This window comes from Talaromyces amestolkiae, assembly GCF_001896365.1.
Source record: "Talaromyces amestolkiae strain CIB chromosome Unknown scaffold5.1, whole genome shotgun sequence".
NCBI lineage: Eukaryota > Fungi > Ascomycota > Eurotiomycetes > Eurotiales > Trichocomaceae > Talaromyces > Talaromyces amestolkiae.
The window spans coordinates 74,882-196,335 of NW_024468041.1; the positions used below are offsets into that span (position 1 = coordinate 74,882).

Here is a 121,454-nt window from a genome sequence, read left to right on the forward strand (position 1 = left end):
TACACGCGTCTTTGAGCAGGTCGAAGATAAAGAAGACATCGACGCCGCGAAGAACGCGCAAAAGGAAATGGAGCATGCCGATGACGGAGACTTTGAGGAGGCCGGCACAACAGCTCAAGTCGCGTCAGGCGCAGGAGCAGCCGGCGTCGTTGATGGCGAGAATGTAGGAGAGACCGGAGGCGCGGCCGAAGAAGGACAACCTGAACCGAATCACATTGATGATTATCTCGTGCGATTCATGGAGTGGAATGTGCGCGATGAACCACTGGTTCTTCCGCCTGATAAGGCCAAAAAGAAGTCTAAACGAGGAAAGGAGCACCGAGTACGGCGTCGGTAGACTTTTTTCTGTTTTATTATTCATCTTGGATTCTGTGTTTTTTGTTGCATGGATGGTGTACTTGTTTTTTTGATTTTTATTTTGGTATCTTCTTACTTCTCTATGGTGTCTTAATTATATATGATACTCTTCTCTATTGTGTTAAAATACATTTCGTTCATGGCAAGATAGATGATATAAAGCCGGACAAGACTGTTGTAGTTGGTGTTTCGAACTAGGTTTTGTAGGGGGCATAGTCTCAGTATGCTTCTCACCCTTCACTCTACGTAGATGCATACGACTCGTCTGGACCATCAATTCCGTCAATCAAATCAAATCCCATATAGCTGATGTCCAGGGTTCGTATATTCTCAGACACGCAAACAGCGGTTTATTCAATACACATAACAGCCGCAAAGAGTAATGAAACAAATCCCTCAACCCCCTCCCCCATCCCGCTCTCGTACTGTGTTCTTTCCAGCTTTCTTCCAAGGTCCTCTTTCCCTACACCAGGCTGCGAACGGATACGAGTATCATTGGCCATGGCCAATCTCTTTCATGTATCACAACGGACACAATTCGGCATTCGTTCTCTGTTTACTCGGTATCACGCGAGACTGGGGGGCGTTACGCGATGATCTTCGTAGTAGCAGACTAGTCTCCGCTCTCCTTGTGAGGGGAAATATACCTACGTATTACTGTCGTGAAATAAAGAGATTACATCTGCACTATTGGCAATATGGAGACATGCAAATCCATGGATAACGCAGGCAATGTACGTAGTATGTATGTAGTCAGTCGGCTCGGAATAGGGGATGCAGGTCAACTGCCGACAGGCGATCATATCAGCTACCTTACTTCCTATCCTGGCATCTATACCGTAAAGCCCTGGGGTTGTGTATGGTAGAGCTTACTCTGGTTCGGCACGGCAGATTTACCTCAAGCGACGATCTATCCCATGGAATAACGTAAAATACATACCAACCATCAAGCTCCGCAGAGCCGGTAATATATCCATCCCTTACATCTCTGACTCTCGCGATGAGGGGAATAAAGCAAATAAAACCTCACGAAAGAAGAGACTATTGAACTTGGCAATTTCCCCGTGGCCGTCGGAAATCATTCCGAGAATATCACGTTCACGTGCGGAATAGAAAATTACGGGATATTAATTACTGGCGATCATCATGTGTGTATTGAAAGATAATCTCGAAAGGGTATCAGCCTCACTGTGTAGTACGTACGTACTGCGGGTGCGTGATCATCCACGCTATTGAAGGTAAAATGCCATGAGTTTATACCACGGAAACTAACTCCGTACTGCTAAGTACGTGCGTAGAACTTTTATAACCAGACTGCCGGGTTAATGATCATCACAACCCTGTAATTTTCAGGAAGAAAGCTATTGAAAACTTACGTGCATCGCCTCGTTGTCGACCACGAGGCTGAAAACGGGCACTATGTTTCTTGATTCAAATATTTCGCGCTTTCTGGGGCTTGGGGTTGGCGAATCACAGTCTTGGATCGGCTAGTTGACAAGGTTTATTCATCAACTAATGGACGGACATAGACCCCAAGGCTGAGAGGGTGTTGCATTGGGCTTCTTTTGTTGGTTCGAGATGAAATGTGGAATCAATATTCAATAATTTTTTGGAAAGGAGATTGTTGAAATTAAACAGTTTAGGAAAACACATTGACTCTTTGATAGATATTGATAAATTAATTGACAAAGTCAAAGAAGAGGTCTGATCGTTATACAGTCTCTGAAAGCTTTGAAAGCCGGAACTCGTGGCAATTGGATCTTGATACAGATCTCGGATCTCGAATCTGTTTTAAGGTTTATCTTCTGAAAACTATTCAGAGCTTTGTGTAGGTTTTTTTTAAGCGATGTACAACTAGAAATTTGTCGTTAGTCGGATATTCCGAGATTGTATTTATGTAAATTACTTCCAAGGTTGTAGAGTACTTAGACGACCGTACTCAACCCCTGACATGATCTGGTCGCTATGAACTCTGTATCAGAGCTGAATAGGGTTTGCCTCCAAGTACTCCTCAAGCGTACGTAATCTACCTCGCGTATTTTCAATAGCCCAAGCAACCAATCTCTCCGTATCCGGCCCCCAATATCCCCCAAACTCTTCCGAGAACCCAAACCCATCAGCAAAGAGATCAGGCGCAAATGGGATGCTCTTCTTGAACTCTTCGAGCGTAACCTGCTTATAGACAACAGTCTTGCCGCTAGACTGCGAGAGAAGAGCTGCAATCTCTTCCAGGCTGTATAGTCTTTCAGCAGCGCAGAATGTCTTTCCTTCGTACTTCTCAGGCTCGGCGAGAATAGAGCCGACTACATTCCCAACATTCGCAACGGCATCAATGTATGGAATGCGACTTGTAGGAGGAGCGGGACGGGCAAGAATCCAAGTCCCGTCCGGAGCCGGCACGGGACCCAGAAATGGCTGAGTATGTAGATTCTGCATGAAGAATCCAAACGACACAAAGGCACTCTTGATAGGGAGACCGCGTATGTAGTGTTCGATCTTTGCTTTGGCGTCAAAGGGAGTGACATGGGAATATTTGCCGCCTGAGATCTCATTGACGGCTGGCAGCGTGCTGAAGATAAGATATTTGACGCCCTGTCGGACTGCGGTGTCGGCGATTGTCCTGCCATGACTGAATTCGACTTCTAGTCCGTCCGGGGTGAAGGAAGGCACAGTCATGGCAAAGACGGTGTGGACTCCGGTTAGGGCTGCCTCGATCGAGACAGGGTCGGATACGTCAGCTTGGACGACTTCGACCTTTCCCTGGAGTGCCGTGGCATTGTATGAAGTTATGTCACGAGTAATGGCGCGGATTTGATATTTCTGGCTGAGCTCAGGGTCGTTGAGCACATAGTTGACAAGGGAACCCCCCTGGACGCCTGTTGCGCCGAATACAGCAAGAATAGGAGACATTTTGTTTGATAAAAAGCTTTTATTTGTTAATCTGAGCATAATAAAATGTTGGAATATTCTGTCCTTTTTATACCTTCAAGATGGCATCAGTTTCGATTTCTAGAATATACTTAGGGTTATTCCCAGTCTCGCAACTTCGGATCGAGATGTGATTGGACAGCCGCGCGATATTGAGCTTACCAATCTAGCTTTCTCGCATCCTCGGAAGTTCGCTTCTTCGCATTTCTTTGCTGTCGCAAAGAAGCCAATGAATTCGCATATCAGCATGTCTACCTCATTGAATAAGCAGGGGCCTATATTGAATAAGTCACGGTCGGGGTGTCGTGATTGTCGACGCAGGAAGGTCAAAGTTAGTGGTCTATGTTCTTGATCTACAGCCCCCTGCTAATTCCCCTAGTGCGATGAGACGAAGCCTGTCTGCTCGAACTGTCGCCGGCGATATAAAATTATCCAGCGCTGCGACTGGGACTCTCATATGCCTCGCGATGCCCGCCGGCCACAGCTGGAAACTATTGGACATGGCAACCCTACCTCCCTCAAACTCCACCCAAGCTCAGTTACATACAACATAAAATGGCGCAGTTTGGAACTACGCCTAATGCACCACTACACAGCAGTCGTCAGCTCGACTATGCCTAGCTGCAACGGTGCTCCTGCAGAGGCGTGGAACCACACTATACCGCAGCTAGGCTTCTCATCTGAGATTATTCTGAATCCGATGCTGGCGCTTTCGGCGCTTCATCTCCATGCTCATTCGCCGCATGATGAGATGGTAGGTATTGCATTGCGACGGTATTTTGGCCATGCACTTGCACATCACCGTCATGCGCTCAACGACAACACCACCAGCCAGGCCTCGACCGAGCAGCTGTGGCTTTCTGCAGTCGTGCTTTGCCATATGTGCTGGCTGCTTGAACATCAGAAGCCGCGAACTAACGCGGCATATGAACTTCCAGTGCAAGCATTCAAATTGCTAGAAGGAGTTGGAATTCTGTTCGCACAGAAAAACGTGCAGGGTTACGGCTGGCAAGGAGACGAGACTCTTCCGCTCGTAATACCAGATGATAAGCTCCCGATTGCCTCCAGGCTGCAATTCCGTGAGCTAGAAGAAGACCTTGAGTGCTTGATTTATGAGTTCAATGTCTGGACTATGCCAGATGCCGAAAAGAACGTTTACCTAGAAGCAAGAGATTACGTATTGTACCATTATCGAGCCTTCTACTCTGGGGTAGATGCTACCACCCTTCAGCGATTTATTGCATATATGGCCGTACGATGTCAGTCAGGTTATCGAGACTTGCTGCAATCGCATGATCCACTTGCGATGGCACTGCTGGCGAGAATGCTGGTTATGCTTGATGCATTGGACCATGCTTGGTGGGCGAATGGGAGGGGTGAGTATGAAGTTGTGGAGCAAGATGTCAGGGGGATATACCAGCTGATGCCTGGCGAACTGCGCTGGACGATGGAGTGGCCATGTAAGGTACTAAAAAGGGAGATTTTGTTATGTAGGTAATTCTATCAGTCTAGTCGGGCGATTAGGGCTATCGCATACATCTTATCAATACCAAGACTATAAGCCTAAGTCACAGGCAAAAAGCCAAAAAAGCAATGAGCATAACAAGAAATCACGCATCACTAAAGCCTCTTACTAACCACCATGGCTAGTTGCATTTTCCCCTTCCTACGTCAGAGGCTTCTTACTGCATGAACCAGTCCTGCATCGTCATTTGACCTGTATTTCGGCGTGAAGAATGAAGATTCGACTTAGTTGGCAGACCAACTTTTTATCCGCCTTTAACAGATCTAGACTTCAGCAATAAACTAATTATACATGAGCTATGTATAAATCATTGACACCCTAAAGCGAGATTTTTACCCACCGGAAAATCTCCCACCGGCCGATCCAGGCCATGCTTAGTAAAATGCCACCAAAAATGACTTTTTTAATGTTGGTTAATCAGGGCTTTACATAGGTTAGAATAAAAAGAGAGGACATACACTCCTAACTTCGCTGGCTACATGCAGGAAAGGCCTCCTAGTAATTTAAAATATAGGAGACGGTATAGCTCGTCGACACTTCTAAGTGGCTAACACAAACAGCTTTATCTACCCTTTGTCTGCCCTTTATCCGGGTATTTATGGGCGACATCTGGAACTCGGCAATACTCGTGGCCAGATAGTCTCTTTTAAAGTTTGTGTACACCAACAAACAAGTCGATGTACTGACTCTATTCAGACATATCTGACAGTGTACCAACGTAGGTAGTTGGTGTGTACGTAAAATCCAAAATCAAACATTAAACTCCGCACGGAGTTTAAAAGATACATGCACAAACAGCACAATAGGTCTAGGCGTTGTTTTTACAACGATACGTACATACTCTTTGGACCAAGTGCATACAAGAAGTCATACAAAACGAGCACGTTTTATTTTCCGTCTCACCATGCAAAACGACTGATCACTCGACATGCGATGCCCAGACCATCTGCAGCGTGCTGCAGCACGACAAAAGAGTCCGTTTGTTGTACCAGCATTAGGATTGTGAAACCCTCATTCGTCCTCAATCATCCCCATTTGTCGATCGTACGTTGTACTACTAAGTATGGTGTACTTGAGGGAAAAAGCAATGACGGATTTCCTCCGATTCGTTACGAAATTACGATACGTATTTGTACTGATGATACGAGTTATTGGTCGACTTCCCTCTGCTGGACTGTTTGGGAAGTAGCATTGGGGTCAACTCTATGGTACATCAGAAATGAGGCTGACAGAGGTATGTTTCTCGACTATTGAAGGTAATCTTCAATTAATCCAACACTTAACTAACCACCCATCCCGTCGGTTACACATTGGTAACTCTCCTCGCAATGATATGATGTACGTACGGACTAGGAATATCTCCACGACCCAACTACCACGTACAACCCCCAATTGGCCACACGAATTCTAGGATCACCTATCTAACCCCAAACGGCTAGCACTGTCCTACCTGAAAAGTACGCGGCAATTGGCCTGATAAGCCGATTAGCTTTGCTATGCATTTCACATGACTCGACATACATACCCGTACGGACATTATTACAGAGTACGGCACGGTATGTTACCTCGTACGTTACTACGTAAGTATACGGGAGCACTACTCGTTACGGCACAGTGTACCATGTTCTTTACCACAGGTAGCGGGAGTGAAATGTCCGCGTACCGAGTAGGATGTATGTATCCTCGGAGATCCTCCACCCACTGAGTCTCTTGACATGAAACGAAGCTGTGAAATCGTTCATGCGTTGACATGTCGGCTAAATTTGAATGTGTTTGAGCGACACTTAACGTAGTTACTGAAGTGAAACTTTAATGTTGATAGAGTTATTTGTCATGGCGTCGCATTGTAGATATGTCTGTGTGTATGTACTTATCTTGGAAACCACGTTGGTGACTACTGAACTTTGACAATTCGAGTTGTAGTCCGTTGGTGTGTTGGATGGTGGAGAGAGTCTGTGGGATGCGAGATTTAAGATCATCTACGTATGTACGTACTATATACTTGAGCCTTGTATTTTACTCTAGATTAATGTTGGCTGAAGACCCGAGTACTCCGTCTCCGTGCACGTTTAGTCGTCGCTGGCCCGGCCAGGATGCTCAGTACAAACCATCGTTAAGACTAGATTTTAACAGCTTACGCTCTGCTTGAATCATCAATAATCGGTTCAAATCACAAGAGGTGATTGACCGATATGCATAATATAACTCGGAAATCATAAAACCGTGGCACTGATGACGGCTAACGGGCTAGCAGAGCCCGACAATATGGTTAACCTCATGGAGTCCCCGTCTATAGCCCGGCGCAACTGTCTCGCGAGTCCGAACGCTACATCTGCTCAGGCAGTAAGTTGGGTAGTAGTCTACGTATTATCGGGTGAAGAATTCCTGAATGGTGTTATCATTACGACAGCCTCGCAGATGTGGTGCATGGAGATCGTCATTAAGCATCCAATCGACCAGAACAGAAGAGGAGAAAGAGTTGATCAGATGATGCCGAGGTTCGTAGCACTGCTAAGCTCTAACTAGGAATAGGAAGTATGGGTGCGGAGAGCTGGACCATATGGTTCTAGGACCGATGCGATGCGTACACTTTGCTACTTTAACTTAGTGGTGAATCGTGACTTTACAGTTTACACACAGATTTCATCGAGGTCAGTGGGTGCCGCACCGATTGAGAGAATCTGGACTCACAGACATGACAATCTTTAGAGCCGGAAGAGAACTAGATCCCGCCTACATTTAGTGTCGAGTCGAGTACGGTCCTTTTCGGGTAAGGTTGAAGAAAAAGAAGGTTCAACATGCCGAAGGTTAATTGTTCATTACGATGTATATGCTGTGTATTGTATGTATTCTTACTTTTATTTGCTATGAACAATTTAGCGGATCTGAGCCAGTCTGACGGGTCATTCTAAACTCGATTATATTCGTCATCAACTTAGTTATTAAATGTGTAGGCGCCTAATTGTACGTAGTCCAAGTCTGAGAGCGAAACTATGTCGTTAAAGGTATCGATTTGGCCCCATGTTCACTGTTATGCTCAGGATTGTGATTACTGCGCAGCGATTTATGCAATGCAGAAAGGACAGACTCGACCATACCACCTTACTCCATCAGGCAGGAGTAGCAATCAAGAGCGAGACGACTAGACTCAGACTAGCCACTTCTTACCTGGCGGAGGCCTAGAGAAGGGCGAGATCAAGCAATGGCCCTAAACCCTGAAGAAACAGACTAACGACCAATCAGGAGATGTGGTGTACGTTTGGCCTTGTTTGGGACTAGCGCGGACTATCTCCCCGTCGGAATGAAAGAAGAGAAGCCGCGAGTGGCAGTGCGGAGCCAATAGTGCGTGGGACGTGGCGATAGTAGCGACTGAATGAGGATGATGCATATGAAGAGCGCGGCAGGAGTGGGGGGGGCAGAGCGAACCAGATGAACCCTTGGAGGCCAATGGAGGGGACACGGTCAGGGTTGCCCGCCAATCAGGATACCCAGAGGGGTTAGTCCCGAGGCTCAAAGCGGGATAGTCAGCAGACTCAGTGGTGCTAACGACGGCACTAAGATGTTCAAGATTTGCCGGCCTAGATCAAAGTGTAATTACGGTACATTACATTGATTATCACCTGGCTCCGCACGCTCATCGAGTGTAATCACTCCGTTATGAAATAACCATACGCGCAGCCACGGTTAGGGCTCCGGCTGAGTCCCCTGGGTCCTCGCCGTCCGCGAGCTGTAGTAGTGTAGTTAACTTACTTTCAATAGTAATACGCATGCCATACCACCACGAGGATGAAGTATTTCCACTTCCAGCTAAGCTAACTCTACTACGTACGTAGTATAACGCAATCGAGTACAAATAATACGGACTCCGTTCCTGCGCTTGAATCTTACCGATTGATATGACCAGTTCCGTCCCCATACGTACTGATCAACTGCCTATATACACGCCCGCCTGCCTGTCGATCTTGCCCAGAAATCCTTTCCCCTTCACTTCCCACCTTCACCGTGATCACACCTACCTGCACCGTTTCTTCTCGACATCTACAGCTGCCATTGACTCGACGTTGAACGGCTGACTGCTGTAATTCCGACGACCCGACAGTCATAGGTGGCAGCGTCAATCGATTACAGAGATCAGAAGATACAATGAAAACATCGATACCGTCGGATGTCTGGGAGAAGAAGAAGGCGCTGATCGCTCGTTTGTACAAAGACGAAGAATGGCCGTTGAAGCAGGTGATCAAGCAGATTCGCACAGAGGATTTCAATCCTAGGTATGCCCCGCCGACTTGCGGCTGAATACCTTCGTTCGTGCTAACCGGTCGATAGTGAAACGCAACTGCGAAGTCGTCTGAAGAAATGGAGAGTTACCAAGCCGTCCCGCCAGATCCGAAAGAAMCCCGCCGGCGAGCAGGGAGATAACAATGAGGAAGACGACGAGGAGGATGGATCGGAAGGAATGTCGCCCGTGGAGACGAGGAACAAGAATGATATGAAGAATAGTACCCCGAATACGTCCGCAGCTATGGCAATTCCCACCCCACCACAATCGCAGTATTCTCAAAGTGAGAACCTCGCAATCACTCGCGAATGGTACCCGACGGACGTATGGGTTCAGTCGCAACAGGAACAACAACATGTCTCCCCACAGCAGGCCGTGATGGTCACGCAGCCTGAAGTTATTACTACACAGGCTTGGACCGGATCAATTTCTGCGACCAGTCCTGTTATGACTACTACCCCAGAACAGCATTCATCTCATGGCTCGATCAGTCAGATCAATACTCCTGTTGTCGCGCAATTCGCGACGCATAGTCTCCCTGCCTACGATCTCCCTACACAGCAACAACCACAGCAGCCATCGCCAACAAATAGCATTCCTCCACCACAAACTACCCATGTGCTGTCGCCAACCTACGTTTCTCCAACCTATGCTATGGCCCCCATCTCATACCCACAACCCGCACCACCGAAAACAACGCACTGGCCCACTGGAAACGACTTTATTGAACCAGACTCCAACCCGGCGGCAGCGTTGACCATGCAGCCAACCAGCTGGTATACCGGTTTGTACGATACAGCAGGCGCAAACGCGGCCTACTACCATGGACGAGCCGTAAATCCCGTTGCCGGATACAACAACCCGGTTATGCAACATATGCCTTCTCCACAGGGAATGGGCGCGTCGTACCAACTTCAAACACATGCACATGCACAGACGCAAGCACAACCCATGACACAAGCCTCGGGTTACCATGGCTATGACGAGGGCGTATCTGTGCGACCTTGGCGACGGGCAACGACGTCGCATTATACACCCGAGTATGCGCCTGGGGTTGTCCGGGTTGATCGACAGGGCCGTCAACGCAGGCCTGTGTCGGATCGAAAATCCAAGGAATCGGCGGAAGAGATGGATCTGATGGCTCAGCAGCATCAGCATCAAGAACAAGAACGCCTTCAATCGATGCAGCAGTCCATGCACCCTGCTTATCAGCCCGCACAGCCGCAACACCCACAATACATCGCAGCAGGTCATCCGCATCCATTGATTCCTCACGATATCTACGCTTATGCGGGTCATGAGCAGTTATTACAAAGGCCTCTCGGTCATTGAACAAGCACGGTCCTTGTAGCATTAGTTTTGGAGTCTGTCATTGATGAGCATTGTTGGCGTCGGCGGTTGTTGTTCTCGTTGGTGTTACTTGTCAACCTTCCCCAACATCAATTCACGTATTGTGTTATATATGAATATATCTATGTGTATATACCCTTGCTATTTGTTTGACGCCGGGCGGTCACAGGAGTTTTTTTGTCTATCTTTCTCTACTTCTGGCGTCCTTTGAGTGGTACATGTCTTACTCGTGTTGTTTGTTCGTTTTACTCGTGCACTGAATCAAGAAACTTGGGAGGAGTCGAGAAAGGAAAAGGATCAGGCGTTGATGGATTGATACTTGTACTTATCCGTGATGTGAATGAGATGTCTAAGTGCGTATCGACCTACAATATTCAAATCTTTCAAATCGTAAATCCAGTAACTATCACAGACTGATGTATCTTGTAGCTGTATTGATAGTTTCAAGTTTACTATGTAGATCGTGTTTCAGTGGGAGTAACCGAATGGGCCGAGGCATCAGAGAAGGTTACTTTGATGGCTTCCCCACAACCCCAACTTCTGTCTATCAAGTATCAACAGCTATCTCCGCTGTCAACTTTCTTACTGTCAACAATCGTTTCCAGAGATTGTCTACAATTCAAATATACAATCAGCACTGTGTCACCTGACCAGAAGAGTTACACCATGCGTGCTATCCAACTCAGCGAATATGTCAAGGTACATCTCATCTTATTACACTACGGTCAGAACAATCACTAATACTGAGATATTCATATATAGGGCCCCCTCGACCTCCAAATAACCGACCTGCCCACTCCCTCACCAACACCAGACAAATATCTCATCGAGATTCACTCCGCAGGCACAAACTTCTTCGACATCCTCCAAATCCAAGGCAAATATCAACACCAACCGCCCTTCCCATGGATCTCCGGCATGGAATTCGCCGGCACCATCCTCGCCACTCCTACAGGCTCCAAAACACACAAATTCAAAGTCGGTGATAGAGTCTTCGGCGCTTCCCAGGGCGCCTATGCGACTCATATCCTTGCACCCGAAGCATCCCTCTTCCCCGTGCCGAAAGGGTGGAGTTTTGCAGATGCAGCGGGCCTGTTTGTTACCGCGCCGACTTCATACGGTGGTCTTGTGACGCGTGCAAATGTGCAGGCGGGGGACTGGGTTCTTGTGCACGCTGCTGCGGGCGGAGTTGGGTTAGCAGCCGTTCAAATCGCGAAAGCGCTCGGTGCAACGGTCATTGCGGCTACGGGATCGGAAGAAAAGGGCCGAGTTGCGAGACGGTTCGGTGCCGATTATGTGGTTGATTATCGTGCGGACAAGAATTGGCCGGAGCAGGTTAAGAAGCTTTGCAAGGAGAATCGAAAGGGGAATGGAAAGGCGGGTGTTGATGTTGTTTATGATCCTGTGGGAATGATTGATCAGAGTTTGAAGTGTGTCGCTTGGAATGCGAGACTGTTGGTCATTGGCTTTGCGGCGGGGACGATTGAGAAGGTCGCACTCAATCGTGTCCTGCTTAAGAACGTGAGCATTGTCGGGATACATTGGGGTCAATACGTAAACTTTGAGCGTGAGACGGTGCCGGTGGTCTGGAAGGGCATCTTTGATATGATTGACCAGGGCAAGTTCAAGAGTACAGCATATACGGACGAGAACTTCATCGGGCTGGAGAGTGTGCCCAGGGCGCTAAAGGCGTTGGGTAGTAGGGGGACATGGGGGAAGGTTGTTGTCAAGATCGTGGATGATAAGGGAAAATTATAACTCTGTAGCTAAGTATCTATATAGCTAGCTTTAAGTAATAAATGTAGTGCGCAAGGAGTCATGCTCTCGTAGTAAACATCCCCCGCTCCACGAAACGTAAAGCGAGCGGAAAAAGCGAGACATAAAACATGAACTATGAAGGCCCTGATATATTAATCTTGCAATCCCTTCATACGAAAAGAAGAAGATCCCACAGACCAAAAGTCCGGGGAACTCTTCTTCCCCCGATGCCAGCTCCAGTACTATACATGCACAAAACGCGCGAGGTGTATTGACTGTTCTCGAAAGAGTTCCATGGTGTATACACTGTATGCTTGACCGGTATCCAGAACCAAGAACAGAGTAATCGGATAGGATCGGCGTCAAGTGAAACAGCTGGACAGGGGAGGATTGCGTTGTTCGTTCGTCTGCACATAACAAGACAATGGTATTGCTGGAATGAAACAGACTCGAGTCGGTGTGGGAGTGCAGGTGTAGAAATACGAGAGAGCTCGGTGCACTGTTGCAAACATTGACTGTGTTGTGATTAATACATACTGGCTGTTTCCGACATCATGGAATAGCAGTAAAGGTATTCATAAGAGCACGGAGCCTTTCAATGTCACATATTGCAGAGTAGAATGTACATGGTGAGTGTCGGAGGTGAGAAACATGAGAAGAAAACTCGGAAGAAGATTAAGCGGATATTACACGTGACCAAAATCACGTGGTATCACTGGATTCACGAGCCCTAAGTTGAGAGGACACTCGGAATTCAGAAGAAAATCTTTAAAACTCTAAAAGCTTGGGTGATGATAATGACAGATATTGATCAATTCAGGTTAAGATTGGAAATACACAAAAAGTGGACATAATGAAGTGTATATTGCGTCTTTAACAACAATAAGCATGAAAATTCCCAGCGCTAATTATTATTCGATGAAATCGATTGAACGTTCATATCCCATAGTATTATAAGAAAAACATCAGGCCTTTACATAATTAGCTTATAGCAAGAACCGGAACCCTTGAGCAGCAGCATGACCCGGCAGACCATGTTCCTCTCGCTGGTGCGCATCCCGGCCCAGATTCGTACCCTCCTCGTCATCCAGTTTCTTATTCAATCGAGCAAGAAGCATACGCATGATGGTTGCGAAGAATATTGTCATAGATAACATACCGATGTTCACGACAAATGCGACTAGGTATCGTGGAGATGCAGAATCTGCTGATTGTGAGTATAGGAAGAAGGCAGATGACAGGGAAAACGTACTAGGATATAGGTAAGGTGTGTAGATCTGGCATACGTTGCTCAGGGAGTTGATTAATGCTAGAGCTGCGGCACGCTTGGTAGCCGGTCGAGGAAGAACTATGACGCCAATAAGTTGAAGGATCAGGCATATATGACGCAAATCTAGACTTACTATTCGAAATATAACCGAGACAAACGACATAACCTCCATAGCACCCCGCAAGCATAATACACATAGCACTATAATGAGAGATGTCAGCTTAGCCATGCTCCATGCCTTGAAAAAAGAATAACTAACACATATCGAGCCGCAAAAGAAGTCGTCGAAACAGACAAAATAAACGAAACAATGCCGAGCATTGGAGGGCAAATGATATGCAGGTATCGTTCGCCAGTTTTATCGGCATGCCATGCATTAATCAAGACGAAAATTGTGCCGATGAGATAAGGAGGGGTGGTGAGGAGGAGGGTGTCAATGTTGTTTCTGCCAAGACCGGCCATGACACTGGTAAGTGTCAGCATTATCGGTATAGCAGGGTAGCAGTTTAACTACTATGGATAATCAATGACTCGCCTTGGAAAGAAGGTGGTGACAGCGCCGGAGGCAGTACATCCATAGATCATTCCGAGTAGCAGCCATACTTTGATGTCCCTATTGATCCGGTAATGTTAAACCCAACCTCTATATATATAGACTCAAAAAAATGGGAGACATACTTGAATGCAAGCTTGGCACCATAGAACATAGACTGATGCTTGCTGTCTACCCAATCATCCTCACCAATATCCACCTCCAGTCTCCAAGCGGCCAGGATCTTCTCGTCTTCGGTCAACCATGGAGTCGTTCGTGGTAAGTCGGGTACGATGAAGAAGGAGAATATAGCCACGAAAATCTATTTGAGTTCCATTAGTTTTCCTGTTCCTTCATTGTTGTTGGAGCAAGCGGTACTGACAGTAAGTGATCCTTCAATGATGAACAACCACTTCCAAGCAGCGAGGCCACGTGCGCCGTTGAGACCACTAGTAATGCCGGCGGAGATCAAACCGGAAAATGCACCCGAGAGTAGGGATCCGGAGTACAACAGAGCGGTCCTTTTAACGAGTTCTTTTCTTGTGTACCATGACGACAAAAGGTAGAGACAACCGGGCTGGTGGAAATATTAGTACGGAGAGAGGGGTTGAGTTTGCGACTGGCGACTATACATACAAAGTATGCTGCCTCGACAAATCCGAGGAAGAATCGACAAACCAACAGACCTCTGAAACTCGTGGTTGCGGCTGTTGCAGTCGAAATGACTCCCCAGACAACCATGCATGCTGGGAGATAAATGGACGGTTTTCCGAATTTGTTCAGAATCATATTAGAAGGCACTATAATGTCTTTCATGAGCAGTGAATCGTCAAATAGAAAGGCGGCATTCATACCCTGCATGAGAAGGTAACCAACGAAAAGAATGCTGACACAAAGCTGGTATTATCAGTCTCTTTTTTCTATCTTAAATCGGCCAACATTATGAAGTGAATCATTTACCTGATATTGATCTCCCTTAAGATTCAAACTCTTCTCTAGACCCGCCAATTTCGCAGCAGCAATGTTGTTTCGATCAAGATAATTGAGAATGTACATCACAACCATCATGATCAACAATCTGATATCAACTTTCCTTACGAGCTTCTTTTCGATAGCTTTTATTTCCTCCACAGACAAGCCAATCAAGAAGGATGGGATGTTGTTAGGCATTGTTATCTTGTCTTCCTGCAGGTCAGGGCTGACCGCGTCCTCAACGTGATCGGATGCCATCTTGCCTGTTTGATCGGCCATGTTGTATAAAGAAAACTTCCCTCTTTGCAAAAAGATACTTCCCGTCAGTAGAAATGGTTGATGGCTTAGTCGTTGAGGAGAGATGATAGCTGTGGGACGAAATCGATAATTCCAGGATTCATCTGTCATTTAAACAAGCATGGAATATCCCGATCATCCCCAGTGTCTCCATATTCCGGCTCATCGACTGCGGATACACTCATTTAAATGGGCACCGGAAAAGTCAAAAGTCAACTCGGAATAAGGCATGATTGGAAGCCGACCCTATCACCCTGTAAATGTGGAGTTCTTGGCTTTGGGGGAAGTCTGGAGAGAATTTGCGGAGTAGACTGGGTATTCAATAGGTCACCACTTTTTGTCATCTTTCCAGGTTTTTTCAATCTCGTCTCTATTTGGTCACTTGGTTGCAGCCTTGCGTTGGCTTACTTGGCGTTGGACTCCTCGGCGCCCGGATATCAAGAGGGTAAGTAATATGTTTTACACTTAAATCGACCATTGTATAGAGAAATCGCTATCGATCTCAATGAACCTGTACTGATCAGGGAAAAGATAGCATATGCTCACCTGTTAGCTTAGATTTTTTTAATAGTTCAGTCTTCCTTCGTAAAATGGATTGATAGTATGTTCGATGGCATTTTTCAAGGTCATAATCTATTCTAGAACTACAGAATTACGGTGCAAACTGTGTATTTATGAAGCTAAGCTCCCTGCTTAAACTTCCTTTGCTGTTCTGCCCAATCCAATGCGCTCTTCTTCGCACTCTCCTCTCCAACTTCTCCAAAGATGTCAACACCCAATCGTGCAGGGAAATTCATGCGTTGATGCTTTTCCAAGGACTGGATAGCCTCGAATGCATCGTCCGGAAGGATGAAATCTGGTGAGAAGCGTTAGCAAGCTCGCGTATTAAACTAAATTGGTTTGCACAGAAAGTACCTTGGAAGTTGCTTTTGATACGTTCCGGAGTGACTGATTTGGGAAGCACGACGGTTCCTCGCTGAATTGCCCAGCTGATCAAGATCTGTGCAGGGGTTTTATTCAATTTTTTTGCGGTTTCGATAACCAGAGCATCATCGACCGCGCTGTCCCTCAATAAGTACTTGTGGAAAGAATCAACACATTTCTCTGGGGAAATGTACATACCGAGGAATATTGTAAATATTATTTCCGAGTGGCGAATACCCGGTCACTACAATACCCTATGGATTGTGAGTCTTGCCATCAAATGACTGGCCTTGGAGGATCTTGAATAGCGTACTTTTTCTTGACTCCACTTCAGCAAATCTCTTTGCTGAAGATATGGATGAGCTTCAATCTGGTTCACAGCAGGAGGAATATTCGCACTGCACGTCATGATGTTTTAGCAGAATAAGATAAGCAGCCCCAAAAATGGGAGGAAAACTTACGTCTTCAACAGATCCTCGATTCTTTCTTTTGTGAAATTGCTAACACCGATTGAGCGAATCTTTCCTTTGGCGACAAGTGCCTCCATGGCTTTCCAAGTCTCGTTAGCTGGAACATCAACCACGTCAATAAGGCTAGTCTTTTCATCGATTGGTTGAATTGTAGTGGTGGAATGACGGAATGCGACAGGCCAATGGACCTGAGAATTTGGTAAAGTAATGTCAGGATAGAGATTAGTTATGATTCGAGCCTGGGAGAAGATACGCACTAGGTAAAGATCAAGGTAATCGGTTTTTAGGTCACGAAGAGATTGGTCAACGGCCTCCTCGACGTGCTCGGGTTCGTGATGAGTGTTCCATAATTTGCTTGTGAGCTATGTTGTTACAGAATTAGCTAACCTCAAAGCCACTCATCCGTTCGCATGAGATGAGACCGCCTTCACTCACAAAGATTTCTTCACGAGGAATCCCAGATGCCTTGATTCCCTCTCCAACCTCGGCTTCATTGCCATACACGGCAGCAGCATCGATATGACGATATCCACACTGTAAAGCTGCAGTAACGGCGTGTTGAACTTCGTTTTTCTTGGATTGCTGTGACTAGTCAGGTCCCTACACAACCTTGTTGTAAACATTTACCATAACATACCCAGGTGCCCAAACCAACTACGGGCATGGTATAGCCCGAGTTGAGCTTGAGAGTGCGTCCTGAAGCCATCGTAGTCGATTGTTTGGTGTAATTTGTGAATGGGTTAATAAGACTGTGGGCAACTAATACAATTGAGATCGATGTTTTTGAATAATCAAAGCTTTATCGCAAGTGAGGGGCAACGCATCGCGCAACAAACGCCGTATGTAATTCTATGTGTTTTTCCGGTTCATATACAGATATAAACGGAAAAGCGTATGGGCCGGATCCCTTTTCCGAACATGCTACTTTATCCGATCCACTGGATATCATGATCGGAAACCCTTGTTTTCCAGCTCCCGAGGCTGCACTATGAATAAACCCAGGCGTTCTATATTATTCGTGATGGCGAAGATAGCTTCACACCCAGATGTCGCTTTGGGAAGTTAGTTACTGACAGTAAACGTGGCTCAGCTTGCTTCGACACGATCCAAGCTCGATTATTTGTCCGGTTAACTGGTCCTTGACTAAGCCTCCAGCCTAGTTTCTTATTTCCTTGCCTATTGTTGGGATCTTTTGGTAGAGCCCATATATCATGGCACCTATCACTAAAATTGAATACTTTCGTGTCCCCCCAAGATGGCTATTTGTGAAAATCACAGATGCCAGTGGGAACTATGGCTGGGGTGAGGCATCACTGGAAGGCCATACCGAAGCAGTTGAGGGTTGTTTGGAGGCTTTTGCAGCCCGATTTGGTGGGATGGATGCCAAGTGAGTACATCCAATTATTTATAACTAATTTTAGTGGTATTAACTCATTTATAGCGATATTGAACATATATGGCAGAATGGTTATAGGATGGGCTTTTACCGGGGTGGGCCGGTTTTGATGAGTGCGTTGTCTGGAATTGACATTGCGCTCTGGGATTTGAAATGTGCGAACTTCCTAAGCGCTTGATTTAGTCACTCGTGTATTGACAATATTACCGCACAGCCAGAAGATTGGGACTTCCCATATACGAACTTTTAGGAGGGAAAGTTCGAGATAAGCTACGTGTTTATGCTTGGATTGGAGGCGATCGGCCCAATGATGTGGCTGTACAAGCGTAAAGACTCCAATTGCTCCTCGAATGAACTCCACTAACTGGACTTTACAGACAAGCAAGAATTGATCAAGGATTTAGAGCCATCAAAATGAATGCCACTGAGGATCTAGGCTGGCTCGACTCTCCTTCCGTGCTAAACAGCACCGTTGAGCGACTAAAGACCGTCAAAGCTCTGGGCATTGATGCCGGAATCGATTTCCACGGCAGAGTACACAAGGCCATGGCACTACAACTTGCTCAAAAATTACTTCCCCATGAACCCCTGTTTATCGAAGAGCCTCTACTCTCTGAACACCCGGAGGGAATTACCCTACTTTCTCAACAAGTCGCCATTCCGATCGCTCTTGGAGAGAGACTCTATAGCCGCTGGGATATCAAACCATTCCTTGAAAATGCTTCTGTCAGTATCTTGCAGCCCGATATATGCCACGTCGGTGGCATATCGGAGCTGCGCAGGATAGCTACTATGGCTGAGGCATATGATGTTGCTATTGCTCCTCACTGTCCATTGGGTCCCATTGCCCTGGCTGCTAATCTACAAGTCGATGCCGTGACTTCGAACTTTGCTATTCAAGAGATGAGTCTGGGAATTCACTATAATGCCGGGTCTGCGGATATTGAGACATATATCGAGAATCCGGAGGTCTGGAAAATTGTTGACGGTTTAATCAATTTGATGGACGGTCCTGGTCTGGGTATTGATATTGATGAAGAAAAGGTTCGAGCAGCGTCGGTGAATGCAAAGGCATGGCGCAGTCCGAGTTTCCAAGGGCCTGGCGGAGAGTGGAGAGAGTGGTAAAAARAATTTWCTTGTTTTTTTTTTTTTTTAGCTCAGAGCCCCACTCACAGGTCTTATATACTTATGGTAATTGAGATGTTCAAATGACATATAAGATGTTGCGAAACTCGATAGCTTGCTATCGATCAGAGCTAAGGCTGATTTTGGGGAAACGATGTGACCTTGTCCTTGTTGATTACTATTTTTTATTAGACTTCCGAAAATTAGTCGAAATAATCCACATTTCCATCATTGACAAAGCCATGGCAAAAACATGAAAGTTGAGGTTATGCAAATTGTGATTCGTTGTTGACATTCTCGAACACCGACCTAGATAGCAATGCACTTGAATTACCTGGTTTTTTCCTCGTCCAAGGACAAATGCATGAGACCTTGGGATTGTGCTCTTGGTTGCACTTTCAAGTGAGTCTCCACTTCGGCTTTTGCCTGAAGTTCTCTACGGCTGGTGCTTTTCTATTGATACGACTAGCCACCTGAATAAAGTAACCCTATCATGTCACGCAGAGGTCATGAGGTTTTGAGAGTTGTTTGAGAGAGTCTGGTCACTGGTATGAAACACCTTCAATAAGTCAAATATATAATTCCCAATGTCTCAAAGGAACACTCTCAGTTTATATCTAGGTATATCCAAAAATCGAATACCGAATCAATTCATGCAGGTACGTATAGCACTTGCAAACTTTCTCTCAAGCCTCCAGTGAAGCTTTAACCCACAGAAAATTAGGTTATATTATCCGTATTTGCACAAAAGAGGCATGTATATTGAAGACATGGGCATCTGGAGTTCGATATCGCTCCCAAATCTTTCGTTTTTGCCGTAGAGCGTGTCGGTACCCAAGCCTGATATCCAGATAGCCATTCAATAAAGCAATTTAAAATCAGATTTTTAGAAGACATATCCATTCTCTGGCTAGAGTTGCTGAGCTGAATGTGTTCCTCACGTTTTCTACTCGTTCAGGACTGGGTGTCCCGAACTTGATATACTAAGCATACCGACTACAATACTTCCCTAACTACAACCTTTATTCCGCTTGTTGATCATTCTCTTTAATCTCGATTGGAGAAAGTACTATACATATTCATACAAAAGACTTGTGCTCTTGCAGCGGATTCCATAGCCACGAACTTCTAGGCCCGATCTAATACGTTTACTAACTGAGTAAGAACTCCACAAATCATCCTGATCCCAACAACTTTCCCGCTTGGGTGATACCTTGTTTTTTATCTAAACTTTTTACTAATACTGCTGATTTCCCATCAATGAGTGTGGCATGTGAGCCATTTTCGCGGAGTTCATAGTTTTAGGATTTAAGCTTTTCACTGTTGGTATCTCCGCTGCTGAAAAGTCCCCGCTGAGCTAAAACAATGTAACTGCTCCTAAACCAGTAGAAATTTAAAGCTCATTTTAGATCCAACCAGTGGCAGACAACGCCGCAATATCATGGGCTTTTCGGCACCCATCTCAGCCTGCATGGTGAAGAATCTAAAATCGGGCTGTTTTTAGTTTCTGAACACAAGCCCCAAACCGAGCTAAAATATTCTTCTCAGGAACGATGTTACATTTCTTCTAGTTTAGTAAAACCAACAACTTATTCGCACCACTAACATCTTGCAAGTGTCGGACTTGTTGGTAGTGAGGTACGTAACCCTTCTCTTGGCAGCGCTTTGTCACGAGACTTTTGAGCCCTAGTCTACAAGTTCTATGGGCAATTGCCTTCTGATCAGGAGATTATTGTGCTTGAGCGTTTATCAAGCTCTATACTTAGTTACAACACGTGCATTATTGACCAATCATTGACTTGATATCAATGTCCTTCATCTCGGGTTGTCCGAGACTCTGTACACTCAATCGCAGTTCTGATATTGGAAACTAACAAACCAACATCAATTGATCAACTAGAAGAGAGTTCAGTGGTGGATATGTTGTCTGGATGTAGATACACGTAAGTAAGCTTATAAAATTACACCTACACGTTGGTATTTTTCACCAATGAACTTTTACCATCCAGGTACTTGGCAGAAAGTGAGTAGTGTAAGGTACCTGACTTGCCTTTCTCCCCGAATGAAATAGGGCTATCACCAATAGTCAGGATACTACCTAATCTACCCTAGATGAAGTCCGCGGTGATACCGTTGGTGACTACATTATGCCACACAGACGAGAGTGAACAGCGAGAATGATTGTCATAACTGATATCAATTCAAAGAAGCAGTGGCCGCGAATAACGTACCATATATGCTACTTACGGCCAATCTCCTGCCAGTAACACCATTAAACAACCTGGATCATTCGTATCGAGGACTTCAGCACGCTTTAAAATTAAATACAAGATTTAGTCTTTGCCTAGCGATCTTGCTAGATAATGACCAACCAGAGCTGGTCCCAACCAACTTTTGCGTGTGTAATGGCCAATGATATATCTTAATTAACTCACATACTATGTTGCTCTGAAATATGCAACTATATTGAGCCCACCCGGCCTGTGTTGGTGGCTTGGTGGCTCGGTGATTTAGGAAATGCGCAAGGAGAGGGCAAAGTGTATTATGTCAAATCCTACTACAGGCTATGGGGTAAGGATTGGGAATCGCGCGAGGTTCTAGGATAAAGTATATAAAGAGCTCTGCATCCTCGCAATTTGAATCTCAAGAGCAGAGATCACATCCTCTTGACAAGTTTTCTCGAGTTTTCTTTTCCCTTCAGCAAGCCGACTTGTTTAGCGGCAATGACCTGCAACTACGTTCAGGTCATCTCGGGCGATTCCTGCGCAAGTCTGGTGACAAAGTGCGGGATCACTTCTGCCGAGTTCTATGAATACAATCCCTCCTCTACACTATGTTCAACTCTCGCCGTGGGAGAATATGTGTGCTGCTCGTCGGGGTCACTTCCTGACTATGCGCCTCAGCCATATGCCAATGGTACATGTTATACCTACCTCGTCCAGGAAAATGACAGCTGCGATGATCTTGCCGCCACGTACACTATCACTGTCGATGATATCCTGGAATACAACAATCAGACATGGGGCTGGTTGGGCTGCGGCGCAAACGAACTAATGGCCGACATGAATATCTGTCTCAGTGAAGGCATTCCTCCTTTCCCTGCCCCTGTTGCTGCCGCTGTCTGTGGACCTCAAGTACCGAATACAACAGCCACTAGCGACGTCGACTCATGGGCCTCATTGAATCCCTGCCCCCTGAATGCTTGCTGTGACATTTGGGGTGAATGTGGTATTACGCCTGACTTCTGTACTGTAACAAACTCCACCTCCGGCAATCCAGGAACAGCAGAGACTGGTACTAATGGGTGCATATCAAACTGCGGATTCGAGTGGGGTGACGGCTCACAGGAAGAGGTGTGGTTCAGCATCGGATATTTCGAAGCGTTCAACGAAGGGCGTCCGTGCTTGAATATGTATCCGGAGAACATTGACACAGGGAATTACACTCATATCTATTTTGCTTTCGGGAATATTACTAGTGATTTTGAAATCGATGTCAGCGGCGCTGTGGACATGTTTGAAGGATTTCTTGCGCTTGATGGCGTCCAACGAGTGGTTTCCTTTGGAGGTTGGGATTTCTCAACTGACCCAAGCACCTACATGATCTTCAGAGAGGGTGTGACGGAGGCGAATCGGGATACTCTGGTAAAAAATATCGTGAACTTTGTTAATGAATTTGATTTAGACGGCGTTGACTTTGATTGGGAGTACCCGGGCGAGCCTGATATCAAAGGTATTCCTGCTGGTAGCGACGACGATGGTGCAAATTACCTCGCATTCTTGAAAGCTCTGAAAGCTGCTCTACCAGATACTGTAACTGTCTCAATTGCGGCACCGGCATCTTACTGGTATCTCAAAGCATTTCCCATTCAGGAAATTGCGGATGTTATTGACTGGATTATCTACATGACCTACGACCTGCATGGTACTTGGGACCTGGATAATGACAGTGCGATGTCCGGCTGCCCAGCGGGAAATTGTCTTCGCTCACATGTCAATCGCACCGAAACCTTTTATGCGTTGTCGATGATAACAAAAGCCGGTGTTCCAAGCAGCCAAGTGATGGTGGGTGTTGCTAGCTATGGCCGTTCATTTACGATGAGCACGGCTGGCTGTACCACGGAGGATTGTACCTGGACTGCTGGTGGTGACGCTGCACCTTGCACTAATACCATCGGGTACATCTCCAACGCTGAGATCAATCAGATCATATCCGAAAATCCTTCTGCCACCATACTGTATGATGACGAGAGCGACACGAATATTTTGGTCTATAACGATACGCAATGGGTAGGCTACATGACCTATGACACAAAAGTCGGACGCGCAGGGCTATATCAAGAGTGGTCCTTTGGAGGTACCACAGAATGGGCTATTGATTTGGAGAGCTACACTGACTTTGATGGTACTGGTTCTGATACTGGTGCATGGGAGCCAATCAGCAAACTAAGAGGGGAGGTTGTCGAGCCAGTGTGTACCAACAGTAATGCGAGCTACTGGCGATGTATCGAATGCATCAACACCACAATAGCGGAGAACATTATCTATCAGGTATATGATTCCGATCGATGGGCCATGTCATATACTGACGATGCTGTGGCTGATATGATCGAATGGTGGAATTCTGACCCCCTCAGTGGTGTGACAGTCGAGTATTCGACTACATGGACATCTGCTATGGCACAATATCTTGGTTACATTACGGACTATGACTGTTCAGGATACGGTACTGACACCACTTCGTGCAACGTAGACCTTAGTTGCTCAGGAACCGCAGACAGTACACTGCCTCTTGCGAGTATGTGGATCTTGAACACCATGGCGCGCATGCGTGCCTTTTACTCTAACTGGTATACTGCTCTTGAGGACAATCTCAGCGATTTGGAGGGTATTTCAACTGCAGTAAGTCTCTGCATGCGCTTCGGCCTTCCGTCTACAGTTTTTAACCAATAGAAACAGTTTAAAGACACCTTTGCCCCTGATGCAAGCGAATCGTTAAGCGATGAGATCGCCGATTTTATTCTTGACCAAATTCTCGGTGCTGCTGGATCCGCCATCTGGGAAAAGGTTGGCACGAAAATTATCCAACAACTGGTGTCAGAAGCGGCCAGTAAGGACGTCGAAGAGAAAGCAAGCGAACAGTGGGATACGGTATGGGGAGTTATCTCGGACGATGTGACTGATGCTCTTTCATGGTCTTCATCGGTTCCAACTCTGGGCGATATTCAGACGTACATTACCACAGTCGTCGACGCACAGATGACGGCTCTGAATACCTCTTACGAATCTCTTATTAGTGGCACCAAAACATCGCAGACTAAATGGCAAAGCACAACGGGCAACGGGACATGGCTGAGCATCGGAGACGGTGTTTCGATGCCAGACCTGGTTGGTACCATCAAGAAACAACTGATGGCGAATGTTCTTACCTATGCATGGAATATTACCGACTCCTACGTGCCTGTTATCGTCATGACAGATGTTCAGGACGACACGAGTAACCCATTTAAAAGCGACCTTACTGAGAATTCTGAGCTATCTGACGACGACGCAGAGAATTCTCGATACAGCATTCCCGGGTCAGGCAAGACGTTTTGGCTTGTAGGTGCCAATGCATGCCAAGCAAAAGTCGATAACCAGGATATCGGCTACGGATGTTCAGACCCAAGCACGATGTTCAGAGCTCTTCCGGGGCTTACAAGTTTGAATGGAACGGCCCAGTGGGGAAATCTCACTTTTAGCGAGCTTATCGTGAGCTCGTACAACGGTTATGTCTTGAATGGTAATGCAAATGGTTACAACATTCAGGATAACTCTGACGGGTCGTACTATACTGATGGCTCTGGCACCAAGGCCACTGTGCCTTGGACCGCAGGCGTGGAGACTCCTGGTGTCTTCCAAGTGCCCATGTGTAACTATACTGTCGCCTACTGGAATCAGGTGGCAGTTCAATGGCAACTTAATGGTAAAGCTCCGGCTGCTAACTATCCATGCACTTTGTCCTGTGACGACTTAGGTTTTTCTCCCTCTTGTTTTACAGATTAGATAAGTTCCGGGATTTCCCTTTTCTTGTTGTTTTTTTCTTTTCTCTCCTTTGATTAAGGTGTGTGTACTGTTTTTCAGAGACACTCAGTTCTCATTTGTACATAGCACTTGAGGTTTTTCAACCCGATTGGCCGAGATTTTTTATTGAGTAAATTTTAAAACAGTGTCTCAAGATCATTGAATAATCCCTCATATATCAGGGCTACTTGAGAGTACAAAGAGTTTGAGTAACATATTGAGCTTTCAAACAAGTTCTTTGACACTTTCTCCAAGATCTCCTGCAGCTAGTCCGTCTATATTGTGGGTACCCGAAAATACAGCAGCCTACTTCAGTTTACTTGCCCATCAATCCATTGTGTTATTTACCTTTTTCTCGAAAGGGAATGGCATTGTGAGCACATTGCAATGATTGGGTGAGGTAGACTTGCGTTGGCTAATTTATATATGACCAAGACCTTCGGCTTTTAGATCTGCACTCCGCCACACATAAATCATGTTGCAAAACATGAGCTAAAACTGAATTGGTAATATTTTCTATGTCAGAGTACGTGTTAGGGCTGACCAACGAAAAGGACCCAGCCATCTGGAGGATAAGTTGATCCGAAAAGGATACCGGTTCACTTGGCGCTGTTGATAGGGCTTTGGATTCGATAAAAGACCGAGACTATATCCGCAGTTGACTCGGCAATGAAACTAAATGATGACCACGGATACATCCGAGTGTATACGACGACCGTGGCTCAGGCTGGCACTAATGCATATCGCTGACTCCTGCAGGAATTTAGGCAATCATATATTGAAGTCGTGAATCATAATTATCCCAAGTTCAGACAAAGCATCTAATCGGATATATTGTTATATTTTCCTAACGATGGATAATCCATTGTGGACTGTGTTTTGACAGTAAATCCATTTGAACCTCTTCAGAATATCGCGACTTTTTGTCCGCGCAGCAATGTTGCTCTTCATCTCCCTTTTTATGCTTGCCTATTGCAGGCTGGCTCTTGCAGATACCAGGGTAAATTTCTACTCGCTCTCTATAACTCTGGCAGCTGCTGACGCTTTTGAATCTCAGACCCCTAGATCGCTATGTGACGAATACATTTCCAAAAGCCGTCGGTCCAATGGTCAGCATTGTTATCTATTCACTAATACCGTCCTTGTATGCGGTGTCGAGAATATTCGAGATGGATTGTATCAGATGAACTCTGGATCAAATTTCGACTCATGGTTTGCAACTGGAACGGATACTCAAGAAATTACTGGCATTCCTGAAGAAATTCAATGTTCAAGTATACTTGCATACTTGGATCGACAGGGTGGTTTGCGAGAAATGCATGTTGGGCAGCAAGAGCTGTGAGGCTACGCGGCCATAAGAGGACACAGGATTCCGATAGAATGGGGTGTGGAAAGATCAAAGCAACCTGATCTGCCACAAGCCTCAAAAAAGATATTTCAATCAAATCTTATGTATATAAACTTATTAGAAGCATCTCAGTGGCAACATTCAAATGATTATGTACCAACCTCACGCATCACTCCTCCTCTTATACTCCTCATCACTCACAGCATCATGCCACACTGTCTGTCCAAGCCCAACAACAAAATGCGTCATAAGCGACCCGTCATCTGCACCATGCCAATGCGTTGTTCCCGCCGGTGCCCAAACGGTATCCCCAGCTTTGATTCTACGAGCTTCTTTGCCCTTGTCACAGATCCACCCTGACCCCGAAAGGACGCGAATGACTTGTCCACCTTCATGGGTGTGCCAGTGCGTTCTAGCACAGGGGGTAAATGTGACGTTCGCCATTGCGACGGATGTATCGCGGTTGATCAGATCCATGTAGACCTCGCCGGTGAAGGTGGCGGTTGGTTTTGCGATAGTCTGGTCGGTGACGGTAGAACCGCGGATGATGATTCCTTCAGGCATGGTGACAATGTATACGGACACAGAACTTGGAACTGTAGATGGATGTCTTATTGTAGCAGTTGGGACCCGAGCTTCGCACCCATGTGTAGAAGAGACTGGTCTTGTAAAAGAGGGTTCTAGGACGAAAAGAGGCTGCTGATTGTAAAAAACATTGAAAATGAGCGGGAAACGTCGAATTTAGATACCCATGACTAGTAACCTGACCTAACTTAGTTGCATGCACGGATTAGTAAGCCGGTTGCATTGATATTAGCTTTATGGCGTTATACATATGGGGGGACCATTTTAGGGCGTATCATCTTTGCATCCAAGTCGACTCTTCCAGCACTTTTGTGTTGTATAGGCTAACTCGCAACGGCGCTAACTAGTGACCAGATCTTGTCAGGGGGTAAGTACGATCTTGTAGTATTTAACAATTAGATACGAACTAACAATAGATTCTTAGCTGTACAGCACTAAATTAAACCTACACCAAGCTTTCAACAGGGTTCAGAGGTCAGCCTTAACCCTGTGATTTCGGTTCATCAATTATTCAGGCTGGTTGCGCCCAATCAGGCAATCCATAGATCTTATCAAAATTCGTCAAGAATATCATAAGTGACACTTCCAAGATAGCATACAGAGAATTGTAGAACCAGATTATGCATTCATCTTTCCATTTCAAGGTTGTTCGTGAATTGGTAACCAGTCAGCCATCATACACCTCATTGACCTCATACCATGGTAACCAAGCGACCCCCTATGGTAAGCCCCCGTGGTGGTCTCCTGTGGTGAATCCCCTGCGGTGAATCCTCTGTAGTCAATCCGCTGTAGTGAGCCTATAATGGGCCTCTCTAGCCCCTAGTGAGTATTAGGAAAGGATATTAGTAGTTGGAGAGCTCCAGTTGTGAGCTAGACTAATGTGCTGGGGGCTTACTATCGCTTTTTAGTACGTACGTACAATAGCGGAGATATATAGATATTTGTAAGGGTGCAGTAAGGCCTGGTGATAGCTCTACCATATTATAGCGCGCTGTTATCTGGAGAAAAATTTAATACACATCCATGTGATCATTACAAGATTTGACATATGATGGATCTCTGTAATATGACGGTGAAGCCATAGGTAAGAGTATAATAGTGCCTTTGATATATAATGGTAATATTACTGTGATTATCTATATATTTATAATTATATATTGTATTTTATGTGAAATTATAAAGATAGATTATAGCCATAAGACGCGTTAACGCTCCTGAATGTATATAATACCTAAAACCACGTCCAACACCACGTCCACTACCAATAATCTCGTACGTACGTAGGCTCGTTCGTAGGCACAATATAGATTGTGCCCTAGATTGGGGGGTTGCGGAATTCTTGTTGTCTATCCGTGCTATGATAACGGGCTGTCATCTTTTTTGGTTATAGTGAGGTGTCGATAGTTTTTAATATGACAGTGGGCTTACAGAACGCATTTCTCAATCACTGGGCAATTAATTACCGGGTAAGAACCCGTCACCACGCTCTTACAACAAACCACTATTTGCCGCTATTGTATGAAAACCTGGTGAGTCTTGTTGAAATCAAGATGCATAGAGAATCAACAAAGTCTATTTGGCAACGGATGTGTAAGGATTTTTTTGAGGCTCAATATCTTTATATTCCTGTGCTTCTGGCTAAATATCTCGTTGTGTTGTCTGGAGGAATATCCTCGGTTGAGGTCAACAGATTTTTTTTAGATACGGGTGGGTTTAGAAATCTGGGCGGGATTCACGGTTCCCTTCCCAGGATTTAGAAACCTTTTCCTGCTTTCTAATCAAAAATGTTTAAAATCTAGCACCTTCGACATACGTAGCGGGCTTTGACGCCATTAAACACTTGCAAAAGGTATATCCATGGTTCACGGTGGGCTTTGATATCAAACCACGCGAGCTAGCCACACACAGTAAGCCCGAGGGGATAGTGGAGATCACCCATGTCAACATAGAGTTTAGTTACCGCAACCTAAAAGCTGACTCTCGCATGATTGACCTACGTAATCCCGATTTCCAGGTCATTTTTTAGTCCTCTAAAAGCCATGCCGGTAGCGGGTCCCCGATTCAAAATGCCGAGGACCAAACAACGAAGGAAAAAAGCCACATTAGTGCAAATCAAAGTCCCAGAGAAATCAAGTTTGGTCCGGAGGCCTAGTTTCGACATGATGATGGGACAGAGGAAAGTGGGTAAAGAAAGAGAAAAAAATTGTGATGTGAGTGGCAATGGAACGACGTGGCCAACGATGGATATAAAATAGCATCGGAAGGCCCCTTTACTGATAGATTGTGCAATAAAACATCCAAAGTCAATAACGAGATCTTGGCGTTTATATATTCTCATTCTATAAATCTCTGTCATCATGAGCTCACAAGACTACAAGTTCGAGGGCTGGCTTGCCGAAGATGCCTCGGCTGCCAATGGTACCATGAAATGGAAAGAGTTTGAGCCCAAGGAGTGGGAAGAGACCGATGTCGATATCAAAGTCACTCACTGTGGTATTTGCGGTTCCGATTTGCACACCTTGCGCAGTGGATGGGTATGTGCTTTTCCACGTCATCACTTCCAGCCCCTTTGTTGACTGATAAATTGTAGGGACCTACAGACTACCCATGCTGCGTCGGCCATGAAATCGTCGGTATCGCCGTACGCGTCGGCTCAAAAGTGCAAAACGGCATTAAAGTCGGTGATCGCGTCGGTGTCGGTGCTCAAGGAGAATCATGTCTCGGTCGCAAGGGCCACTGCGAGGAATGCGCCTCCGGGAACGAGAGATATTGCGGCAAACACTTTGCCGGTACTTATAACGGCACTTTTTTGAATGGGGGCAAATCGTACGGAGGTTATGCTCTTTACAACCGCAGCCCTGCCCACTTCGCTGTCAAGATTCCTGATGGTCTCTCGTCTGCGGCTGCGGCTCCTATGCTTTGTGGTGGTGCTACTACATATACCCCGCTGAAGGAGTATGGTTGTGGTCCGGGTAAATCTATTGGTGTTATTGGTGTCGGTGGCTTGGGTCATTTTGCTATTCTTTTCGCAAAAGCTCTGGGCGCTGATAAGGTTGTTGCTGTTTCCCGTAAAGCGAATAAGAGGGAAGATGCACTGAAACTCGGTGCCGATGTTTATGTTGCAACAGACGATGATGAGAATTGGGCCCAGGAACACGACCGCTCTCTGGACCTTATTGTCTCTACCGTCTCATCATCAAAGGTTCGTTTTCTTTTCCACGTGGTTTGTTTTAGCCAGAGACTAATTGCCTCTGTAGATGCCTCTTGCACAATACGTTTCCCTCTTGAAGGTTGGCGGTACATTCGTTCAATTAGGTAATCCCGAAGACGGCGCCTTGACTATCCCTGCCCATATCTTGATTATGAGAGGCGTGAAGTTGGGCGGCTCTCTCATCGGTTCCCCCCACGATCTTCGAGAGATGTTGCAGTTGGCTGCCGACAAACAGTTGAAGCCCTGGGTTGAGGAACGGCCTATGAAAGATGCAAACCAGGCTATCCAGGACATGACTGACGGAAAGGCGCGGTACCGTTATGTGTTGGTGAACGACTGGTAGAGCATTCTTAGCAATAGAATTCGTTTAGATAGAATTAAACCCTCGTCCCATTAATCAGAGAGTTGCATTAGTCATCATTCCAGTAAAAAAATAACTTTGACGTGCCTCGCTTAACGTGATAGTAATTGAAGGTGTCATTAAAGAATTTAGATAGAACTTGCATAGGGAGCTTATGGGTAGCGTCGTATTTAGAGTCTACAACGACTCAAACGGGAAGTGAAACTTCATGCTTAGAGAAAGCAAACTAATACTGAGTAAAGGCTAGCCTTCTCTCAAGGTGACTGATACATTTCAAATACAACTATTCGTGAATGTATCTGGCAAGTGTTTATACAATCAAGTAAAAGCCCGAACAACCTTCGAATTTGTACATACACTAGTCATAGATTTAACCAAGCACAATCACCAGTCATTATTGCGCCAGGAATTAACAAATTTCTTAATAAGCCCGTCTTGAATCAAATCCACACCCCCCCTCAACGAAGCACTAGCCTCTTCTGACTTTCCCATCTCAAAGCTCAACCCGGAACGACCCATGTTATCATTATCATACTTATCAGTAAAGAAATCAATCAGCTTGACTGCAGGATTCTTCCGTGGATCTTGCTCATTACTTCGTAGGCGCTGCACCCATTCCCGTTTATTCACCACTTCGAAATCTAGACCGGCATCACGGAGCGCAGGGAGAAGATCTTCAGTCCAGCGGAAGGTTTTTGCGTTTTGGACGTGATATACGACCTGTGAGTCGTGGGAGAATTGCTCAGCTTTGCTGTTTGCGTCTGGCTTGATCTTGGTCAATTCTAGAATTGCGTTTGCAACGACATCAACAGGAAGCCATGATGGGCTCTCATCTAGTGCTGGAAGAGCCTTCATAGTGACGGCAGTTTGTAGCATTAAGGGAATGGCTTCGGTAGGATTCCACTTTCCAGTGACGGTGTCACCCACAATTTGTCCTACTCGTAAGACCTTGGCTACCATTCCTGTTTTTACCGCGGCAGCCTGAATGATTCTCTCGGCAACGAGTTTGGAGCGTGCGTAGCCCATATTTTGGGCATGTTCTAGCTGGGGAATAGGAGCTTCTGCAATCTTTGCGGGCAACGGGGTACCGGCTGCCGCAGAAATAGAGGAACAAAAGTAGAACTCGGCCGGTGTGGAACGATTGCTTGAAAGGCAGAGGTTGATGAGATTCTGAACACCTTTGATGTGCTGCTGTTCAAAACTGCGCACACCAATAGTGAAATTTACGGCCCATGCAACATGAATGACTTTGGTGAGGTTTTCTTTTAGATCATTGATGGTATTTGAGGCTAGCCCCAAGTCCTCAGAACTAATTTGAGAGGGGAGAGCAACAATCTTTGTTACGTTTCGCAAGGGCAAAGATCTCTCTGCTAGACTTGAAAGGACGCGGTCTAATGCTGTGCTGGAACTAGAGGCACGCACAAGACAATAGATTGTCTGAACATTTTCCTGTTGCATCAATCGAGAAAGGATGTATACTCCCAACGAGCCAGTACTGCCTGTTAAAAGCTGTAGAAAAGTATGGTCAGCAGTTGGACGTGCTTTGAATTTCAATGTATTAACTTACAACCGTTTCTTTCTGGGCTGGCCGACTGATAAAAGTCGAATACTTTTCAATCAATGAAGCCATGGCCTCGATCTCAGTCTCTTCCTCGTGGATCTCTCCGGTACGCAAGTAATGCAGGTGGGCAGCGAGCTTTGTGATGTTACCACAGTCGAAGACCACGTTATGGCTCAATTCTGTAGTTCCTATGTCCAAAGACTTCTTGATGATTGCACGTGTCTTGATTGCCTGTAGACTGTCGATACCAGCATCAAAGAAATCAGTGGTCTCATCAAGTGACACGCCGAGATCATTCTTGAAGATTTGAAGGAGGAAAGGACTGAGTTCAGCAAGATCTAGGGCTCGCTTCTCAACAAATCCAGAATCACCTTCCTCTAGTCTTCGGTATGACTCTTCAATCACGTCTTTGAATTCCTGGTAACAGCGGTTGCGGATCATTGTGCCTTTATCCGTGGCTGGGTATTGAGTATCAACACCAAGAATCACGACCATTTCACGCGAGATCTGACTGAAAGCCTCTGCACTCTCATTCGCCGCTGCAATATCCGGCCACACTAGGTTTATAATTTCTTTCTTGTCCATTCCCCGGCATTCCTCGCTTGGAACAACTATCAATCCAGGAATTGCCCTGCCAACACCAAAAACAAGATTGTCCTTTACGTATCTGCTTTGGCGAATGCGATGCTCAATAGGGATGGGTAGCACCTTCTCTCCATTGACCAAAGTGACTCGATCATCAATGCGGCCCAGGTACTTCCATGCATTAGGCAATGTGGGATGCTTGAGGAATGTGTCTCGTGTATGGAAGGAATTAGGAGGGTCGTCCGAGTTAGAGGTCACCTTGGCAGGTAGACCGTCCAGAGCAACACATTCGTAGGAACCGTCTTCAAGTGGAAGCATTTTGATATAAGCCTGTACAGACTTCAATGGCCGGACATAGTTCCAAGCCAGGTCATCACGGGATCGCTCTGATGTCATCAGCTGACCAAGTTCAGTTCTGTAAAGGGACATTAGTTCCTTGGATATCACAAATTCGGGGAATAATAGGGAACATGTACGCTCCATAGTGACTAACAAGCCACACACCGCGGCTAACCAGCAAATCGCCCAGATCATCCGGACAACTACTTCCACCGAAAAGTACTTGTTGACATTTGGCCAATTCCTCCACACCACCTTCGACTTCACTCAGCAGCTTCAAAACATACGGTACACCATGGAAGCTTTCCGGTTGCGTCACTTTCATAGTCTCCAGCACATTCTTGCCGGTAAGAGGAAGATTTGCGTTGTATATTGATATGGGTCTAGTATTGAATAGTGATCGGAACATCGTTGAAAGACCATGATTATGAAAGAGAGGAAGTGTGAGTAAAGCCCGGTATGCTTTACTACCAACGTAGTTCGATATGCAAGCCCTGTGAGTCTGGAAAATGGGTTTCGGAAGACCCGTCGATCCAGATGAATGGATGATGAATGCCCATTTCTGAGCCTTTTCTGGCGGTGTATCACTGCACTGAAGGTCTGATGATTTTTTCCATTGAGAGTATATCGATTGCTGTGGGATAGTATATGTGTTGAGGGATTTGACCTCTTGTTGAATCTTTTGAAAGGTCTTCTCTAAATTTGGAGAGCAAAGAATGTTCGTACAATTGGTTTTTGCCAAAAGGCTAGTATAAGCCTCGATGCTGAGACGTGATGACAGCAGCAGAACAGCGTAGCCCATCCGCGACAGCGTGAATAAGGAGACGACATAATCGAGGTTGGATGGACCAAGAATGGCCACTACTTGATTTTCGGTCGATTCTGTACACTGATAGTATAGTTAGTAGTCAATAACACATGAAGCTCCATGTGGTTCTACTTACTGCCGCAAGTCCTGCATCATTCAAAACGCTGACCGCGCCGTTCGTAAATCGGTCAATGTCCCTGGCCGAATAGTAGACATAGTCGCTCACTCCATGAGAGCTTTTCGGATACCCAACAAGAGGTTCTTCCGGCGATTGACGTACTAAGTTGAGCAGAACATCATTGATAGTATATAATGTTGGCGTTTGTTTTTCGTTTGGAGGGCTTGGAGGTAGATGACGGGGCCCGTCGCCCACGAAGACGTCTGTTCGAGACTCAACAAGCATAATGTATAGAAACAAAAAGGACAGGTCTACTAGTTCAAATTTTGTTGTACGAAATTGCCTTGAGAATATATCTTATGTATAGTTTCACGATCATCACTTCAATTCACATCGAATGGTTGCCCCAACTGAATGTGGAGTCGGAAAAGCATGGCATTCATCGGATAAGGAGCCGGCTACAAAGGGTCTTCAAACCCCAATCTTTATATTGTCCTTTCGGATAAATCACACACTTTTCCGGACCTCTAATGCAATGAACTGGGAGAGGTCTCTGGAGTGGAATCGTGAGACTAACAATCTACTCCGACAAATTATCGATCACTAATGCGGACTATAGTCATAAAAAGTAAACGTAGTATCACGCTTCTCAAGCGTTGTAAGTCATTGTAAGAATTTTGGATGTATCAGACTACTCTCACTTTCTGAAGGGTAGAAAAACTTCTTTCGCTCTTACTAAACAACCCAATGGCGACTCAACATTTCATCAATGATGGAGAAACTCTCGTTCAGGATGCTCTGGACGGTTTGGCGTTGACTAACCCTAACTTGATCTATGACCGAGCAAACAAAGGTGAGGAAGTATGAGAGGCAATGTGTCTTTGACCATAAGCAAGTTTGGGCCTTGACTAAGATCTCAATAATAGCAATCATCAACTCCGAGCACGATGGCAATAAACAAGTGACAATAATCTCCGGTGGAGGAGCCGGTCATGAGCCCTCGTTTGCAGCACTTGTCGGTAATGGTCTCCTAGGCGCTGCGGTTTCCGGGAATGTGTTTGCTTCGCCCAGTGTGCAGCAGATCGTGAATACCGTTATCAAAGTCGGGGGATCATCCGGTACACTTTTGGTGATCATGAACTATACAGGAGATGTACTTCACTTCCACCTCGCCGCTGAGAAAGCGCGTGTTGCGGGCTTTGATACTGCTCTTCTTGTAGTTGGCGATGATGTTTCTGTTGGTCGCAAGCGGAGTGGTCGAGTAGGTAGAAGAGGTCTTGCAGGGACAATCCTTGTTGAGAAGGTGCTTGGTGCAAGAGCACAAATGGGCAATGTGACGCTCCCAGAACTGCAAAAATTTGGTGAAGATATTGTGGGTCGGCTGGCAACAGTCGGTGCTGCCTTAGGACACGTCCATCTCCCGGGAAGGCCAAAAGCAGATTTTGTCGAAAGCGAGGATCAAGTTGAGCTGGGAATGGGTATTCACAACGAGTCGGGTTGTCGGATTCTTAAGCCTCAACCTCCTATTGCGGATCTGATCGATCAAATGCTAGATCAAATTCTTGATGTCAACGATGCCGACCGTCACTATGTTGATTTTGACCCAAAGAACACTGTTCTATTAGTCAACAATCTTGGAGGAGTATCGAGTCTGGAGTTCTCCGCTATCACAAAAACAGCTATAGACCGACTTGGTAAGTTTCTTTTCTGATTGGTACTGCGAGTCAAGTTATTGACGACAATTTTAAACAGGGATAAGGAACATCGTGCCAGTGAGAACATATGCCGGGGCTTTCATGACGAGTCTAGACAACAAGGGATTCAGTATCACTCTGTTGAATACGAATGACGAGATCATTCAGTATCTAGACGTACCTGCCTACACGCTTGGTTGGACTAGCACTGGATCTCAGGCTAGTGGGACGAAAGTCCAAGCCGCTCAGGAGGTCGAGTCGTCTAATCGGGTGCACGCCGAGTACGCATCGACCTCCCTATTGCGAGGTGAGAATTCATTTTCATCTGATGTTGGGACAGAATGAAAAAGGTGTTCTAATAGATTGTGATATAACTTCAGTCGACATTACCGCACTCTCAACAGCCCTTCTTTACGCTTGCCACAAAATCGTTGACGTCGAACAAGAAATCGATCGGTATGATGCGGTCGTGGGTGATGGAGATTGTGGCTCAACACTCGGACGAGCCGCTCGAGCAATCATCAAAAGCATAAAAGATGATGAGTTCTTCGCCGCAAACACTGATGCTGTTCGCTTCCTCGACACTATTGCGCAGATTGTAGAAGACAATATGGATGGCACATCGGGAGCATTATATGCTATCTTTCTGAATGCACTGGCCGCTTCACTCCGAAACATTGGCTTGGTAGCTAAGAAAGAAATCGTTGTTGAGCCAACGCAATGGGTCCAAGCCTCAGCGGAAGCTCTTGAAGCCTTGCAAAGAGCAACACCAGCCCGTGCTGGTGATAGGACCTTGATGGATGCTCTCGAGCCGTTCATAGCCACCCTAAAAGCTACAAGAACAGTTTCCACAGCATTGGCTGCGGCTCGAGATGGCAAGAACAAGACCAAGGGCATGCCTGCCGCGTTTGGGCGAGCTGTCTACGTTCCTGAGCAGAGCTGGAGTGAGGTTCCGGATCCTGGTGCTACCGGATTAGTTTATTTTCTCGAGGGCCTTTTCTCGAACTGGTGAACGCTTTGGCTTTGTTCATAAGCTGTTTGGGGTAACAAGTACATATGAGATTTAGTCAAAACCGCAGAATTATTGAGATTGATGTAGCAGACAGTCCATCAATTTCCGGGTAATAAAATAAGTGCAAATTCTCCATTTCGCTGTAGATAATTGAATGGTATCTCATAAATGTGCCATACTAACATATGTATGGCCCTACCTCTGTTAGGCCGGCGGTAAGAGCTCTGAAGGGAAGGTGAAGTCCAGCTCTCCGAGTCCAGTAAAGGCCAACGAATCAAGGTCACCCCAAGCCGCCAGATTAGGAATGTCGGAGTCCGCGTAAGCTTCATCTTTAGAACCAGTGATCAAACCGGATTGATCCGATTGGACCTGAGACAATGTCATCAGCTGCACCGCATCCTGATTAGAAATGATATCTGGAATGTTGAGCTGCCTATTATCGTTCATTCTTTGATCATCTCTTAGGATGTTGTCGGCAAAGGTGACATGCTGTGGTTCCGAGATAGGAAAAGTAATCCCCAGCGCTTGATGACATCTCTTCGTAGCTTTCTTTGCCTCTTCTCGGAGTTCTTCTAGAACGACAAGGTACCGCCGAACAGAGGGGGATCGCTCACTGCAGGTTCCCAGGTCTTTCTGCGCTTGTTCACCGATTTGGAAGTAATAAGAATACTGCTCAATATTGACGGCTTGTGAACACATATGAATGAAGTGAACATACAGCACTGCAATAGCGGAAAAAGCGTAGTAATGAGTAAACTGCTGAAGATTAGTTGTCCAAAATCAAAAGCTATGGTGCAGTGAACAGAATGAGATCAAGAGATCTTACCCAGAAATTGTGGTACAGTCCACCCTGCTCGCACAGATTACGAACAATCGAAGCGACTTCAGTTGCAGCCTCTAGACACTGCCGAATATATCGATCAATTGCCCCGTATAGTTGATCATCTTCCCTATTGGACATATTATCTGCCGGCATTGACAGATTCTTGAGAACAAATGGACGATACAACAAGATCTGAGCATGATAGAAAGCTAGATTCAACACCGTGTATTGGCGCTGATAAGTAAGCATCAATAAGTCGACATTAGGTGAGTCCAAGAAACCAGATAATTCATGGCGCCATTCTCTCAGCTCAGCTTCCCGATGAGCAGCAGCTGACACCTCTTTCTCCCGACCGGCTCTTTGGATGCCGTACAAATCACGCAAAATACTGCTGATGATAGTGGACAGCTTGGCATGATAGACAGGAGCCAGCATGATACTTTGTGCATTTGTCAAGGCGGGAAGAATTTCATGAGTAGTTATCTGACTGTCGTTGACTATCAAGGGGAGATCCTGATCAAATTCATCGTCATGGAAAATTCGTGGCCGACCTAGAGCTGCGCTCAAATAGTTGTCCAAGCTGTATGCACTCCAAAACACCCGTTTGCGACACTCCTGTTCAATAAGGTCCATACTACCACCAAATTCTCGACGACGTGCTCGATGCAGGCCAATTGCAATAGCAAGTCGGGCTGTGATTCCGAAAAGACTCCAACAGTGATTGATTCGAGATTCGGACAACAGATAGAAGCACTGAGCTAGTCGTGCTTGCACACTTGTCAGACGTGCAGGTCCTGTCTCTGCAGCTAGATGGTATTCAGCAGCTGCAAAGAAAACCGCACTGCTGGAGAGTTAGTCAAAAACCTCTTAGAACGGGGCGTGGTAATTTACCTATCAGCTGAATTGACGCCACAAGGATCAGACTCAGGCAGGGACTGCTTTGCTTGCGCAAATATCATAAATACCAGGGCTTTGATGTCTTTCACTCCATGATTATTTGATTGCGGCTGGTTGAGGTCGACATAGAATTGTTCCAGCCAGGACTCGGCTTGCTTTTGGTGCAAGAACCGATGTGTAGGAAAAGCAAATGCGAAATACCTATCCAATAACGCCTTAGCCTGAGATTTGGAAGGTACTACCAAGCACAAGGGATCGTATTTCGGTAGTGGCGCATCACCAAAACTGAAGATGGACGTATTTGGAGGAAATGAGATGTGTTGCTGATGCAGTCTTCTCTGTGCTCGAATGAGAAATGAGACGCCGGAGGACGAACCCACGTAGTGACCTTCGGAATCAGTTTGATGAGGCTCCGGCGAGTTGCGGGATGATGGGCCAACAGTTCTATTATTGGCATGTTGTGCTATCAAATGGCTGCCTTCATCAGTGTTTGTTATTGGTGGCGCAACTGGTGAGGTTGATCCGTTCTCATCAGCTGGCGTTGTCTGCTGTCCCAACACATTGTCGTTGTCTACGAATCGGTGGCTCGCTGAGACAGGGACTGGCGGCAGCCGTCCCCTCGTGTAGCCAGCAGTATATTCACAGGTTGAATTGGAGCGTTGACACAGAACGCAAGGTAATGTGCCTGAACAACGCAGCTTCTTCCTGATATTATAGGTGATTCAATTAGCTTGCTCCTAGGATGACACAGAAAATGGCGGCATTCGCTTCTCCGGAAAAGCAACGACGACCTACTTTTTGCAGAGATCACAAGCACGCGTTACTCGCACCCGCTCCCTGCGATTTCGGCGTTTTGACGAAGAGTTGCCATTCATTTTGACTCGATGGAGCAGAAAATTTGACAATCGGATATAGATTCGCGTTGCAAGCAAGAGAGGGCAGGCAGCTGTTACATGGAGAGTGCATGTAAGAACGGAAAAGCATTCGGCTTGGCAAACCGGAGTTGTTTTTGCGGGGAAATCTCCCTACCCCAGACTGGCTAGTCCTGAGCTGGATCCACATGGTTTATATATTCTCGCATAGACTGTGAGTAAACTCATTATTTTTCAATATATCTAGGAATTCTCCAAGGAAGAATTATTCTTCGTTGAGGGAAAAAGACAAACAGAGAGGACGGAGTCAATGATGTAGATGGCCTCGTGTCGTACGTATGTCCTCCGGAACATTCAGCACAGACTACTACGGAAAGACAATGATAATGAATGACTATGTGTCTATCACTGGACATCTGGAGGGACGCTGATTCGGACGCGAGGCGTTGCGGGTATTGGGGCAAGCGTAGAGAGGGTCATAACCATGTATTATAGATCGGTTTCGTTGAGAACAGCTCAACCCTCCATTTCTTAGGTATATGGTCGAGGGAGCTTACAGTTTCTGGGTCCAAATCCAGGCGCACGTGTCTTGTATGAGAACATTGCAATCTTTTGTTACTTGAAGAAAAGGACCTCAGAGGTATGGGCGAGGTGTTTAGGTGTTATGTCAAATAGTTCAAAGTTTAGATTAGCATGGCAATCTGACTGGCTTGTATGCTTACATGAAACCTCTAGGTTCCTAGTCAAAGGACTGTAATGACTGTTTTGTCCTGGAGGCCCATGAACTGGCGTCTTCGAAGATGAACCTGGCATGTGATGGGAACGACAGCCTCCAAGTGTTGACCCATACGTAGATACTAATTAGCCAAGTACAAGAGACTGTACATTCCGAGTACTACGGATTCATGTATTTTCCGGCCAGCTACTGGAGTGTCTGGTTTACAACAAGAATATTCGACACGATTTTACCTCCATATGGTAATTGCCCGACTTGAGATCTCTATCGACGCTAAGCTAAGGATCAGGTGCCGCCATGGCCATGGAAGACGCCTTGGTAATTTCACAACTGCTGCTCAAGGTCCAATCCTAGAACGATGTTTGCGCCACACTCGTAGGGTTCAGTGCTGTCCGACATCCCCGGAATAAGCGTCGGATCGAAACGGCGCAGCTGGCGTGGGTAATGATATTGCCAAATCAACAGAGAGAATGACGCATCTGGGGGATTTGATTTGCTATATTGCTCTCTAGCAGCATGTCAAAGTAACAGAGAAAGCTGCTGAGTAGACTATATAGAAATAATTGTCTTCTGATGTTATGCATTTATGTCCGTGAATTTAGTACACATCTCCATGTATATAGATAGTATTGAAAGATTCAAAAATTTTTCTTCTTTTAATTCATTTTGAAGGTCTACTGCAAAGCAACAACCTCAATCTCAACCGGCACGCCCTTAGGCAACTGCTTCACAGCCACACAACTCCTAGCAGGCTTATGGCTAAAGTGCTTAGAGTACTCCTCATTCATATCCGCAAAATCGCCCATATCAGTCAAAAAGACGGTAACCTTGACGACCTTTGTGATTTCGGAGCCGGCGGCGGCGAGGACTGCGCGCACGTTCTGGATGCACAGAGCGGTCTTTTCCTGAAGGGTTCCGGTTTCGAGGATTTTGCCCTCAGCGTCGCAGGGGATGCAGCCAGACGCAAAAATTAGGCCTTGAGCTTTGATGGCGTGGGACTTTTTACGTCGAGGTTAGTTATTTGTGTGTGATGGTCAGGGAGGCTGGAGGAACGTACGTAAGGGCCGGCAGCTGTACATTAACAGTCAGTCTCTGCCGTTCAATCATGTTGCTGTATCAAACAATTGGAAACATACGAGGAGCGGCATCCTTGGCAAAAACAGGTGTCATTTCAGCAGCCATTGCGGAACTTTGCGAATAATTGCGATTGTTTGACGACGAAAGATGTGAGCTGTGTAAAGCGAGTCGTGAAGATGCGACAGTGGTGGTGGCGGGACGAATACTAGACGACATCAATTGAGACAGTGTTCGTCGAGAGAAGGAGGATATGGATTGCATGAAGTAGGTACGTACGTGAGTAGTTTAAAGAAAATAATAGGAAAAGAGAGCGGACGGAGAGATCGAATGGATTGTTAGGAAGAATGAAGTTTCCCGTGGGGAATGAGTCTCCGCACAGGCTGCCCCTCACCGGTGTCGGTGATGGCGTTCAATCTCCCTGCCTGCTAGTTTTGATATTCTACATATGTGAGCTACTTTTGGATACCATCTATGAAATGTTTGCAGATCAACTCAAGATGTGATCGGTATTGAGTATATGAATGTGGTCGACTCGATTAATCTTGGAGCTGTTATACCTCTTCCGGTATCGGCTAAACTACGAGTCATGACAAAAACTTGACAGAAAAGTATTTGGATATTCAGACTGTAAAAGTAATAATAATGCTCATTCGCTTGATACAATGAACGCTCAAAAGTCATGTCTCATCAAGGTATATACAGATTATGTATGCAGATATATATGGTCCAGGTGATAAAGGACAAACTCACTTTCCTCCCGGTGAACTGAATTGCTGCATGAATGCCGCTGTTTCTTCTGCTGAGAAACCGAAAAAGACAGGGCCATTGAAAATCATTTGTGGTGGGCTGCTTAATGCTGGAGCTGGAGCTGAAGCAGGTGTAGGTGTCGATGCTTGCACCTTTGGCTCAGCGTAGTCATTGATCTTGTCCTCTTGGACTGTTGCATGATGAACATTGCCATTCACATAGTGTTGGTATGCAGGAGAATCCGCCTCCTTGGCCAGTGTACCATCAACGTCAGCAGCAGCTTCGGGTTTCTTCATTAAAGCGGTATGATCAAAAGGGCATTTGCCTTTTTGCCTGACCGGTGTGGGCGAAGGAATTTCCTGACGATGCACTGCAGGAGACGGTAAATCGATGTTCGTCATGTGCTTCGGCGTCTTCAATTCTGGCGCATGAATTGGCGCAGCAGGACTGTTGATGGCACTACCCAGTACAGGCTGATTATGGTTCAGAATTGGAACCGGAATACCCCAGGGACGACTCGGTGACTCGCCGACCCGGACCTCCCGCAAAGGACGCTCAAAATGACCCATTCTGTCCTCTTCATCCGGCAGTTCGACTGCAGGCACTTCGTCCTCTTCCACTGTGCTCAATGTTGCTAGATGTGGTGATTTGGAACTGACGTCTTCTGCCCATTTCTCAACCCGCTCAGCCGAGGTGCCATTCTCTCCTGACTCGGGTAAAAGCGGTTTGTGCCTCACGCTGAGGCCTTGTATCATATTCACAAGACTACCGTATTTAGCATCAATCTGACGCATGGTCGCCGAACTCCTTTGAAACCGAGTGACGCAAATTGCATGACTTCTAGGAATCTCGTGTTTGTGTGCTTCGAAGTACTTGGCCAGTTCTTCAGGTGAATGGTCATCCATGTATCGAATTGGACAACGAGCCGCTGACGATCTCACAGAGGCGCCTGCGCTCGAGACACGGTCTTGCGGCGCAGTCAAATCCGCTTTGATGGGATCAAAAGCGCATTTAGTAGCGCTGCTCTGTTCATCTAGGTTGTTGATGGTCGTCGTGGCTGTACCATTCACATGTCCATTCGCAGTCGGATGTGTAGGCTTTGCGTACGGACAGCGAAGGTTCCCCTTTACGCCATTAGATGTTGTAAAATCGCGTTCATACATAGACGGGCGTCGCGCTTTGGCGGCCACTACACAGGGATTATTGGATGGGACCTCAAAACTCGCGTTGTCATCGGTACGAACGTCGCCTTCAAACGATCGCGATGAAATGATACCAGCTACTACGACGTCAAGTAACTGACGCTGGATATGCCCATGCTCTCGGAGGTTATCAACGACGTCTAAGGGTTTTAGCGATGGGTCTAGTTTCGGTAGAGGTTGAGAGTCGTTCGAACGAATCTGTTCCAATACACTTTGTTCTACATTGGTGACTCCTCCTTCCACTCGTTCGGCTAGTCTTTTATACTTGTATGAGTTAGCAACTGTCTTTATCGTAGCTGATAAGTGGCAGGCGTAAACATGAAAGGATCTTGTCAGGTAATACATGCAAAAATGTCACGGCCGACATGCGGCTCACGATCTAGAGCTAATAGATTTGAAAATTTTCTCATCACAAGAATGGGTTGTAAGGGCACAGTAGAAGAAGGTAAAAAGAGACTAACCTCGTCGTGCGCAAGCTTGACTCTGCGTTGGAGCTCTTGCTCTCTCAAGCTCAGCTGGTGGACAGTCACCAACAACGCATCCAGTGCGGAGGTCAGTGTCTGAAAGTCATTCTCTTTCTGGGTAGCTTCGACAACTCGAGCAGGAGACATCATGCAGTAGAGATGAATTAGTGATTAATAGAAATTAGACAGTAAATTTAAGAAAAGTCATTTTCCCACGAGAAATGGAGTCTCGTGTTGTGTGTTGGCGAAGGAAAGAAAAGAAGGTCGGAAGCGGCGCTGGAAAGTCCGAAGAAATACCTGCGAGTGGGTCGGTCACGTGGGGCGTTGCTGTATTGGCTGATTAATCTCATTATTTACTTGAGTTAACAAACTAGAGGTCTTATGCACGATTAAAGCTGACGGCTTTTCGACTCTTCATTGCTCGGCAATCTATGTACAGAAGTAAGATGCGTTAACATCAAAAGTGTGATGACTATCTAATTTGCAAAGGCGACACAGCGACATTATTAGTGAGCAGTTGACAGCAACCCAATGGATAAGAGAGTCCAAGATGTTCAGACGAGGTGGAAACAAATAGCGGTGGTGTTGGTATTATTAGGAGAAGGACATGCGCTGCGTTTATAGCATTTCGAAGGAATGCAGACTTTCCTGATCTTTTGTTTGCGATGGAAATCCCTTTAGTTGTTTCCAGTTCGTCCTGGAATATTGGATGATCTTCTAGTGTTGATCAAAGATCACCTCGAAAGTTGGTATATGGCGGTGGTATGATTTGAGGGGTATCGAATGATGTTGAATATCGGAGTCTAATAACCAAGACTGTAAACATACCCACCGGCCGACATTATTGTTGATTTTTTCAATATTTAACTCGAAATCCGCCGATATTCGTCTGAATCCCCATGACATGCATGCACCAAGAAAGCAAGTTGAAAATAAAATAAAATTTTAATGCCGAAATCAGCTTGCGAAAGGCATCATGATGTCTTCCGTGTTTGCGGGGAATATTGTAGTATTTCCAAAGCGGGTTTAGGCCTTTTCTTCCTGTCCGTGGAGCAAAGTGAACACAGGAGCAGGGAGTTTGTCTCTTCCCTTGAGGAAGTCGAGTTCGAGAATGAAGACGAATCCAAGAAGGCTACCTCCAAGCTTGGTGACGAGATTGCCGGCTGCGGCAGCAGAGCCTCCTATTGATTGAGACTCCGTTAGCGATTGGACTAGACACGAAGCAAATCTCCGAACGGGAGAGTGCATCACTGCATAATGAGGGGTAATTACATACCAGTTGCAATAATATCATCGACAACCAAGACTTTCTGGCCCTTCTTCACCGCGTCTGCCTGCATCTGGAAAAAGTCCTCGCCATACTCCTTCTGAAACGACTCGGTCTCACAAGGACCAGGCAACTTGCCTCGCTTGCGCACCGGGACGAAGCCAGCGCCCAGTCTCAACGCGAGACTAGGTCCAAACAAGAAACCGCGGGCATCCAGGCCAACGATAACGTCGGGCTTCTCATTGTATGTCTCGAGAATGTGCAGCTCAAGCGACCGGAGGAGGGCTTCGTGGAGGGTCGGGTCGGCGAAGAGCGGCAGGATATCTTCGAAGAGAATGCCTGGTTCAGGAAAATCGGGAAATTGACGAAGAGCAGCTCGAAGTCTTATCTTAAGACTGGCGAGTTCGGTGGTGCGGGGGGGATGGGTGGTGGCGTGTCCGGACTCTTTGGCGGTGGTGGAGGCATCCTGTGCAGTGTTCTGCTGGGACATGCTGAGAGGAAGCGGGAGCACGACGAAAAAAGAAAAGGGGGGAGGGGGAGTATTTGAAGGGACAGAGAGAGGAAAGAAAAATATACGGGGCAGGACTAGGGTGGCAGGAGAGATAGCGAGAGGCGATAGGAGAGGAGGGGAAGATTCTACAGAAAAAAAATCAAAGGTGTTCTAAATTTTTTTTCCGCGTTAGTCGGTGATCTGATCCGATGTATGGATGTATGTAATTAATTTTAGCATCAGTACTTGAAACCATGTACACTACAATACAGTAATATTCCTATACTTTTATAATGTTTTTTTATAACAAATTCAAACAGTTTGAGAAATAATTTGACAATTATGTCGCGAATGGACAATGTTATTGTATGCCTTCATCTCATCTTATAAGCTGTATTATGTTTGTTCTAGACGTGCGTAAGAAACGGTACTGTTCCGGAGCGAGCCAACAGTACGTACAGAATGGATCGTACACACCGCATCAACATGAAGCACGCCATTCAGCTGCGACAGACTGGCTGTTACAACTCTTAATACTCACAATACGACAATGCGACATAGTAGTAACATACGCATCCACCGGCAGTTCCAGGCCAGTTCTTCAAACAGTCTCGACTTTCTCTTGCACGTCTCATTGCGTGTCTCTCTGACTCGACACTGTGTACCAGCTTAAAAGTGAAAATATAAAAGGTCGAGCCAGAACAACTGTTGTCGCTGTCGACCAAGAGACAGGACTAGACCAGCTTAGTCTGTCCATTAGTCAAATCGATCAGTCCATCAGGGAGCGGCCACCATTGACACTACTATCCACCAGAGAGCCCCGCCCTAAATCAGCCACGATTTACGTTGCCCCTCAATGATAGCTGATAGGGACTCTCTGACCAGAAAAAGAATGTCACAAACCCGGGTTTGCGCATGCAAATCAGGTATCGCAGACGCAGCCAGTATCTTTGACACAGACCGCGAGATTGCCGATCATTGGACAGGACGTCTTTATAGCTTCATCTGATGCCTGCTCCGTCTAGGTCTGTTCCCACATCGGCCGGACCGTTGTCCGGGTCGGCATGTGAAGGTTCTATGGCAAGTGGACATTGGACTGATGAGCGAATGGACACMCCCGACTCTATCATTTGCTGGAGTCCGTTAGACTGATGCTACCTATCTACCTTAGTATGATAGCCATGAAACACCCTCACCTAGGTGCCCAACTTAAGTACCGACTGTGAGTCATCGACCCGAGCCGGGAAATTCTAGATTTTAGGGTTTGTCGCGGTTGGCGCAGCTCTTATAGACATCCATGGATTAATTACGCGACGTAGGGCCCTGAAGGGTGGGGATCTGTGAGACACATTGAGCAGGGGTTCAGTATGGTGTCACAGATTCATTATGCTTAGGGTGCGGTGGCCTGAGATCAATCATACGGTCTGTATCTGGTCCGTGGGTACCCGGGTACCTGTACTCCGTATGCAGCAGGCATATCATATATGCACTCGATTAGCAAGTCATTTCATTGTTGTTGCCACTGCAAGTGGAAAGTAAAGTATCATGGCCGATAGTTCACTGGTTGCCTCAAGGCCTGAGGCAAAAGTATCCGCACCTTACCCCTTTGGCTGCTCACGTAAGACAAGGCGTTTTGTACAACTAACATTTAGCATGTTCTACACAACCTCTGATACTATCGCAATTTCAAGATTCCAGGTACTTCATTCTTGTAGTACAGCATTCTAGCCTGACATGACTTCTACCCTTTCAGCACATTCTAGCATTTACTTGAACTCAACATAACCCTTGCCCTTCACGAATGTTGCGTGCCAGGGAATCTTTTCCTCTTGCTTGGCCAACAGGGCATAGAATTCTCCGTGGGCAGGTCCATCGACCGCCATGCCCTTGAATTTGCCGTCGTCGTGGCGCTCATCAGCGTAGAAGAATCTATCGATACATGTCAGCAGCAGCCAAATCAAGCATCAGTCAGAGGAACCAGTCTTACCGAATTCCGCGGGCGGCGTACGTTATATCAGCAACACCCACCCAGAACGAAGAAGCAGACTTGCCAATACCCAAGTTCAGCATCAACGGGACAGGGATGATGTTGGTACCCATGGCGTTACCAGTATAGATAAAAGTCTTCTTGGTTTCCTTGGGCAGAGTCTCCCAAGCAGAGAGAGCCTGCTGTGCTGCAACATAGGGACTAACAGTGTTGACGATCAAGTCACTGGCAACTCGCTCGGATGGAATCGACAGAGCAGAGTCCTGAATTGGGGGAGGAGTGAGGGTCGCGGCGTTGTATATGACGACGCTAGGAGCGGTGCCAAACTCAGCCTTGACAGCGTCAAACGCAGGTGCGATGGACTGTGGATCGGTAAAGTCTGCTTTGATCGAAAGGTAGCCTTTCTCGTTGATCTTGCCCTCCCCCTTCCGAGATGCAACAGCCACCTTGTAGCCTTGACTGGCGAAGTTTTCAGCGACGGAGGAACCGATTCGGGGACCGACTCCGAGAATTAGAATGACAGGAGTTGCCATTGTGACTTTCGATTGAGAGAATAAGGATCTGATCTTGTTTGTGGATTTCGTTATGATCGAAGGAGCCATCTTGAAGTTTGATTTGGAGTGAAATGATGCCCCTTTATACCACGAAGACTACATACTGGTCACGAAATCTCGGCGTAATTCAGACATCAGTCCGAGGATTGGTAATCGATCGCAACACATCCTTTTCTCTGTATAATCATGAACGACCATTCATGAAGAAATTAGGGCTACTGTATCCAAGATGGACCCACAAACCGCGCGGGTGGATCATTTTGTTGTCGAGAAAGCTCGCTGATTGGCCGACTCTACCACCTCATGCTCCATCTCGTGCGGTGCAACTACTAATTAATGAATCTGGATCATTGAAAGGTGATGGCTTCCATGAGTGATTTCACGATTTGAGTAAAGAATGAAAGGTAAACACGGTCATCTCGGTGCTGGATTTGTCAGCCCGGTCTGAATTCATACAGCTAAGCATCTAGGACGCTTTCTTAAGCAAACGTTCCCCTCTTTTATCCCAGACTTGTCAGAAAGTCCAGATATAGTGCGCAATGCTCCCAATATCCTCACTAAACTGGTCAAAGTACTTTTCTGTACTCCTTTTGAGCCTGTCTATACCAATTCTTTATCGCACTGCCCAGTCGTACACGACCATCTGGCACCTAGAACCTGCAATTCACAAACTCAACAATTCACAGCAAAACCGTCCTATACAGACAATGACATCCAAACGCATGCCGGTATACTTTCTTGGTATCGGCGGACCCAACTTCATGGAAGATAAACAACATCCAGCATATCACAAACTAGCCGAAACCGGTCTGGAAATTACACAAAAAGTCCAGCCTAAAGCTGTAGTCGTATTCTCAGCGCACTGGAAAGGAGGTCCTAGTACAATCCAGATTAATGTTGTCGAAAAGACGGACTTGATCTATGACTTTTATGGGTTTCCGCCGCATTACTATGAGTATGACTACCCGAATAGAGGGAGTATGGAAGTTGCGTCGAGGGTTATAGAGAAACTTTCTACGAAAGGTATTGATGTCGAGCCGGTGAAGAGAGGTCTTGACCATGGAGTATGGGTTGGATTTCTGGCTGGTATGATATGGTAACTCGATCAAAAAAGGGATAGGCGAATGCTGACTTCTGGAAAAGCCTTTGATCCAAAAAAGAACCCATTGAACGTGCCGATCGTAGAAGTCTCGATATTTGGCAGCGAGGATTCAGACCAGCACTACCGCATGGGAGAGGCACTTCAAAGTCTTCGAGATGAAGGCATCTTGATTGTCGGTGCGGGCATGGCTGTTCACAACCTTCGCGATTACCGGGCTACTTTGGCATCGGGCAAGACCATGCCGTAAGCACCTTCTACATCTTCGTAAACAAACGCTTCTAACAATTGGCTTTCTTCAGGTACGCCTATACCTTCGACGAAGCTCTTAAAGAAGTCACTACCGCCCCTCCAGAAGCACGACGATCGAAGATGGAGGAATTGATGAAACAGCCTGCTGCTCGAGAGGCTCATCCCACTTTTGAGCATATCTTGCCTCTGCATGTCGCTGCTGGTGCGGCTGGGGATGATGTCGGGGAACGACTGTGGACTCTTCCGGAGAGGAGTTTGAGTTGGGCTCAGTATCGATTTGGAAGTGTCTAGTCTACTAGTGCGCGTTCTTGACCTTTTGAATTCTCATTACACCATTTGGCTGGGAGGAACGTCATTTTGTAGATAATCATACATCGTCTATCATGTCAAAGAGGTCTTTTGAGTAGCAACATAAGACTATAATAAGCTTGATACGGATTACCTAGGATTCAGGAATATGCTTCCTCACCACACTTTGCACCCACTTCTCCGGCATGCCCAACTCCAAGGACTCCGTAATCGCCCTATTCATCCTACCTACATACTCAAACTTCGGAGCTCCAACCGTAACTCTCTTTTCATCCACATAAACCAAGGCCGTAATATCATGCTCTTCATTCGCCGCTTCTTCCGAAACAAGCCACTTTGTAACTTTCGCGGGGACGTACCACTTATTATAGGCACCATGTTCCTGTTCTCGGGGCCTGATAGCAATAGGAATTCTATCGCCGTATTGCGATACTGGCGCTGAATGATCGACGCCCTCATAGCCGTCGAGGAGATATTCATCTTCCGGTGTCATTTCATACAATACGCCGAACACAACATCATTCTCTTCTTCTTCTTCTGCCTGTTCTGTTCCCGCAGAAGAAGATACTGATACCAGCTCTCCATGACTAATCTGCCTACCAACCCTCCACTCCTTTGGAGGCACAACATTAGCATACCCCCTCTCACAAATCAGCCATCGCCACCGCTCAATCCGTGCAATGGCCAGTGGCCGACCCGACGTTGACGGATCATGTTCACATCTCAGACGCATTTGCGTGGGTGACAGGTTTGAGCCATAGGCGAAATAGAATATTCTTGTTTCTTTAAATGATGGAGAAGCACTGTGCGTATTTTTGATAAGGTTGGATCTGTCGCTGGCTTGTTGTTGGAGGATGGCATCGTTGTGGTCGACGAGGCGATTGGTGGTTGAGTCTTCGGCTATGGCGTCTTGGGCGACGATGGGTTTGTGATGTGGTGGGGAGAACGAGGACATGATGTCTTTGTCTCCCTGTTTTTTGATCTTTTTTAAAGTGGTTCCTTTGTTATTTTGATTTTGGATTATGATGATGCAACTCTGAAGTGGTCAGCATATTTCTATCAAGGTGGCTGCTGATGACTTGATCGACATAAACCTACCCCACCATCGAATTGCGTGCTAGGAACGTTGCAATGGTTGAAATATATAGGAGTGGATACATTTTCTTTTTCTACTGCTTTTCAGCTAATACGTATGATGACTCGGTCAGCGTCTTGTCTCTATCCGAGACATCGCACCACTGCTCTGTGATGTTGACGTAGATGGTGCCTGCCAGGAACCAACCTTGGTACTCAAGTCGGTAGGACAAGCTGACAAAGACTTTATGTAAGAATATTTAGGATATGATCTACCTAGTGAAGTTTATTCTCAGTGTCTTTTTCTGGGATACTCCACTCAGAATGAACCATACGACTTCATCGAATCCTATTCCACTGACATCAAAACACCTTGACCAATGTAACAACGATTTCTTCCTTTCATTTGAATAAAGTCTCAAATTCGCCAAAATCTGCAAATCTAGTGAAGACTTAGCTATAACACGCCAATGTGTCACGTGGTGATTCTAGCCCTAATCCTACATTTGAAAATTCGAGGAGGGGCATACTCTTAAACTTGCTGTAGCTAGAAGCATCATTCAATACTTTCCGGTTCTAAATGTACTCTAGAGACTCCTCGAAGCACCCAGTGATGTAACGTTTTGGCGGCTTTCGAGGAGGAAAAGTAGCCTCAGAAAGCACCCAATAATTAGATCTATTTTGCCAACAGCATCGGTGATCGAATTCATTGATATCCGCTCTTGGTAGATCGAATTTAAACGACAGCGCACCTAAGCCATGCCCCTAGAATAGATGCCGTTTACCGACTGTTTGTACGCCTTGATAACAAAGACTATAAGCTTGAAAAACATGGGAAAATCCCATGGTCTGCCAAAGAAAGTCTCTCAGTTCTCTTTCGTTAATGACAATATGTTGGGACATTGGCTCAGTCTACATCTTACCATATTGGGTCATCTAGTTAGCGCGCAGCTTTTTGGTCTGGTTGGTTACCCCAACACAATATGACCAGGGTCCGGGTTCTCTTCCACATCCAAAGGCCAGGACTCTGATCCCTGATCGTCCTGATGTTCCTGAAGTTCTGTCTACCATTTTTGCGGCTGATTTTCTATTTTCAGGTTAGGAGATAATCAGCATTGTATCCAATTTGTCATGCAATTGGTCCGTTGGTTTTCGAGACTAGATGTGGTCTAGTTTCTTCAATACCTAAATACTGCTGATAGGCTAAACGGTAGCCGCTGAGACAAGGTACACCTTAACAATTCCCAAGCTACCTCTGCTCCCAACCCTACATAGCGCTGCGCGACCATATCAACGCCTTCAGGCGGCAAGCCAGGGCGCTCCCCAGCGGAAGACCAATTTTCTAGCCACGTCTGGTCGTCGCGAAGTCCTCGATCGCCGGCGAGAAGGGATTCGAACGTGAGCGCAACAACCCCCCGCTCGATTGGTGGATCGCTAGATAGCGCCTCTCACAGGCGAAAGACCATGGCAACAGAGTCGGGTCAAAATGGTGGGCAACCTAATAGAGACAATCCATGAAGCTGTATTGACGACTCTGGAAGCTATATCTACACTCCTACAACCGGCAATATTACGGGCCGAGCTTCTTGCTCACACCGCAATCTATACGACCTCGCAGAAGCCGCCCACATCCCAAGACATACCTCCCGTCACTCTCACCACTGTCCTCGATGTCGAGCCCTCAGCCTTTAAAGACTACCTCAGTCAGGTTGGACCCCTGTTTGACGCTTTCCAACGCACAAAGCTCGAGTCCGAAGACAGCGGCAAACAAATGTTGCATCAAGACATCTCCACCGCCAAAAACGACGAGCTTGCACCATACAGAAAGCGGAAGACCAGCATTTTGAAGCGCGACCAGCTTTTGCCTACACCGCTGTCTATGATTCCCTCTGTGTATTTCGATGAAAACTTTCACCTCGAGAATCCACGTACTTTTGATGTTGTTAGTGAGTATGCGGGGGTTATAAGGCAGCCGTTTTCCACCACCGGAGATCGTGACAGCACTGCTGCAAATAGTACCCCGCAATCTAGTGGGAAGGCGCTTATTACCAATACCATGTTACTGGAGAAGCTATCATGGTATATGGACACTGTAGAGATTTATCTGATACGTTCGATTTCGCAAGCGTCAGCCTCTTTTTTCGCCGCGCTTCACTCTCTACGTGGACTCCAGGCTGCGTTCGCCGACTCTAGCGCAAAGATCAAGAAGCTTAGGGAGGACCTCGTATATCTCGATGAAGAGATAGTAGTGCGCGGTTTTGAGATTATTAGTATAAAGCGAAGACGGGATAATCTAAGAAAGCTGGGCGATGCTATTAAACAGCTTCAATATGTCCTCAGCAGCGCTAGTTCCTGCGAGGAACTCCTAAACTCTGGGCAGCTGGAGATGGCTTTACAAAGCATCTCGTACGTCGAACAGCTTGCATCTGGAACACTAGATCCGAAAATTGGTGGCCAGTTCTATTGGCTTCTACCGAACCCATCCATTAGACTTACCGATCTACGCCAACTACAAGTTCTTGGAGGACTGTTCAGAGACATCAACCAGCTTCGCCTACGGATCGGAAAAGGTTATGAAGCCCGATTGCTGGATATCCTTTTGGGCGACCTGCGCCGACATATATCAGGCGTATCTCCGAGAGACATTTTGGCGCGCTGGGCTGATATCGCAAAGCGCACACGGGGCGCAACGGATGCCTCCCCATCGACACGCACGTCCGTGACGATTGCAGAAAAGCTGCGCGAAGAACTCGTCCCTGTCCTGCTGGGACTTGGCCAGTCGCAGTATCTAGCTGCCGCAAGCACCACATTTCGCGAAGCTGTCATCCGAGAGATGAAGTCTCTTATCCGTCAGCACCTGCCGAGTTCTACTGACGACGATAATGAGTCTGTCACGTCTGCGTCCACGCGGCCAAGCGGTCGACGTCCGACCCAGCAGGAAAAGTCGAGCATTCTGTCTCGCAATTTGCGTGCTCTCAGTCCTGAGGACGCTGAAGCGTTTTTTGTCAAGGTCTATTGCGGAATAGGCGAAGCATTACGGAGGCTTAGTGTACAGGTCAAGGTTCTCCTCGATTTTACGAGCGGCATGAAGGAGACTCCAAAAAATGTACTCACGCCCGTCCAAAGCCAGGGAAGCACAGGCAATCTAGCGGTCCATCCACCCAGCCTTTCGATGGAATGTAATCCGCAGGAAGAGATGACTCAAGCCCTTGACATGTCAAGCCTCCTCGAACAGGCAGTAGACAAGACACAATCAGAGTTGACAAAGGTGCTGCGAGTCAGAACTGAGCAAACGGTTCGCCTTGGATTAACTGATTTTCTAAGCTACTTCACGCTAAATCGCCTGTTCGTGAATGAATGCGAGGCAGTCTCTGGAAACTCTGGAGTGGCGCTCAAAGGAGTCGTAAACAACCAACTTCATGACTTTATCCCGCTTCTGCACGAAGTGGAAAAGCAAAAGCTGGTGCAAAAGATGGAGTCTGAGAAGTGGGAGCGCATCGATTTCAAGCCCCAGGACGCATTGGCCCTGGCGCACATTGTCCAGTCTATAATCACTGATCCTCCGGCATGGCTCGATTACACGGACGCTAGTATCATCGGCCTAGAAGCAGGTGAACGCAATTTGCAGCTAAACCGCACCCCTGCGGAGCCTACGAGTGTTGCTCAGCAAAACAAGAAAGACTCGCCACTGGCAGTCATTGAGGAGGAGAAGTTTACGCTTGTCGATTCGGCAGCATTTGCGCTTCGCGGCATAGAGAAGTACACAATCCTCCTGGCATCGATTCCCGGCATGGCTAACGAGATTTCGACGGCCTTACTTGACTATCTCAAACTTTATAATTCTTGCACACAACAGCTCATTCTCGGTGCCGGTGCTAAGATAACAGCTGGGCTGACCAATATCAATACCAAGCACCTTGCCCTTGCCTCGCAGTCTCTGTCCTTCTTCATTGCTCTGATACCCTACGTGCGCGAGTGTGTCCGGCGTCGACTATCTATCACAGCCTCCGGCATGGCAGAATATGACCGGCTGAAGTACTTATTGCAAGACCATCGGTCCTCTATCCACAACAAACTCATCGACATAATGAGATCTCACGCAACCCTTTACATCAGACAGATGGAGAAGATCAAGTGGGACGATGAAGACGAGGTACAGAGGAATGTTAGTCCACACATGGAGACGCTCACGAAAGAGGTGCTCACACTACAACGAGTGCTGAGCAAGTACTTGCCGGCGTTGAGCGTAAGAATGATCGTTGGACGGGTCTTTGTGAGCTACAAGGAGCAATGGAGCAAAGCTTTCAATGGTGCGACGGTACGGACCGAGGCCGGGAGAGCGAGGTGAGCACCCCCTCGAGAACATTTTGTTGCTAGCTAACCAATATGCAGGCTTCTGCGAGACGCGGAGCTGCTCGAAGGAAAGCTCGACAAGATTGACGGCGCAGAACAACTCGGATTTCACGTGATCAATATTGTCAAGGCGAAGCAAATTCCATCCCGGCCAAAAGCCAGCAGGAACATGCCATCCGGCGATAGCATGCCCGCATGAGTTCTCGCTGCTGTCAATCAAGCTTCTAGTCCGAAAACACGGTGGGAGAGGCGAAAGGTACTGGGTGAGGCTGAAACGGTGTACCGACGGCATTTTATGATATCACTGTGTGCTTGTGGCGTTCGCTGGGGAATCCAAGCATATTGGGCAATTGACTGAGTGAATATAGACTTGAGGCTGTTTTGTTCAGGAAAGTAGGAGCAAGGACCCACCTCAGAATCTGTGAACCTGATACAACCTGCGCTACAATCCGAGGGGAGAGTCTTACGATAGACAGAATAGGCAAGCTCAGTTATGAACATACAGAATATAAAAGCCTTTCAATTCGCTGGTTTTCATGAACTACTAATCATTAAATTGAGCGTGTATATAGCAGGTCACTGAAATGATAGAAGACGTTGTTCCGTCTCCAAATGCCCACTTGAGGGATTAATAATGCGCAGGAGGTTAAAGTGTCGATTAAAATACTTCTTTAATGTATACTAGTGGAGAATGTCTCCAAGGGGCATGCGGCACAGGCCTCGTGTCCCCTCTGACTCAGCCTCAAAAAACCCAACATAATAGCGCATCATTTCGCTGGGCTATATGGATGTGTAGACTTCGATCATCCGTTCATAGGACCGTACAAACAATCATACAAGACTTCTTTCAGTGATTGCAGCCCCTCTCCACTTTCCTATTTCTAGGAAAAGCCCTTGGTCGACACCTTCAGCTCTTCCTTGATGAACTTCTCAACTTCTTACCCAGCTTGTAGCTGCACTTCTGCTTGAATCGCCGATATGAAAACAACAAGTAAAGGTCAGTGTTTTTTGGAGTAAGCACGGGCCTCATTATTCATGTACCCTGGTATAGCTAGTGGACATATGGGGGTCAGATTTGGCGGGATGTAACGTGCGTTACGAGTACCTAACCATCCATCACACTCGGATGAGTTTTACGATTGATAAACAAATCGCCATCTCCAATAGTACTTTTTAGTCTAAAGTAAAATGCACTACGTGGATTAGATTCCGCCATTAATCTGCGATTTCATATTCTACATAGGCAGGTGGTTAATCAGCACACGTGCAGTTATCCACATAGATTAAATCAAGCATTTTGGATCTCCAACGGTTACACGCGGTATTAGTAGTCGATTTGATCCTAAGTGGGGTAACGAATTGCTAATAATTAATCACTCCTCATTATTAATCGACGATATTTAAGTTAGTTGGTTACCTAGTTGCCTACTTACCTACTTATAGCCCAGGTATCCCTTCGTACTTTGACCGAGAAAATTTCCATTGAACAAGTTTTGCGATATTAGATACCTTCAGCTCATTGAGTTCACTATGCCGCAACAATTTCAGCAACACCAGCTTCCCGACGGACGCAATCTAGATTATTGTGTGAGTGGTCCCGAAGATGGATTTCCACTAGTGTTCATCCACGGCACGCCTGGAGCAGGTATACCAATTCCAAATCTTGTCGATGCCTGCGCAAGGAAAGGAATCAAAGTTATCACGTTCTCGCGAGCTGGTTACGGAGGCTCAACGAGGAAGAAAGGCCGACAAGTCGTCGATAGTGTAGCTGATATCAAGTCCCTAATTGATCACTTGGGAGTCAAGAAGTGTCTTGTCGGTGGATGGAGTGGAGGTGGTACGTTACCTAGCTTACCTACCTTATCTAAGTCAGATTGAGGTGGAAAAAAGAAACATGCTGACATTGAAACCTTCAAGGTCCCTCCACTCTTGCTTGTGCAGCGCGATTACATGAATGTCTGGCTGCTGTATCCTTCGCTGGCGTAGCGCCTTATAATGTCGAAGGACTGGATTGGCTCGCCGGACAAGGCGAGGATAGTAAGTAGTCTTTGTGCCAGTTTCTTAAAACAGAATGCTAACAACACAGACATCGACGAATTCAACAAAGCACTCGAAGGTGAAACCCAACTCCGCGAATTCTGCGACGGTCATCGCAAGGAATATCTCGCCTCCGAATTGGACGGAGTCATGGAAGTAATGTCCACTTTACTCCCGCCATGCGACAATGCCACTCTACTCCAAAACAAAGACACAATCGGTCAGCAAATGGTCGATTCATTCCATGAAGGTCTCAGAATCAGCTCCGACGGCTGGATTGACGATGACTTGGAGTTTTTCCAGCCCTGGGGATTTGAATTGAGTGAAGTTCGTGTGCCTTTGTTGCTGTTGCAGGGTACGGAGGATAAAATGGTCCCCTTTGCGCATGGGAAATGGCTTGCCGAACATTTGCCGCAGGATAAAGTCAAGGTCCATCTTCTCGAAGGGCATGGGCATATCTCGCTCTTTGATGGGATTGATGGGATCATAGATGAGCTTGTAGCAGCGGCGAATCTATAGATCATATGTTTGGGTAGATGTACTTATCGAAAATGTTTTATAATAATGGTATTCTTAACTATGTACATTGAAAAAATCAATAATCCCCTCTGACAACTCTTATATTATATACAAATTCCCAATCGGGACATCCTGACTCTTTACAAAATATCTCCTTCTAATCCCCAACCCGGTAGAATTCCTCAAGAACTCGTATGTCTCTTCCCCACCACCAACCATGATCATACTAATAGGCTCTCGTCGCGGCAGCCCGCTTGAAGTCATTTGTATTTCGTCCAAGTGTGGCCTGACAAGCATACTCTCCGAAGCTAGTGCTGCTCTGGCTTGCATTTGGTTCGGGTTTGTGGATGTGAATGGCCGCTGATAATATCGTTCTTCGTAAAAGTTCTGTTCGTCGCTAGCTTGCAAGCCTTCAACATCTTGATATAAGGGAGAAACCGAATCTGCGTCGTGTTCAGGATATGACACAACAATAACAAGTTGCAGACGATTATTATTGTTACTGCTTCCCGAGTTAGGATAGCCCGGGATATTCTTCAGTTTCTCGGCGAACGAACAGCCTCCACGCTTGACTACCAGCACTTGGTATTCGCGCGGCACGTTTACCGGTAAACGGTGATCGCAGAGCTCATCGGTCAAGTATATTTTTGACCATGTCAGGCGTGTTGTCGATGGTTTACCGTTGTGCGAAAATACGGCTGCGTCTGTAACATCAGGTAAAGGAGCTGAACCTGCTCCAATGGAGTTGATGGCTGGAAGTACCAGCCGAGTAGTAGGTGCATTATTAGATGTCTTCTTCTTGAACAAAGAGCTCTGCACGCCTCCATAGTATCCGCTTTCACTGTCATCGTCTAGGTCGCTACTGGTATCATCGCTCAGCATAGTAGAGATATGATCCATCAATGCGGATAACGCTGTTCGTACGCTCGATGCCGGGGATATTCGTCCCTTCAAAAGCGTTTCGTCGTCAGAAAGCGTGGGTGATTCTTGCCGAATAATAGCTGTGTCTTGTTTGTAGCTTTGATGGCGAGATGATTCTGTATGATTCTTGTTCTTTGCCTTTGTTGATTCTGGTTCGACATCAATGACGATGTCCAGCATAATTGAATCGCGCACACGTGAAAAATGCGGATCATTCGGACTCAACACATCAAACACAATTTCACGTGACAGGTACACCTTTTCATCTCTGCCAAGCGGTACATTGTTGATCACTTGAATTCGGAACAAGTCCGTGTAGAATCCGGAGGAGCCATGATCAACACCCAGAGGCATATCCTGAACCATGCCAAGCCGCATGCCCCCAATTGATTTGAGTAGAATACCGTCCCGTACTCTTTCCATGGACCCCGAGCCAATGATCATGCTTGGCAATTTCGGGAAAGAAATGTCGAGAGTGGGTCGTATCGACATCGGAGAGCTCATTGCATTATAAGGTACAAGCTCAGAAGGTAGAGTCCAGGGGTAAAATGTATAATTCGACGGTGAAAACAGATCAGAAACAGTCACGCCTGGATGGTCATTTGCAAAGTCAAATAGGGCACCGCCAGCTTCGCTTCTACCCGGCATAAGATGCAAACGCGCGAGACTCGACGCGTGAAAAATGTCCGGCCGCGCTGCAGTGGCAGAGAAGCTGAATGGAGGAGATACAGGAGCAATTTCGCAAACTTCAGCGACCACATCTTCCGAATTGGAGTTAGGTGTCAAAAACAACGGTTTTGGAACGTTCTTCGGAATTATCAGTGGATGGCCTTCCGTTGTGAACACAAAAGGTGCATCCATGTTGTTCAAGGGGTGATCCGTGTCGAAAAGCAGAAACATGTACTTCGCTGTTTCTCCGAGAAAAAAGCTCTCCATGCGATCTTGTAGCTCGCCCGTGCGCACATCTTGAAGTCCTGCCCAACCACATCGTGTCCAGCAACGGCGTTTTATATCGCGTAAGACCATTTCACCGATATGGAGATACCACGGGTCTTTGGTAGCCCGGTGCAAATAGTATGTAGACTCAATAAACTCAGGACGGCCTCCCCACCATCCCAGGCCGTTGTCTATCTCCCCAGTGGCAACATTCCATCGCTCCGGTAGGGCAGAAAATCGTGTCCATAAAGCAGTAGCTAGTAAATGTATTTCGGTTGCTTCCTCGATTCTCCCCGCCAAGGTAAGGACACCAGGATAGAAAGCACTCAAGCTGTCTATCCAGAATGCTCTCGTCGCACCTGTTTGCAAATCTGCTTGCACGTAATGCGGATGTTGATAGCCATGTCCGCGATATAAATGATGCTTGATGGCATCTTGGGCGTCCTGCCAGACTTGAAAATAAAATTCAGGTGAGTGATGTGCCTCTTCCAGTGGTAGGAAATAATTGTCCATGATGGTCCAAGGGCTGCTAGTGTCGAATTCGGGTGGTTCTCCAGTCGACAAAAGAACATATGCTTTGAAAGCATATTCGAAAAAGCTGTCAATCCCAGCTCCAATCTACAACATGTAAGTCTCAAGCTCTGAAACTTCCAAAAGAACAACTTACGCCTGTAAATGGTGCCACCCAGTTGCCCGTTTCTGCGTCGATACCGGCACCAATCAAGTCAATCTCACTTCGTCTTAGCCATACAGCCCAGAATGCCCGTTTTGCCAAGTCTTCGTAACGACCATCACCTGTCAAACGACTCAAAGTCGTAAACTCCAAAACAAGACTTCCCGCGCCCGCACTGCATGTCTCGGTGACTTCTGGTCTGGAATGATATCTCGTCGTATACTTTCTTTGGTCATCTTTTTTCTGACCAGGGTAGTCTTTGCTCAAGGGCGAATTTTCATAGAATGTAACCCCATAACGAAGATTTACTCGAGGATATGGAAGCCCTGTCGGGGTGTAAAAAGCTGGGAGCATACGGTCCGCCAGGTCGCGGGCAAGTCGAAGCAATTGTCCGTTGTAAATAAATCCATTTGACCAAACAATCCCTTTTGAGTAATTCAGTGGTGAAAAAGCGCTCTTGTCCCAAGCCTTCGCATATTGAGTAGCTTCCGCGGACGGTTTGTAACCTCGAATCGGTAAATCGCCGACTGCAAAGAGATGCGCGCTAAGCAGGCCGCCTTTGCATCATGTTAGCGTTAGACGAGATTAGATGGAAAAAGCATATCAACATACCCAGCCCTCGTATAACCGTCTCAAAAACCTGCACTTTACTATCCAAATCAAACCCACGCGCTCTCTCTCCCTGGCCCTCAGAACCCTGACTTCCATCGCCATACAATCGCACAATATCCTGTACACCATTCTCAAAATGCGACCATGCGCGGGACCCCGTGTCATTGCTCGATGCAAGGATGGCAAGAGTCGACAGACTATCAATCAGGGTCAATGAGTAATTACCGAGGACGTCATTAAGTTCAATCTTCTCGGGATGATCGCGATCGCGCGTAAGCGGGCCGCACGAAAGAGGGCGCAATTCATCTTCCGGAAATGCATATTTGATATAATTGTCGTAGCCATGGTAGAACATCTGCTCGGTTTGTAATCTATACCAATAAACGTAAGGATGTCAGCGGTTGTCGATGTACTTGTAAAAGATAGACATACCTCAAATCACGAATTTCATTCTCTTTCATGGCCTGCACCTGGACCAGCCAGAGTGCCAGCAGCAACAGACCCCATCTTAGGGATGAGGAAGATAGACCCGGTATATTCGGGCATTGGCATCGCGTGCGCATCGCCAGCAACAAGATATGTGAATCATTGGCTGACCTGTGAGAAATCTGATATGCGGCTCGCCATCAAATATGAAGAGAAAATATATAAATTTGATGAGAGGTCAATCGAACCGCATACACAAAGTTGAAATCCTGAATGCAGACTACGCAGCGTAGTTGCTTTCGTGGTCTCTAAATTAGTTGCTTCGATTTCCGGTCAAATCAATGCGTCTTGGCGGGCCGATAAGATAAGCGTGTGGACGCGGCATCACGTGTCCCATAACCCTAAGAGCAAACCAGATGGATTTGATAGACACCAAACCATCCGCTACTCTAATGCCTACACAATATTGGCTGCAGTCCCAGATAATAATACTGCGTAAGTTTGAGATGATCATTTCTAGAACTTGTTGAGTGCTGCATCAGAGATGTTACACATTCCTCCCCCGCTTACATTCAATTCCCCCCTGAATTCCCCTTCTTTCTTCAAGGAGTGTCTAATACTTGCTTACTATGCCCACCCAGAACTACGTTTGGACATCTAAAATGATTTTATGATACCTATCCAGGTATGATTATGACTAAACTATTGGTAGCTGCTAGAATCTTTGACAGATCTTAGACCACTCTCAACAAGCTAATTAAATTTGCTCACGAAACAAAGTAAACAACCTTGGAGGACAAGGAGGTCGAGAAATTTATATAAAGCTTCGACAGTACACTAATCACCACCCACAAAGATTAACCATGAGGGCAAAAAAACTTGCTGTCAAAAATCCTGATGACTCAAAGCCAATCCTCGAGTATTGGACGAGGACTCCAATAAGCTCCCAGAATGGGAATATAATCCCGTATTCGATCGTGTCACATATTCCTCCAGAGGTATTCGCAACTTGTGCCCATAAGCGGACGACTTATCATTCTTAGCATGACTCTCACCCTGCGCATTTTTGGTTCCGTTCATGGACATCATCACCGGCTCCTCGATATCACTCGAGTCTGCGGTCCTGGATCGAGTGAAGGTCGAGGATGCAATTGGAAACGTATCAAAAGCACCATCGGTGGTAGCTGTATATGTCATCATCAAATTCTGATTTGTATTGAGGACTTTGGATTTCTGGTCGTGAGCGATCATGTTGGTTGAGCCATAAGTATTTGAAAATGGCATTGATGTAGAGATGGATTTATTTCTCATCGAGTTTGAACTTCGTGGTCCGAGAGAATACATATTCCCGCTTTCTTCTCCTGCCATAAAAGGGTGCCCGTTAGCTGCCATGTCAATGTCTTTGAAATATGACATCGTGTTGATTGATGATGAAGCAGTGATAGTTGGCACCGGCAGAAGGCGATTTGTAGAAGGATCTTCAGAAGACAGCGTATTTCCAGTTGGGGGGAAAGATGGGACGTCAGTAGCTATGACAAGGTCAATTGGTGCTCTTCACAAAAGCCCCAGCATAGGAAAAATAGTTGGGAGTCTTACTATATAAAATTGTACTTTGTGATCGATCCAAGTCGGTGGCCATTGCTGCTGCTGGCACAGAATTCCATGCCCTGCCACCCAGAGAACTGTAGTACTCAGCCATGCTGCTATACGGCATAGCGTACTCTTCGATGAATTCATTCCCGAATACCGACTCTCTCTGCATTGGATCGACTCGGCCATAGTTGCCCAAATCTGACAAAGAATGCGATTTAGGATATGACATAGCGTACGTGGAAGGCGACAAGAGCAGACTTGGGGGGCCAGTATACGGATTGAATCTCCCCCCGATTGAGCCTGCGTTAGCTGAAGTTGCTAGTGAGCCTATTGCTTGATAATGAACTGCTAGAGCACTCCCCGGTGTTGGTAGCAACTGAGTTGTATCCGGCTAAACCACGGAATAAGCACAATTTGGTCATGTAGGATGAAGGAATCTTGCAACAGAATGGCATACCCTTAAGAACTGACAATCAAGAATATTAGCGGCTTTGCAATTGGTGCATGCTGCACCATCGAGAGTTTCGCCACTACATCTGATTTTTCTCCTTCGACAGCGGACACACTAATTGGATCAGATTTCTATCTTGCATAATGGTACTATTATAAGGATAAATTCATACCGCTAGTTGTATTCGACGCCGGGCCTGAGTTCGGCTCTTACTTTCCAGATCAGAGGTAGAGGTTGAATGCCTAGCAGGGCTAGTCCGTGTACTGTCTCGCTTCATACCGCGTTGTTTCCCCGTAAATGATGGGCCAGACATCTGCGGCATGACACAATGATCTCGACTTTTCACGCAGGTAGAGCCGTGGTGCATGCTGAGAGGCCTTCTCCAGTAATAGCCAGTCTTCTTTGGGGATGGTTGATGCAGCGGATATATTAGGATATCATAAAAGGAGCAATGCAGTACTGCTCAAGGGAAACGCTTCCGTAGTAGAATTTATAAGTGCAGAAACTATATAGTCAGATAGTAAAACACCCCCATGATCTGCATTAACCCCGGCAATCAGATTGATGCTTCGGAAGGTCTTTGATATGTTCTAAGGCCTTACTCACTCGACGGTACATCCGAGGTTGGTGCTAGCGCATTTCTTCTTTGAGAGTGGGAAATTATTTTTGCAGTATTGAAGAAGGCGTGGCTCGTCATACTGAAGTGGGACTAACATGCTTCTGTTTGAAGCATGGCCATCTGTGGAGCAAGTGTGCTTGCAAGATTTGTCGACTACCTAGCTAAAACATTTGGCCCAAGCTTGAAGTATCAGCCTACGACCACAGAATGATGCTCGTGTCACGAACAGAGCTCGCACTACTGTGAAGGATAAGCTGGTTTTGAAATGTTTCTTTTTCTTGTTCTCACAAAGAAAACTCCTTAAGACTGTACTAGCGCATAGTAGCGGGTATGGATAAAGCATGGCAGAGCTGGAAAAGTAGAATGAGTGGCTTCCAGAACGGCCCACCATGCCGTGTCAGACGATCAAGATGACCCTTAGACAAGCAGTCATGCCGCGATGACATGTATTATTATTGTTCAAGTGGGTCTTCAAGCGTTGAGACATGGGCGGCAAAGAGAACGGGCATTTGAAAAGCGACGAATCAGTGCTATGGTTCCCTCTAATCACAATGCACAACAGGTACACAGTCTGTACGAGGCTGCAAGTTGATCAAACAAGTCGGAGGCCGGAAGTAAAGGTAACTGGAAGTCAGGGACCAGCATGAGATGTATGTTTTGGATGCCATGCCACAAGGCTCGCCAGATAAATGATAAACGCTATGCCCTTCAAGTCACCAGTGTTGAGTCTCATTTCTAATGTCTGTAGAGCCCAGAGAAAATCCAACCCACCTTGCAAATAGAAAAGAAAAAGAAAGAGCACCAAGAAGTGGGCTGCAGACGAAATTGTATCCTTATCTAGTAAAAGGGCAATTCTTTGCGACTATGTATCCCCATCCAGGCATCGTGAAATGGCCCGCCGGCATGATCTTCTGTAAGGCAATTGTGTGGGGATATCCATGCAAGGAACCATCATTTTGAATTTCACTTTAATTTGAAATCGTCGGACTTCTAACATGGGGATATTAATCTCTCCACGTCAATCACCCAAGTGGTCATCTTCCACCGGAGATATAGGCTCCATGCTGTTGCGCAGACCGATCCCTTGGAGCCACATGAATAAAATGATTTGGTTAAAGAATGTCTAATATTCGTCCAATCAAGGAAAACCCTCTAAAATTGGCCGAATTCCGGTTACATAGATCTAACGGCCAACGTCCGAACGGGAACTGATCGTTTCTTGTCGACTTCTGGAATTTTCCATATTTTGGTGGAGTTTTGATTGGGGGCTCCGGTTTCTGTCCTTGCATTCGATGAGAGACTGTATTGCGAGGCATGAGAATCATTGTATGTTCGGAGACACTGCTAGAAAGAGTCACTGCTGATAGCGCCTCCAAGTCTCATTGGAAACGTGACTGGAGCTCCTATAGAAACGACACTATGCCGAATATGGCCCATGTTGTGAAGTCGATATGCGAGAGGAACCGCAACGAGTAACATCTACCGGGCATTGAGTGAAGAGTGAGTCTCTTGGTTGGTGATCGAGCCTGATTCATGACCAAGCTCTAATCACAACTTTACGATATCAAGCGCGCCGCAATTGTGCGATGCTGTTCTGGCCTCTGTTTGGTTGTGTTCCTCGCCCGAGTCCACCAGCGTGCAACTCGAATTTGCAGCGCAGAGCAGACCACGCGCGCAAGACAAAAGTCGATATTTGATTTGTTCGTGCTGAACCCACGATGGGTAGTCATGATATTATTCTAAAAGGAAACACTCGGCCGAAGCCATCTGTAGTGGTCAACATCAGCCCATGTCCCCGACTGAGATTTTATTGGTAACCTTATGAATTACAAATTCTCAACTATCAGCCGTGCCTTAGCTTCCAATTAGAGCCGATCGCTTTTCCTAAATTTGGCCAGAAAATGACAAGCATCATTGGACAAGGTTCACCCTTCTGCGACTGAGTGGTTCACTTGGCTGGAAGGAAAAGCCGCCGTAGAAAGGCAGTGCTCTTGCTGGTGTGTGTAACATGAAGCAGTGCTAACACGGCAAGTACACCTAAAGGACATTAAAGATGCAGAGAAGGAGCAACAACCCAGTTTGGTGAGACGTTGGGCTGTATATCGATTTCAAATAATAAGTGGAAAGGTCATGCAAGCAATGGGGAAATTCTCGAATGTGGTTTAACGCGAAAAGAGCTCGGCCAGTTGGCGCCTGTTAAATCAGGCTGCCAAGGCTCGGAAGCTGCGCGCGGAACTAGAGCTCTTGCATGGATCGACACATTCAACCTCCATCACCAATCTTCTCTGTACTTCCAACAACACATTGCAGAACTAAATATATCGGTCTCAAGCAGCACAACAGAATAAGCGCGAAATTAAATCCGAAATAAAGAAAAGCGCAAACTACTATCGCTCATTGACGTTTTCGCTCATCCTTCCTCAATTCTGCTACTGCTCGTCCCCCAACGTTGCGCCACGCTCTTGAGCATGCCGCATTATGAGTGTGTTACTTGAGACGTCTCTTGGCGACTTGGTCATTGACCTGCTAGTCGACGTCGCCCCGAAAGCCTGTGAGAAGTGAGTTTTTGAAGTCCCTCCAAACAACTATGTCTCATCCAGTTTTTCAATCACTTTGCCGCGCCTTCTTAGGCTGCGTTTGTTCTACTTGTCCGACATAAGAAAAAATCAAGTCGAGTGGCTGAACATGAACTAAGATTTTCCATTTCCCTGTTAGCTTCCTGAAGCTATGCAAAGTCAAGTACTACAACTTTTCCCCGGTGCACAGCGTGCAAAAGAATTTCACCTTCCAAACCGGTGATCCGATAGGACCAGGCTCGGCCGATAGCGATGGCGGATCTTCAATATGGGGTTTGCTGAAGGGACCTACGCACAAAACCTTCGCCGTTGATATGTCGACCAAACTGAAACATACGGAACGAGGCACCGTGAGCATGGCAACTGTACCGTCCCCAAAAGACCCAGACGAGCGCCTCGCTGGAAGTCAATTCATCATAACGTTAGGCGATAATCTCGATTACCTCGATGGCAAAGCAGCAATTTTTGGCAAGGTGGTCGAAGGATTCGATGTTTTGGAAAAGATTAATGAAGCTTTCATCGACGATAATGGGCGGCCTTTAAAGGATATTCGTATCCGACATACGGCCATTTTGGACGACCCTTACGATGATCCACCTGGCTTAGAAGTCCCGCCCGAGAGTCCGCTTCCCTCAAAGGCTCAATTGGCTACAGTGAGAATCGCTGATGATGAAGAATTGGATGAGAATATGGATGAAGAAGCTATGGAGCAGCTTCGTCGAGAGCGTGAAGCTCGGGCCCAGGCTTTGACTTTGGAGATGGTAGGCGATCTACCATTTGCCGACGTCAAGCCTCCAGAAAATGTGCTTTTCGTCTGCAAGCTTAATCCCGTCACACAAGGTAATTACCACTTATGAGAGAGGGAAAACCACGTTGTTATTGCAGCTAACCACCGCGGATAGATGAGGATCTCAACCTTATTTTCAACCGATTCGGAACCATACTTTCCTGTGAAGTGATTCGTGATAAAAAAACAGGAGATAGCTTGCAGTATGCCTTTATTGAGTTTGAGAACCAAAAAGACTGCGAGCAGGCCTATTTCAAGATGGAAGGCGTTCTAATTGATGATCACCGCATACATGTTGATTTCTCTCAAAGTGTATGTACTGTTCTTTGCCATTTTGAAGAGCCTCATTACTAATCATTACGGCGATTATAGGTGTCCAAACTTTCAGATACTTGGCGACAAGCTACAGTCCAAAAGCGGCAAGGAGGAGGGTTCGGTGGCATATCGAGTCTGGAACGAAAACGCCAGTACCGCACAGCTGACAACCGTGGCCGACCTGACCGGTACGGTATGGTCTTTGACAAAGATGAGATGCGCCGCCCACCACCAGATCGGGAGCAAAAGCCCTCGCGGCCACGGTCACACAGTCGCAGTCGCAGTCCGGACCGAAGGGCTCCTCCAAGGCATCACGATGACCAGCGGCGTGATGACCGCTACAAAGATGGGAACCGGAATCGTGATCGAGATCGAGACCGAGATCTTAAGCGTGATCGAAACAGATATTCCTCCGACAGAAGAGACTACGATAGACGACGATGACACAGTCGATGTCCTTGATGTTTGAATGATCCAAAAGTGAGAAATATGTATATAGCTTGATCAATAATGCATGCACGACTACTCGAAGCTGCCGTTAGTATGGGGCTACAAGTAATTACCAACGCCGTTTCGCTTGACATAACTCAATCAAGATATTAAGAGAAGGCCCAGGGCTGCAATATCCCCAGCCCTTGAAGCCTGAAGAATCTCAGCTCCTATTCTTTTAAGTTTAGTCGTTATGACTGCGCGCTGACTCTCGGAATGCTGCCAATATCTCAGCCCAGTGTCCACACGAGGTAGAAGAACACCCAGCTGTGGCAGCGAGTAATGGCTGTGCAAGGTCTTGTTACGGGACTAGTGACCAAACTAGATCGCTAGTGCATACTAATTATAGGCACTAGCGACCAAATGGCGTTAGCTTTGTCTTGATTCTTTTTGCCCCTCTTCAAGGAGGGAGAGTCTGAGTCCAGGGAGAGACAGCTTTGGAAGGCAAAAAGAGAGACAAGTTGACTTGATGGTATGTTATGATGCAATTGGTGAGATTCGTATTTACTTCTTGTGACTTTTGGTATTGTGCAGTCACAGTGTCTCATGTCAGCGAGTCCTCGAACAAAAATGATGATGACATGAATTTTTGTTTTGTAAATACGAGTACAGGATAAACAACATACGTAACAAGTGCTTGGAATACTTTGTAAGTACCGAAATACGGAGAGCTGGCCAAGCTTCCAGCTCCCGGCGGTGTATGGGCTGTGTCGATCTGAAACATTCGTTACCATGTATTGCCTATTACGTACTGGTACAAACAGCGCCAGGGCCCTCCTTGGTAGCTTCCTTGTTACGTATTTACGTACCTGCTTTCCTTCTTAATACACACCTCCATTCCTCCTTTTTGTTCTCAATTTGTCCTTCTACATATACACTCTTCCAAAGGTCATTGCATTGCATTTCGACCTTTTTTCATTTTATTTAATTACCTCCGATACTTCTACAATTGAGCAAACACACCATGGCTTCCGTTGTTCAAAATATTATTGACAAGATTCAGGGCAAGGGCGTGGATGCCCCCCGCGAACCCTCCGACGAAGAGCTTCAACAACTTCGAAAAAAGTACGAAACTGCCAACCAAGAACATGTTTTCAAATTCTACGATGACCTCAAATCAGCTGAAAAGGCCCAACTCTTTCAACAACTTTCCACTTTCAACCCCAATCGCATCAATGAGCTTGCCGAGATCGCTCTCCACCCTCCCCAGACGTCCTCCGACGGCCCTGCCAAACTCGAACCCCTGCCCACATCCGCTACAGCTTCGATACTAGACTCAGATCAGAAGGATCTCGAGAAATATTATAATGAGGGCTTGAGGTTGGTTTCAGAGAACAAGGTTGCTGTGGTGCTCATGGCTGGTGGACAGGGCACCCGTCTCGGTAGCTCTGCTCCCAAGGGATGCTTTGATATCGGCCTTCCAAGCCACAAGTCTTTGTTCCAGCTACAAGCAGAGCGTATTGCAAAGATTCAGAGTTTAGCTGAGAAGACACATAACAAGAAGGCTATCGTCCCGTGGTATGTCATGACCAGTGGTCCGACAAATAAGCCTACCGAGGAATTCTTCCAAAAAAACAACTACTTTGGCCTAGACAAGGCCAATGTCAAATTCTTCCAGCAGGGTGTCTTGCCCTGTATCTCAAATGACGGAAAGATTCTGTTAGAGAGTAAAGCCAAGGTATGTCATTCCATCATATCTGGCTTATTGCTCTGGGTGCTGACTGACTGTACAGGTCGCCGTTGCACCGGATGGTAACGGTGGTATATACCAAGCACTCATTACATCTGGCGTGCGAGAGGATATGCGAAAGAGGGGTGTTGAGCACGTTCACACTTACTGTGTGGACAACTGCCTCGCCAAGGTTGCCGATCCCGTGTTCATTGGGTTTGCTGCCGCCAAGGACGTTGATGTCGCCACCAAGGTCGTCCGGAAACGTAATGCTACAGAGTCAGTGGGCTTGATTCTCCAGAAGAATGGCAAGCCCGATGTCGTAGAGTACTCGGAGATTGACAAAGAAACGGCCGAAGCCAAAGATCCAGAACACCCCGAGATGCTCAAGTTCCGTGCGGCCAACATTGTCAACCACTACTACTCCTTCCGATTTTTGGAAGCGATTGAATCTTGGGTTCACAAGCTTCCTCACCACGTTGCGCGCAAGAAGATTCCTTGTATCGACCTGGAGAGTGGAGACTCCGTGAAGCCTGAGAAGCCTAATGGGATCAAATTGGAACAATTCGTCTTTGACGTGTTCCCCTTGACCCCTCTCGAGAAATTCGCGTGCATTGAGGTCCGCCGTGAAGACGAATTCTCTCCGCTCAAGAATGCTCGAGGAACGGGACAAGACGACCCAGATACCAGCAAGCAGGATATTATGCTTCAAGGAAAGCGCTGGGTCGAGCAAGCCGGAGCTGTTGTTGTCACTGAAGACGACAATGCCGGCGTTGAGGTGTCTCCTCTCATCAGCTATGTAAGTGTGCATGATCTAGCTTGTGCTTGTACCTAAACTAATATGTTATTCTTACAGGGCGGCGAAGGATTAGACTTCGTGAAATCGAAAGAGATCCGAGCACCAGCAGTGATCGAAAAGGAGGGCGATGCATAAGCGTGTAAGCTTCAAAAGTGGATTCTACTACATACATGGTCCGGGGGATACAACTTCTTGACGGGGCAACGGTGTTTATGTTACTGTTAATTTTATGATATTACTTGATTTCCAAGAACTAGAGCGAACAAAAAGCAAGACATCCAATGACTTGATAGAATCATAGAAACGGTCAAGCTAAGGGCTGAGCCCCATAATTCGGCCAAGAACTAAACAGTCCAAGCGTCATGCCACTCTAATTCCGGGGATTTTCTTGCACTTTACGCAATACGGAAAGGCGCGGAAAACTAAATTTTTTATTTTTCTTCATTCCTTCACGAGCTTGTGATCTTTTGATCTATTTGTGATATTGTTGCTTTGATATATTTAGTCTTTTCACGTGAGCATTCTTTTATCTACTCAGAAGAGAAATATCATACACCGAAACCATTTCTTTTTGGGTGGGCCTCGAATCCGTCTTGAGGATATTGTGAGTTGCTTGTGTGTTGGGGTCGACATTCAACTCTTGTGTGAGCTCCCTCGTTTCCCTTGCTTCTTGGCTTTGTGATTCGTACTAGATTGTCGCCAATGACCATGCATTTATGTATCTGTCTAGTCAGATATACGTATGTTTATTGGTTGTGGTCTCTATACAATTCTAATTTTCATTCTCATTGGTCCCATTTCTGACCATCAAACAGATCTGTTAGATTAAGTTAGGGTGAGTTCGACTCTCATTTGTTAGCATGTCATATCACCGCACGTCAATCTGCATCTCGATACTTGAAGGGAGATGGGAAGAGGAGCGAGATGCGCGAGGAACAGAGCAGAGGAGAGAAACACGCATATACTTTGCGACCCCGCCATAACTACACAATCCGAGCTTTTCGATTCGTCAATTCGTCCATCCGCAGAACTATCAACAACAATGACACCAACAACATACCAGCATCTTGTCCATCGAGCTCTGTGAAGACGAAATCACGTGGTTTCTTTCCGGACTGGACCTTCCTTCAAAATCAATTGCCTCACGAGAAGGTTCGGAAGGGTCAACGTCAAGATATCAGCATCTAGCCAGCCGGACAACTATACACCACCGCTGTTCTCCTGCATACTATCGCCAATCTCGCCGATCGTCGTTTTGATATCTCCTATCCCTTCAGAACCTCTTCATTTTACTATTTACCTTTTCCTATCATCTACGTAAACCGATACAGCGAAGAGTAGAGCTGATTTACCCGGATAGGAGTTTTGTCAGAGGTCACAATGTTGTTGTCTCGTCGTGCCTGTTACAAGTGTGGCAACATCGGCCATTACGCTGGTTCGTAATCCTCGCGGTTATTAATCTGATACTGCTTTCATTATCCGAGCGTTCAATTGGGAGCATTGAGACTAACTGGAACAGAGGTGTGCTCATCTGCCGAACGTCTCTGCTATAACTGTGAGTATTTCTACCCGATAATTGTTTTACTACCAGGATGTGGCTGACCTCTGAATCCATACAGGCAAGCAACCTGGTATGTATCTTCTATCGACTACTGGTTATATTCCAGACTGACCATATGCCTTTCATAGGCCACGAGTCCAATGCCTGCCCACAACCTCGTACTACTGAGAGTGAGTAGCTGCTTATCCGGCCTGCTCAAGCGATCTATTCTGACAACTCTTAGCCAAGCAGTGCTACCACTGTCAAGGATTAGGCCATGTCCAGGCTGACTGCCCTACTCTTCGCTTGAATGGCGGCGCCAACGGCGGCCGCTGCTATAGCTGCGGTCAGTCCGGTCACTTGGCTGTAAGCATCGACTTCCTGAAATTGATATGCCATTCACTGATGCATTCCGTATAGCGCAATTGCCCCACTCCCAACGCCCAGCCTGGAGCTGGTCGGGGTAGCGGTGCTCCTCGAGGAAACTTTGGCGGATCATTCCGCGGTGGGTTTGGAGGGTACCCCAGAGCTGCTACCTGCTACAAGTGCGGAGGTCCCAACCACTTCGCCCGTGATTGCCAGGCTCAGGCTATGAAGTGCTATGCATGCGGCAAGCTGGTGAGTTTCAATCATCATTCAATCTGTAAAAGAGCCGGTTTTAATTACTTAAAGGGTCACATTTCTCGCGACTGCACTGCACCCAACGGTGGTCCCTTGAGCTCTGCTGGAAAGGTGTGCTACAAGTGTTCTCAGGCCGGCCATATCTCTCGTGATTGCCCTACCAACGAGAACAAGCCCCAACAATCTGCCGATAAGACCGCATCCGCCGCTGCCGCCACCACAACCGCCGCCGCAACATCTACTGCTGCCGCCGCTGCTTCTCCGGCTGCACCCCCAGCTGCTCCCTCCACGGTTATCGAAGGCTCCGCGGACGTTGTTGCAGCTGCTCCTGCAGCTACTCCCACAACTGCCGCTGCTGCCTAGAACCGATCGATCGGCTTCCCGTTCGGAATCCAACTCATCCACATTCTTCACTTTGCTTTAGGTTTACCGGCACGGTCTTTCTGCTTCTTCTCCTTCCATACCTAATATCTTTTTCAAACCTATATTATTATTTTCTTATCATCTTATGAACCTTTACGATTCCGTTTCTTTCGACACAACCACCACTTTTCTCTGAGTGAGTACTCCTGGAGATTCGACCTCCCCCTCATTACGTCGACGGCCTTTCACAAGATCCTGCATGGAGTAGGATCATATTGCATTTGGGCTCGGAACAGATCGGAGCTTTTCTCTGATTATTTGGCGTCTATTGGATCATCAACGGTGTTATACCTTTTCTCTTACGACAAAAACAAGCAAGTCAGCATTGGGAGGGAGACGCGGAAAGCGACAAAAGAAAGAGGAGAATAAGACTGCAAGAAATTGAGAGGAGCTACATTGATTTGTCTTCTGTTGGACTGTGGTGAACTGTAAAGAGTTCGAGTTTGAGGGATAGGGCTGTATGTGCGTGTGAACTGATTGCTAGGGCGGCTGGAGTATGTATGTTGGATGGAGTGGTGATGTTGGTGGGAAGTTGAGACTGTCTATTCAAGTATCTTTTATCAAGTCTCCCAATAATATGAAATGGCATTGAATATTCTTACCTGGATTTTTTCCATCTGTTCTCGTCTTTGATTTCACCACGCAGTTTGGTGTGTCCCATAAAGAGAATTCATGTGACTGCAGTCACTGGCAGACGACAAAAGGGGAAGGAGCGACCTGTACCTGCCACCTGAACCTCTTATCCTTCCTGCCTCTTCCATCTCCCTTCTTCTTCTTTCTTTCTTATTATTCTCGAGTCAAGAAGAGATTTAATTTCAGAATCGTTCTATCAAACGCTACAGGATACGACTATCATCATGCCTGCCTCTGAAGTCAGCGACGACTCAGACCTTGATGTACGAGTCGATGCTTTCCTTCGGAGTCGATAGACTTCTAACATCTTCACAGGACTTCATCATTGACATTGACAACATCGAAGCTCATGGTACATGCTTCCACACACACTCTCTCTCTCGAATTACGAACATCAACTAATGACATGTAGGCATTGGAGCAGCTGATGTCATGAAGTTGAAAGCTCACGGTTATTTCACCGTCGCTGTACGCTAAGCTTCTATTTACCGTCGAGGTTTTATACTAATTTAATTTGCTTCTGATAGTCTGTGCATGGTGCGACTCGCCGGACTTTGCTCAAGATCAAAGGGTTCAGTGAGATCAAGGTCGAGAAGATCAAGGAGGCGATTCAGAAATGCCTGGTATGGTTTTATCTTCCTCATGTTGAGATTGAATGAAGTCCTCACATTTGCCAGCCAACTGCAAATGGTTTCATTACTGCTATGGAACTCTGTCATCAGCGAAAGAAGGTTTTCAAAATTTCGACTGGCAGTAAGCAGTTTGATAGTATCCTCGGAGGGTAAGTCAATCTACAACGGAGAAGGCAATACAAAGATAGCTGACCAACGGTAGCGGCTTTCAAAGCTCGAGCATCAGCGAAGTCTACGGCGAATTCCGCTGCGGCAAAACCCAGCTCTCCCACACTATGTCCGTCGTCGCTCAACTACCCAGGGAAATGGGCGGTGGAGCAGGGAAAGTGGCGTATATCGACACCGAGGGAACCTTCAGACCTGATCGTATAGCGCAGATCGCTGAACGCTATGGTCTCGATGCCGAGTCTACACAAGAGAACATCTCTTATGCACGTGCCTTGAACAGCGAGCATCAACTTGAGTTGCTGAATACGCTTTCGAAGGAGTTTGCGGGAGGTCAATATAGGCTTCTTGTCATTGACAGTATTATGAACTGCTTTAGGGTTGACTTCTCAGGTCGTGGGGAACTTGCTGAACGACAGCAGAAGCTCAATCAGTTTCTTATCAGGCTGTCTCATTTGGCTGAAGGTATGTCTCTTTCCTCTTTTGAAAGCTCGGAAGCTGACTGGCTCATAGAGTTCAATGTATGCGTGTTAATGGTAAGCCAAGACTCTGCCCTCTTATCTCACAACATACTTATGCACATAGACCAACCAAGTACAAAGTGATCCCGGAGCCAATGCTCTCTTTGCAGGCGCTGATGGCCGCAAGCCTGTGGGTGGACATGTTCTTGCTCATGCCTCTACAACACGAGTCCTGCTGCGCAAAGGCCGCGGTGATGAGCGAGTTGCCAAGATACAGGATTCACCAGGTATTCTTCTTTTCGAAAATGACTTGCTGCTTGACATGACTCATGGTGGCCAGATTGTCCCGAACGCGAGGCGACGTATGTCATTACCAATGGCGGTATCAACGATCCGGATAAGGTTTGATCAAACGATATTACTACGCCGGTTTATCCGTGGGAAAGGGAAGCTATCTACCTAGATTGATCTCAGTTATTTGATTTACAAGAATGATTTATGTATCTCGGGCAATGATCACACTTACAATGAATGATGTATGTCAGACATGCTATTGAGTAATTGAATTGATTACGCACATTTTCATATTTTCGAGAGCGATACAGTCTACAACATTCTTATTTTCATGCGGGGATTCCGGGGTAGTGTGGCTTTTTTGGGCCGGAAAAGGCTCACAAGCCTGCATCAGCATGCTTATCCGATGCACAACCCAATGGACTAGTCATCTCCTTGTATAGAAAGGGCATTTGATTCGTAACATCTCCATCTAAGCTTCTACTACTTGTGGACTAAACAACATTTATCAGACAGGTAGCTCTTTCGGATCTTGCAACCTGTGGCACTCTTCAACGTATCCGAGGATGAATACGAACTTCCTTACTCAACGAAGACAGTCTCCAGCCTTATATCTCACCCCGGATTTATAACTGGCATTCATCCTCAGATCGAAAATCACAATTCCCTTTCGCCGATCTCCAGAACACCCACCATGTCCGACAATAACACCAAAGCAGAAGGCAAAGTCTCGCACTTCGAAAGCATCCCAAAACCCACCCTCAAGGACACCTCCGAAGGCGACGCAGCCCTAAAGTTCCTCTCTCAGTACAACCAAACCTACCATGAACCCCTCACAGACCAAGAAATCAAATCCCTCAACCGCAAAATCGACTGGGCGATCCTACCTTTTATCGGCGTCGCCTATGCATTCTTCTACATTGACAAAACCACCCTTTCGTATGCGGCTATATTTGGCATTCAGCAAGATCTCGCACTCCATGGCACACAATACAATTGGCTATCGTCTATCTTCTACTTTGGGTACTTGGTCTGGGCGATACCCACGAACCTAGCTCTGCAGCGGTTCCCGGTTGCGAAATACCTGGGTATAAACATCTTCCTCTGGGGCGCACTCCTGATGGCGCAAGCAGCAGCCCGGAATTTCACCGAACTCGCCGTGCTGCGTGCACTCAGTGGTGCAGCAGAGTCCTGCGCCGACCCAGCATTCCTAATTATCACAAGCATGTGGTACACACGCAAAGAACAACCACTCAAAATCGGAATATGGTACGTCGCCAACGGCATTGGAGTTGCCCTGGGCGGTTTGTTGGGGTACGCAATCGGGCACATTCGAGGCTCACTGCCAAGTTGGAAATATGAGTTTCTGATCATTGGCGCATTGTGTTGTCTGTGGGGCATTGTTATGTTTGTGTGTATCCCTGATTCGCCTTTGAGTGCAAGTCGATTCTCGGATGTACAGAAAAGGGCTGTTGTGCGTCGGTTGGAACGCGACCAAACGGGAATGGAGAATAAGCATTTCAAGTGGTATCAGGTGCAGGAGGCGTTAACGGACTATAAGCTTTATTTCCATTTTGGGATTGCGTTGATGCAGAGCATTGTCAATGGAGGGGTGTCCAATTTTGGGACTGTAATCATCAAAGGATTTGGTTTCTCTACTTGTGCGTTCTCTTTTCATTCTTCTGTTTGATATAGCTGACCGATTTGACTGATGCAGTGGGCACAACACTCATGCAAGTCCCCTACGGCGCGCTCATCGCCATCTCAATTGGTCTATGCGTCTACCTCAACTCAAAACTTCCGCCCAACAACCGCTGCCTTCTCCTCTTTGCTTTTCTCCTTCCAAATGTAGCAGGCGCATTCGGTCTCCGCTTTGTAGCTCAAACCAACCGTCCAGGCCGATTAATCTGCTACTACCTCACAGCGCCCATCAACGCCTCCTTCGTCCTCCTACTATCTCTACAAACTGCGAACGTCGCAGGTCATACAAAGAAGATAATAACCAGCGCGTTCTTGTTTCTCGGTTATTCGACAGGAAACATCGCCGGCCCATTCTTCTATAAATCGGCCCAGTCGCCGGTCTACACGCTGGGGATCTGGAGTATGATTGTGGCGCAGTTGATTGAGCTGGTTATTGTGGGATTGTTAAGAGAGATGCTTAGGAGAGATAATAAGAAGAGAGATCGTCTTCAGGGCGTTGAGTCGGTTGAAGGAGGACAGGAAGATATGTCGTTGACGGCCTTTTTAGATTTGACAGATGGAGAGAATCCGAATTTTAGGTATATCTACTAGACAACTACTATCAGGCTTGACAGTGAGATATCTGTCAAGACATTTCTTGTCTATTCGGACAATATATATATATGAATTCTTCAATATCGGTCGTTGATAGAGGAATTAGGGCTAGGGTTAATTAGGGCTGATATGCCCGTGTAAMCCTGCCATTCTGGAGCGGTCCCCACCGCCGCGGCAGAAATTCCGCTCGAGATAAATTTATTTTCAAAAGCTTCTCGCTACATCACATTTAGCAACAATAGAACCACAGCTTCTCGAGCTGCCTGTCGCCCATCATGCCAAAAAAATCCACGACATCAATCACGGAAATATCAGGATACTCCGTACTTCCAATAACACTCCCCCCGGTATCACCTTCACTGCCCGAACCGGTTACGCATTATGTATACCTCCGACCGCATGAACCTCGCATTCCGGACCCGGACGCAGCGCGGTCTTTGTTTCTGGTGAATGTGCCTATAGACACGACTGAGTTGCATCTGCGGCATTTATTCTCCAGTCAATTATCGGCAGGGCGCGTTGAAAGGGTCCAATTCGAAGGCGTATTTCGGTCAAGCACTGTCACGACAACCGCCGCAACCAAAGCAGATACTTCCGACGCACAACAAGAACAACTACAACAAGGCAAAAAACGCAAACGTCAAGATGTCGTAACGTCTGCGGAACTAGAAACACAGCTGCGAGCTGCGGGACTACCGTCAACATGGGATCGGGAATTGCATTCCAGCGGATCGCATGCGATTGTCACTTTTGTCGATAGACCGGCTATGGAAGCCAGTCTCAAAGCCGTACGGAAATACACATCAAAGGAGAAAAGGAGTAAAATTATTTGGGGTGAAGGAATTGAAGATAGAGTTGCCGCGCTAGGAACGACACGGTACAGGAAACATGTCGCAAAATTGCGATATCCGGCGGCCAGTGAGCTGTTGAGTATTGTGAATAATTACATGTCTCTGTACACGCAATGGGGGGAAACTCGTGCCGCGGAAGCGTCTCGTCGCGCCGCAGAGCCGGATGAGGATGGCTTTATAACTGTGACGCGGGGACCGCGGTTTACGGACATCGCGCGCGAAGAGGAGGTGCGAGAATTGGTTGAGAAGCAGCGGAAGAGGGAGGAAGGTTTGGGCGACTTTTATAGGTTCCAGACGAGAGAGAAGAGGAAAGAGAGGCAGAATCAGTTGTTGAGGAGGTTTGATGAGGATAAGAGGAAGATTGAGAAGTTGAAGATGAGTCGGGGAAGGATTATGGTATGCTCTCCGTTATTCTTTTGATTGATTGAAACTTATGCTGATGGGAACTCTAGCCCGAGGGAATGTGATAGTGACGGACATGAATCTTATGTTTTGTGAAAATACCTGCATTGCCGGCGTTGTTCGATTTCTTCATGTACATACTCAGACACAACAGGGCAAGTATCTTTCAAACTACAATCTTTTACTTTCGATTCTTATGATGAGTCCACTGGGCTAGACTAGTGTAACCTCTTCTTTCTTCCTTTGAGAGAGGATAATGGAACATATGTCTGTGCTATACCTACAAAATCCAGCTTCACAAATAATCGATACATGTATACGCAGGTTTTTCATGCTAACAAGTCTTCTAGTCCTTGTATGGGAAGTGCTTACTCGTTTGATTCTATGCGATTCAGATTACCTTCCGGGCGACTTGGACAGATATCGAAGAGGAAATTTCCGATAACCCTCAGCTGATTCTCGTACAGGGGAATGAATATAAGCACATGCTATGGCCTTCGTCTAACAGGTTACTTAGTCAGAAATGTTTATCACATATTGCAGGACAATTTCTCGTCTATTCCTTCCCCATCCTTATCTCATTCTAGGTTGCCTAATAGTACATGAGCCAGCATAAGCTGTCTACTCGCTGAGAATCTCTTCCCAAAACTGCATACCCTCCTCCAGACTTTGAATGTCTTTCTCAATTTTACTTCGAGTATCAGGAACATCATGCGGGAGCTGGGCATACCACTGCCTGGTAAGTTCAAGCTCATTTTGCTTATGAACCAGAATACGACGTATATCCTCTTTCGTTCTCACAAACCAACCCATCTCTGTCAGCCCGGTGACGGATTCGAATGTCTGGCCGGGACACAATCGCTCTACATCCTCCCGGGCCGCCTCGTACGCCTTTTGGTAGACAGCAAGTTTACGTTTCATCAAGTGGTTCTTGTTCTTCCAGCGTTGTACATACTCTTGCCACTCGTCAAGATCTTGTCCCTCGAAAGGCTCAAGTTTGATTTGTGACTCTGCGAAGGCAATGTCGGTCTTCAATCGCTCCACTGTTTCGGTCACAGCCTGCAGCTCCCACAGCGGCCACTCTTGTGGAGGCAGGCAGACATTTTCCGGGCATTCCTGCTCGGCCTTCTGCTGAGCGACTATGAGATCCTCCTCAAACTTCGCGACAGCAATTTCCGTGCTCCGGATTCGGGAGCGCGCAGCCCACTCGCCCTCCTTGGTAGTAGACCAGCCTAAAATCGCAGTCTGGGTTTCGATCCAATGTTTGTTTCGCTCAATCACTTCTTCTAACCTCGCTACCTCGCTGAGCGGTCTGTCGGCAAAGTCTTGAGCTACAGACCTGCTGAAGGCTCTTGCTTGGCTAACTTCGAAAGCATCTGCATCGAAGCGGTCCGGCCAGCCGTTCGCAATGTACAAATCGCGCAATGGCACCTTGTAGTGATCCCACTCCTGCAATGAATACTCGCCTCCTCCAGGGACGATGTAAAGGTTGCGATACCACTGGACAATTTCTTTAAGGACCTCTCCAGCCGGTCGAGACGGAATGTGCTCGAAGCTGTTCTGGTTTGACGTTTCGCCGTCCTTGGGCTCGATATCCCGTAGAGCCAAGTCCGTTGTCCACCATCCCTCCTGATCGATAATCCAGATGAGGTGTCGACGAGCATCGTATATTATTACTCTACCGTTATTTTCAAGCTGAGTCAATGGCGTGTACCATGGGTGCATATAGGGTCCATCCTTGGCGTTGAAATCTCCGTCTGACGGCGGGGACACATTGAAAGGGTCACGACTGTCTTCAACCTGATAAGGATCTCTGAAGTCCATGAACACGCTATCGCGCATGAAGTAGGTGTTGCCTGCAGCATCGGTGTCGACATAAGGCAGGATACCGTAAAGATAACGAACGGAAGGATCAATGTTCAGTTCGTCAAATTGAGGTTCCAGAGCTGTCATGTTGTGCGGCCCCCGTATGATACCAACGGGGTCAAGGTATCGCATGTCAACGAGAATTTGGTAAATGTCCAACATGAGGTCTGCGACTTGCTGAAGCTGTGCCTTTTGTTGTGGTGAGATGGAGTTTGTTGTGGATAGGATGGGAGACTGATCGAGTAGTCCATTGCGATGCCCGACTACTGTCGACAACAGCAACAGCACGAGGCTGACGGTGAGGACAAACATCGTGCCTACTGATGGCGATGATCAGTATTGAGGTTGTTGTCTAGAGAAGAGGTTGGCTTGGTTGAATAAGTGATGAGCAGCGATTCTTACCTAGCGGGCCGCCACTTCCGCCGGGCGTCAACAAAGAGGAAGAAACAGAGCCCATTGGACAACAATAGCTGGGGTATGATGGAATACCCCTGAGAGCTTGAGACAATTCTAATATATCTATGGTCGCAGATACTATGAGCAGTGTCTAAAAGATCATCAGGTTGCTTTGTTCGTCCACGCTTATTTCAATCTGTAATAATGTCCTTAGTTAGAAGATACAATTGTATTGTATAAATACCATGCAGTCTCAAGTGGTAGCTTTGCAAAAAGCAACTTCGTAGCCTTGCCTTGGAGGCCTGGAATAGTTGACTAGATGTCATATAGTGTTAATACATGTGGGTATGTCACCGCACAAGCAGGTCATCTCTCTACGTGTAACCTGCCCTCAGTTGACCTGGGTTGGATTAGCTTTAGCATCTTCAATGGCTTGGGCATATCCGATGGCCATTTCGCCCAAAGTATCTGTTCGAGCCTCAATGAAGTTGCTGTTTCTTGAACTGTGAGTGTTCGGAAAGTAGTATAGCTGATTTTTCAATCAACAAGTTTTCTCTAATAGCATCGGAACTAGAAAATGCAATTATTTCTAAAGGTAGTCGGGCATCGATTTTCGGCTTGTTAAAGGCCCAGACAGTGGAGAGAGAATAGTGGTATAGGACCAGGTGAGTAATGGATATGGTACTATAGAGCTTGGCAGTATCATCTTTTAGCCTGTTGAATACATTTGTGAACTGATTGATAGAGATAAGCTGTTTGGTTGAGAAAGTGGACTAAATCCAAGCCAGATTGCTCATTGAGCTGGAACAAATGGATCAACATTCTTCCTCATATATGAATCATCAAGATGATTGGAGAGATATTGTTTAACAAACTCATTGCTCTCATTGCTGGATACCTGGCTCTTGCACTTAAATTCCTCTTCAAGCCTGAGGGCCAACGAAATTCGCTCCTCATCAAGATCAAGATTTGCAACCTCATCCGCCTTCATCTAAAACACTGCATCGAAGTAAGATAGGTGACGTAAAGTCGCGGGCTATCTCTGTCTTTCCAATTCTATCGAATCTACAAAGTGCGAAATGTCAAAGCTTGGGGTCTGGTGTTGCCACCTTGTTTGTGGAAGGTGAGAGTTTGGCTGCAAGAGGCTTCAAGATATCTTCGCGGTCACGAAATCCTCGGTCACTGAGTTCTTATCGAGAAGGAGACATGGTAGGTGCTGTGCTCCTCGAGTCTTGAACGCCGGCGTTGTGGGATTTGCCAACTGAACCTTTAGGGTAAATGTCTCTTGCATTGCCTCGGATAGATCTAATAAAAGTTAGTCGGTTCGCGTGATGGACTCTATTTAGGATATCATGCTCACCTTCGAATGAAATCTCGCCCATGGTGAGCAAATGAACATGCCAAAAGTCGCTTGTTGTACCCTAGGCCCGTTCTCGATGATTGATACGACAGACTAACGTAGGTTTCCTCGGTTTGAACAGCCCATTACGAGCTCAGACCCTACCTACAAGCTATTTCACCCAGGAGCATTAGTCACTAGTCACGAACCAGATGCATGTCGATACCTCTGACTTAATCAGAAATTAGTGGCGAATAGTCACAAACTCAGTGCTCAGTCCGTTGCCATTGCCTGCTAAAGGGTGGTTGTTTTGAGATCAGAGTACTGTATGACTCGAAGCTGGTCGTCAACGAAAGGAATTACCCTTGATGTCTACTTCCGATATTTCGTGCAGGATATCTGCCAGCGCACTGCGGAAATGGGCAAAACAGTCCATCGCGCCCAATCGAGTCATGTAGAAGACATATAGTTGGGTGAGTTGATTGCAAGATGTTGATGTTGATATTGATGCTTTGCCGTCACAACGGCAGGCAGGAATTATTCCCGAAATGTATGACAACAATTTCATGGGAAGTGGGAGGGAACAAAGCGCGGGAAGCAGAACTATCTGAAGTGCGGAGCCCATCTGATGTGCGGAAACCGTCTGATTGTTGCTGAAACTTAACGGTCATCAACGGCAAGGTGGCGGAGTGGTCTAACGCGCCAGACTTGAATTGGCTGATTCGTTCGGTTAAAATAAATCTGGTTCCTTCGGGAGCGTGTGTTCAACTTGTCGTCATTCGTGCAGGCGTCTATATGTTTTTTGCTACTAGCAAAGACGTTTTTTTTGGCATGAGCATAAACAACAAGGCAATGTGTGAAGCTATTCCTACATAGTATGATTTATACTATAAAGACCCTCTATGGGTTCTTTGGCGTTGTCAAACCTCATATTCAAAGCAGGCCCCTAGATTGGATGTGTGACATTGGAAGACCATAGTTACAAAGAGGCAGAGTGGGAGGAAAGGAACAAAAGATCTAGATTTGTAGAACTGTGTAGATTTTCTGGTGGCAATACTTAGTATCCACTCCGCCCACCTTGCTGTTGATGATCATTAAGTTTCAGCAAGAATCAGATCATTTCTGCACATCAGATGGACTAGTCCCACACTTCAGACGATTTCTGCTTCCCGCGCTTCATTCCCTTCCACTTCCTATAAAATTGTTGTTATACATTTCAGGAATAATTCCTGCCTGCCGTTGTGGCAGCAAAGCATCAATATCAACATCAACATCATGCAATCAACTCACCCAGCTATATGCTTGGATCCGTATGGTTCTAGAACGCTACCCTATTAGAATTGAGGATAATACTGAAAACCTAAAAAATAGAATTTATGCTGTATGCGTGGCAAGTTCAAGATACTGATCCAGCTTCTCGTGTAGCTGTTTTTGCTCAAGGGAAACAGCCCAACAGAGAAGAAGATATTAAGCTATATGCTACCCAATCTATATAAGGATGGAAAGAGCCTATACATTAGAATGCTATACATAACTAATTGAGCAGGATATCGTAGTACAAATTGCCTTAGCTAATCAACCACATCAATATCTGAAGGTCCACAGGACTATACTTCCTAAAGAACTACTCAATTTCAGAGACTATAAGTTTACCAATAACAGTCTCAACCCTGTGGAAGAAGTAATCTAGCGAAAAGAGAAATATAAGCAGTCATGGAGACAAGAGCAAAATTAACAGAAAGAAAAGTTCTAGGGCCAGAAAAACTTGAATCAGACATCCCAGAAAAGATAAGTAAAGAGAAACTTAGAGAATGCTGCTATTAAAAGTGAAAAGCACTTAAGGAAGGATATACTAACAACTTCTAAAACATGGCTATTCAGAGACTAAATATCCTTGATTCTCTCTTTTGCTGCAGCGATATGTTTTGTCCGTTGAACGATTGTTGTTTAGCTTTAAAGATAGAGGGAATAAGACGTCTCTTGAGCTATACCTTAAGGCTCAGAAGCATGACTACGCTATGTAAGATTCTAGTAAAAAGGATTTCTAAAACCATATATATATCTAGTGACGAGCTGAACTTTCTACATTTCGAATCCTGGATATCGTAGTCTCCCATCTGATGAACGTAATATCCTTGAGTCAAATTTTATATATTATTCACTATCATCTCGACATCCCGCATACACATAGCGCAGTGTAGCCCATGTCAAAGTAGGGGGTGGTAAGACTATCTAGTCCGTCATCACAATCACGGAATCACCAATCATGAGCTCGCTTTCATCGCGACCCTTTATGATAATTCGAAGAAATCTCAAGATATCTGCTAATTCCATATTTTAGCATTGGACTTCCCACTTCCCACGATTTCGAGCTCGGTCTGAAGAATAAGGAGTTTTTTGGAGGTCTGGATTTTTTAATTAGGCAATCAAAGTCCACGATCGAGGACGGTGAGATTTTCTTCGAAAGACCTGAGTGACACGTTACTTATGTCAGACTCTAAACAACGTAAGTTTTCTCCGTGAATTCCTATAAGTTGACTTTGTAAGCGAATAGCATTGTATGCCCAGGTTTATTGCTAGTAATACTTGGCGAACAGTTGGGTTAGGGCTAACTGTCAACTCATGTAATGGTGCGGAGATAAGTATCAGGTTTATTGTCGCATGGCTTTTTTCAGGTGATCAAACCGCTTCAGCTGACTACATTACTACAGAAAGATTGAAGCATATAAGATCACAATCGAAAAACAATAGTCGACGTGACGGAATAGGTCAAGTCTCCCTTGATGTATTGCTGCCACAACGGCAACTTTACCCGAAAAGAAGGTTGGCCAATCACACAACCAGAGATGAAACATCTTCCTTTGATGTCATCCAAACTGCATCAAACTCATTTGGCACCAGTCATCTTCAACCTCGATAATAATTCAAGTAGAATTAACAAAATACAGGTGAGTCACTCGCGTATTAGATATTTGATATGGCCACGCATCATACTGACATTTCTGGTAGTCTTACGCAAGTTTTTCGGATCAAAGATCGGATAACCTCAACTATCAAATAATTATAATTATGAGCAATACCTTTCAGCAAGGAGAGGGAGGAGGCTTCCTCAATCCCACTCTCCCATCTCCAGCTCCCTCTACAGCCACAAACGCAACCACCACCAGTAATAGTACAACAACACCGTCACATCTTCCACGCCAACGGATGCATCCACTTAAGCCCGGTGGAGTGAAGGAGTCATCTTTAATCAACTACGTCGATGGCAAGATATTGCGAATCAATCGTCGGCATGCAAAGAAGTTTAGTAGCGTGATTGATGATCCGAACGACGGTGATGGCGATGGTGGGGAAGAGCAGACTAAAGGATATGAGAGTTTTAAAGAGGTTGTCAAAGATATTGAAGAGGTTATTGATGTTGTTTGGGTCAGTGGCACACGTGAGTTTCTCCTACGGCCTACCTACATTCCTACCAGGCCTTGATCAGAACTAATGGTAATAGCATCGATACAAATACCCTACCTCATATCCCTAGCAGGATTGATAAACACCTATCTCCCCGAATACCCTCATTTTCAACCAAAGCCGACATTCCGGCTTCTCAAAAAGCTGGACATCATATTCGCCAGTCTTCTGCTCGGCGAAGACATCGAGTCCGGTGCACCGCTCAGCGGATTCGAGTATACAAAGAATATTGTTAGTATGACTGAAAAGGTGAGAATCAAAAGCATTGCCGAGACGAGTCGGATTGTAGTGGTGGAGATGAGGGAGAAGGAGGTGGAATATCAAGATGAGGATGATGATAGCGAGAATGACGGGGACGATGGAATGGATATAGACGAAAGCGACTTTGAGAGTAGTCACACGGGGCTATGGGAAATGGAGGCTGCCAGAGTCTATGAGCGGACGATTCAGTTCTTGGGCGACGAACTGGGGAAGGGAGGTGAACTTGTAGTATGATCGAACGCTCAATACACAGATGTAATTTTCATACGGTATCATACAGTACTAAATCATGGATTGTTGAGCGGGGTCGTGTATCCTTTCCATGGAAAACGGCTGCTTAGCGTCTCCTCGTACGTATTCGAGAAGAGTCAACAAGAATTTTTTTTGCGATCTTCTCAGGCAAGTGGACCTTTCTGTATGTACAGTATCATGTGGTCAAGGCTTTGTTCAGCTGGATATGATTCATCACAAATTCACAAGGCGCCGCTGTCCGAGCTTAATTAATTTGTCTCGATCGTCCTGCGACGTTGAACGAGCCAGCTTGAATTCAATTGTGAGCACTGCATGTTCCTTGCATTGTTTGCATTCGAGTCTGGAGGGGGTAACACGGTCCACAGATGGAACATCCTCGACAGGTAAGCCGGTTAAATCCTTGCAGATTCTTACATCATGGATGGGCCAATAGCTATACAACATACAATACGTATTCGAAATACGCTGTTACGGCTGTCTCCAGGCAGCAAGGCAGACAAGACAGTCTAAGAATATGTATATTACTACATTCGAGCATTGTCATTTATGACTACCTACGAATTTGAGTTTGGATGTAGGCTGGTAAATCTTTTGACACTTCCCCGTTGTTCTTTTCTTTTTCTGGCCAACGCAGAATCGATCATTGTTTGCATTGAATCAGATCGGTTCCAGTCTGTCGGATCAACTAATTATTGATTGCCCCGTACGTATTTTCAATACCTGCCACATACACAGCACTGACAGCAGTAAGGTCTCGCACTAACTGGTCTTTTAGTTTCTGGAAAGGTCATGGTATCGACCGCTAGAACCATTATACCCTACTTATCAGTTTGCAAGATTAAAGGCCATCGCCATAAAGTTGATTGATCCATTTATGATCAGGGTTTCGTGTTATAGATGGTTAATGTGGCTATTATTACCGAAATAGTGACAACCTCGGGACCTAGCTGTAGACTATCCTACTACGCAGTATGAGGCGGGATTTGGATGGCCTTGCTCTATTCAGCTTTGTCGCTCAACCTAAACTATTAGACGTACTGCGACGTACGTATTCTTCGCATAGTAGAGTAAAATAGATGAACTTCACCTTGATGTCATTGGCGCAGATATAAAATACTATGTAGAGCAGTTCTTCAGACGGTGCGGATTGACCCACAGCTTCAGCGTCACCCAAGACACGGGCGTTCCGGGATAGGCAAATCATATCATGACCGCTTGTCAATTTTTTTTTTTAGCCAGAGCCATTCTCTTGTGTCCAAATGCTCAAGGTCTATCACCGGCATACATCTTTGCAGTCACCGGAGCAGAGCAAGTCTCGAGGAAAGATACACACTGTACAGAGTAATGGTGTAATTATTGACCGACCAGCACTAGCCCAGAACTAGTTAGATCCGCAGTTGATGCATCCACGATTAGCTTATGTAGAGCCCCACCACATGAGCTAGTCTCAAAGCTCGCTAGTGTGCCAGCCTTTAGAAACCAATCAGCTTGTAGAACCACGCGATGCTCAGCCCAAGGCCCCAAAGGCTCCATTCCCGCCAGCCGGTTGTTCCTTCCCTTACGCTCTGGAGCACCTCCCAAGTCGTGCCTTCCTCGCTGCGCTCTCCGTCCGTCGCTTCCTTCCCAGTTCCCGTCCAGGTTCCCTCCTTCCCTTTCCCCTCCATCCATCCATCCACCAATTCAGACTGATTCAAATCCAAAGGGAAAAAAAATTTCCTTGTTGGTTGCTTTGTTTTCTCTTTCTTCCCTCACTCTCTTGCTCGCTCTCTCTCACTCTCTACCTCTCTCCCCCCTTAGTTGTTCTTTCGCGGAATACGGACGGAGTTTTTCTTTTTCCTCTCTATTCTCATTCTTCTTCTTTGATTGATTTCTTCAATTTAACCTGCAGAAAATTTTGATCTTGTTGTAATCCATCTTCGTGTTCCCTTGTGTCGCGGGTTTATCATCATCATCACCAACAACAACAACGACGACAACATCATCTTTCTGCTGTCCTAGCTCTTGTTACGTGTCTCTGCGTAATTATCTGCTTCTTCATCTCTTATCGACTTGCGGTCGCTCCCCTCATCACGCCCCTCGGTCATTTTTTGGTATCGATAAAGATCCTTGATCTTCACTATCGTCCATCGATCTCATTCTGGTGAGTCTATTTAATTTTCGCATCTGTATCATCAGTCATCCTTTTCCTTGCTCTGTGTATTGCTACATATGTATCATTTCCCTTTCTTCATGTCGCATGAATGGCCCCTTCTCCATCTTGTTGGTCTTGCTTTCGCGCGACCTCCGCGACTCGACGCAACAAAATCCCAACTTGGATGGACACCAATGCGACAATGACTCAATGTCGGACAATCGCAATCGCAACCGGCAAATTTGTTGCGCGCTTTTATCAGCGACTGCTACAGCTCAACAACATCTCACAAATCCATGCTTCTCGCGATCATGCAGCCAATCAGTCAGCTGTCAACTATTCGGAAATTGGCGACGTATTCAGTTGTTAAAGATGCTTGACAAAAGTCTTACAATGTGATTCAAACAATATGCTGAACGACTGAGTGAGGGTTACGGAGCCGACCGGGTAGCCACCCGACGCTTGGCCGCGCTTTGCTCCGCGACGTTCATGAGCATTCGCCGGAAACGGAAGCGACATTGACCACAAATCATCGAAATACTTCAGCTGGAAGTTCGCACGTGTGTTACTCGACACATTAGTCAGATCGCGAAATACTTGAGCCCGTGCGACTGTGCTAGTTGAGAACCAGAGGTGGTTGCTGCAAGGTCGTTCACAACATCATCCTACCGTTGTTGTCACTTTACGCTTCTCCCTCAGTTTGACATCTATCAGTCTCTTCCTCTCCTTGCGATTACCCATCTTGTACTGTTTCTGGCTTCTCTCATCATCTTTTTCTTTGACCGTTCTTTCATTCAACGTACTTGTGTCTCTTGACTAATCATTATTGGCACGCTCAGGAATAAGATACCTTCTTGCACCTCGCGAAAGCTTTTACGACTTCTACAATCTTTGTCCTCGATCTTCGTGCCAGTTCTCGAAAGTCGCGATAGCCATTTACGAAACTTGAAAGCGTTTAATCGATCATCAGTCTACTGTGCGCTTTTCGTTCAACTGTTATCAACATGTCTTTCCAGAACTACGAATACCAAAACCAGCAAGACGGCGCTGCATCTGCCGGTGCTCCTGCCCCTGCCGACACCAATATGACCGGCCAATCTGACCCTTCTCCCGCTCCTTTCGCTGGCACTCCCGGCGAGCCCTCTGCTGCTGCATCTCAGCAGGGCGGTGACGGCAAGACCACTCTCTGGTATGTTTGATACCTTCGCAAACCTTCAATATCCAGAAATTCGAGTTTAACATGAGGCGCTTGATTATAGGATGGGCGAGCTCGAGCCTTGGATCGACGAAAATTTTATCCGCAACCTTTGGTTCCAGATGGGTGAACAGGTTAATGTCAAGATGATTCGCGACAAGTTCTCCGGGTAAGAAAACTTCCACAAGCCGTCCTTTCCACACAAGATTAATATTGACTGTAGAAGCAATGCCGGTTACTGCTTTGTCGATTTCTCCAACGCTGCTGCTGCCGGCAAGGCTCTTACCCTTAACGGTACCCCCATGCCCAACACGACCCGCGCTTTCAAGCTCAACTGGGCTACCGGTGGTGGACTCGCCGACCGCGGCCGTGACGAGCGCGGCCCTGAATACTCGATCTTCGTCGGTGATCTCGGCCCTGAAGTCAACGAATACGTTCTCGTTTCCCTCTTCCAGAGCCGTTTCCCATCGTGCAAGTCCGCCAAGATCATGACCGACCCCATCAGTGGCATGTCTCGTGGATATGGTTTCGTCCGATTCTCCGACGAGAACGACCAGCAGCGCGCTTTGAGTGAGATGCAGGGTGTCTACTGCGGTAACCGCCCAATGCGCATCTCTACTGCCACCCCCAAGAACAAGGGTCCTGGCGTCGGTCCTGGTGGTATGGGCATGCCTGGTCCCGCTGGCATCTACCCTCCTGCTGCCATGGGCGGTCCCCCTATGGGCTTCTACGGTGCCCCCCAGCCAATGAACCAGTTCACTGACCCCAACAACACCACGGTCTTCGTTGGAGGTCTTTCTGGCTACGTTACCGAGGACGAGCTTCGTTCATTCTTCCAAGGATTCGGCGAAATCACCTACGTCAAGATTCCTCCTGGAAAGGGCTGCGGTTTCGTCCAGTTCGTCCAGCGCCACGCTGCTGAGATGGCCATCAACCAGATGCAAGGCTACCCTATCGGCAACTCTCGTGTCCGCCTCAGCTGGGGTCGCTCTCAAAACAACTCTGGCCCCGCTGGCACACCCTACCGCCCAGCTCCTCCCCCTCCCATCTACCCTAACATGGGAATGCCCCCTGCTCACCAGTACGGCGGTGGCTTCGCTCCCATGAAGGTTGGTTCTCCAGCTTCTCAAGAATAGATGGAACCGATATCGACTAACTTGAATACGCTAGTAAGGAATGAACAAAATCTCGGCGATTTTAGAGAGTTCTAGCATCATCTTCCGACAACATGTCTGGTCTCACTATCGGCTTGCTCTTCCTCTTCGGKTAAGGCTTCTCTATTGCTCTTGATGGGCATACTGTTTTAAGCACTTGTTTTCGTCTGAGCGGGTTCTTTTACTTCAATTTATGGAACGATTCCGCGTTCACGTGAGCGATTTCATCCCAGCTGTGTTGTTTCGGGTGGCTTGCCTATTGAATTGTTTTTTCTCCTTTCTTGCGTCTAATGATGCACGAACTCTCATGCCCTGCAATATCAAGACTGTTCCTGTTTTCCTTTTCTCGATTCCATTTGTGTGCTCCTTGCCTCGTTGGGTCGGCGTGCTGCAAAAAGTTTTTTTATGAAGCCTCTGTTCTTACGAACCGGTCTTGTCGAACGTGCTTTTGAGGTTTGTTTCATCATGCTTTTTGTAGACTGACGACTGTACAACATGCTAAGCTGCTTGTGATCATTTTCTCTCCTTTTATCGTCCCCGAAGCTCCCTTCCTTCACTTTTACCCATCTGTCTTCATCCTCGATACTGTTCCCCATACGTTCTCTAGGTTTTAGGACCAATTCTCTTATGTCTCAAGTTTCATATCAAGTTGATTTTTATTATCTTTATCCTCCTTTCTCGGCTCTTCTTTCTCTTACATGTAGCCTATTATCTCTAGACCGTTGACGTCAAGCTGCTTGTGCGAAGTTTTAACCTGCCATCGTGCCTCCCTCGGCCTGTTTGAGATAGTTTCGTAGAGGCTTCCTGCCTTTACTTCTTCTAAAGGTTGTATAAGCATGTGACTCGCCAGAGCATCTCCAAAAATTACTGTCCAGTTTGTGTGTCCTTGCCAGTGTCGAGGTGGCTGCCTCGTTCCTTCCAGGCCGGCACCTTCCTCCACTGTCACATCGCCTAACTGGGAAGGCATGCATTGTCCTGGCCGGAGTCAACCTCTTCAACTCTACTTTGCCCTGACATCTACCTCGCGCGCCCGTCTCAAAGTTATACTTATAGCTACACATACAATATGAGGTTTACTAACTGGGACGTGCTCCTGTTCCCAATGGGGTCGAAGGTGCCGATACAAGAGTTTCGCACACAGTGCTGCGTCGTCAGTGATAAAGGTATGATATGAACTCTGTCACTCCCTTGGACCTGATCTCGCTTGATTTTCTGTTCTGTCGCTCTACAGGATCTGATTTCACTTGATTCTGTGTCGCTCCGTCGTACTAGATCTCACTTGACTCACTGTTTCTGTCTCTCCCCCATGTCTAATTTCATCTTATTGTCTGTCGCACTCCTGTCTCTAATGTCGATGATTACAGACTCACCCTACCTTAACGCCCCATATTTCAACTCCCAGTTCATCTACTCGCAACGATCAGTGGGCCAAGTGCCCGCTCTTACATCTTTCATACCGAGCTTGCAAGCCCACAGTCCGTTCCGGGTGTCTGTTCACAGCTGGGAAAAGCCGCAACCGTCGCGCATCTTGGAAAGTTTGATGCATCCTGAAGATTGTGTGTTGTATGAGGCTCGAATCTATACAGACAATGTTTGTGTGGCGTAAGTCTTTATTTTTTATGCTTATCCGCATGGCTTCCGATTCTGATTGTAAACTATAGGGGCACCCTGTTTGGTCCTCGGACTTCATGGCCACATGTCATAGGTACGTGATCGTCTTCAACTGCAAGCTTGGGAACATAACTAATGAAATGTTTTCCATCTAGAATTCGGTTCTTGTAAGTAATACTAGGATTCTTTCTGTGTTTGCTTTCAACATCTGACATGTGCGTGCAGTGGTCGACAAGAACGGAAACCAGGAAGTACTTCGTTTCCCCCAGTTCCACCCCGAGGTCATTGATGCCTACGTCTGGGACGCAGCAGAGACTCTCGGTCGGATTCGCGTGATCATATCTGAAGGGCTTTCTCGTCCTAATCGTTCACCACCTTTCGAGCGAGTCAAAGATGTGGTCATGTTCTCGTTCCAACATGCTCCTCTCAGTGCGTATCACCAAGGTTACTCTTCGCTAGTAAAAGCTAACAACAAACGTTAGATGTTCTGGAGGCCTCCGGTATATCATGGCCCAATCCTAACATGTGGAATCAGCTCCCCTCCAACCTTTTCAGGCAAATGCATCAAGGTGGATATGGAGTGACAACCCTTGGTGGATACATTGATTATGACGGATCTAAAGATACGGGGGACCTCCACACACACTCACCGACACGCCACGACACACGTTACGAGCCTGGTCGATTCGGGTGTGAAGGGCACTACCAGCACACGTTATCAAACGTGCCCCAATGGGCGCACAAGCCAATTACTCCTGCAATGATACAACCAACTTCTTCAATGATAAATTGGCCAAGTCTCACTGCAATGAATCCCAGATTCAGTCATCCAAATCAAATGAACTTCGAGGTCCTACCCGATCCTTTTATTGAACCGGGATTAGCTCATCATTTGCGACAGTCTCAACGCAGTATAGACGATGTTTCGATGCCTGACGCTGGTCCCCTTTCTGTGAGCAGTCGATCCATGTCTAGTATTGCTGGCATGAGTTTCGAGCATAGTCATCAACCAAGTATTGTCTCTCGGGATGGTGATTCTTCGAGAGGTTACTGCGATGCGAGGATCGCTTCAAAGATACAGACCACCGCATCGTCAACTCAACATACAGCCATTCTGTCAATGCCACCAGTTTCCCGACCGTCGGCAGCCGCCCAAGCCCGCTCTGAATCATATTCAAAGAATGCGTCCAGGGCCGTCTCCCAGGCAGATCCGAAGGACTTCAGGCAAATCTCAGGCTCAAGTGCGAGGTCCAGTCAGGCGGACCATGTATACGAGATTGTCACTACTCGAAAGACCGTCGTCAGTCCGAAAGTCAAAGTCAAAGGCAAGAAAGAAAGCAAGACGTCTTCCAGAAAAAATGCTCCCATTGAATCTGAGCCTGTGAGCGAGCCTTCCAGCAGAGAAGTGTCCAAGCTAGGCCCTCATAATCCCCATGTTGAGAGTCCTCCCGCTGATGAGGAGGAAATCTGAGTGCTCGAGCTTAGATTTTGAGCAGGTATCGGGAAGCGTTATCGTTACATTCGAGTATATATAGACTTTACCTCTTCTACGACACGTCCTTTTATGTATACTAGTCGTGAGCACTCCCTAGCGTATAACATAATTCAGGTTCTTTTGCCGCCTGCAGTTTTCTTTGTAAAAACCGTTGTAGAATGGCACGTTCACCGGGCGTGACGCGACTACCCTTTTCGGGCACCTTCCTTTTTCGTTCGTTTGTCTCTCTCCCGTGTACCTTCCCATCCTCTTCTTCCTTTTCCCTTCTCTATCTCTTCCTCTCTCTAGTTCCCACTTCTTCGTCTCCTTCCATCCTTTGTTCTTCCCCTTTTCATCTTCATATTCCTCTTCGCGTCTCCCCTCGTCTAGTTCCAATCTCGCCTAACCTCTCTACATCCTTTCACTTCTCCCGTCGTACTTGTCTCGATCATCACCTCCCTCTACGTTCATTCTATTGCAGACCTACTTGATACGTTCAGACATGGCAGGCATTGACGACAAGTCCAAAGTGTCAACTCAGGACACGCCACACAGCTTGACGCCAGTGTCGAAGCATGAGACCGATGATAAATCTACTCTCAAGCAGCTTGTGAAAGTAGATTGCACTTTTCCTGGACCATCGTTGACTGGGTCTAGAGTGTCACCCCTGACTGCTCCGAGACTGACGCTGGCTGAAGGAGCTGGATTCAGTAGCTTCTCGAGCGGGCCCTCTCCATGGATTTCTCAACAGAGCAACCAAGCAAGTCCATGGACTCCAAAGGAAGCCGACGAGAAAGGGTCTCTGAGTGATGCTGTGAAGTGCGTGTCGTCTACAGGCCAGGACCTTCAAGGGCAATGCGCTCGACTGGCAGCGTCCATGTCAGTCGAAAGGACAGTCGAGAGAAAGCCAAGCCCTCAGTTTCGCGGGTATGACGATGCTGATTATGCATCGCCTGAAGACGGTGTAATCAGATCTCTTGACGAAAAAAGTGTTGGCCAAATCACGGACCGTGAAGGTAGACTATCGCCTGTTGACTTCACCGAGGTTGCTGTCAGTAAAGGTCCACAGCTGAGTGAGATAGACCTCCACAGTCTATCTCCTAAGTTGGTCCTTTTCTACTTTGGCGTGCTGCGATTGCAAGACCCGCAACTCGATCCCATTGTGGAGTTCACAAAGGATCCAGTTGATGGTCGATTCTGCGCAAAACTCACCATATATCGGGATTCCCTCAAAATTCCAGCACTGGAGTCGATGACAGCCGCGAAGGTGGAACTTTGTCGAGTGGCCTTGTCAATCCTAAAAGTCCGCTTTGCGAACTGGAAAGTCCCTGACGAGCCAAGCGAGAAGTTGACGGCATTTAGTTGGCGCTGGGCACAGCTGCTCCAAGGTGAGCTTTCATTCCAAGCAGTACATCGGATATGTTCTGACACCAGGAAAGCCTACGCAGAAGATATGAAGTACCCTTCCCCAGAGCTTACGAAATATGTCCACAAGAACGGATTTCGTTATCAAGTCGATATAGGCAAGGTCGATACTAGAATTGTGACGAGCTTCGGTCATCGCAAGTTTTACGAAACCGAAGACCAAGCCGTAGAGGCAGCGTCTCATGAGGTTTTGTATCTGCTGCTTATTCAGGAGCTTCAGGAGCTGCAAGAGGCGACTCTTACAGCCACGAGACTTGAGCATGAAAACTTTTCAACATTTTCTTCTCAGCTACCTACATCGACTACTGACAACTTCCTCCCAGCAAAGATCGAGCATCCTTCTATCTCTAGTAATGTCGGTTCTGGTAGGGACTTGTCCAAGCCGGTCAATGACAGAATCCTGAAGCCGATACACTCAGCGAATGCACCTCACAAAATCACCAAGCCTACTCATCCACAATCAAAACGCGGCAAACCATGTGAGCCATCTATTTCCACATTGTCTAATCTGGTTCCGGTCACGAACCCACGCCTTAACACGGAAAACGTGCAAGCCGAGCCTAAACCAGAAAGGAAGTGGAAAGCGACGCCAGATCAATTGAAAAGGGCCATTGAAAAATTGCAAACCAGTCGTCAGAAATATGAACGTGAGGACTCTACAACGATTGAACTTGGTTTGATGAAGACTAATGTATATGATGTATGTTAAGGGGTGTGTAGCATGCTTCGCTTGACTTCACAGATCGAATTCCACGAAAACGTCAAACTGCCTCCCGCACCATCCACCTATACGGTGTGGGCAACCTTCCAAAACGAACCATTCCTTACTCGAGCGGGGCCCATTGGTTTGATCAAAAAGTATCCCGGCACGCGGTTGATTGCCGAAGAACGATGCTGTCAGAAAGTGGTCGAGTACCTGTTGAAAATGGTCGAAGAAGATTATGAATTCGAGAATGAAGAGATGGAGCAGCAGCGGAAGATCGATAATTTCCCTGAACTGAAGAAGAAGGCTTTCGCCATGGAGATAGACCCGATCTCATAATTGATGTGGATGACTGAGGTCATTGAATCTATTCGAAGCACGGGTTGTTAGAGTCAGATTTGGCTTTATATCATGATGGTTACAAGATGGGCGGATGTTTGTATGAGTATAGAGATGAACATAATTAGTGAATGTACCAATGCCCTCTGTGGTTCGAAAGGCCCTTCCCTGGCAGTTTCATGATAATCACAATCTATACCACTCCCCAGACATCCATCATCAGCCCGCACCCCGAAACGTAACAAAGGTAACGTACCTCCTATCTACACCTACATAATCCTACCCAAAAGCTCAAGACCAATCCTCAGAACCAACCGAGCTATGACCATCTACACTACTCCCTACTACAAACATTCAGGAAGAATTTAAAGATAAAGTGTCCTGAAAATGATCGATTGATGATGCTCAACTTCATCGAAACTGAATCTGAACAGCGAACCACATGAAAAAAGAAGGGGGAAAAACCGGTCCAAAAGGAGAAGAGAGAGGATAAGTATAGGATGTACATAATCGATGATGGATAATGATGCGCACAAGAAGGAAAAAATGTGAAATGAGAAAAGGACAATAAAAGAAAAGTGAAAGAAAAGGTGTGGGTATAAATCGGATTTCAATGTTCTCATAGATGAGGAGGTATGATGGTGAGTATGATTTTTGGAAAAGGATACCTGCAAACGGATGGATGGGATGGAAAAGTAATCAAACATTCATAAATCGAATAAAGCGCGCATAAAACACAAGGGGGTTAAGATAATGGCAACACAAGTGTAGTAATTTAACACAACCCCCCAAATCCATTCCCTTGAAAAAGAATCGATTTCATCAGATCGGATCAAGAGAGCAAGAAAAACCTGCTCTTCTTTTCCCATTCCCGTTCCCAAAACAGGACAGAAAAAGACAAAAGACAGAATAAAAGACATTTGTATCATTTCCTTCCTTATTAATTTCTCGCCGTGGACTCCGTCAAATAAATAGATAATGAAGTTGAGGGAACAAGCCAAACAGAAACGGTTCAGTTTTGTTCGAATTTACAAACCGTCCGTGCCTGTTTCAACTCCATCTGTAGGGTATGTGATACTACTTGGATCAAATCCGAAACCCGTCGCATCAGCGTCGGTGTTAAGGAATGAGTCAAAGTCAAAGTTCTCCAAGACCTCGGGATTCTCCAGAGTGCTGAAGTCGAGGTTGAAATTTGATGGCTGGAAAGTAAAGAGTCAGCACAAAATCTCATGAGCGGAAGAGGGAAACATACGTCTGGCATGCCAAGGTCATTAAAGTTTGTAACGTTAGGATCGGGTTGCTGTACAATAGGTGGTGCAGGCGCCGAAGTAGGCTGCTGCTGGGTCGCCGTCGTTGCATTGACTCCGTTTTTGAAAGAGCTTGGATGCTGAGGCGTGATGGGAGTGGATGGGGTTGGTGTTGGGGGAGGTTCGGCCTCGGACGACGGGGTCGCCGCAGTGTTGGCATTGGCCGCTGCAGCTCCCTTCTTTGTGATACGCTACAAAGATGACAAGTTAAGTCTATATACTTTCAAAATCAAGCTGGCATGAAGTAAACGTACCTTGCGCTCTTTTGCGGTATCCTTCTTACCCTTAGGTGCCGGCTTGTTCGCTTGCTGGGGAGTCGGCGGAGCAGCTCCTTGCTGAGGCGAGGGKGGTTTGGTTCCTTGAGGCGGTGCAGATGGAGGCGGCATGGTATTTCGCTCTTGTGGATTGGGTGCTGGCTGTGTCGCCGGTGACTGTTGTGCAACCATGGGCTGACCTTGCGGTCCTCCTGGATTCTGCCAATTGGCATTTGGCATCCGCCCATTAGGTTGCTGCATCTGATTCATTTGTGGGTTGAATCCTCCCTGATTCGATGTTGGAGGTCGCATGTTGTTGAAAAATGCGTTGTTCATATCTGCTCCCATCTGACCAGGATTGAAGTTCATGGACGCGGGAGATCCACGTCCCTGGAGATCACCGGCACTTGGCGAGCCCGGCAGTCCAGTCTGCGATATCTTCGGCGTTCCTCGTTTCATCTGTTCGCTCGGATTCGGTGACGCTCCGGTTCGGCTGCCTTGTGGTGAAGTACCTGGAGGTAGGCCGGGTTGACCAGGAGGCATAGGCTGACCGTCAGGGCGGGTGGTAATGCTATCCTGCTCTTGACGAGCCATCATCAAGCGGCGCTTGTTCTGCTGTTCTAGCAGCATCAATTGCATTTGATAATCTTGGAGTGCATGGTTCCCATTCCCGTTCGGCACCTGTGGCATTCCTCGACCCATTCCAGCCATGTCGCCGTTGTAAAACTGCGAGTTCACCATCTGCATACCGCCTTGCCCGTCCGGCATTTGAGACATGAGGTCATTTTGGTTCGGCATAAGTCCGTTGTTCATTAATCCGTTTGGCATGCCCTGGTTATTCATTGCTGAGCGCGAGTGATGAAGGAGCAAGTTCTGAGCATATACCTGCATGGATTTTTGCTGCGCTGCAGCCTGGCCAGCCTGCTGCTGCTGGAACGCTTGAAATTGCGCTGGATTCATCCCCCGACCATTCATCCCATTCTGCATCAATATCGCCTGCTGTTGAGTCATTTGAGCGGGCATTTGACCGGGTACACGACCGTTGGGAGGCATTGGCTGCCCTTGCTGGACTTCTAATCGTGGTCGTTTCGACGGCGACGGGGCGTTATCGGCCGAAGATGGCGACTGCGGGCGATGACCGTTCATGTCCATATCCGAGTGTTCGCGTTGCATCTGTATCTGTTTGGTCTGCTGTAACTGAGCTATTTGTTGGGGATTCCTAAAAAAGAAAAACACAATTAACGGATTCTACTCATGAAGGGCCAAACTTAATCAAACCGCAGAGTATAAGAGGACAAACGTACATTGCGGAGGCATTGATTCCGGATGCGTTATTTTGAAGAGCCGTCTTTTGCAGGTTCATGTTGTTCATGTTTGGCACCCCATTGCGACGCAAACCCATCTGATTTTGCATCATCATCTGAGGTTGACGCAGAAAATTTTGATTGGCTTGTTCTCGCATGCGCATTAAACCCTGCAATCGCGGAGAAGGAGATTAGTCAGCATGATTAGTTCGCAAGAACACTGCGAGAGAAAACGAACTTGTGAGCTGTTGACATAGGCCTGGGCCATTTGGTTCATAGGAGGTCTTTTGCGTTGTGCGGCGAAGATATCCCAAAAGAGGCTGAACCATTCGTACAGAAAAGAATTTCCTGAATCCATCGGAACACGAGGCCGGGGGAAATCGTCGGGTATTCTTATTTTTTCATCTTTGTTGTCGCCCATCGAGGTATCGCCATCGACACCATTCATGTGGTTCGGACTGGATTTGGCATCGTCGGTGTCTAGTTTGATGTTGTCGTCATTTAATAGCATTCGCGCCACGTCAAACTGGCCGCGCTTGAGAAAGTAGTCGTAGATGCATGTGTTAAGCTGCATATAGACGCTCTCCTGTGTCATATTCTGGTCTCGCGAAACTGATTGGGTGTTCATCATAGGAACACCACCGACAGGACCACCTGGCATCGCATTCATCCCAGCCATGCCAGCTATGTTCATTGGATTCATGGCTGAGAGAGCCCACTGGGCCACTTCCACCGCCCAAGTTTAAGATATGAGATCCAGTCTGTTCAGTAACAAAAATGGCGCACAAGGCGTTACGTCGCCAGGGTGTGCAATTGTTGGATGTGCAAGTGAGAGGAAAGCGCAGGACAAACGCGTTTGAGTCTCAGACGGGAAATGCCACAATAGACTGTGACAAATGGCTTATTGTAAATATCCAACAAGACACAAATAAGCCACTATCCAAAATCGAAAAGGACAATGCAAAGCTGGTGTTCAAATGTAGGCGTGAATTGTGTTAAATAGTATCGCGACCGAAAGCAGGATCAAACCACACGGGGCGGACGGGGCGGGAAAAAAGAGAGCCCGGGGGGTCGATGTGGCAAAGGGTGAGCGAGATGTCGACAACAACGGTATCACCGATTTCTCTCGGTATGAAATAAATCGTAATGTTTATCAAGAGAAATGGGCATCGAGAATTGGTATGATAATAGCGGCGTGCGACAAATTCAAAAGCCGGACCGAATACGGGAAACCGACTCGGGGGAGTGGCTGGKGTTGCGCGGTTGCGAGACAGAAGGAGTTAATGCCTGATTTGTTTCACAGCAAAATTATTTCCAACTGGAGTGTTCCCCAGCAATGCTCTCGAATAAGAAGATAACAGAGAGAACTGCGACGAAGAACAGATGGGCGCAAMAGGGTATCGAAAAATGCAGCAACGAGTCCCGCGGGTAGTGAAAAGGTTAAGATTTGAGCCAAGCAAGAACGGGCAAAAAACCCATGTAAAAGGGGTGGTGGGTAAGAGGGAATAGCCTAAAGGGAGATAGCACCGGAGAATACAAGAAGAGGTAAAGAAAGAGGATGTCAGAGCCAAGTAGTAAGCAAGCTCCAGGAGGTATGCTTGATAGATGGATGATGTGCAGGACGCAGCAGGTCGAAGGGGAAAATGATAAGGGCCCGGATGATGGGTTTGGGCGCAAGAATTAAGGGAAGGCGGTTTCTGCTCTGGTGGATCAGCCGCGCGAAAGGCAATTAAGCAATCAATCACTACCTCCGACACGAAACTGACGTGACAGGCTCGCTCTGGGAGGGGCAACGGGCAGTAGGAAAGCGACAAGGGGAAAAGAGAAAAGGAAGGAAAGGTCGAAAAGCCCTCTTTTGCGCTTGGAGTTGGAAGTGCCGGCAGGTTGAGCGAAAAGTGAGAGAGAGAGGGAGACAGCGAGAGAAGGAGGGAAGGTGCTGGAGGGCGAGAGAGGGCCTGCCTGGCGCTGCCATTGGCCCATCAGCCGTCATGGCCGGCGCGGAAAAACCTGGCCGGAGACCACTCATGGAGGCTGGGATGCTGAAACTGCGCGTAGCCGTCAGCACGCTGGCTCCCGGTACCGCGGTACGTACGCCTGGGGCTCTATCAGTTTGTATTGTATACATTGACTGCGTATCTGGGTGAAACTATTATGTACAGCTGGGCGGTATACGGGAAGCTCATATGGTGGAAGAATAGCCATTTATTTGCCTGTCTGCTTGTATTTGATATTCAATTGTACGAAGCATTGGCACCGCCGGAATATCAAATCTGCTATGCATGTACTTACTGCGTACCTCATGAGAAGCACACTACTCTGCACAGCGATAGTGAGATGCCCCGATCCTGCGCATTTCTCAGCACAGAATGGGCTCGGCGGTGGGGGCAAAGTTGCCGTATTGGGTACTAGCGCGTCACGTGGAGCCCCTCGTGTGGCCTAGCAGCGTGTTTTGTTTGTACAACTCCAGTGACAGCAGAGCAGTCGGGGACTTCAAGGGATCGTCTGTGTGACTCAGTGGTGGTGGTGCTGTTGAAAATATCCTCTCGTCAAGGTGAGTCGCTATGGTAGCTAGTGACTGCGCAACATCTACACTGTCCATCCGTGCAGCTAGGGCAAGCTGAGATCAGACTATATAGACTTTAGCTCCCGCCGGCCAGCCCAAAGTTCCCCGGAAGATCATGCCATGTCCCGGACTATGCCCTAAGAGGCAGGCGGTGTCCTAGATCTAGATCGATATCATCAACCATTTAATACATATTTTATTATTCTTATGCAATAAGACCGCTTTAACCTAAACGCCTTTCTTGTATGACCGCATATTGGTCTTCTGTAACCGTAGAGCTTGCAGTCATTTCATTGATTCGGCTGCCGACTTATTCATCGTCCGGCGGCATCTCGTCTTCGATATATCGAACCAACGTCACTCGAATCTCAGTCGTGTCGCTGCCACGAAGGACGTCGCTGACGAAATGGGCTTCTACTTGCATTTGGACCTGCAGCGCATTAGTATGGCGATCACAAGCATTACCCTCGGAAGTGGTATCTCACCATCTCCAATGCGCCTCGCAACACACCACATAGAATATTCGAAAACCACAGTTGATCTTGCGCCCGATCATCGTCCGGCAATTCGACAAAATCCGCCAGCGGATTCTCGTCCAGAACCAAGGAGAATTGTTTATTGTCGCTCGTCCAGTTGGTGACGGTTGGCGTTATATTCAGAAAGATCTTGAATCCGACCTGTACCGTCCAAGTCAACTCTTCCATTCCATACGGGCGTAGTTGAGCATGTTCCAAGAAACAAAAATGGATTATTCTTACTTTTGAAATTATATCAGCCGTCTCTTTAAAGTTGGCGCATCGTCCAGTGTTCGATTTGGCGAGGAAGTCTTCAATCAATCGCATGCCGATGTTATAGCCCATCTTATCGAGTTGCTTATTGACTTCAAGGTAGTCTCCATCGTAGTCTTGACATAGTTGTGCGACTATCGTTCCGTATGTAAGCGTAACTAATTCGGCATTGACTTTGTCGATTTTTGTCCTGTAGGTCGCTTAGTATGCACCTTCTTTCGCGACGTGCCGGAATATACACGGGTTAACTGACTTCCAAATTCTGTATACAAAAAGCAGAATTAGCACACCCTTCGTTTATAGCTATTCAAATACTCATGGTCGCACATACTCTTCCCCTATTCTAGCGGCTTTTGTAGTTGAGGACATTGTCGTTTCCTTTCGCTATTTTAGGATGATCGCACGTCGAGTATTGGTATGATCAATGGCCTTCTCGGTATAGTTGATATAGACTCGATAGAAGTGCAGGTTGGTATGGTTCGCTTCTGTGGTGTTGATTCTGTTGAACGTTGGTGTTGTCCGGAGACAGAGATATGAATGGCCCGCCGCCAGAAAGCGTTTAGCGCGTCTATGCACCTGCATGTTCAACTTGAATTTGGACTTCCGCGCTTAAGGAAACCACCTTCCGCCGCAGCTTCAGAAATATTTGACCGCGCTGTTCAGACCAACAGCTTTTCACATTCATACCTCTTGAACTTTCAATTCAATCGCGCATTTCTATACACACATCGGCCACCATGTCGGGCGAAAAAAGGCCAGCCTCAGAAACTTTCAACCCTACAACCCAGCTCGTCGTGAAAAGACAAAAATCGAATAGCGACCTCAAGTCTAATGCTGTCACACTGCGATCTGATCAAAATGGCACACTCGTACAAGCTGTATGTACTGGGATTATTATCAGTGATTCTTGCTAATATTTGAGCGCAGATTCCTAGAACGAGTGGGCTCGCAGCTCCAATCATGGAATTAACAGGTTAGTCTTCGGCGCCCTTCTCAATTTTGCTTGTGTAAACACTAATCTCGATACGAAGGCCACTCAGGAGAAGTGTTTGCGACCCGATTCGACCCTACGGCGCAGAGCATCGCTTCCGGTTCTATGGATCGTTCCATCAGTGAGTCACTGGATACTCGTCGTTTTCGATACAAGCTACTGATTCACCTTTCCAGTGCTATGGCGTACCTACGAACAATGCGAAAATTACGGCGTCCTCACAGGCCATAAAGGAGCAGTGCTGGATCTACAATGGTCTCGTGACTCCCGATTCATCTTTTCCGCTTCCGCAGATATGACCATAGCAAGCTGGGATATCGAGACTGGCCAACGAATCAGAAGACACGTGGGGCATGAAGAGGTAATTAATTGCTTAGACATTAGCAAACGAGGCCAGGAACTGCTTGTTAGCGGTAGTGATGATGGTTATATCGGAATTTGGGATCCACGACAAAAAGCGGCGCTTGATTTTATCGAGACGGATTTCCCGATTACGGCTGTCGCGTTATCAGAGGCTGGAAACGAGATCTTTACGGGCGGTATTGACAACGACATCAAAGTCTGGGATATTCGGAAGAAGGCGGTCGTATACTCTTTGATCGGACACAACGATACTATAACGTCTCTCCAGATATCGCCGGATTCGCAGACCCTCTTATCAAACTCTCATGATTCTACAGTGCGCACGTGGGACATTCGGCCTTTTGCCCCTGCAGATCGCTCGGTACGGACTTTTGACGGTGCACCAGTTGGTATCGAAAAGAATCTCATTCGTGCCAGTTGGGACCCTAAAGGAGAAAAAATCGCTGCTGGCAGCGGGGATCGCAGTGTAGTAGTCTGGGATGCAAAGTCGGGCAAGCTGTTGTACAAGCTACCTGGTCACAAGGGAACCGTGAATGATGTGAGATTTTCGCCAAACGACGAGCCTATCGGTAAGTTTTTTCTCCTAGTTCACTTGCACATACATCTGCTAACGACATTTTAGTTGTGTCTGGTTCATCTGACCGAAATATTCTGCTTGGAGAACTTGGTAAATAACTCGATATTAAGATCTTGATTGTTCAATTCATACTAGGGCTAGCGGGTCATTTGTCTCGAATATCGATTGATATCCATCCACATGCCGTGCTATCTTTCGGTCGCAGCACGGCATATCTGATACTTATGATCTTGAATACTGGAAGCTGAGATGCATCGCGACTGCTTCGGGTTCTGGGGCTTGCGACCACAAGGATCTTATATCACGCCAATTTCGCTCATATTCAGGCCTTCTGACGCCACCTGCAGACTCAAAATGCATGAGCAATATGTCCGTGGGATATTCTACGGTGTATCACATGCTGACGAACCCTTGTGTTGATGATGCCTCGTTGAACCTAGCATCGCTGTACAGTATTTCCAATTCAGTTAATCGGTAAAAGTATCCAAATGTCTCGTGCAGACCTAGCGAGTCCGAATGTGAGACACTCGTGCCACAATTTTCCGTCTTGGATGTTGTATGACTACGTATCAAGCATCATGCGCATAGCGTAATCTGAAACGCGTTGGTTGTGCTGATACACGTAGACGCACTCCGTATTACGAGACCCATACGTATGCATACAAGCCTAGGCTAATACCGATACATAATCCTAGGTCGATTATCTTCATACTCGATCAACGAGTAATCCTGTCAAATCACAGGGGTACTTACAAGGATAGCCTCAAACCAGGACGTCCTCAATTCATGCCAGGCCATCAACTTATCAATCACTCTCCCTCAAGGGCCTAAACCCCCCTGAGCCCTAGCTCGCGCCCCCTTTACCCTACCTAGACTAGTGCAAAGCTTTATCTCTGCCAGAACTACCACTAAGCTTTCGCATCGGCAACAATTCCGGGACCAAGGACCCCTGGTGTCTCTTAGCTCCGTTTAGCTGCTTGATAATTGATCATTTCCTGATTCTCCGGCTCCCCTTCGCGAACCACTTGCTTTTGCTTATGGACCTGGGGAGGGTCGCTAGGATTCATATATTAATTTCCCAATCGTTGGCTTTCGATCGTTCAGTTCTTATTTCTTTTAACTCATTTCCCGTCTTTGTGAGGCTATCTCTCTAATATTAATATACGCACTCTCTTTGCGGCACAATGGGATTGTGCTGATTTGCGTCTTGTCCTATTGCTACATGATACCACCCACTCGCTCAAACTGATCTGTTTTTGATTTCTGGAAAAGGGCTGCTGGACGGTTCTGCTGATTATCTACTACTAATATTGTGTTTTGCCTGCTTTTCCTGATCTACGATACTTGATACCACTCTTTCCGGCGATACGACTTTACTTTCGTTTACTCTCAAAGATTTGACTCGACATTCACTGCAGAGTCTCTTCTGCCCCTCGGTCATTCTACCTCTTCTTCTCCGCCGTCGCATAGACAATACAGCGCTATCAACGCAACTCCGAGGTCTGATGGAGTCCTCTCACTCACAAACAGCGGCACAACCCCGTTCCGTTGCCGACGACACTCATCCCTCAGATACATCCTCTTTTTTCGAGCATGACGAGACACCGACATGGAAGGAAAAGGCGGGCCGATTTGTGAAGCCTTGGAAATGGACAAAACGGGCCACAAATTCGGAAACCACTGCGAATATGAATATGAATATGGATACAGCTGGCGCCGGACCCTCAGGAGTACCATCCGTACCAGATGTTGAAAGTAACAACCACAACAATAATGAGACTGCTCCATCGAGCTCGTCACGACCGTCGCGACCACCACGACGCAGGAGATATATAGATGGCTGGGTCCGATACCCGAAAAATTCGGCTTCATCCTCCAATCCTTCATCAGCATCCACATCGACAATAGCGCCTCCCAGCAAAATCAAGGATGCGTACCGAATCGCGCTCAAGGATAGACTCGTTCGCAAGCACCTCGTTATTTGCGCTGTAACAGGGCTGTTGCTCCTCATGCTAATTTCTCTATGTGCGCTTTCCCCTTATCTGCTGTGATATTAGGACTAACGGCTAGCAGACCTCGTCTACGCCATAAGCTTTACAACACTTGAAGGACAGACATATCACATATTCTTCATCCTACTCATTATGATTTTCGCCATGGTGTTTTGCCATTCTTTCGCCCGCACTTGTCTGCTCGCCACGAAAATTGCGAGGTATGGCCCTACTGGTCTGCACCGTGTACCCAGTGTCGTGGGCCCATTGGGCTATGCGCAGCCGACGCATCCAATCCACGTCGTGCTTGCGCGGGATGAGGAAATTGTTACCGAGGGCGCAGCAGCGGATGGCAGTGATAATGTTTCTGCTTCTGCTGCTGCGACGGCGGCGACGGCCAAACTCGCCGCGCCCCCGCCGGCATATGGTCTCTGGCGTAGCAGTGTGGTACGTTCGACTCCTCCTTTCTTTGGACTAGACTAAATAAAGAATACAGCGAATAAACCCAAACCTTCTCTACTGGCAACGCGTCGACAACGCACCTAAACCCGAAACCGTTCCTCACACAAACAACAATGAACCAGGTCCATCCACCTCTACCAGCGACTCCTCGTCGCAATTATCATCGTCAACGTCACCGGCAGCATCGAGGGCAACAACGATCGCAACAGGGGCGTCAAATCAGCCTCGTCCACCGAGTTATGCGTCTGACGATGGAGTCGAGTATGTCGTTGAGGCACAACCGCGATTGACGATAGCTCATTATTCACCGTCTTCATCTGTGGTGAAACATGGATAGTCTTGTATATATTGTATCTATTGTACCAGATAAAATACCTCGTTTCTACAAAACTACAGTCCATTTCTTAGTCGTAGATACGTCCTAAGTTTAGTCCCACTAGGTATATCCGTGAGGCAAAGGTAGGGATCTCCGAGCTATGACGTTGGAGCCTAAATCCGAGCCCATAACCCTACTACATATCCGAGCCCTAACAAAATCTTCTCCGAGCTCTCGTATAGCAAACCTGCATTCATTAATCGATGCACTTTATTGGACAATATAAAATATCGGAGCCTAGATAAATCTACAATCTATCCTCAAATAGTTACATTTTTCTCGGATTTTGGAGTTAAGAGCTATCTGCGCTAGATGTTTGGTATTGGATGAATCAGTATAAATAGACGTCAAGCACCCTTGCAGATTGAAGATTGTTCACAATGTTTTCACGATCAGCTTTACTCAACTCCGGCCTAAGGAACATATACAGAAGGAAGAAATCTCCAACATATTCGATACTGAACTTCAACACGAGATATCATCATACAAACAGCAAAATGACACCCATAATAACCCTCGAAGAGCACTACGTCTCCTCCGCCGTCCGCAACGCCTCCGACACAGACCACTACGCCCAGTTCCCCCCTCCAATCGTCTCCAAACTCAACACATTAGCTGCTGAGCGGCTCCAAGATCTCGATAATGGTCATGTCTCTCTACAAGTAATCTCCCACGGGCCCGGCGCCCAACCACCACAACTCTGCAAAGCAGCAAATGACGAACTCGCCTCCGCCGTTGCAGCGAATCCAACTCGATTCGCTGCTTTCGCTCTTTTACCGATGGCTGAGCCAGGCCTTGCGGTAGAGGAGCTGGAGCGCTGTGTCATTGAGCACAGGTTCGTGGGTGCTTTGGTTGATAATCACACAAACGGACAGTTCTACGACGACAGGAAATTCTGGCCCGTGTTTGAGAAGGCGCAGGATTTGGATGTGCCGATTTACATTCACCCTTCATACCCAGACGAGAAGACCGGGGTCGCTGCTCATTATCGGGGTAATTACGATGATCGCATTGGCGATGCTCTGGGCGCGTATGGTTGGGGCTGGCATTCTGATACCGCCCTCTCAATACTGAAATTGTATGCAGCTGGCTTGTTTGATGCATTACCCAATGTCAAAATCATCATTGGCCATATGGGTGAAATGCTTCCCTTTCAACTCGAGCGCGTCATTGCGATTGCGTCGAGGTTTGGCAGACAGCGAGGTCTTCGAGACGTGTGGACGCAAAACATCTGGGTGACGACGAGTGGCATGTTTGCGTTGGCGCCGTTGGCGTGTTTGTTGCAGACGATGCCGATTGAGAGAGTGTTGTATAGTGTTGATTATCCGTTTTCGGCGAATGAGAAGGGCTACGCTTTTCTGGAGGAGATTAAGAAGAGTGGATTGATCAAGGAAGGGGAGGAGTGGGAGAAGTTTTTGTATAAGAATGCGCAGGAGCTGTTGAAGGTGAAGGTTTGAACTATCTGCCTAGCTGCGAAAGAGAGTCTGAATGTATAATAGTAACAAATCGCCGCTTTTTAGAGATGCAAATGAAGTTTTACCCCATTGATACCTTGATTTAGCTTTCACAATGGTGTATCCTTTAATGTCGCGGTCTGAATAGTCCACACCCCATTCACAAGCCTAATAAGTCCTGCAAACTCTTTCCACATCAAGATGAACCTGAGAATTGATCATACTGCGCAACGATCTACACCAAGAGCCAACGTTGCCATTGTTCAAACATTCTTCCACTTCGCAATAGGCTTCAAAGCGTCCTCGGATCGACTCTAAACATTGCTCGATATCATGTATAGAGGGGAAAAGGAATTCCTTTACGCTTTCAGACAAGGTCATCGTCAATATGCTCGAGGCCTTGGGGAGTACACGGGCTGTGGAGCTGGTTCAACTTCAAGGGTTGAGATGACCGGAGTTTCATGTACCAAAACGAGGTCCATCAAATTTGCGCCCTCAGGGTCCTGTGCCCAGAGCGTCAGAGCAACCCAATTTTTTCCATTGTAGTTCAGAATTCCCTCGGGTACCGGAAAAGATTGCTGAGGTCCAATGTTATTTATGTACTTGCCGTACTGGTACCCATTGACAAAGAGTTGCACTCTGAAGTCACTCGATGAATTGCGTCGAAAGACAAATGATATCGGCACATCCCAGCCCGATGGGATGTCCAAGTCAAACTCTGTGCTAAAGAACGCAATACCGGCCTCTTGGATACCTTCAAAAGGGCTCCGCGAAATCCACTTGTCGCTGGGAGGCTCCGGTTGGTGCCAACCTTGACGCTCGGCGTAGAAGGCGCCTTCATTCAGCGGCCCACGAGTGAGATCCGCATAATTCTCGCCCCCAAGATTTCCAGTTAGTTTCCACAAGACTTCATCTTGTGAATGCCCATCCAGACTGTAATTGGTAATACCTCGAGGTAGTTTCTCTCCGTTGCTCAACGTCCAATCCTCGTCGAGACCAGTGTTGTCCACTACAACGGTAAGAACGTATGTCTGGCTTGCCGAGAGGTTTGGCAATGGATAAGTGGAATTGAAACTAGGAGCGTAGTTTGGATGGTCGATATCTCCTGTAAACGAGCCAAGATAAGTATCATTCAGCCATACGGAACTACCGAAGGCGTCTCCACCTTGGGTGGACAAAGAAATGTTCTGCTCGTTTCCTGTGGCGGTGAAGTAACCTCGATAGATCGCCGAGCCTGTATAAAATCCGTAGTCAGTCGAATCCAGAGACGTGGGCGTCAATAAGGGATTGCCAGTATTGTTCGTCGTAGTATGATTAGCCCAGAGCCAGCTGGAGTCATCGTAGGACGGCTGTATCTCAGGCAGCGAGTCGACGTATCTCCATTCCAGATTGTGTAACAATGGAAGTTCAAGAGCCGGTGCGTTGTATTCAATGTTTGTGGACCAGAATCCATATTCAGTCACTGAATGGGGAACTGCTCCACTGTTGACAAACAGGGACTTCGCCTGCGGAGGGACTCCAATTATTTCAAGAGTCGTAGAGCTGTTGAAATCTACTGATGCGTGGAGTTCACTGCCTTGGAGAGACACAGTCCGAACCATGTACCCTCCAGCGATAATAATTGAATTGGCGATATTGCGACTGTTGACGTATCCAGCTGAAGTAGCGCTTATAGAAATTTGTGGTACCCAGTAGGAATATGCGGTAACGCGCTCTAATAGAAACGTCAGTGTGCTGCGTCTACTTCCGAATTTAATTAAAGGCTGGGGACATTGGCAGAGGAGAAACTGGCAGGTACAAACATACCAAGGAGGATTACCAAAAGATTATCAATCCTTACAATAGAACGATGGCTAGAAACTTGCATTCCCACAACAAGAGCCCCTGAGATGTACTTCGAAGATATATCCGACTGGTCTCCTTCCACGACTATCACCGAAGAATGGTTGGACTGGTTCGATATGGTGACTGCGAATTCATGGTACTCGCCCTGGGATCCGTAAAGGACCAGAACAGTCATGTTGCTGAACGATTTCCATGTGAAGATGTCGGAAGTCGTATACACCAGATTGAAGTCACCAACACTGTAATCAGTCACGATCATTTTAGAGTCTCGACCCCTTAGTGATAAGGTTCCCGGAAGTTGGGGGATCGATACGTTGCCCATGCTCGTGTCAAGCCTCCAACTATATGAAACCGTGCCCAATGATGAATAGTCGGAATTCCTGATGACATAAAATGCGGAGCTATTGCATGTAAGTTGAGTCACTGCCACCTCTGTAGTGTTCGTGAATACACCTTCCGTGTAGTTGCTGGCTGGGGTGCTTTCCAGGTACGTAGGAGAAACCTTTAAGAAGTTGGCGATCAACTTCGTCTCCCCATATTTATCCCGTGTTACATTGCGAGTCTCTGAAATAGCAGCTGCGTAGTCATAAGACGTATAACTGCCAGGAAATCCCAAATTTCCCCAGTTTGTACCGCCAAAAGTCTTCATGACATTAGCTCCGATATCTCGCAGAATGACTGGGTAACTATACCATGTAAAGATTCATAAGTGCAGTTTTGAAGCTGAAATTATTTTTGTACATGACTCTCACGAAGGAACTATCGGTCAATTCAACGTTATCGAATATCCCCGGACCTCCCCAGCTGTCTAACCAACCACCTTGAAACTAAAATCATCAGTGGTCATGTCATTCGACAAGCGGCCAGCACGTGGAAATTCGTGAGGTGAGACACTGTTGATGAAGAGTACCTACCTCCATTATAGACAATGGTGTTGAGGAGCTGATATTCAGGTGCGTCTCCAATATCCCGGTTGGTAGGTCCCCTGCGGGCCAGTTCAAAGGGTCGGTCTTGTCCTATATTAATCCAGGAGTAACTAATCTTGATCATTTGGGTCATACATCGAAATTGATCCCCATTCTAGGCCATTGTCGCATTATTAGTCGGTCAAGAGATTCTTACCATGATAGTGTAAACTAGTGGAGGAATACTTACGGATACCAGTCAAAGCCATAGATATCGACTTCGCCTAGGCCGCTGCCAGGAGCGAAATTACCATTGGGACCCCCGTCATTATTAATCATAGGTATGACAATAGAATTGTTTCTTGCGGTATCAATAACATACTGCATATAAGCACGATTCCCGCCGTACTCATTCTCCGGTTGATATAGAACGATAGGGCCGCCTTCTGTAATCTGCGCTTTAGCTATATCCGCAGAGACTTGTGAGAGATAGCTGGTGAAAATTGTTAGTGATGAAACGGATCAAGCTGGTAGTAAAGAAAAAGAATGCCGCTTGGATGAGGAATCAGTACTTCGTGATAGACTCTAGATAGGAGGGATTATCATCTCGCAGATTGCCAGGTATGCGCGCAAGCCACCCTGGAAATCCTCCGCCAGAGACCTCGGCGTTGATATAGGGTCCCGGCCGTGCAGTGAGATATATTCCGGCTTTTTCAGCTGCGTCGAAGAACGGTTTGAGGGCAAATATACCGTCGGCTTTATAATGCCCCGGTGCCCCCTCTACTAGGGCCCAATCGACGTAGAAGGATACAAAATCCAATCCCATGGCTTTGATCTTTTGGAAGATATCCAAGTACAATGATTGCACCGGCAGGCTATTCACTAATTAGCTCAGGTTTTGTAACAGATACAGAAGGAGCAAGCTTCTTTCCCCTCTCAATCTTGGCCATCATTTCTCCACTGTATCATGGCGGTTGAGAAAACACTGGTAGAGATACTTACCGAAAAGGATGAAATTCACCACTGATAATCATTATCCTTTCGCCTTTAATAAAGAAGGATTTGTCATCCCACGTAACCTGATTGGAGTGAATATTGTCACCTAGAGACTAAGCGGATCAACTTACAATGTCTTGTAACGATTTTCCCTCTAGAGACGGAACTTCTTCATATGCCACATGACTGGCCAAGCCACTCATAGAACAAATGCTAAGAACGATAAGGGGCAGAAGCATGTGAAATGGTGACTGTCTCATCTTTTCGGCTATCATGTCACTGCTGGAGAAGCTCAATGTAGGAAGCAAGTCGATAAAGTTAGTATTCGATATAAACCAGAATAAGCTGATTGAAAAATCATGCCGAGTGACATTTTCGAGGCAAATACAGCTCCAAATAAAGCATATAAGTAGCCACTGGGATTATGAATCAGTTGACTAGTGAGCTACAATGACGTTAGATCGGGTAATTATAGCCTGGTTGTCGTATAGATGGTCAATTACCCATTAGACTGATGAACTATTGAGAGCTCTGGAAAAATTCCATTCAGAGAAGTGCACATGTATTTAGACTGAGAACAAGTCAGTATAAAATCTAGATAGTTCATTTTACCCGGCTGAAAAGATCACATGCTGATATTTCAATAGTACACAGGCTCTACTCACGCAGCTATTAGAAAGCTGCAATAGCGCTCCAAGAGCGCATTTCATCCTCAATCTCCGAGTTCTTGACGTACGGTTAATATGAACTATACGGTCAACGTGCAACGTCGCCTTCGCGGGAAAAATGTTTTATATGACGAGAGCTTAGTTTCATTGCATCGTCGGAAGCTCTATATTCTCTAGATACACAATAATAAGGACATAACGGTAGTAAGTGGTTATTTGACAGCCAGATTTTTACGAATGAGAGCGCTATATTCCCTATCTGAATAATAAGGTGTAAAAACACAAATACATTGCTGTTGCTGGGCCCCATTATAAATGATTTACGTGCTATCGCATATTCGGAATGTCGTATTTGACTGCGCTCATTTTCAAAGCTACGCCTAAGGGGGTACAGAGGGACCGACATCGTTCTGTTATGGATTCTCATACACGAAACCTTCTCTTTCGGAAAATGAAGAGTACATGAAAACTGACTCTCCGACTGTATATCAGACTGTACCTTGCAAATCTTTTCAAACAAGTATATCACTGACTTGGCTTAGGACAGGGGATTGAAACTCCAGACAACATTATTAATAACATCCCGATCGACATCTTTCTCACGTAGTTATATGAATAGTCCAGTATCAGTACGTGATCTTGAATACCCAGGCGTATTGATCTGCATCAGCGATTGACTGTGAAATATTCAACTGTATAGATCCATCCTTCAGTTGTTGACTAGGTACTACTTCACCGTTCCGCTTGCCGCCAACGACAGTGACTCTGTCTCCTGAAATCCATGGAATCGGACTGCTCAGGATCATGGTTGAATTCGGTTTTGCAAGACTTAAGACATAGAAAGCATTAGGAGTTGTCGTGAAGCGAATATCCTGGCCCTCCTGAGGAGTCACAAACCAGTACGTCGTGTTGAAGATGGCTTCTGCGTGGGACTTGATCCATACCCCGGCCTCCCGGAGATTGCGCTGTTCGACTTCGATGATTGTGCCATTGGCCTGCGGCCCTACATCTAGCAGAAAATTGCCATTCTTACTGACAATATCGACTAAGCTCGTCACGATTGTGCTAGCATTCATGTAATCCGACAAGGGGGTAGCCCGATTGTAGCCGTAGCTGAAAGGATCCATGCCCAAATTGGATTCCCATTTGCGAACTTGGACCCCAGAGTAACGTGCGTATTCAGGGGTGTCAAAGTCACCAGGCAATCCACACCGCGAATTCATCACTACTTGGCGGTTTTGCTCAGCTACACGATTGTACCAAGATGACGCGAACTCGGCAGTCTTATTTGGCCCACCAATATCACACCACATAATTTCAGAGCCAAGGTCAGCAAGGGCATTCATTTGGGGGAGCATGACGTCGTCAATGTAGTCAGGAATCTCAACAAAACCAGTATAAGGAAGAGTTTTGTTGTTGAACGGATTGGTTGCATTCCCTAATTGCAATTTAGAGTCTGTGTGTTCCTAACATCCACCAAATGATAGGGTGCATACCTCCAGGCCAGCTTCCGAAGCCATATTTTTCGTAAGCCGGATTGAACCACTCTGGCAATGAATAGTAAGCTGCCCGATGGAGATGCGGCTGGTATGTCTGGGCAGCATCAAAAAGCTCCTATTACTCATTAGACTTGACTATTTCTGTCATCAATAGAATCTAAGTAAACCCGAAATACCTTCAACAAGTTCCGATGCGGGTACTGAGCAACCGATGTTCTCATGCTTACGTTTGCTGGGAGATCGAAGAGAGCATATCCGTCATGATGTTTGCTGACTTGTACAAAATAGTTAGCTCCTGCGTCGGCGAAAAGATCTACCCATTCCTTAGGATCCCAAGCATCCGCCGTAAAGTTCTGGATGAAGTCGTCGTATACCACATTTGGACCGTAAGTTTGTAGGTGATACTGATATGTCTGTGTGTTGGAGCTGGTCCCTTGGTTGAGAGACCACCAATACCTAAAAAAGCATGAGCAGTGCCTTTTTCGACTTGAGTGCATATGGCATTACCACTCAGCATATGCCTCCCTGGAACCCGAGTTTCCCCATCCTGGAACAGAGTACACACCCCAGTGAACAAAGATGCCATACTTGGCATTATTGTACCAATTTGGGGACTCGTGCGAGTACACCGATTCGTAAGTCGGTTTATAGGAGCCAATACCGTAAGTTGCGTTAAACGTGTACACGTTACTTCTGACATCGTGTCCCGACACGAGAATAGTCGCATTACCAGTGCTGCCAGGCTCGACTCCAGGCTTATTAACCACCCCAATATCCACAGTGACCTGATCGCCAGCACGCAGTCTTTTTATAGTACCTTTTTGCACTGTCTGCAGTCCCGGAGAGTCAACAGTGACGCTGACTGAATGGTTTGCCAAGACCATGTCTGAACCAACATTGTTCACGAGCACTTCGATAATTTGAGTTTTGTCGGTCCCATCAACCCATTTTTGAGTTGATCGTGCAAACTGGACCTCCAGCTGTGGACCAGAAGCAACCGATGCGGATACAGGAGACAGTGATGCGGCAAAAATATGCATCCTGGATCCGATGGTGTTTCCAATATCAGGCAGCGTCAAGGAAACCAGTTCCTTGGATGAATCTAACCAACTGATCGTCTGAAAGATATTAGAACGGTTGTAATCGATGCCATCATTGATGAGATGGTACGGAAACACCAGATCTCCTCCGGCAGGATACGGCCAACTCCACCATGGCGGTACAAGGATTTGCCCTGTGCTTGTTGTGCCGTCAGCATACTTTGCATTGACCGAACCGGCCTCCATGCCGGACTCGGACGCCGCTAGCATCTGCAGGCTGAAGTACTTCCCCTGGGGAACATTGAGAGTCTGCCCAAGTGCGACAACATTGTCGTTCCCTACGGGTACGTATTCAGGAAACGAATAGTTTATACCATTGTAGATAAAACTGGACGGCGGCAAGTCTCCGGCAGGATAGGCGCCTATCATTCAAAACAAATCAGTTAGGAGATTTCCCTCCGAATGCGTCAAGAAGTCAATCGTACCGCCGCTACCATCGAAATCAGCATCGCCGGGTACTTTTCCAAACCCCCGATTGTTGAAGAGTGTGTCTATATTGAGGGGAAGCGAAGGAGCTTCCCCAGAAATTGGACGAAAATTATTCACCGGGTTGAACACCAATTGAGCCAATGCTGAAAAAAAGAAGGAGGCGTACAAAGCCAAGTACTTGTTGATAGAAGTCATTTTTGCTGCTGCTCAACATTAAGTGATCTCATCTAGAAGCTAGGCGTGTGGTACGGGAAACATCCTGCGCCGGTTTTAAATCTAGGTAATACATCAGGCTTGAATACTCCGCCCTTCGCGCGAAAAGTGCAAGTTTCCGGTGGGGAGTACTTGTCATGTCGTGAAGAGGCGTATCTCGATTTAGAAGTAATCGTAGAAAGCTAGTGATGCAACCTTGTGCCGGTGTATATGCGGGGAAAGTCCATCTGTACTGACAATCCCTTACCGAAACAACTTAGAACTTCTGATGATCGCCGGTGGTGTAATCTGTATATTTTCCGAGGCTAAATGGAATTTCCCGTCGGGTATTTCTGCTTACGGAGTGACGAAGTACGTAGAACAAACCTATCATCAATTCTCATTCCACTATAAACCCCGTACTAGATTGGATTGGATTGGATTGGGTTGGATTGTAATGTGCAACACCATACCAGAGCAGCTCGGGCTAGGCCGACCCCAAGAAAAGCTTTCGAATGGGCGTTTCTTCGGCGAAAAAAGTCATGCTACTTATAATTTGGCAAATGATGGCCCAGTAAATGTCTACGGTCTCATGCAAAAGCACCAATGCCTTGGATCTTATGCGAGTCAGACTATATAATCTGTGAATGAAGAGGAAACGCCCAAAAGAGCCTTACAGTCTAATCATCGTATCTGGAGTGATACAGACTATTAAGCCTTTTGCTATCTATACTTTACACTCTAGTGTGCTGCATTTATCAGGACCCTTCCGCCTTCTGAGTTGTGTATGTTCAGGATGCTAGAGATGAGTTGACGACGCCGAATGCTTGTCACAAGCTACAGCGTCATTAGTACGAAAACGAGCTCCAAACAGGATTTTTTAAAGTTGATATCTCGTTTCTCATAAGAAGATTTCGGGAAGCATTGCTGGTCAATACCCTCGGGTCTCCGTGGTAGTGTAAGGGTGCACAGGTCTTGACATTTTTTGCGATATCGATGTTTAGCTGATGGCTCGTTCCTAATAATTTTCCAAATATGCGTATCAGCCATTGCTGGATAGCATGCTGAAAGGTCATTTGCAATAATAGTTCAATGAAAAAAGACTTTTGAAAATAAAAATTCTCGATTCAAGGAGCTAGCTACCAGCTACTCATTTTATAACTACGTGGTAAACGTCCTGTGGCGCATCCATAGGCAATTCCTGTTACATGAATACAATTCTGATATAAATCTGCAGAGAGATTACAAACATTGATCCTGTCAGGAACTCTACATCAATTGGTACATGTATGTAGCCATCCAGCCGCTTCATCGAAAAACTTAGTCATTTGATGTTTTTCAACCAAATAGATTATACAAAATGTACATAAATGAACTTCCTTAATGAATTAAATCTGATGCAGCAACGCCCTCGACACAACATGCGCCTCTCCCAACGTCTCCTTCATCACCAGCACCAAATCATCCACAGCCCCCAAAAACCTCAAATACGAACTCAACGCCGTACAAAACTTGCGATACTCTTCCTCTTTTGCTTTCGTCGTGCTCATAATCAAATCAAGATCGGCTTTGACCCAATGATCAAAACATCTTTTCACTAGTGGCGTGGGGAGCACTTCTGGAAGCGCGTCGCCGGTCTTGAGAGACTGCTCGATTACACCCAACACGGCCATGACGTCGCCGATAGCGTGGTGGCTACGAAGACCGACCTCGCGTGAGAGGAGTTCCTGATATTCGATGGATAACGAGGAGGTAATATAGAGCAGACGGCCGAGGCAGTAGTTGAGTTCTAGACAGAGAGTCTTGATTTTGCGGAGGGCGGTGCTGTCGAAGTTTGTGGTTGAGATTTCGAATTTAATGAGTGCGATTAGCATGTCCTGTGCGCCCAAGGATGCGGATAGTTGAATAGATAATTGTCCCACGACGTCTTGGAGGCCGGGGTTATGAGCCTCGCCGAGCGATGAGAGAAGAAGAGCGTAGTGATCGCATAATGTTCGGATAGAGTTTGAGAGCGCGCGACTGACATGTCGAGTTGCTGAGACTGGGCGTGGGAAGATCTGCACGATGATTGAGGCTGCGAGACCGATGAGAACAAGGAGTAATCGCCGCCAGAAGATTGTGTATCCATAGCCGGGTAAGCCGTATGCTACTACGTGGCTACAATTGTGTTAGTGGGAAAGGGCTCCCAAGAGTTGAATACAACTAGGGACTCACTTGTAATCATAGCCGTATCCGACCACCAACATAAATGTCGCGGCACCCATAATAACTGGCATCATGAACTGACGAGGGAAGAACACGCGTGCATATAGGATCGGAACGAGCATCACTCCAATACTAGCTGCCAAACCAAACGCGTTTCCACCGCCATTACCAGACCCAATATACCAAGCTACAAGGCCTAGTACTCCACCAACAACTGAACCAACCGCCCTGCCTATCACTGAATAAGTAAAGTCGGCCATATAAGCGAGCATAGTCGTTTGAGCCATGATCAGAGCCCAGAGACCCCTCTCTCTGTAGAAGAATCCAGCTGTATGGGGGATGACGGCAGGAATAGCCACAGCGATAGACACTACCACCATGCGAATTGCGTAGAGTGAATCAGGTGAAACAAGAAACCGGTAGAAACTACTGATGGCTCTTCCCAATTTCGAGCCGGGTCTTTTCTTAATGCCTCTAGCAATTCCTAATTTATCTTGAAGTACTTCAGACTGATCGACAATTTCGTCCGGATCTCCGAACGGAGTATTCGCAGCAACAGGAGCCTTTTCAGATCGTCTGAATATCCATTTTGCGATGGATCGGATTCTAGCGGGGAACCATATCCGAGTGCGAGTCTTGTCCTTGTAATGCGACGCAGTATTTTCAAGTAGAGGGAGGATGCCATCAACGACGCCGAGTAAATGTTCTTCGAATATCATGCCGAACATCACAGCGCGGAAACGGTGTCGCAGGTGAGTATTCATTGCTTTGACCTTTCCATTGTCATCAAATAACTCGGCGTTAGCCTCCAGTAGCTCATCGGTAGTCTTCTCGACAAACGTAGCTCGCGCAACCCGCAGATTGTTCAAAGCAGCCTCACTTCGTTTAACATGCTGTTCTTGAGTCTCCTGAGACGGCCGGCTGAATATTCTTGTAGTATTGACAGTGTGGAAACACTCCTTGACCGTATCCAACGCTTCAAGAGAAGCTTCAATAACTCCTGTGCTATTTTCATGCAGCATGGTCAAAGTTTCGTTCCGTATTTCAGCACTATCCGAATCATTGATGGCTTTTAGAAATACAGCGAATTCGCTCAATTGATGGAAACCAATATCCTTGTTGCCTTTGAGCTTCTCTCTGAGTGATGTCATTGTAGATCCGGCCTCTTCACCATCGTCCTCCGAGGAAGCTGTAGTTGCTGGTTCTAACGCCAGTGCTTTCTGAGATTGAAGCGTACCACCAAGCCGAGAAATTTGAAAGTTCAAAAGATTCATAGTCCCGATGAATGCCTTTTGCAAATCTTGCACCACGCTTGTGATATCCTTGTCGTTCCACCGACCAATGCTAAGATCGAGCTTGAGAAATCCAACCATTGGTTGTAATTCGTTCCATTGACCAAGCAAAGCTTGCTTTGTAGCGTTCAAGCCGGCGAGGACCTGGGTTTCTTTCTTTTCCTCCACCGGTCCCTCATTGGTTATATTTAATGGGGTCTTGAGCATATCTATAATTTTTTCCATTGCGTCCAGAGTAACGTGAGACGTAGACTGAGGAAACAGCAAAAGCGAGGCAACAAAAGCAAGTCCCAATCCTATCGAGGCAGGCTCAATGATCAAAGTTGGCAGAGTGCCATTGAATGACGGCAATAGAGAACCGGTTGTCATATAGATGTCGGTGATGATGATTCCGAAAATTTGAGTGAAGATGAATTTCGGGTTCTTCATGCGTAGAAGCGAGACACAGTAGATAAAAACGATACCAAGAACCAGAAAGACCGCGGACACACGAGCGTCTAGCATATACCCTTCATATACCAGAGCCTGCGCCTCGGTAGCAACAGGTAGGCCGGATGAATTCGCACGTTGAGACGMGACCTGTTGCAAATTCTGCAGTTGAGCCTGATAATCTGCAGTTGGTCGCGCTGCGTAGGCTGCTTTCGCGACGATAGAGCCCCAGCCCCAGGCAAGTAACATACCCAGCCAGAGAGAAAATGCCGTGAAGATAAAGATTGTTTCTATGCCGGTCGGAGGGCACATCATCTGAATCATTCTACAAGTCAATTTATCAGCAAGACGTCCGTCGCAACATGTTTGGGGTTCTTCCAGTCTTACACCATGAAGAACGATGCTTGGCCAATTCTGTGTAATGACGGGTTGATCACCATCAACACCACACCTATCCATGCTGGAACCCAGCACCGAATGAGGGTTTTTATAACCCTTTGGTTGATCTTCGGCCAGGAAGGCATTATAGTCAGGCCCCTGCTGGAGCTCACAGCCTGTCGACTCAAACACTGTTAACGCGAGAATTTAAATTGGATTCCGATGTCGATATCCCGAGGCAATAGCTTAAATTCCCATTCTCTAAAGACTCGTACCAGCAATTGATTCAGTCCAAGGGTACCATTGCCTGCGTACACGTCCTCACGAAGGGAGAAATTAAATTGAGCGACGACGAGAAATTTACGTGAAGAAAGAAAAAAACAACAGCACGATCGTCTGTGCCTGATGGATGATGACGGAGGGATTTTCGGGGCTAATACCACTTACATTCCTGATTAGGCTTGGTTGCTTCTTAGGGCTAATAAAGTTTTCGGATTTGGCCAATCACAATGTCGGATGCCGGACATGATCTGGTTAGTAAGCACGTGTGCCTTACTGTATCAGGTATAGCTTTATCGGAACTGTGTAAATATCCCTACTAAATTCTCCTGCTCGCCCTCTCATCCTCGTCGAATGACTAGAATGTCTGTGCGATATGCTATTAGG

At 46.7% G+C, this 121,454-nt stretch overlaps 39 protein-coding genes across 39 annotated transcripts in view; 21 read left to right on the forward strand and 18 right to left on the reverse strand.

The window, feature by feature from the left end:
* Nucleotides 1-337, forward strand: part of BHQ10_003163 (uncharacterized protein) — a gene marked incomplete at both ends in the record, with an annotated part of 4,911 nt that extends 4,574 nt beyond the window's left edge. Inside the window, one exon of the mRNA XM_040875389.1 lies at nucleotides 1-337. This exon is cut by the window's left edge and continues 4,574 nt beyond it. Within this exon, the coding sequence (XP_040731667.1) occupies nucleotides 1-337 (337 nt within the window).
* A 1,997-nt stretch (nucleotides 338-2,334) lies between these two features.
* Nucleotides 2,335-3,267, reverse strand: BHQ10_003164 (uncharacterized protein; the record flags this gene model as incomplete). The annotated part of the gene is made up of 1 exon (XM_040875390.1): nucleotides 2,335-3,267. One exon carries the CDS (start codon nucleotides 3,265-3,267, stop codon nucleotides 2,335-2,337), a length of 933 nt encoding a protein of 310 aa, XP_040731668.1.
* A 265-nt stretch (nucleotides 3,268-3,532) lies between these two features.
* Nucleotides 3,533-7,553, forward strand: BHQ10_003165 (uncharacterized protein; the record flags this gene model as incomplete). Its single annotated transcript, XM_040875391.1, has 6 exons — nucleotides 3,533-3,616; nucleotides 3,665-4,745; nucleotides 7,062-7,153; nucleotides 7,229-7,308; nucleotides 7,381-7,461; nucleotides 7,520-7,553. The coding sequence occupies 6 exons, from the start codon at nucleotides 3,533-3,535 to the stop codon at nucleotides 7,551-7,553; spliced, it is 1,452 nt and encodes a 483-aa protein (XP_040731669.1).
* Nucleotides 7,554-8,953: 1,400 nt separating this feature from the next.
* On the forward strand, nucleotides 8,954-10,421 carry BHQ10_003166 (uncharacterized protein; the record flags this gene model as incomplete). The annotated part of the gene is made up of 2 exons (XM_040875392.1): nucleotides 8,954-9,081; nucleotides 9,137-10,421. The coding sequence occupies 2 exons, from the start codon at nucleotides 8,954-8,956 to the stop codon at nucleotides 10,419-10,421; spliced, it is 1,413 nt and encodes a 470-aa protein (XP_040731670.1).
* A 684-nt stretch (nucleotides 10,422-11,105) lies between these two features.
* On the forward strand, nucleotides 11,106-12,197 carry BHQ10_003167 (uncharacterized protein; the record flags this gene model as incomplete). Its single annotated transcript, XM_040875393.1, has 2 exons — nucleotides 11,106-11,138; nucleotides 11,202-12,197. The coding sequence occupies 2 exons, from the start codon at nucleotides 11,106-11,108 to the stop codon at nucleotides 12,195-12,197; spliced, it is 1,029 nt and encodes a 342-aa protein (XP_040731671.1).
* Nucleotides 12,198-13,183: 986 nt separating this feature from the next.
* On the reverse strand, nucleotides 13,184-15,250 carry BHQ10_003168 (uncharacterized protein; the record flags this gene model as incomplete). The annotated part of the gene is made up of 8 exons (XM_040875394.1): nucleotides 13,184-13,377; nucleotides 13,450-13,545; nucleotides 13,601-13,668; nucleotides 13,727-13,933; nucleotides 14,146-14,321; nucleotides 14,382-14,576; nucleotides 14,636-14,896; nucleotides 14,960-15,250. 8 exons carry the CDS (start codon nucleotides 15,248-15,250, stop codon nucleotides 13,184-13,186), a joined length of 1,488 nt encoding a protein of 495 aa, XP_040731672.1.
* A 698-nt stretch (nucleotides 15,251-15,948) lies between these two features.
* BHQ10_003169 (uncharacterized protein) lies at nucleotides 15,949-17,368 on the reverse strand (the record flags this gene model as incomplete). Its single annotated transcript, XM_040875395.1, has 8 exons — nucleotides 15,949-16,124; nucleotides 16,184-16,329; nucleotides 16,391-16,446; nucleotides 16,506-16,590; nucleotides 16,654-16,850; nucleotides 16,920-17,024; nucleotides 17,098-17,244; nucleotides 17,300-17,368. 8 exons carry the CDS (start codon nucleotides 17,366-17,368, stop codon nucleotides 15,949-15,951), a joined length of 981 nt encoding a protein of 326 aa, XP_040731673.1.
* A 1,104-nt stretch (nucleotides 17,369-18,472) lies between these two features.
* Nucleotides 18,473-19,183, forward strand: BHQ10_003170 (uncharacterized protein; the record flags this gene model as incomplete). Its single annotated transcript, XM_040875397.1, has 1 exon — nucleotides 18,473-19,183. The coding sequence occupies one exon, from the start codon at nucleotides 18,473-18,475 to the stop codon at nucleotides 19,181-19,183; it is 711 nt and encodes a 236-aa protein (XP_040731674.1).
* A 2,723-nt stretch (nucleotides 19,184-21,906) lies between these two features.
* Nucleotides 21,907-25,227, forward strand: BHQ10_003171 (uncharacterized protein; the record flags this gene model as incomplete). The annotated part of the gene is made up of 2 exons (XM_040875398.1): nucleotides 21,907-24,084; nucleotides 24,142-25,227. 2 exons carry the CDS (start codon nucleotides 21,907-21,909, stop codon nucleotides 25,225-25,227), a joined length of 3,264 nt encoding a protein of 1,087 aa, XP_040731675.1.
* A 1,528-nt stretch (nucleotides 25,228-26,755) lies between these two features.
* On the reverse strand, nucleotides 26,756-27,157 carry BHQ10_003172 (uncharacterized protein; the record flags this gene model as incomplete). Its single annotated transcript, XM_040875399.1, has 1 exon — nucleotides 26,756-27,157. The coding sequence occupies one exon, from the start codon at nucleotides 27,155-27,157 to the stop codon at nucleotides 26,756-26,758; it is 402 nt and encodes a 133-aa protein (XP_040731676.1).
* A 2,378-nt stretch (nucleotides 27,158-29,535) lies between these two features.
* BHQ10_003173 (uncharacterized protein) lies at nucleotides 29,536-30,732 on the forward strand (the record flags this gene model as incomplete). The annotated part of the gene is made up of 3 exons (XM_040875400.1): nucleotides 29,536-29,712; nucleotides 29,769-30,380; nucleotides 30,436-30,732. 3 exons carry the CDS (start codon nucleotides 29,536-29,538, stop codon nucleotides 30,730-30,732), a joined length of 1,086 nt encoding a protein of 361 aa, XP_040731677.1.
* A 402-nt stretch (nucleotides 30,733-31,134) lies between these two features.
* On the reverse strand, nucleotides 31,135-34,446 carry BHQ10_003174 (uncharacterized protein; the record flags this gene model as incomplete). Its single annotated transcript, XM_040875401.1, has 4 exons — nucleotides 31,135-32,259; nucleotides 32,318-33,311; nucleotides 33,367-34,124; nucleotides 34,180-34,446. The coding sequence occupies 4 exons, from the start codon at nucleotides 34,444-34,446 to the stop codon at nucleotides 31,135-31,137; spliced, it is 3,144 nt and encodes a 1,047-aa protein (XP_040731678.1).
* Nucleotides 34,447-34,908: 462 nt separating this feature from the next.
* Nucleotides 34,909-36,867, forward strand: BHQ10_003175 (uncharacterized protein; the record flags this gene model as incomplete). The annotated part of the gene is made up of 4 exons (XM_040875402.1): nucleotides 34,909-35,014; nucleotides 35,088-35,855; nucleotides 35,914-36,162; nucleotides 36,236-36,867. 4 exons carry the CDS (start codon nucleotides 34,909-34,911, stop codon nucleotides 36,865-36,867), a joined length of 1,755 nt encoding a protein of 584 aa, XP_040731679.1.
* A 204-nt stretch (nucleotides 36,868-37,071) lies between these two features.
* BHQ10_003176 (uncharacterized protein) lies at nucleotides 37,072-39,462 on the reverse strand (the record flags this gene model as incomplete). The annotated part of the gene is made up of 4 exons (XM_040875403.1): nucleotides 37,072-37,623; nucleotides 37,694-38,531; nucleotides 38,582-39,292; nucleotides 39,383-39,462. 4 exons carry the CDS (start codon nucleotides 39,460-39,462, stop codon nucleotides 37,072-37,074), a joined length of 2,181 nt encoding a protein of 726 aa, XP_040731680.1.
* Nucleotides 39,463-40,869: 1,407 nt separating this feature from the next.
* Nucleotides 40,870-41,377, reverse strand: BHQ10_003177 (uncharacterized protein; the record flags this gene model as incomplete). Its single annotated transcript, XM_040875404.1, has 3 exons — nucleotides 40,870-41,193; nucleotides 41,253-41,266; nucleotides 41,332-41,377. 3 exons carry the CDS (start codon nucleotides 41,375-41,377, stop codon nucleotides 40,870-40,872), a joined length of 384 nt encoding a protein of 127 aa, XP_040731681.1.
* A 641-nt stretch (nucleotides 41,378-42,018) lies between these two features.
* Nucleotides 42,019-43,835, reverse strand: BHQ10_003178 (uncharacterized protein; the record flags this gene model as incomplete). The annotated part of the gene is made up of 2 exons (XM_040875405.1): nucleotides 42,019-43,485; nucleotides 43,683-43,835. The coding sequence occupies 2 exons, from the start codon at nucleotides 43,833-43,835 to the stop codon at nucleotides 42,019-42,021; spliced, it is 1,620 nt and encodes a 539-aa protein (XP_040731682.1).
* Nucleotides 43,836-44,711: 876 nt separating this feature from the next.
* BHQ10_003179 (uncharacterized protein) lies at nucleotides 44,712-45,442 on the reverse strand (the record flags this gene model as incomplete). Its single annotated transcript, XM_040875406.1, has 2 exons — nucleotides 44,712-44,866; nucleotides 44,962-45,442. 2 exons carry the CDS (start codon nucleotides 45,440-45,442, stop codon nucleotides 44,712-44,714), a joined length of 636 nt encoding a protein of 211 aa, XP_040731683.1.
* A 1,766-nt stretch (nucleotides 45,443-47,208) lies between these two features.
* On the reverse strand, nucleotides 47,209-47,962 carry BHQ10_003180 (uncharacterized protein; the record flags this gene model as incomplete). Its single annotated transcript, XM_040875408.1, has 2 exons — nucleotides 47,209-47,371; nucleotides 47,430-47,962. 2 exons carry the CDS (start codon nucleotides 47,960-47,962, stop codon nucleotides 47,209-47,211), a joined length of 696 nt encoding a protein of 231 aa, XP_040731684.1.
* Nucleotides 47,963-48,690: 728 nt separating this feature from the next.
* BHQ10_003181 (uncharacterized protein) lies at nucleotides 48,691-49,625 on the forward strand (the record flags this gene model as incomplete). The annotated part of the gene is made up of 3 exons (XM_040875409.1): nucleotides 48,691-49,069; nucleotides 49,127-49,328; nucleotides 49,385-49,625. 3 exons carry the CDS (start codon nucleotides 48,691-48,693, stop codon nucleotides 49,623-49,625), a joined length of 822 nt encoding a protein of 273 aa, XP_040731685.1.
* Nucleotides 49,626-49,776: 151 nt separating this feature from the next.
* Nucleotides 49,777-50,598, reverse strand: BHQ10_003182 (uncharacterized protein; the record flags this gene model as incomplete). Its single annotated transcript, XM_040875410.1, has 1 exon — nucleotides 49,777-50,598. The coding sequence occupies one exon, from the start codon at nucleotides 50,596-50,598 to the stop codon at nucleotides 49,777-49,779; it is 822 nt and encodes a 273-aa protein (XP_040731686.1).
* A 1,605-nt stretch (nucleotides 50,599-52,203) lies between these two features.
* BHQ10_003183 (uncharacterized protein) lies at nucleotides 52,204-55,269 on the forward strand (the record flags this gene model as incomplete). The annotated part of the gene is made up of 2 exons (XM_040875411.1): nucleotides 52,204-55,061; nucleotides 55,110-55,269. 2 exons carry the CDS (start codon nucleotides 52,204-52,206, stop codon nucleotides 55,267-55,269), a joined length of 3,018 nt encoding a protein of 1,005 aa, XP_040731687.1.
* Nucleotides 55,270-56,600: 1,331 nt separating this feature from the next.
* On the forward strand, nucleotides 56,601-57,626 carry BHQ10_003184 (uncharacterized protein; the record flags this gene model as incomplete). Its single annotated transcript, XM_040875412.1, has 3 exons — nucleotides 56,601-56,907; nucleotides 56,988-57,107; nucleotides 57,157-57,626. The coding sequence occupies 3 exons, from the start codon at nucleotides 56,601-56,603 to the stop codon at nucleotides 57,624-57,626; spliced, it is 897 nt and encodes a 298-aa protein (XP_040731688.1).
* Nucleotides 57,627-57,725: 99 nt separating this feature from the next.
* Nucleotides 57,726-62,445, reverse strand: BHQ10_003185 (uncharacterized protein; the record flags this gene model as incomplete). Its single annotated transcript, XM_040875413.1, has 5 exons — nucleotides 57,726-60,101; nucleotides 60,151-60,713; nucleotides 60,769-61,139; nucleotides 61,201-61,238; nucleotides 62,179-62,445. 5 exons carry the CDS (start codon nucleotides 62,443-62,445, stop codon nucleotides 57,726-57,728), a joined length of 3,615 nt encoding a protein of 1,204 aa, XP_040731689.1.
* Nucleotides 62,446-66,335: 3,890 nt separating this feature from the next.
* Nucleotides 66,336-68,004, forward strand: BHQ10_003186 (uncharacterized protein; the record flags this gene model as incomplete). Its single annotated transcript, XM_040875414.1, has 4 exons — nucleotides 66,336-66,415; nucleotides 66,573-67,273; nucleotides 67,336-67,532; nucleotides 67,609-68,004. 4 exons carry the CDS (start codon nucleotides 66,336-66,338, stop codon nucleotides 68,002-68,004), a joined length of 1,374 nt encoding a protein of 457 aa, XP_040731690.1.
* Nucleotides 68,005-68,988: 984 nt separating this feature from the next.
* BHQ10_003187 (uncharacterized protein) lies at nucleotides 68,989-70,627 on the forward strand (the record flags this gene model as incomplete). Its single annotated transcript, XM_040875415.1, has 3 exons — nucleotides 68,989-69,702; nucleotides 69,758-70,492; nucleotides 70,550-70,627. 3 exons carry the CDS (start codon nucleotides 68,989-68,991, stop codon nucleotides 70,625-70,627), a joined length of 1,527 nt encoding a protein of 508 aa, XP_040731691.1.
* Nucleotides 70,628-71,872: 1,245 nt separating this feature from the next.
* BHQ10_003188 (uncharacterized protein) lies at nucleotides 71,873-73,016 on the forward strand (the record flags this gene model as incomplete). The annotated part of the gene is made up of 7 exons (XM_040875416.1): nucleotides 71,873-71,927; nucleotides 72,012-72,047; nucleotides 72,112-72,123; nucleotides 72,182-72,223; nucleotides 72,277-72,398; nucleotides 72,453-72,650; nucleotides 72,705-73,016. The coding sequence occupies 7 exons, from the start codon at nucleotides 71,873-71,875 to the stop codon at nucleotides 73,014-73,016; spliced, it is 777 nt and encodes a 258-aa protein (XP_040731692.1).
* A 917-nt stretch (nucleotides 73,017-73,933) lies between these two features.
* BHQ10_003189 (uncharacterized protein) lies at nucleotides 73,934-75,375 on the forward strand (the record flags this gene model as incomplete). The annotated part of the gene is made up of 9 exons (XM_040875417.1): nucleotides 73,934-73,972; nucleotides 74,025-74,061; nucleotides 74,122-74,177; nucleotides 74,237-74,332; nucleotides 74,387-74,490; nucleotides 74,544-74,971; nucleotides 75,020-75,042; nucleotides 75,092-75,254; nucleotides 75,308-75,375. 9 exons carry the CDS (start codon nucleotides 73,934-73,936, stop codon nucleotides 75,373-75,375), a joined length of 1,014 nt encoding a protein of 337 aa, XP_040731693.1.
* A 580-nt stretch (nucleotides 75,376-75,955) lies between these two features.
* BHQ10_003190 (uncharacterized protein) lies at nucleotides 75,956-78,874 on the forward strand (the record flags this gene model as incomplete). Its single annotated transcript, XM_040875419.1, has 4 exons — nucleotides 75,956-76,922; nucleotides 76,979-77,540; nucleotides 78,056-78,803; nucleotides 78,860-78,874. 4 exons carry the CDS (start codon nucleotides 75,956-75,958, stop codon nucleotides 78,872-78,874), a joined length of 2,292 nt encoding a protein of 763 aa, XP_040731694.1.
* A 556-nt stretch (nucleotides 78,875-79,430) lies between these two features.
* BHQ10_003191 (uncharacterized protein) lies at nucleotides 79,431-81,132 on the reverse strand (the record flags this gene model as incomplete). The annotated part of the gene is made up of 2 exons (XM_040875420.1): nucleotides 79,431-80,995; nucleotides 81,078-81,132. 2 exons carry the CDS (start codon nucleotides 81,130-81,132, stop codon nucleotides 79,431-79,433), a joined length of 1,620 nt encoding a protein of 539 aa, XP_040731695.1.
* A 4,347-nt stretch (nucleotides 81,133-85,479) lies between these two features.
* On the forward strand, nucleotides 85,480-86,370 carry BHQ10_003192 (uncharacterized protein; the record flags this gene model as incomplete). Its single annotated transcript, XM_040875421.1, has 2 exons — nucleotides 85,480-85,849; nucleotides 85,913-86,370. The coding sequence occupies 2 exons, from the start codon at nucleotides 85,480-85,482 to the stop codon at nucleotides 86,368-86,370; spliced, it is 828 nt and encodes a 275-aa protein (XP_040731696.1).
* A 3,153-nt stretch (nucleotides 86,371-89,523) lies between these two features.
* Nucleotides 89,524-93,950, forward strand: BHQ10_003193 (uncharacterized protein; the record flags this gene model as incomplete). Its single annotated transcript, XM_040875422.1, has 8 exons — nucleotides 89,524-89,708; nucleotides 89,779-89,883; nucleotides 89,938-90,823; nucleotides 92,271-92,470; nucleotides 92,530-92,573; nucleotides 92,635-92,646; nucleotides 92,705-92,908; nucleotides 92,962-93,950. 8 exons carry the CDS (start codon nucleotides 89,524-89,526, stop codon nucleotides 93,948-93,950), a joined length of 2,625 nt encoding a protein of 874 aa, XP_040731697.1.
* A 505-nt stretch (nucleotides 93,951-94,455) lies between these two features.
* On the forward strand, nucleotides 94,456-96,420 carry BHQ10_003194 (uncharacterized protein; the record flags this gene model as incomplete). The annotated part of the gene is made up of 3 exons (XM_040875423.1): nucleotides 94,456-95,341; nucleotides 95,393-96,069; nucleotides 96,121-96,420. The coding sequence occupies 3 exons, from the start codon at nucleotides 94,456-94,458 to the stop codon at nucleotides 96,418-96,420; spliced, it is 1,863 nt and encodes a 620-aa protein (XP_040731698.1).
* A 1,028-nt stretch (nucleotides 96,421-97,448) lies between these two features.
* BHQ10_003195 (uncharacterized protein) lies at nucleotides 97,449-99,988 on the reverse strand (the record flags this gene model as incomplete). The annotated part of the gene is made up of 5 exons (XM_040875424.1): nucleotides 97,449-97,619; nucleotides 97,673-97,918; nucleotides 97,982-99,200; nucleotides 99,286-99,455; nucleotides 99,524-99,988. 5 exons carry the CDS (start codon nucleotides 99,986-99,988, stop codon nucleotides 97,449-97,451), a joined length of 2,271 nt encoding a protein of 756 aa, XP_040731699.1.
* Nucleotides 99,989-102,158: 2,170 nt separating this feature from the next.
* BHQ10_003196 (uncharacterized protein) lies at nucleotides 102,159-103,005 on the reverse strand (the record flags this gene model as incomplete). The annotated part of the gene is made up of 5 exons (XM_040875425.1): nucleotides 102,159-102,278; nucleotides 102,334-102,525; nucleotides 102,607-102,826; nucleotides 102,890-102,898; nucleotides 102,968-103,005. The coding sequence occupies 5 exons, from the start codon at nucleotides 103,003-103,005 to the stop codon at nucleotides 102,159-102,161; spliced, it is 579 nt and encodes a 192-aa protein (XP_040731700.1).
* Nucleotides 103,006-103,373: 368 nt separating this feature from the next.
* On the forward strand, nucleotides 103,374-107,357 carry BHQ10_003197 (uncharacterized protein; the record flags this gene model as incomplete). The annotated part of the gene is made up of 8 exons (XM_040875426.1): nucleotides 103,374-103,514; nucleotides 103,564-103,609; nucleotides 103,668-103,748; nucleotides 103,804-104,559; nucleotides 104,613-104,657; nucleotides 106,140-106,592; nucleotides 106,641-107,005; nucleotides 107,055-107,357. The coding sequence occupies 8 exons, from the start codon at nucleotides 103,374-103,376 to the stop codon at nucleotides 107,355-107,357; spliced, it is 2,190 nt and encodes a 729-aa protein (XP_040731701.1).
* Nucleotides 107,358-107,893: 536 nt separating this feature from the next.
* Nucleotides 107,894-108,853, forward strand: BHQ10_003198 (uncharacterized protein; the record flags this gene model as incomplete). The annotated part of the gene is made up of 1 exon (XM_040875427.1): nucleotides 107,894-108,853. The coding sequence occupies one exon, from the start codon at nucleotides 107,894-107,896 to the stop codon at nucleotides 108,851-108,853; it is 960 nt and encodes a 319-aa protein (XP_040731702.1).
* A 380-nt stretch (nucleotides 108,854-109,233) lies between these two features.
* BHQ10_003199 (uncharacterized protein) lies at nucleotides 109,234-112,799 on the reverse strand (the record flags this gene model as incomplete). Its single annotated transcript, XM_040875428.1, has 8 exons — nucleotides 109,234-110,564; nucleotides 110,657-111,381; nucleotides 111,437-111,515; nucleotides 111,610-111,680; nucleotides 111,851-112,093; nucleotides 112,173-112,475; nucleotides 112,603-112,679; nucleotides 112,728-112,799. The coding sequence occupies 8 exons, from the start codon at nucleotides 112,797-112,799 to the stop codon at nucleotides 109,234-109,236; spliced, it is 2,901 nt and encodes a 966-aa protein (XP_040731703.1).
* A 1,091-nt stretch (nucleotides 112,800-113,890) lies between these two features.
* On the reverse strand, nucleotides 113,891-116,487 carry BHQ10_003200 (uncharacterized protein; the record flags this gene model as incomplete). Its single annotated transcript, XM_040875431.1, has 5 exons — nucleotides 113,891-114,702; nucleotides 114,761-114,878; nucleotides 114,940-115,219; nucleotides 115,271-116,225; nucleotides 116,289-116,487. 5 exons carry the CDS (start codon nucleotides 116,485-116,487, stop codon nucleotides 113,891-113,893), a joined length of 2,364 nt encoding a protein of 787 aa, XP_040731704.1.
* A 1,385-nt stretch (nucleotides 116,488-117,872) lies between these two features.
* BHQ10_003201 (uncharacterized protein) lies at nucleotides 117,873-120,850 on the reverse strand (the record flags this gene model as incomplete). The annotated part of the gene is made up of 3 exons (XM_040875432.1): nucleotides 117,873-118,641; nucleotides 118,699-120,735; nucleotides 120,798-120,850. The coding sequence occupies 3 exons, from the start codon at nucleotides 120,848-120,850 to the stop codon at nucleotides 117,873-117,875; spliced, it is 2,859 nt and encodes a 952-aa protein (XP_040731705.1).
* Between the last annotated feature and the right edge of the window lie 604 nt (nucleotides 120,851-121,454).